General features: G+C 44.5%; 2 long non-coding RNA genes and 1 pseudogene across 2 annotated transcripts; 1 reads left to right on the top strand and 2 right to left on the bottom strand.

Annotated features, from left to right (window-relative positions):
* Positions 1–25,066: 25,066 nt before the first annotated feature.
* On the bottom strand, positions 25,067–26,758 carry LOC131919044 (PRAME family member 12-like; annotated as a pseudogene).
* A 28,812-nt stretch (positions 26,759–55,570) lies between these two features.
* On the top strand, positions 55,571–112,156 carry LOC131919494 (uncharacterized). The gene is made up of 4 exons (XR_009381268.1): positions 55,571–55,715; positions 74,374–74,512; positions 75,420–75,518; positions 111,416–112,156. It is a non-coding gene; the product is annotated as an uncharacterized LOC131919494 (long non-coding RNA).
* Positions 78,762–79,745, bottom strand: LOC131919493 (uncharacterized). Its single transcript, XR_009381267.1, has 2 exons — positions 79,652–79,745; positions 78,762–78,957 (listed from the first exon to the last, which is right to left on the bottom strand). It is a non-coding gene; the product is annotated as an uncharacterized LOC131919493 (long non-coding RNA).
* Positions 112,157–144,179: the final 32,023 nt, after the last annotated feature.

Below are 144,179 nucleotides of genomic sequence, written 5' to 3'. Positions count from 1 at the left end.
AGGATCTCTCCTGGACCTGGAGCTTGCCATTTCGGTTGTCCTGACTGTCTACCCCACCTTGCCCCCACCTGCTTGGATTGCATATGTGATTAGGTGTTTACACAGGTAAGGGGTCCTCACACTTGGATTGCATATGTGATTAGGTGTTTACACAGGTAAGAGGTCCTCACACTTGCACAGTAAGCATCTTACCTACTGAGCCATGTCTTCAGCTCCACAGTTATAATATGGATGGATACCCCAAAGGCGTCTATGAGTATCTCTGCATCCCCGTGGTTCCAGACAGACTGAAGAGGAGCCAAAGCTCCACCACGCAGAGGGTGTCAGTGGGAGTCTTTCTGCCCCATGGGTTACTTCAGTCCAGAGCAAAAGGTTTTGTATCCAGTTTTTAACTAAACTTGAAATTTGAATGAGAGGCTTAAACCTGTTGCAAAGATTAAGCAACAAATAAAAAGAGGCTAAAAAGATACCTTGGCTTGGCCACACCCTTTGTCAGCTGCCTTATGAGGTCACAGGGATGGCAGTTCTCAGAGTCCTAGCAAGAAGTTGGCTAAACAACGTTATAGAGTAGATTAATTTTAGAGAAAAGGTTTTTTTTTTTTTTTTTTTTTTAGACAGGATCTGCTATACAACCAGGCTGCTTTTACATTCATGATCTTCCAGCCCTGGGCTCCCAAGTTCTGTGATTACAGGCCTATGACACCATGCAAGTTGAAGAAGACACTTTAAAAATGAAAGTTTACAGCTGATTACTGCAAACTGTACTTTGGAGACATGCTTCTGCCCGTGGAGAGCCTTCACAGCCAGTGGGAAGCCTTCCCAACCAGCAAGACACTGAAATAGCCTTTACACGTTCTTCTGTAAACCTTCACCAGCTAGATAGCCTAACGCTTCAGTACAGTAGCCCAGGTACGTGATTTCTAAGTAAGAGAATTTTTAAGTAAATGAATACACCTATATTAAATATATACTCAGATCAGAGGGGTGTGTGTGCGCGTGCAGGGGCGCGCGCGTGTGTGTGTGTGTGTGTGCGTGTGTGTGTGCGTGCATGCGTGCGTGCGTGCGTGCGTGTGTGTGTGTGTGTGTGTGTGTGTGTGTGTGTGTATGGGGTGCATGGTCAAAAATTTTTGGAATAGTGGCCTAACAGAGTCATCTTCATGTTCTTTAGTTCTGCATATTAACACCCTAGATGTACCTTCCAACTGTGTTTTCAACCCTCTCTCCACTGTATCCTTTACACTGGCCAGACCTATGTCTCATGTATCCTACTGAGGTTTGAATGTGTGCCCTTAAAAGCATGTGTTGGAGGGAGGGGCGGCTGGAGAAATGGCTCAGTGGTTAAGCGATGTATTGCTCTTGCAGAGGACCTGGGTTTGATTCCCAGCACTCACACCGTGGCTCATAATCACCTGTAGTTAAGTTCCAGGGGATCTGATGCCCTCTTCTGCCTTCTGCAGCCACCAGGCATGCGCATGGTGCACATAGATAAATTCAGACAAAACACTCCAGCACATAAAAAAGAACTCTTTCATTTAAAATAAAAGTGTGTTTTGGAAGGTGGGACTGTAAGGATGGGGTCAGTAGATTAATGCTGGCATCACAGGAGTGAGTTTATTACTGTGAGAGTGGGTTCTTGGGAAAGGGAGAATGTGGTCTTGTTACTGTCCATCACCCTCTTGTGGTGCAGCAAGACCCTCCCCAGACACTGGACTCTTGAACTTGGACTTCTTAGGCCCCAGAATCACGAAGAATAAGCTATGTTCATTGTAAGAAGCCCGGTTTGTGGATTCTGTTATAGTAACACAAAGCGGATGAGACAAGCCCATTCTCACACTTCTTCAGTTCCGGCTTTGACTCTGTCCACAAGAGTGCATTTTTACTGCCCATTGGATGTTGAATGTTCTGCACAGGTTTGTGAGCTGCAGGTTTGGTCCTGGGACAATGTTCCTGGGAGGAAGGAGTTTTAGGTAGTGGAGCTTACTGGGAGTTCCTTAGGTCATTAGGGGTATGTCCTCAAAGGGATTTGTGGGATTTTGACCCTTTATCTTTTACTACTTCTCAATTGTGGGGCTTTGAATGAGAAACACCTCTCATAGGCTCATGCGTTTGAGTACTAGATCCCTTGGTGGTACTGTTGGGGTGTGTGTGTTATGAAACCTTTAGGAGGTAGAGGCTTGATGAAGGCAGTGTCACTGGGGGTGTGCTCTGAGGGCTTATATCCCCATTCCATCTCTCTCTCCCTCCTTCCCTCCCTGTCCCTCCACCCCATGTTCCTGGAAATGTGTTTCTGTTCCTGTGGGCACGCCATGCCTTGCTGGCCATTATGAACTCTAGCTGATAGCACCATGAGCCAAAGTAAACTCTTTATTCTTTGTGTTCCTTTTGGTCATGGAATTTTATCACAGCAATGGAAATGTGACTAATACACCAGCCATGAGACAAACAGTTCCCTCTACCGGGGCCTCTCTATCACTACCATCCTACACACCCACCAGAGTCCCAAAGAAACGGTTCTAGTCAGTGTTAGCCTGGGACCTCCCAAACTGTGAGCCAGGGTAGACCTTTCTCTGACTAAGCTGGTTGCCTGGGATATTTTGTTATGCAGATATGGAAATGGCTGACACATCCATTCTCCTCAGCCTTCCTCTTCTTTCCAAGGTGGGGATCAAATCTCCCTAATCCTGTCTTGGTCCTCAGTCAGCCCAGGGTTCTCCTTTGTGCTTGCCCACAATGTTTCTCACTACTCTGTCAGCTTCTCAGGAGGTAGGTATGTGTGTGTGTGCATGTGTGTGAGTGTGTGTGCACTCGTGGTGACTCTGCTCTAGATGTCTGGCCTTCATTCTGTCACTCTTGTTTCTAATTCAATAAGGGGCTTACTATCCATTCTGTATCACACACACACACACACACACACACACACACACACACACACCCCATACACATACCATACACACATATACCACACACACCACACACACACATACACACACACATCACACTTACCCACCCACCCACACACACCCACACCACACACACATACCCACACCACACCACACATACCATACACACACACACACACACACACACACACACACACACACACACACACGGGGTGGGGAGAGACAGAGACAGAAACTTCTAGACCTCATAGGCTGGCCTGGAACTCTCCATACAGCCCAGGCTCAGGATCCTCTGTCTCAGTTTCCCAAGTGCTGGGGTTGCAGACACGGACCATCATGCCCAGCCTCACGGCTAATGGTTTTTCATAACTGATCTACTATGTAAAAGTTCTCAAGGTGGTGGTGTCTGATACTGAGCATGGTCTACATCTTCTGTACACATGACAAGGGTCACTAGGAACTGGGGAAATGCAGACACTGTCAGTTTTAACTCCCTTTCGTACCTAGAAGCTCTTTTCTTCCTCTCTGGAATTGCTTATTAGGGACATTTTTACAGTAACTGAACATGGAAGAACAGAGAATGCAATTTCAGATGAGACAATGAGACAAAAATAAAAAATTGTCTGTTTTGTTACAAAAACAATCCTTCCTACTGATCAATAGCAGGCCTCACTTCTAGCTGGAAAAACATTTTCTTGAAAACTTAGGTTTAATTCATTTTTAGCAGGTTTTTTTTTTTTTTTTAAATGAAACACCTTTTTAAAACCTGAGCATGAATAAATTTTAAAGAGTAAAAGTAAGAGAAATTCAACTTCTAGTCAAGAGAGTCCACATTTGGACTTGGCTCAGAAACGGCTACTGAGGGAACGGAATGTTGCAATAATTTGTATTGTATGGCTTTCGTGTTTGCTCGCTTCATTTGTTCCAAGCATTGTCTAGAATGATCTTCGTTGTTTGTGTGGAACTAGGCAAAAAAAGCAAGTTCCAATCACGTCTCGCTGTATTTTCAAGCAGAAAAAAACCCCAAATGTGTGTATCGTAAAAGCGGTTAGAGATATGTTTTAGCTAAAAGAGGTTGATTCTCGGTTCTTGTTGGCAGGAGTTTGAATTTTTGAACTGTTCTAAAAATGTATTAGGTATTCATAAGAATGTACATATCCTTTGATCTCACAATTTCATTTCTTACAGTGTATCCTGAAGGTTTTAATTCTGGAGATTTAGCAACCAGGGGTGTTCACTTCAGCATTGTTTGCGAGAATGGTAAACATTAATAGACAAATCACGTGATCCATACAAGGCCATCGATCAAATGAATGACTTTCTCCACGTCATGAGCTTGCTGGCAGACAGTACACATTGCATCATAGGAGAATATTTAACGATGCAACACATTGCTAGGGGAATCAGACAGGCTCTGCACGTTGTGTTTAGTTTGATTGCAGCTGGTTATAGAAAAAAAGTGTGGGCAAATTTGATTCCCAACTTCCTTTAGGGCAAGAAGCTACACTTGTTTTTAATCCCTACACTCTGCAACTCTAACCTCCGTCTAGTATGATGCACAATGGTTCTTCTTCCAACATTGCCCTCCTCTGACTCCCATCCCCTCAGCCTGCTGTTCCATTCCCTCACATGCTACCTCTTGTCTCGGGAAGCCAACTTTTCCAGGCAAATAGCTCTCCTGACCAAGATTTTGCAGAAACATAAACAATCAATTCTCTAATTCCCCACAACCTGGAGGGTTGGGGCTACAATGATGCCCACCTCAGCTTTCCAGAGGGCTTGGGCAGAAAGGTGTGGGAACTGCAAATCCAAACAAGGGAAACTTTAAGTTGGGTACCAAATGTATTTTCTCCCAGCAACCTTTTGCGTGGGTCAGGCATTCCCATTCTCTCTGACTGTGCATTTTCTTTGCCTCAGGCCTATCACCATTTTGCAAGAACAAATGTTATGTTATTTTTTTTCAGCTCCTGCCCCTCCTGGAACCTTTTTCACCAAGCTTTTTGAAAGCCTGAGAGGGGAGAACAACACTCCTAAAGGAAACACGAATTGCAGAAATGAATTCTGCCTGCACCATGGATGGTAACACATTGTTGCATGGAGTACCTCAGCCTCATGACTGAAGCTGCTCCATTTCCTAGTGGGATCTTAGGTTTGAGTATCTAAAAAGTCCGGAAAACATCCCTCCCTTTGTACTCTGCAACCCACCAAACAGAGGGATAATTTGATCCCTAAAGAAAGACTAGCTATTATTCTCAATTGCAAAACCTGCTTGACAACAAAAGCAATACCTTATCCAATGCCTTTGGACTGAGAGTGTCAGCAGCAGCCTCAGAGAAGGAATTCAGTGTTATTCTCTCTCTCTCTCTCTCTCTCTCTCTCTCTCTCTCTCTCTCTCTCTCTCTCTCTCTCTCTGTGTGTGTGTGTGTACAGGTCATAGACAACCCCAGACCGTAGCAGGAATCTTAAAGAGTCTTATTAATAAAATCAAACCTGGAACCAGATATTGGGGTGATGCTGGAAGATCAAAGAAGCAGAACAAGCCACAGCCACCTCACCTTGCCAATTCCTCAGCTGTTTCCTCAGACTGGAAGCCTCTGAGTCCTCATCTAAAATGGGTCTCAGCTGAACTGCTGCTCAAAAGCCTAAAAGCTTAACCAGCTCTAGTTCCTGGTCCTCATGCCTTAAAAACCTTTCTGCTGGGCTGGAGAGATGGCTCAGCTGTTAAAGGCTAGGCTCACAACCAAAAATATAAAAACCTTTCTGCTTTCTGCCATCACTTCCTGGGATTAAAGGCATGTGTCACCATGCCTGGCCGTTTCCAATGTGACCTTGAACTCACAGAAATCCAGACGGATTTCTGCCTCTGGAATGCTAGGATTAAAGGCATGAGTGCCACCATTTTCTAGCTTCTGTATCTAGTGGCTGTTCTGTTCTCTGACCCCAGATAAGTTTATTAGGGTACACAATATTTTGGGGAACACAATACCACCACATTTCCCCTTTTTTGTCTAAAATTTACAAAAGCTTATAACTAATACCAGAAAAACTATCCAATAAGTATATACAATATATATAGTCAAGAATTACATTAACGATGTCTAGTCCATTACCATTTGACAGATTTAGACAAAAAACCTCATTAATATATAACAATGTCCAGTCCAGTAACATGTGATAAACTCAGATAAAAAATTTTATTACTTATTCTATTTAAAACAAGTAGTTCCTTTTTAAAAGTAGATTCAATAATTGACCTCTTATCATATCCATATTCTGTTTTTTCTCTTCATAATAGATTCAATAATCTACCTTTTGTCATTTTTCTATTTTCCCCTTTTTCTTTTTAGAGTAGATTCAATGATCTACCCATTTATCCTATTATTTCTTTATCTTTTTTCTCAGAGTAGATTCAATGATCTACCTCATATCTATATTCTTTTTTCTTTTTTTTTTAAACAAAAACTCTGAATCTAATCTGCTTGTTCAGCTTTTTTCCTGATGACTAACAATTAACAACTTGTAATCAACCATCATAAACAATGACAATTATCCATAAGTCATTGAACGACCAAAAAACTACCCACCCCACCTCTTGGAAATGTGGGCATTGTTTTCTTAAAATTACTTCCTGCTTTCTGGGGTTGAAGACATCTTTAGGGAATCCTGAAAAGAAAATTTTTGGGTTAATTGTCAAGTCCTGTATCATTTGTCCAGTCTCTGCATAATGAGAAAGTTCAGGGCTTGTCTCAAGTCCTTGTTCGAGTAGTCTATGAATCTGATTCATCTCAGCTAGCCATCTTGAAATTGTCCTGAACAGTTTGTAGTCCAAAGTCGATCTTTTCATGGTGTTAATCAGCTTAATGGCTTTACCACAGTCCATGTGGAATCATCTTTGTGGGGCCCCGTCATCCTTTTGAAGATTTCAAAGTTGCTGTTAGGTGTGGTCATGGTTCCCTGCAGGCATTTGTGTGTGTGTGTGTGTGTGCGCCTCATCTGTGGTTTGGAGCAATCACAGTCTGATAAATGTCTCTCGGAACCATGAACTTTCTTCCCTAGAAGAGAATATCTTCACAGCAATTTCTCCCCACCATTTGTCTTGCCAAACTTTTCCAAACTGACCTTTGCCAATGCTTTCTTGTAACACGATGGTCCTGGAAATTCTCTGAACAAGCAGCAGTAAACCCTTCATCCCAGGTAGCAGCATCACCACAGTCACCAATATGATGAGAAGGAGCCAGCAACTCTGAGCAGCAGCCGCTGCCTCTATGGTCCCACCACCACCGTTTGTGGCTGGGCCAAAGCTTCTCCTTAGCAAGCCTCCTAGGCTGGCCTCAAACTCCGGATCCTCCTGCCTCTGCCTCCTTCAGCAAATCCTATGGGAATGCATCACCACAACTGGCCGAGTGTAGCTAGGGGCAGAGCTGGGGCCTGCAAGGTCACAGGAAAGCGGCTTTTTCATGAATTCATACCATGAACATTGGGTGCCAGATGTAGTAGGAATCTTAAAGAGTCTTATTAATAAAATCAAACCTGGAGCCAGATATTGGGGTGAACGCTGGAAGATCAGAGAAGCAGAACAAGCCACAGGTTCCTCATCTCGCCAATTCCTCAGCTGTTTCCTCAGACTGGAAGCTTCTGTGTCCTCATCTAAAATGGATCTCAGCTGAACTGCTGCTCAAAAGCCTAAAAGCTTAACCAGCTCTAGTTCCTGGTCTTCATGCCTTAAAAACCTTTCTGCCATCACTTCCTGGGATTAAAGGCATGTGTCACCATGCCTGGCTGTTTTTAGTGTGGCCTTGAACTCATAGAGATCCAGATGGATTTCTGCCTCTGAAATGCTAGGATTAAAGGTGTGAGTGCCACCATTTTCTAGCCTCTGTATCTAGTGGCTGTTCTGTTCTCTGACCCCAGATAAATTTATTAGGGTGCACAATATTTTGGGGAACACAATACTACCACACCAGACAGGATAACTCTACAATCCTGATAGTCCAAGGCCCTCTAGGGAGATGGTTTACCAGGGTCACACTGCTGTGGAACAAGCTAAAAGCTCCACAGCACCTTAAAACATTACATTTACTAGCTGGTGGCTCTGTGGGTCAGGAGTCTAGTGTGGCTCAGCTAGGGTCTTCTGGCTTGAGCTCTCCCTCAAGGCTACAGTCTGAGTGGTGGCTGGGTCTTATTAGGCCCCAGACTCAACTGGGAAGGATGTGTGTCTCTGTTCAGGTGACTCAGTAAGGTCTCGGGGTTGGGTGTGGTGTCATACTCTGGTAATTCCAGCACTCCTGAGGGACAGTCAGGAAGGTCAGGAAATTAAGTTTTGCTACATAGTGAGTTCAAGGCTAGCCTGGGCTAAAAGAGTCTGTCTGTCTCTGTCTCTCAAAATAAAGGCTCACGTTGTGCTTGTTAGTTTTCATCAACTTGATACAAACCTAGACGTATCTGGCAAGAAGGAATCTCAATCGAGGAAGTGACTATCAGATTGACCTGTAGGCAAGCCTGCCAGGGCACTTTATTGACTAGTTATTACTGTGAGAGGGTCCAGCTCATGGTGGGCGATGCTGAGTGGTATAATAAAGCAGGCTTGTAGCTGGGAAGTGATGACGCACACCTTTAATCCCAGCACTTGAGAGACAGAGGCAGGTGGATATCTGTGAGTTCAAGGCCAGCCTGGTCCACAGAGCAAATTCCAGGACAGCCAGGACTGTTACACAGAGAAACCCTATCTCAAAAAACCAAAAGAAAAGAAGGAGAAGAAGAAGAAGAAGAAGAGGAGGAGGAGGAGGAGGAGGAGGAGGAGGAGGAAGAGGAGGAGGAAAAGCAGGCTAAGCAAGCCATGGAGTGCAAGTCAGTAAGTGGCACTCCTCCATGGAGTCTGCTTCAGTTTCTGCCTCCTGTTTCCTGCCTTGATTCAGTTCCTGTTTGGGCCTCCCTCTATGGTGAACTTCCTTCTATTTTCATTTGTACTTAAATAAAACTTCACGTTGTTAGTCTTTGGACTCATGGTATTTATCTGAAGAGTTCTATGTACTTTAAAACAGATATGCTGATATTGTGCTAAGTGAAAAAAGCTGGACACAAAATTGTTGTGTTTTGAAACATTCCACTCACAAGGAATGTCCAGAATAGACAAATCCATAGAAAGAGATTAGTGGTTGCCAGGGACAACAGGGAGGCGGGACTAGGAAGTGACTGCTGATGAGAATGGCAACAAAAGGTTCTGGAATAAGTAGAACCCTTGGATTTACTGAGACCTGCTGCAAGGTTCATGACTGATGCCCTTAGTGCAAAAGACAGATTCTGGGGAGAAAAACTGTAAAACATTTATTTAACTAAAATTTTACATGACACTGGGGCTGTCAGGAACACACCCCCCTGCTCCAAACCAAGGAAAACTCTATCTTTATGAACAACAGGGTGGAGTGTGATGGGACAAAAGCAGGTGTAATGCACAGATCACAGCAAGCTTTGTTCAGTCTTTCCTTGGAGTCTCCATCTACTGTTTCATGTTACACGATTTATAGTTCAATAAAGCTCTTCTTCCCCTCTCTCTCTCCCTCTCTCTCTCTCTCTTTCCTCCTTTCTTCCTTTCTTTCTGTCTCTCCCTCTCCCACCTCTCACTTTTTCTTTCCTCTGTTGTACCCAGAGTCCCCCAAAGACCACCAAGAGACCGAATCTGATGCAAAAGCAAAGTCTTTGTATTTTTATGAGTTCACTCGGGACTCTGTCTGTCTGACACAGCAGCAGAGTAGGAGAGGCCTGGAGTAGCAATGGGGCAGGGTTTTTAAAGCAAGGGGGCTTGGGGTCTACAGACTACATAGGAACAGACTCAGGATTAGTTTATGCGAGTGGCAATCATGTTAGTAACTTTTAATCGGCTAGGGTTAGTTGGGGGTTACAGTTATCCATTTTTTGGGCAGGCCTGGACAAGTCCCAGGCTTTGTCCTTGAGCTGCCACAGAGGCTGGCTGGCCTAGCACATACTGACTGTGGGGGCTGGTCAGTGGCCCGGGCTTGGTGCATCCTATCTCCCTGTCCCTGCTGGCAGGGGCATCAGTGATTAATTGTCTTTTGTTTGTGGCCCTCCCAGAAACTGTTTGCTCAAGTCCCAGGAAACTGAAATAGAGGCCTGATCTCTGAGAGAAGACTGACAGACAGCCTGTTACAGCATCTGCCTGGTCCTTTCACCTCTTTTGCTGTTGTTGTTATTGTTGAGACACCAAAAGTGAGGTATCACTCCATAGCTCCAGCTGGCCTGGAACTCTCTAGGTAGACCAGAACTCTATGTAGACTAGTGTGGGAGCCCGTTCTCGGGTTCCTCGTGGCTTTACCCAGCAGGTCTGCATAGAGGATGATTAGGACCATGGGCCTGAGTGCAGGTGTCTGAGATAGTCTGCACTTGGCTGTGCTGGGGGAGGAGGTCTTTTGCTCCACCCCTTGGCATCTCTATAAAAACCCTGGGGCAGAGACAGTCGGGGCCCGTTGGAAAAGGTTCCAGGCCGTCTCGAGGCTATCTTTTGTTTTCTATCTGTTTATCTCCGCAAGATTCTCTGCAATAAATCCTTCTATCTAATATTTCCTGCTGCTCGCACTCAAGAAAACTCTGGGGAACTGTGGGGGTGGTGGGTAAATGCCCCACAGAATGGCGTCATGAACAGGGACTAAAGAAAAAAGAAAAAAAGGACTAAAGAAAAAAAAGGGGGGACTAAAAAAAGGGGGGACTAAAGACAAATGAACAGGGACTAAAGACAAAGTAATAGGGACTAAAGATAAAGGAAAATAATAGTTTTATTAGAGTTTTTGGTGAAAGTGCTGAGTCAGCCCTGCCAGTGGAAAGGCATGCCAGTGTTATGGAAAAATATATATTTTATATATTATTGAGAGGCAAGGGTTTTATCCTCGAGAGAAAAGGAAAGTGGACTGGAAGGATGTTCCATGCTGCAGCGAAATTCTCTTCTGTCAAAATTTTCTATCTTCTATCCCTTTCTCAATTTCTATGTGTGAAAAATAAGTTCAAGGTATAGCATAGTAATATAGTTTAGGAAAAACTTAGAAGTGTAAGATTGTGTAGGAAAAAATAAGTAAGGCAACTAGACAGAAAAACTCTACAATTTTCTAACTTTGGGGGCTATGAATGCAAACTGGGGAAAAAATCTTTCTTTGGGCTTTACGGGTAGTAAAAAAGCTCTTTGAGCTTATGGGGAAGAAAAAGTTTCCTATGGAAGCTTTTGACCTGGGGACAGCTGAAATGCTAAGTCCAAGCGGCAGGAGAAAGTAACTTCTCCCTGAGGCAATAATGGGGGTGTAAGAAGTCAGAGTTTAAAGTTGGGAAGTCTTGAGAAAAGTTGGTCTTTCTTTCTCCTGGGGGGGGGGGGGAATCTTTCTCTTAAACTATAAAGCTTTTCTTGGAAAATTTTGGGGGAAAATCTCTTTAAAAAGCCTTAATCTTTCTCAAAAGCTCTTAAACTTAAAAACTAAAGCCTTTAACTTTCTCAGAAGGACAAAAATTAGAATCACAAAAATTAGGGGACCACCTGTGATTAGCTCTAAGGGAAAACAAATCTCTTAAGACAGCAAAACCTAAGTTCTCTTTCAAGCTTTAAAAATCCTCCCTGCAAAGCAGGAGGCAGGGACAAGTTCCTAAAAACCTCTTCTAAGCTGTCTCTTCAAGCTAGTAAAAGACAGTGTGGGTCAGAGTACCCTGAGGGAAATGCTTGGGAGAGTGTGGGTAAAGAGCTACAGAGAGCCCAAAAGGGCAGGAAACTTTACCTGAGAAAAGTAAAAAAGCCAAGCTTTTCAGTTACAGCCGAGCTGAGGCATCAAAGGTTTTTTTTGAGCATTTCAGAATGAAAAAAGGTGCTCCTAATTGTCCTAATGCCAAGATCCCCTGAAGCATGCAAACTGTTAGCATTGTATCCTAGCTTCTGAGCAAAAACCCAGAGGTGACTGGCCAGCGTCTCTGAGTTGGGGTGCATTTCGGGGATACTAGGGTTCCTGCAGTTGCAAACTTCTGGAGCACAGAGCTGAGGCAGGAAGGTGCAGGACCCAGGGGAAGATTGCCAATGAACAAGCAAAACTAAAGCTGGTGTGAACAGCACAGTTGTCCACTTTCCTACAAGTCCCGGGTTGATAGGTCCACAGCTGCAAAAAACTTTCGTATCAGAGTAAGGACCTTTCTTGGAAAACAGTAAAGCTGAACTGTGTCTGAAGCAGTTGTGCTGCTGAGTCAGAATGCTGTCTGGGGAAAGAGCCCAGCCAGGGCAGAACAGAACTATCCAGGAGTAAAGCTTTCTTTTCTGTCAGAGAAAGCACCTTTTTGAGAAAAGCTTTGTCTCAACTGACTCCCTGAGATGAGGGAGTGTAGCTGGAAGGGGTGATTGCCTCTGGCCTAAGCGCTGTCCTTGAGCACCCAGACAAGCAAATGCAACCCACTGAGGGACTGGGCCAGGTGAAGGCCTGATGAGACAAAACACCTGTCCTAAATGGGAGTTTAGAAATGGCAAAAACCTCCCTTGTTAGATTTTCAGTCTGTACGCAAACCACACAGACCCCGAAGACAAACGGACAAAAACCCCTACCTTCAGTAGCAGGGAAAGCCGCCACTGTAGTCTCGGAAACTGTTTCTGGGGTAGCGGGGATAAACTGAGACCAAACTGGATACTGTCTGGGAGAAAGACTCTGGAGAAACAGAAGGGACAGAATCCTCCCCAGAAAATGCATGACCTGAAAAAGCTGTTAGAATTTGAGGCAGATTCGGGGGGAGAAAAGCCCCTACCTCCAAAGGCAGCTAGGAGGGGAACAGAGCCACAGACAGATACCTGAAGCTCTGCATCTAGGGAAGGAACAAGCAAAATGAGATAGATCCGTGGGAGAAAAATCTCTCTGAAAGAGCTATGGAAAAGCTGTTGTAAATGATCTTGTTTTTCACTGACTGGCTAAGGCAAACACAAGCCCCGAGGAAAGTTGCTATCAGAAATGCCAGCCTCAATGCGCGCTAATGAGGCAGGTGCAGTTCTGATTTGGGGGCCAGTGTCAAATGAAGGAGAGACACCTGTTGAAGCCAGCTGAGGAGAGAATATAAATCTCCCAATGTGCCATAGCTGAAAATGTAAAATGTTTGTTCAAATCTCCCGTTGCAAAAGCAAAAAACTTTGTTCAAACCTCCTGGGTAAGAATTTGTAAGCAAGTCTGGTAAAAAAGAACTTAGAAGTTGACTCTCAGACCCAAAAAGAACTATGGGAAATGAAGTCCAAAAGCTAGCTTGCAATAAGGGACTGATATAAGGGAAATGCATTCTGGGAAATGTACTTCAGCTAAAGATGGTGCTACTGTTCAAAAACTTTTCAGCTCAGAATGAAGTTTCTTCTACAAGCAATGCTAGAAAGCTTAATCTTACCTCTTGAGAACTCAGATCAGATAAAAAGCTACCTTTAAGAGCAAACAAGCCACTTTAAAATCCTTGAGAAAGCAGTTTATACACTGAATGTTGTCTTAGATATGAAGAAACTTATGTTGAAATTAAAAAAGTTATTTGTCTTTTGAACAAACTGCCTGCAATGAGTAATTCCTTTGCAAATCTATTAAGACAAGGACACAGGCATTCAAAAAATGACTGCTTTATAGATGGGAAACAAACCAGAAAATTTAGCTGTCTTAAGAGTTGCTTCACCTGAAAGTTCCTGATTAGAAATCAATGCTAAATATTACAGCTGCTAATATCAGGAGTTAAAGCTAATGAAGTGAAAATACTAAATACAGTTCGGAGCTGTGCCACTTGTGGCTTTACTAGCTCCTTTAGAAAATACTTTATATCAGCTAATAGCTGTGCACTATTTGGCAAAGAGCTTTACAGCAGCTAAATACGGTAATTTCACCCTCAGTGTAAAGTGAAGTTTTTCGGTAGAACAAACCAAAAGTACTGCTGTAATAGAAACGTTTGTCTGAATTGAAGTACTTAGGGGAGCTATTATGAATTTGGGTGAAGGGACAGCCTCTAGTTAAAAACCGTCTACCACTGACAGTGCATGTCTGCCGGTCCGGAACGGCTGAGAGAACTGGCAACTTTGGAGTGTGGCGTCATTCTGGGAAAGTTACAGTCCCCTAGCAACAACTATCACAATTCTATAACAACACTCACTAAATCCCAGTGCTTTATAGCAAAGCTGACTATAAACTCTAAACTTTAGAAATGATGTACGTACTTCCTGTCTAGTTAAGAATCTTCCTAATAGAGATAGTGATAATAATTAAGAGTAAGACGTAGAAAAAGATGAAAATAAGATGTGTGAGTTTGTAAAAATTCTCTTGTTAGATCTGTTAAAAAATCTTTAGGTGTTTGCTAAGTTAAATATATGCTAATGGTAGCCCTATATAAGTTTGTAAAATAGATCTATAGAGTTCCTTTAAGAATATAAGCTTGCAAGAAGAATCTAAGGTAGTCCTAAGACATGTAGTAATAAGCTTGTAAGAAGTAAAGATGCTAGTTGTAAATGTAAGTTTAAATAAGAAATAAGATGGAATGAACATAAGAAATAAGTAATAAGAAATATATTTGCTAAAGTAGTTCTATAGTTTCCTTAAGGAGTATAATAAATAAGTAGATATTAATACGTTATATGTGAGTTTGTAAAAAAGTGTAAGTGTTGAATGTGAGTCTAAATGCTTTGCAAGGCAAATGTTATATGTGAGTTTGTGAAAAAGTGTAAATGTTAAGTGTGAGTCTATTAATGTATATGGTGAAAGAACCCGAGACACAGAAGGTAGTGTCTTAGCAGACTGCAAAGCAGGCAGTCTGAGCGGTTTTCATAAGTTCCAGAAGCCGCTAAGAAGTAAAGAAGGGCGGGTGCCAGAGCCAGCACAACAAGGCATCTGCAGCTGAGATCCATGGAAAATCAATGCAACACAGAAAAACCTGAGCTAACATCAAAAACGGTGCGGTTTAGAATACTACCGTACCTAAAAAGGTCTCCAGCTTGAGAATGAAAGTTGCAGAGATGCTCGTTTTAACTAAAATTGTTAACTGCAAAAAGTTTTGGTTGAAAAAGTCTCTTCATATTTTGAAGTGAAAGCCCGATACCAGAATTTATTTCTTGTTTGAACTTTTTGAACTTAAAATGAGATAAAACTACAAAAAGATTTTGGTTATGGATTTCTTCATATTTGGAAGGCTCGTACCAGAATTTATCATTTGAATTTTGGGACTTAAGAAATGAAATAAACAATAGAGATTTCATTGCAATGGGACAATTTTGAGTTTACTTATAGTAATGACCTAGGAACCGTTTTCTGGAATTGGGTTAAAAATGGAACTGTTTAAATGAAGAAATTTATTGTTTCTACCTAGAATCAAGATGCAGTTTTGTGTATGTGTATATGCTGGTGATTCATGTATTCTGTGTTAAAAATGCAATTGTTTTGTGGAACTGTTTATGTAAAAATGGAATTACATACAGAACTGGTTTTGTGTTACAAATGGAACTGTTTAAATTGAAAAGTTTGGGTTTTCTAACTAGGCTTGAGATTTTTCTTAAATTATATAAAAAAGGGGGTGAGTTAATATTCCTTAGTCTAATTTCAAAAGTTGAGTTCATTAATGTCATGTTTTTGTTAGAAATGCAAATGGGGTATATTAAGAGACTACTTTTAAAGTGTAAAGAGTTTTATTAAGAAACTGCTTTTGGATGTTTTGCTAAGTTTTCAAAGTGTTAATGGTTAGATTGAGAAGACTGCTTTTCAATATGGGTTTGTAGGAATTGTATGAGTTTGGGTTCTTCTAACTAGGTTTGAGATTTTGTTTAAAAAATTGTAAAGAAAAGGAGGAGTTATGAGGTTGAATTATGTTTTTAGAAATTGTTTACCCTATTGATATTGATGTACCCTGGTTTTGTGGAGTTAAGGAAATATTTGTGAATACATCGAAGTTTTTCCTATGTTCTGTTAGCAAGAAAATTCAAATGATTGAGTTAAAGTTGTAAGACAGAGAAAATTGTTAACTATATGTAGCACCATATATGTTAATTCAAATGGTTCTGTTAAGAGTTTGCTTTGAGTTGTAAGAGAGAATTGACTGTGTATAGCAATATTTATGTTAACCTGTTAATGGTAATGATGAAGCTAAGGGATTCTTTAAGTTTGTAGTCGCCTTAAGAGTTTTTGGTTTAGAAAGGGCTTGAGGCAGCTAAGACTGCTGTAGTCACCTTGGACCTAATTCAAAAGAGAAACGCCATCTATATCATCCTCTACTCCCATACTGGGAGGTGTAACAGCTATGGAGATTGCTGTAAGCCATTATTTTTTTAATATATTAAGAAAGGGGGACTTGTGGGAGCCCGTTCTTGGGTTCCTCGTGGCTTTACCCAGCAGGTCCACATAGAGGATGATTAGGACCACGGGCCTGAGTGCAGGTGTCTGGGATGGTCTGCACTTGGCTGTGCTGGGGGAGGAGGTCTTTTGCTCCACCCCTTGGCATCTCTATAAAAACCCTGGGGCAGAGACAGTTGGGGCCCGTTGGAAAAGGTTCCAGGCCCTCTCGAGGCTATCCTTTATTTTCTATCTGTTTATCTCCGCAAGATTCTCTGCAATAAATCCTTCTATCTAATATTTCCTGCTGCTCACACTCAAGAAAACTCTGAGGAACTGTGGGGGTGGTGGGTAAATGCCCCACAGACTAGCACTCAAGGGTTAATGCCTGCCTCTACCTCCTGAGTGGTTGGATTTAAAGGCATGTGTTGTCACACTGAGCTAAGGCTATTACTTCAAAAAACAAGCCTGTAATTTGTCCTTGAGGTGAGGGATAATTCTTTGATTGCAATTTCATAGACCAATAGAAAGTCTTGCTGGCCATGGGGTGTGGTGCACAGTGTTGAGATACACTGATGGTTGAGGCTGCTGTGTTGAAGGCCAGCTGTGCTAGCCGGCGTACCTATCTGTCTCATGGACTGATCATAGCTCAGACCTCTTTCTTTTACCCTAGATGACTGCAGAGGTGCTTAGGTCAGTGGCAGAGCCGGTGTTAGCATGTGGCTATTGAGCTGGGATCTGTTTCCTGGCATCCAAACTAATGCACCAGCTTCTGAAGCTAACTTTCTGCCACTGGTCAACAGTGTCATAACCATTGTGTCTGCAGAAATTCACTTGTGTATGAAGCTTTCTCAAACATAGTTGGACTTCCTTTGTGGGACCACCCAATAATGACACGGAGATTTAAAATGAATTATGAAAGCCTGGCCTTTAGCTTAGGGTTTTCCCCAACTAGCTCTTAGAACTCAAATTAACTGATTCTATTAATCTACATTCTGCCATGTGGCTTTTACCTTTCCTCAGTACAGCACATCTGACTTGCTCCTACTCTGCTAGACAAATTCGACTGCCTAGATTCTTCCTCCTCTTCCTCTCTCTACCTGGAAATCCCACCTATCCTCTCCTGCCTAGCTATTGGCCACTCAGCTCTTTATTAAACCAATCAGAAGGTGCCTTGGGCAAAGACACATCTTCACAGGGTACAAAAAGATTATCCCACAACACACTTGATCTTTCTCATCAACTCTAGGACAAAGCCCTGTAACTGTCACTTAGTATACCTACCATGATGTGCCACAGGTTTGCAAATTGGTGCCATGTTCTCTTTCGACAGAGAGCTGGAACCCTTTCTTGCTTCCTGTCATCAGGCCATTCTCACAGGCCTGTAAATACTTTAACCAAAGCTGACTTCAAACTACCAACATGATATCACTGAGCATAGAGCTGGGAAAAATGATTCACAACCAGTTCATTTAAGATGTGAGCCTGGGCCCAGTGTCTTACTGCCTCTGAGGGATAATTAAACGATGTTCAGACACAACTGCTTTGGAAAGAACGATTTCCTCACAGGAAGATTCACAGCATGAAACCCCCATGGAACTTCTCTCTCCTGGGAATTCAGCACACAAGTTTAAGCTCTAAACTAAGCTGAGAACCTGCACAAGGTTTTACTAGAAAGTGGGAAAGAGATGGTTAGGAGTCCTAACCCTCTCTGGAAGAGGTGTTTTCTTTCTGACAATGTGTGAATTTGTGTTGGAGACAGTACATCCAGGCTGTTCACAAAGTACCAGATGCTATGACTTGTAGCCTGAAGGAACTGTGTAAATATTTGATAAGGTCAAGATCATAGGGTGTATGCCAAGGGGAAGATAAAGGTGTTTGGTAAGTTGGCATCCTTACAAGCAGAAGCTGTGAAAACCCAGAATACTGAAGCCCCCAAACCCATGGTATGGTTCAGCTCTTTTTGAGTGGCAGTTTACAGATGGAATACATTCCTGGAAGCAAAGCTTGATATTGATAAGATGTTTTATGGAAATAATCTCAAATGCTGGGGCCATTCAGAGATAGTAGGACAGGATCTAGGGGTGGAGGGAGTTGTCATTTACCATGAGAACGGAGACTGGGTTCATGTTTGTCTACTCTTCTAGTCAGTGGTGTGGGTAAGTTGGAGCAGCCTAGCTGCAATTCTCAGTGGACTCTAGTGACTTCAAACAGCGTATTTCTTCCCTGCAGAATGGTTCAATGTAGGGGTGAATTCCATTTGCCTGAAAATAGGGAAGTTCTACCTTAAGTAGATGTCTTAGTTAGGGTTTCTATTTCTATGAAGAGACACCGTGACCATGGTAACTCTTATCAAGGAAAACATTTAAGTGGGGTATCTTGCTTAGTTCAGAGGTTCAGTCCATTATCATCATGGTGGGGCATGGTGGCATGCAGGCAGACATGGTGCTGGAGCAGGAGCTGAGAGTTCTACGTCTTGCAGGCAACAGGAAGTGAACTGAGACACTGGGTGTGGCTTGAGTGTATTTGAGACCTTTGAGCCCTCCTCTACAGTGACATACTTCCTCCAACAAGACCACACCTCCTATTAGTGCCACTCACTTTGGGGGCCATTTTCTTTCAAATCACTACAGTAGATATTTGAGAAAACAGGCTGAATGACTTCGTTATCTTCAACATGAGGCTTCTAACACTTCCTGCCACTCAAACTCAGGCAGCAAACTAGGGAAGATGGTGTGTGTGGAAGATGTGAACCTGCTCTTTAACCACATCCTCTTTACTCACATCGCTGTACAGCCTGTATTTGCAAGAGGAACAATTCTTCTTCCCCTCTTCTTGTGTATGTGTAAACACAATATGTACGTGTGTGCATGTGGGCCAGAGGTGTGTGTGGAAGTCAGACATCAACTTTGCGGTTTTCTTCTTCTACCTTGACAAGGGTTCTGAAGGTAGAGCCCAGTCTGTCAGCCATGTGCAGCAGCTCCCTCACCCACTGATCCGTCTCACTGCCCCCTCCAGAGGAGCAGCTGCTAGATGAAACAAGCATTAATTGAAGACCTTCTACAGTTGTCACAAGCCTGTGATTCTCCTTCATGGTGCCCGCATGGGCCCTCCTTCTCTCAGAACAAGTTTACTTGATTGAGGGAACAAAATCCTTTGGTGGGCAAGAAGTTCCATGTGCCCCAGATAGGCACAATTTGTGGCCAAAATGGCATCAATTAAGAATTTTATTTTATCAGAGAACTCTTTACTCAAGTTAGATAACTTTGGGCAAGTTAGCATTTTATGTCATAGGTCTCAGGGGAAGTTTTATATTAGTCAAGTAAGCATGAAACTATGATAAAACGATGTCATTCCAAGCTGACTTGAGTCTCCACCCAACAGAGCCATTTTCTTCCTTTTCCCATAATCCCCCTGCCCCACCTCTTTCCCTTTTTGAGACAAGTTCTCACCATGTAGGCCAGGCTAGTCTCAAACACTTAAAAATCTTACAGATAAATAAAAATATCGTGTACCCAAATTAACCAGACCCAAAGTATACAATTCAGTGAAATGCTCTGTAGTTAGACTAGACATTGAGAATTGAAGCTGTGGAGGTTCCCATTAAATTCTACAAACTTTAAAAAAAATTATTTATTTTTATTTTATGTGCATTGGTGTTTCACCTGCATATATATCTGTGTGAAGGTGTCAGATCCCCTGGAACTGGAGTTACAGACAATTGTGAGCTGCCATGTGGGTACTGGAAATTGAACCCAAATCCCCTGGAAAAACAGCCATCACTCTTAACCACTGAGCAATCTCTCCAGCCCAAATTCTACAAACTCTTGATCTACTTGCCCTGGCTTCCTGAATACTGGGAATTACACATCCATCATCAACACTCATTATTTTATTTTTGGTGGGTTGCTGGGGACGGACCTCAGCAAGACAGATTTTGGGGGTGTATCTTCTCAGCACAGGTAGAACTGTTCTGACACGACCTAGCCCTTCCTTTTGTTACAACTTCTTAGGTTCTTAGTCCCCATGCTCTTGTTAAATCCACTAATTTACTTATTCATTGCTGTGGGGATTTTAATCAAAGCCAGCATGACCAGCAGTTAATATATCTGGCAATAATTAGGTCAAATAAAACACTCTCCCACCCCTAGCTAAAGTTACTTTCAGAGAATTCAAACCTTATCCTTTTTTTTTGGTCATGACCAGAGAGAACTAGATTTATTCCCTGAGACACAAGTCCGGCAGGCAATGAATAGTGGAAGACTGTGTTGAAAACTGACTGTGTGCCCTGGCTGTGTCTATGTGGTGGGACAGTGACCTACTTTATTTGTTCTCATTATCAAAGAAAGAAGCAGGCAATTGAGCATACGGCAGTTCTCGGAGACTGCTGGCATGGCACTGGCAAGGTCATGGTGCTGATGGCAAGCGATGGAGAAGGGTCAGCACCACGCCAAAAAGCGTGAGTTGTCAGCTGTCCCTACGACGGCCAGGGCTCCATGTTCCACCGCACAAACCGGTGTCTGCACACAGATGGCTCCTTGGACGATGCTCCCAAAGCCGTTGGGTGCATTCAGTCTGTGCTTCGAGACAAGGTTTGGGTTTACCCAGCAGGAGCACAGACCAGTGCAGCTCTCTCCAGGCAGCTCCATCAACGAGGACTCAAACATCGACAGCTCCTGTGTGGGAATGCCTTGTCCCATGTCACTCTCTTCGCCTGTTGGTGGCTTCTTTTCCTTTCATGGCCGTTCTTCATATTTCACTGAGGGGAACTTAGTGGAAGAGCATAGCCTACAGATCCATCAGGTTCCAGACACTGGACCCTTCTAGAACTAGACTGCCCAGAAGTGCTTGGTCACTAGGCTAGGGAAATGCCTTGGAGTTGATTTTCTTCTATTTGTTTGGGATAAGAAACTGCGTGGCTTCCACAGGGGTCTAGAAGTGTAATTTTTTCTGCAGGAACACCAAGTAGCCAAATATTAGGAAGTTTCCACTGCTTAAATATATTTCCTGCTCCATGTAAGACAATAAGAATTCAGATTCTTTTTCAGACAAATGAGATCAAAATGCCCATTGCCAATATTTATTGACTCTTAGTAGATAGTAATCTGCCTTTTAATGTTTCATTTGCTAGAACAATTGAATGTGGAAAAATCCTAGCGACTACCTGGATATGACAAATAGATGCCATTTCACTTGTAAACTCAATAGACAGGTTCTGCATACTTAAATATTGTTTTGAGAAAACTGATCTACTTTCAGAGTCTACTATGGTGAGGGAGTCAGAAGCAGTGATGTGTTTGCCATAGTCATTCATTCATTCACCAGATATTGAGTGACATTCTTCCAGGGGCTAAGACAGAGTTTGGGTTGTCACAGCTGTATTCTAGCACAGCTGTATTCTAGCTACACAGTAATCTAAGAGATGACTCTGCTTGTGATCTTTGTTGGATTTATTTTACAGATCCATATAAAGCAAGTGATTTATCTGACTTAGTTACTCAAAAGAGTCTACCAGAACACTGTCTGGTTATCTACCCATGCCTTTTCATTTCTCACCTAGTGGAGTTGTTTGTATTTTTCATTCTACACCTGTGGTTGCAGAAATCTGTGATCTGCTCCCCAGTCTGTTTAAGGGCTGACCCATTCCCCACCCTGCTACAGGCTGTAGCCCAGGAATAAGGAATCCTTTCCTCCTCCTTGGAGCCTTCATGCAGCAATGCTGGGGGAAATTCCTGTTTGTTGGCAAAGATCATATTAGACAAAGACCCTCTGTCGGGCTTACAGGATGTCTAAGAGGCCTAGGAGCCCTGATATCTGAGAGAGCTAAGAGTCCTGATGCCTGAGAGGGGGTGGGGGCCCTGATGCCTGAGAGGGGGTGGGAACCTGGTGGGTCAAGGTATCAAATGGTAGTTGGATAAATTTTCCCATGGCTGGAGTCCAGGAGACTTTCCTTTGCTATGACTCTGTTGTTTAAAAATCAGCTGGTTCTGCCCAGGGCTTTGAAAGCAGGCATCTCTGGACGGGCAGAGAGGCATCTGGGAAGAGAGGTTCATTTTTCTCCTCGGGATCCAGTTTACCCCCACAGTTCCTGAGCAGGGGTGTGTGTCTCCGTAAGGTGCTTTCAATCTGAACTTCAAAGTGCTGCAAGGCCAGCCCCTGCAGCTCTTCACCTTGTGGTCTTCGTGGAAAATTAGTGCACGGACCTGCCTGCAGAGTCCAAAGCAGCCCCTCAGAGCTGCGTGAACCCTGGGTTAAGATGGAGGATAAACTCATGCCACAGCAGGGAAGGCTTTGTGTGGTGTCAGAAACTCCTTGGAGAAGCTGCAGAGGCATTGAGGTGTGTAGCCGTGTAAGGAGTGTTGGAAGGGTTTCTGGGATATTAAGAAAAAAAAAACCTGCAATGGATAGTCTAAACCACAGAAAAAGGGCTTAAGAAGCTCATAGCCTGTCTCTACTTAGAGCAGGAGTTTGGGGGGCCCATCTCAAATCCCTCTTCATACACCCTTCATATCACCCACAGACAACGTCAGCAGGCTTTTTGTCTGGATCAGTCTCTGGTAGCACTCCCTAAGGCCCAACTTGAAGGCTTGGGAATTAACCCCAGCTGTGCTCAGAAAATGAGGGACAGGAGGCAGTGGGTAAATCTCACAGCTTCCTTTCTTCATAGTGACCTAAGGGGTTCACCTCATGACCTCCCGGGGTGTTGGAGTGGAACGGAAGCCCAGCTTTCTGCAACATCATTTCTCATCGTGTCTTCACTGGCTTATCTCCCCATTTTCCTTAGCATGCTTTAACTGTAAGGAAACACGGGAGACAGCGGGCATACGAAGAGAAAAGGATACTTTGGCTCACAGTCCTGGGCATTGCAGCCTGTAGTCCAGTAGCCTTGGGAGCTTTGGTGGGCCAGAGCGGGCCAGAATAAACCCACTCACCTTTTATCCAGAGAGCAAGAAAGACAGTAAGAGAGACAGGCTGTGGCTGGGGCCTCAATCTTCTCTGAGGGCTTGCCCCTAATGACATAAAGATGGCACCATCCCAGAGACGAAGCTTTTGGACGCTGACTTCGGCAGATAATCGAGATCCAGATTATAGCACTTGTTTCCATTTCCAGCTCAGTCATTGAGGTAGCACATCTTGACCAGTAACTTGATTGGACTGAGAAGTGCCTAGGACGTTAGTGCTCCACAATTCCAGGCCTGTCCATGAGGCAGTTTCAGAGGGGATTAAGGAAGGCAAAGAAGGCCTGCCCTGAACTTGGGCAGTGCCATCCAGAAGGTTGGGATGTAGATGGGCTAAAAGAAGAAAGAAGGAGGTAGTGTGAGAGCCGAAGTTATGTTTTTAAGTGTTAATTACTGTGCCTAAGAGAGCCACAAACCTAAAAACGCTTCTAACCTGTAAGCCCCTTGTCTGAGGACAGATAGTTCCTGAAATGCTGGAGGCTATTGTTTGTGGAAGACAACAAGCCACATGTTTCCACCCCGTTAAACAAGTTTGTTTGACCCAGCTGCACCAGATGTGCTTGATCACATGTAGGCAGGAGGTGACAGTGGACAAGAAATACAGCTTGCACCTGATTGGGCCTGATGGGAAATATGGTGGCCTTGAACTTTTGACTTTTCATTCCCTGCAAAATGTGAATTGTGGCCATTTCCTGGGAACCTCAAAGTGGTCCTGGCCAGAGGCCATCCTCTTGGCCAGTATTTTTGGTGCTATTATGAATCATAACATAAATATCTGTGTTTTTTGTTGGTCTTAGGCAACCTCTGCAAAAAGGTCACTCAACCTCTGAAGGGGTCATGACCCACAGGTTGAGAACCACTGCTAGAGTGCACCCTCCCCCCAAAAAAAGATCTCATGATGCCATGGCAGAGCTGAGCTGCTCAGAGGTTTCATGGGATCCACAGCCTTCTTTGCTCTGTTGGTGGGTAGATCAGTGTTTGCACAGATAGGGTTTATCTTCTCCGCGTTGGGAGGCCCCACAGGGTGAGCAAAGCCATAATCAGAACTGGATGGGAGAAGTTCCAGTGTGAGGAAACACAGCACCTGCCTTGGGAGAATCACTGGGAGGAACCACACCTCTTCACTGACACTGGTGACGTCCGTGGGACTCAGTTCAAGGGCATCTGCTGGCTAGCGCTGTGAGCTGTGGGCAGGAGGAGGACATGACAATCTCTGGCCTGAAGGATCGGGTTCCCTTTCTTGTGAAAAATCAGTGTCCTTGTGGGATAGCCAGACACACCATCTCCTAGAAGACGCCAGCTTCCAGGGCATGGTGGTTTCGTTTGCCAGGGATAGCTGTGTGACTGGTGTCTTAGGTTTAGGCCACTGTGGACGGTGGTCATAAACAGAGCAGGTCGATCTTCCTTCTCTCCCCGTATCTAACACTGGGAAACGGCATTTCTCAGCTGTCTGTTTATCCTGTCTGTGAGGTAGTACAGCCATGAGGGACCGTCCCCAGTCCAGATTGGAGCGCCAAGCGACCACTTCTGTAGGACATCACTGAGTTTTGGTCCCTGTGGCATGGTGACATGTAGGGCTCAGGCCTGTACTCTTATTGGCAGGGACAGGAGGAGGAAGGAAGAGGAAAATGAAAAAAAAAGTTTTATTTTTTTAATTTTTTATTAGTTCTTTGAAAAAATTGCCAAATGCATATTTTGATTACATTCACCCAATCCCCTAGCTCCTTCTAGATCCACCCTTCTCTTCCCTACCCACCCAATTTTTTGTTCTTTTTCAAATTCATCTGTCAAGGTCAGTTTGTGCCGCCTATATATTCTTGGCTGTGTAGCCTTCCTCTGGATAGAGGTCAACTCAGCAGGGGCTACACTTTTTTTTTTTTTTTGGATACTGAATTATTTTATTGCTGCGTTATACTGAAAAAGGAGAATGTAATGGGTAGGCATAGGGACTTTTTAAAAACACAATTAATAAAGAGATCACAATAGAAGACTTCAAATACAGTTCCTTGGTTCAGTAGATGCTTGAAACCATTTGAGAGGCTTTCCAGACCCTGAAGCTAGCAGGGAGGCTAATGACTGAGGAAGACCCCAGAGGGAGAGCACCCAAATCCAGAAGTCATGTTCTCTATTTACCTCCAGCAGGAACAAAGCTCCAGGTGAAAGAGACAGCATTCATTATTTTCAGAGCACTCACCATAGTCACAGTGCTCATCACATACATGGCAGGCATTTGTGGAGAAGATGATGCTCCTGGGCTGCCTTAAGGCTCTGAGTGTATCCATGAGCTCAAGACAAAGTTGGGCATATCTGTCTTCCACAATGTAACCGAAATCATCATAGCATTGCAGAGGGGCAGGTTACTGCTCCACACTCATCTTGGTCAAGTTGGCTGTATGACGCAAAAGGTCCTTCAGGATGGGCACGGAGAAGTCATTGTATGAAAAGTTAACCTTGGTGAGCTGGGAGCATTTGCTGAGGGCAGGGATGAGGTCAGTGAGCTGAGAGTCCTTGATCCTATAACCCTGCAAGTCCAGAGACTCCAGAGTACCTGCTACATTCTCTAGCAGCACTCCAAGAGGCTTGAGACATGAAGTCAAAAACTCGGATTCTCTCAAGTCCAGATGTTTTAGCTGACGCAGGCTGTGGCTCCAGGGGAAATAATTCAAGTCAGACCTTGACAGATCAGTTTTTGATGGAGAGAGTCTCCAAAGGGGTTGTCAGGGACCTGAGTATTTGTTTCATGTGGTCTTTGAGAAAGAAGATGTCATTAATGGAGAGATGCTACAGACAGTGGAGTTTGGAGAACTGAGCAAGGGCCTTGCTGATACGCTTCTCAGTGTCTGCTGTCCTGTAGACAATCCCGAAAGTGTCCTGGTCCATGTTTTTCAGGGAGAGTTTGCGAAGACTTCTCATCTGTCCAAGGCAGGGAGCAAATTGTGCCAGTTTGGACACATTCCAGGCCAGGTTCAATTCCAGCTCCTCAATGTGTCCTGGGTGGAAAACATTCAAGATCTCTTTGACAGTGCACACAGGCACAGTCCAGATCTTCATGTTCATACAGTGCAGCTGTAGAAAGTCTTTTCTCTGCTGGACCCACTTTGAGAAGCATGCTTGCTCTTCATTCAAAGGGAGCCTGAGGTAGAGGTCAGTTACCACCTTCAGATGCTGCCACCTCAGTGCATATCTGGGAAGGACCTTCACTACAGGCCTCTCATCCTCAGTCTCTGCTGAGCAGTCCCCATCCTCTCTTCCAGTCCATATGTTCCAGAATTCATGTTGAACATTCCTCAGGTCAAGCACCTGAAGTTTCTTGGTCCCGGGGTGAAACTCTCTTTTCAGCTGCATGTCTACTCCATCTAGCACAGCCTGGAAGGTTTCCAAGTTGGAGGTCTTCATCAATGTCCCTACAGGGAGGCAGAGGAAAGGCCAGGCTGCCACCATGGCCTTCACAATCCTAGTGTGTTCTCCATTGAAGGCATCCTTGAACTGTGCTGGGAAGAGCGTTCAGGGCAGTTTCTCCAGAGCAGAGATAGCCATGGCCTCATTTCTCAGCAGTGCCTGCCTTGCCAACTTCGAGTGTGGGTGGGGTTTGAACACTCATCATGAATGGTCTTCAGACAGAAGGCTCCAGTTCTGAGCACTGACCACAGTCTCTTTATCCCAGCTGAGCCAGGCACTTCCTCCAGGCTCCAGGTCTCTGAGGAGGCAGGGGCTACACTCTTAAAGAAAAAACAATTCTGCCTTTCCCAGCGGTTACCAACTGCCAACAGCTGCTGGTTTGGGGTGGGCATGGGCAAATCCCCATGTCGGATTTGCTGTGCCCTGAGCGTGCACAGGTCTTGTGTGTGTGCCGTCCCAGATGCCGTGAGTTATATGTGCAGCTGTCTGGCTGTGTGGTTATCTGAGAGAGGAAGTATTTCTTTCCTGGCCTGATTCCCTTAGCTTTTCTAGGCATTTCTCCCTTTCCTGACCTCCCCTGGGGTCTCCCCATGCACCTGGTCTTCCTCATACTCTGGGATCCTCCTAATGCCTTGAAAACCCGCTAAGCTAAGAAACAAGTGAACCCTGGGCAGTGATGAGTACAGTGGTCTCACAGGTTGATGATGACAACAGCTACTTTCGTTTGGTGTCCACTATATGCCAGACACTTTCTGAGGACTGTACAAGAACGGTCTTGTCTAAGCTCAACAACCACAGGAATGAAATATTCCAATTATTTTCTCTTTTTAAAGAGGAAACCATGGCGCAGCAGGGTTAAGCAATGTTCCCAAGATCAGAGATATTAAGGATGGGGCCAATCTACTTTCAGTAAAGCACCTACTATGTACCAGACACTTGTGGTAAGTGAGGACAGACTTCCTCCAGTAGGTGGTCAGGTCTTGAACACCCAAGACACACATCTCTAAGCAAGCACTCCTCCAGCGGTTAGTGCCGCTGTGGGAACTAAGAGAGGCCAATGTGATGAGGCCCCCAGCGGCTATTTTAACTTGCGAGGCAGCCAGAAATGGAAGGCTTATTAGAAGGTATGACATTTAAATTGCAATCTTCTGTTTTATTTTATTGGTTTTCAACAGTCCTTTTTAAATTAAAATTTAGATTTCTTTCTATGACACTTTCATCCATACATATTGTTGTTCTTTGCTCTAGCCTCTGAACCTGATGGAGAAGCGAATTTCAGCAAACAGGGCAGACAAAACAGAGCAAAGGCAGAGAAGGAGGAACCATGGGAGAAGCAGAGGGGTCCTTCCAGGGCTGTCAATTACTGTTCCTCATTTAACCAGTGCAGGGGGTTACCTGCACAAATTTGGAAGACCAGAGAGATCTTTTCCTTTAGTGATGTGATCTATTTTTCTTTCTGTTGCTGTGATAAACACCATGATGGAAGAACTCGGGGATGAAAGGATTTATTTCATCTTATGTCTCACAGTCCACCATGAAGGGAAGTCAGGCCAGCAACCTGGAGGCTGGAACTGAAGCAGAGTCCATAGTGGAATGCTACTTACTAGCTTGTTCCTTATGTCTCGCTCAGCTTTTTTTTCTTTTTTTAATATAGCCCAGGACCATCTGCCCAGGAGTGGCACCACCACAGTGGTCTGGTCCCTCCTGCATCAAGCACTAATTAATAAGATGTCCCATAGGCTTGCCTATAGGTCAGTCTGATGGAGGCATTTTCCCAGGTGAGGTACCCTCTTTCTAGATGACCCAAGCTCAGGTCAAGTTGACAAGAAACTAACCAGCACACGATGCCAGTCTATTAGATGGTGCAGGAGGACAATAACGTTAACGCCACAGCTCCTGGACTGGGAGACCAGCACACTAGGCCTCCTCCCTGTTTCTGCCCTCTACCCTCATGCAAGAAGCACTGCCGTGGACAGGGTGGGAACTGTGGGAAGGTGGGAAGGGGTGGGAAGACTTTGCATCATCCACACACCTGCCTGTCGGGACACTGCTGGGGCTTGCTGCCTCCACCTCTCATCGAAAAGGCGCACGACGGATGACAGCGACGTTTGGCAGGGAAACAAGGGAACCAACGTGACGTGGGCAGAGACTAAAGCTCACGGCATTTCAGGCCCAGGCTCGTTCCAGAAACATGGTTCTAACAACTCCCCGAGAGGGTTTCCAGGAAACCCCAGGGTGTGAAGCTGTCCAGCCAGATGGTCTAGTAAAAAGAAGAAAAAAACCACTCAGAATAAATAATAACAATAACAGGAGGGCCAATTAATCCTGGAGGGAGGAAGAGGAGGTGGAAGAAGGGATGGGAGGAGACGGGGGTTGTATCCAGCAGGCACCTGGCATCTGGGGTTCTGGAATTCCATATGCCGCACATCTTGTTTTTTTGCCCTGAATCCTTCTCACTGTGACTTATGGTGAAATTCTGCAGCTTTGCCAGAGTAGGGTCAGGAGGTGGAGGAAGAGAACCTGCAGCTACTCACAGGCACCCCATTTCGCTAGGGGAGCTTTTGCTGTCGGCCCGTGTGGACCACACAGTCAGGGCTGAGCTCACTGTGTGCCTTAAACTGTAATCCCAGGGCTGGCTAACCATGGTACCGTAAGACAAACCCACCCTAGTGTGTCCATGTGGAACACCTGTCTCCAAAGAGACGGAGAGGAGAGGGAGTTGCTTTAAAGAAGAAACGCCCAAGTAAAAGGAAATACATGTGTATGGCATTATGAAGGCATTATGAAGCATTTTTAATGCAATCTCATACTCTGTGTCTGCTTCAAAAGCAGGTCCAGAGATGGTCAGGCTCACACCAAGTACCCTTGTGAACCTGGGTTTCCTTTATGCTTAAGTCCTGTGTTCTAAAAAGCTTGCTATAATTTGGGCTGGGTTAAAATTTCAGTAGGATGTATTTGGTGATGTCAGGATAGCAAAGGCGTCACAGATTTGTGTGGGACCAGATACGGCTGCCACGTAGTGTGGGGCTGCTTGAGTTGTTGCCCGTGGAAGGCCGCAAGGAGGTGGGAGTTGGTGGTTGAAAACCACCCGTGACCATTGGCAAAGCTGTTTGTGCAGGTGCAGGGCTGTCTATAGGAAGGGATACAAGGAGGGGGAGGCTCCTTTTCTTTATTTTCGAATTACTTTATTACTTTATGTGTATGAGTGTACCTGGTGCCACAAGAGGCTAGAAGAGGGTGTCAGATCCCCTGGAATTGGAGTTACAGATGGTTTTTGAGCTGCCACGTGGGTGCTGGGAATTCACCAGGGCCTTTGAAAGAGCAGCCAGTACTCTTAACCACTGATCCATCTAGCAGGCTGCTTGTCTCGACTTTCCAGGAAGATGGGGTTGCATGAGTCTTATGGTCACAGGAAATGTTTCCCTTTCTCCTCCCCTGTGCTCCTGTTTACTGTTTTCCCCTAACACTCTCCCCAAAGTGTCTCCGTCACATTAGCAGGTGACTCTGTAAGGGCTCCGGGGTGTAAGAAAGTTGAGAAATACTGGGTTCACCATGAAGAGATGCATTTAAACGTGCGTGGGTTTTTCCAGAACACGGGACATAGGATCTCATTCACGAATCTCCCAGGGTTAGTTTCCGTGACTGCTATGGTCTTCTTTCCTAAACCAAGGTGGGAACTTAACACCCAATGTAAGAATATTACGAAGCGTGGTCTTTGAGTCATTCAGTCTCCAGGGTGTTGCTTTCAGGGCTGGCATGAGCTCTTTAAAGGCCTTTGTTCCATTGTCTGTCCTCTGAGGACACGAGAGGGCTCCATCTTGGAAACATAGAGGTGGGGCCCACACCAGTCCTGATCTTGCCCATTCTCTGAGGCCTCAACCCACCAGCCTCCAGAACCATGAAGAACCAGTTCCTGTCATTTATAAATGGCCCGGTCTGAAGTCATTTTTTTTCTTTTTTTTTCTTACAATAGCACAAACAGGCTGATATAATACAATGGAAACATCTTGAAAGACTAGTGTATCATGGATGCACACGTGGTTTTATATCATTAGTACTTCATTCATTGGATTCACATTTAGAACAAAATAGTCTGAGAAGTCTAATAATATTTTATCAAGTGGGAGTGATTCAACCCAAATTCCAACCAATAATCTTGATTTCCTAATGGTGGACTCCTTGGTAGAAGATGTACCATGCTTGCATACAATCACAAGTGGAATATTTGAGGGCCATAAACCCTGTAGTACATAGGATAGACTCCCTTGGATAGATGTTTGCAGGTTAACCACCAACGCACAGGACCACAGCTGGGATCCCAGCTGTAGAAGCACCGATAGCAGAAATGGTTGCTTGGAAATGAAGGGATTTGAGAAAGAATATTTAAAAGTATTTTTTAGATTTATTTTACATGTCTGAGTGCTTTTCCTGCAGGTATGAATGTGTACCACACATATGCTGAGTGCCCATGGAGGCCAGAAGAGGCCATTAGATCTCCTGGGAACTGGAGTTACAGATGGTTGTGAACCACCAGTGCTGGGCACTGAACCTTGGTCCTCTGCAAGAGCAACAAGTGCTCTAAGCCTCTGCCCCCACCCCCTGCATCATTTAAGAAAGATAATAGGAAAAGATAGGAAAAAAAATTCCAAAAGACAGAACACACGTTTTAAGCTTGCTGCCAATAGGAGATTAAGCAGACCACAACAGATGATTTCTTTCTCACGAATCTTCTAGATGTAGAGAAACATCTGTGATCTCCCCCAAGGCCCCAAATCAACTAAGAAAAGGAGTCAGGACATCCTCTGCTCCTTTGCATTTCCTTGTAGGAGCCACTAGAGGATTGGGAGGCATTTATGGAGACTAAGGGGTTTGTAACTGAACTCAGAGTGCGGTTCTCCTTGAGGCCCAGAAATACACAGGGTGGAAGGGACCTGGGTGCCAGGTGGGCAGGGACTGGCTTCAGGAACACAAACTCTGTGATCCGTGGAGCATGGGTAGTTAGAGTAATAGTCTGGCCTACAGCAGAGAATGAAATGGGGAAATATGCTTGGCAGTAAGTTGTCACACCTGGAAAGTTGTTAAACTTCATGGCTCTGAGAGCTTGAGACATTCAGACAAGCCTTGAATTACCCACATATGGAGGTAGGTTATTATTTCTAAATCTGGATGGAATTACTCTATCTACCTATCTTACTCATTCAACAACTCTGTGATTCATGTAAACTGGAAACATCCTAACCCAAAAAAAAAATTCACCAAAAATATAACTGCTTCCTCATTGTTTGCTAAAATACTCATTTTGGCTGTTCTCTTATAGATTTGGAATTAGCAAAACCCAAACCAAAACAAAACAAAAAGATGCAGGGCGGTGGTGGCGCACGTCTTTAATCCCAGCACTTGGGGAGGCAGAGCCAGGCGAATCTCTGAGTTCGAGGCCAGCCTGGTCTATAGAGCAAAATCCAGAACAGGCACCAAAACAACACAGGGAAACCCTGTCTCGAAAAACAGACAAAAACCAAAACCAAAAACAGAAAACAAAACAAAACAAAAACCAAAAAGACAACCAACCAACCATCAATCAAAAAGCCCCACCAAACCCCTGAAGGGGCAGAATGGTAATAATGACGAGCCATTGAGAGGTGTTTCTGCCTCTGTGCCCGCAGGAGGATTTCTGATATTGATGGGAAAGCACTTGCATCTAAGTGCAAATCCCTGGCTGAGAGCAGGATTAGAGAAGAGGTTACAGTGTAGCAATGTGAATACCCAGTTCACCTTGCCTGTTGTAAGGCAGATGATGAAGAATTTAGGGAGCTTTAAAAGTTTTCTTTTGGTACTTCAAACTAGCTCAGGGGAAGATGTTCTACAAATTTATGAGGAGAATGACTACGTATTTTTGTTTGTCTGATGGTCTTGGTTAATGCTTACTGTTAATTATTTTTAACTCCCTGTATCACTCTCCCAAATGTCCCATTTGAGTATAAATTGAGTAGTCTTCCTGTTAGTAAGGGGGAGACACAGGGGCTGGAAAGATGGCTCAGAGGTTAAGATCACCTGTTGCTCTTGCAGAGGACCTAGGTTCAGTTCCTGGTACCACATGGTGATGCACAACCATTTGTGACTCCAGTTCCAGAAAATCTGTCTGAAGCCCCTTTATGACATCTGTGGGAACCAGGCATGCATGTGGTACATACCTTCAGATGGAACACTTATACATAAAACATATAAACTAAAAAACTTTGACAGGGGACCAGCACGTCGGTGGGAGAGATGGCACAAATCAGAGTTGAAGCTTTTCAAAGGTACTATAGGCCACCGGGTATATACTTCTCAGGGTAGGGGTGAAATTAAGGATGCAATAAAGACCCCTCTGCAAACAACTGAAATGGAGAGCTTTGAGTTTCTGGACTTTGTAGATGTAACCAACCATCTTATTAAGTAAGAAACACAGAGCCGATTCAGAGAAGAAAGCCAAGAGGTCAGAACTAAGAGCCTTACCCTTCCTGCTTCAGCAATCCTGCTTCAGCCAAGAGAGCTCTTCGAAAAGGGCTTACTTCCTGTGTGTATGTCTTTAAATAGTCTAGCTGTTCTGCCTTCTCATTGGTTGTAAATCTAAACACGTGACTGCCTTGTCACTGCCTGCATGTACCGCCCTCCAGGTCCTTAAAGGCGTGCGCCACCACCGCCATGCACTTGCTATGGCTCTAAAACTCTGACCCCCAGGCAACTTTATTTATTAACATACAATTAAAATCACATTTCAGTACAAGTAAAATACCACATTTCCTCTTTTCTATTTTAATAAAAAGGAAAAAAAAGAAAAAGGTTATAACTAACAAAAGAAAAACTATATACAAAAGTACAATAACTATATACAATATATACAAATAATAAATGTCTAAACAATGTCTAGTCCATTTGTATTTGACAAATTCAGAGATAATAATTTCATTATCCTATTTTGTTAAGTCCAAAATGTATCTAATTCACTTTCTATCCTAATTAATCTTCAACTATAACTAACTAACCTTCAACTATAACTAATCTTCAACTCCCTCAGAGACCCAAGAAGGAAATAATATTAGCTAACAAAAATAAAAACAGAAAGTGCATGTAAGCAACTTCCAAAAAATTTGTGAGTTGACAGAAACAGCCAGCTGCCTGGACAGTCACCTGAGGTTTCTCCGCAATGCTGGGGCATCATCTTCAGTCTATAGGCTTAGCATATCTGACAGACTCATTTGTGAAGTAGGATGTACACAAGGTCAACAGTTCAACCTCACATTGGGTGAGAGCAGTCCATGTACCAGAAACACCTGAATTCCACTAGTGTCATGTCATGATTCAGGATTTTAAATTCTGGAAATTGTTGATGGTTTTTTAATTCAGCTGTCCATTCTTCTTGGCTGTGTACATATGGCTTCATCTCAGCATCCCGTTCTTCTCCACATCCCTCTATCAAATGCCAGTTTACTATTGAGAGGCGTGAGCTTAGTTACTCTTCAAGAATAACTGTTTCAGCTGCTGTTCTATTGCACATCAGAAGCCATCGGCTCACTGCCTGTTCAGCTGCCTTCGAAGAAAAGGGCACTGTACCTTTTCCGAGTTGCGAAGGCCACATCAGGGATGGTGCCATATTGTCCTGGCCTCAGAAGATGCCTTTTGATAAAGTCATAACCACGCTTGTTTAGGCAAGAATCAATAGTCCCTTGTTTCATGTCCTGTCTGTCCATTTTGTCAGCAGTTGATTCGAGGATACTTTGTTGTCCAGTGGCTAACTTTTGCCACAATGAAAGCTAACTCCATACGCAGTTTCTTCAATGCCCATATTTTCTCTGAAGTAGATTGGTACTGCCAGCAGCCGACATGTCTCATAGTCATAACAAAAAAAAATTTTCTAAGTTATTAAAACATTTTAAATGCCATATTCTGTAGTTCTCTGAAGGGTTTGAAGATGACCTATCTAAAATATATCTGCTCAATTTTTAAAACATATCTAATATGACTACAAGTTCTATTGTAATGTCTAACTACTAACTATCATTTCTTTATATCCTAATAGTTGGTAATAATAACATTCAAGGATCAGAAAATTGCGTTGTTAAATGAACGATATAAGTACAATTAGAAATATACATATAGCATTTTCTAACAATATCAATTTCAATATATATAATTTGTATACAATATAAAACAATCCAATCCAATGTAAAGGATTTAAAACTAGTAATTGTCTTTTTCTTCTTCTTTCTTTCTCTCTCTCTCTTTTTAAAATAAGAACCTTAAATCTAATCTGCTTAGTCTTTTTCCTAACCCTTGACGACAACTTGTAACCAACCCCCCTAAACAATGAAAATTATCCCAGACCCAAAACCCATTAAAAAGACCAAAACACCACCCGCCCCACACCACCTCTTTGGGAATGTGGGCGTCGTATTCTTAAAATCGCTTCCTGCTGGGTATGGGCGAAGTTATCTTTATCCTGAAAGAAAAATTTTAGGTTAATTGTCAAGTTCTAGGAAAGGTAACTATATCCTTCATTATCCATTCTGTGTATAATGTCAAAGTTCAGGGTTTATCTCAAGTCCTTATTCAAGTAGTCTTTGAGACTGGGTCATCTCATCTAGTCATCTCAAAATTGCTCTGAGCACCTTGTAGTTCAAAGCTGATCTGTAGATGATGTTTGTCAGCTTAGTGATGTTATTATTGTTCACGTGGAATTGTTGTTGTTGTGGGGCCCCAACTTCTTCCTGGAGACTTCAGTTGATGTTAGGCCTGGCCGTGAATTCCTGCAGAAAACTGATAAGAGACTTGAACACAAAGACATATATATGCAGCTAATTGAAGCCTTTTTTCTAGAATTAATTAGTACTCTATATGACCATTCATATCTTATATATCTATATATATTAATCTTGTAAGTTTTGATATAAAATTTATACTTTAAGAAAAGTTTAAAGAATCAGAATAGAATCAAAGAGTTGAGATTAGTAATAGAATAGTCCCTTAATTAATTTGGCTTTTCTCCTGTCTCATAGCAGAAGATGGCTCTTTTATTCTGGCATGATACAGGGAGTTTGCATTTTCCTTTGAACAACATGCTTGAGTTTAAAGAAGGAGAGAGCCATTCTCCAACTCCAAAGTCAGCTTTAAATTTTAATTGGACTGGGACTATTAGAAGACCAATAGTGTTAAATCTTTAGAGAAAAGCAGAAACAAACATTTAGGAAGACATAAAATTTTTTAGATAATATATACCCATACGCCATTTCACTCTGCTTCCTGGGATAGATGATTTGTCCTTTTTCTTCAATTGTCTTATTTGTCCAGTGATCTTCAGATTCCTTAACCTTCATTCTCCTAAAAGACAAAAACAAAAACCTTTCCCCAAGACTAATTTTGGGGATGTTCCTTTTTGGCAAGTTATTATCTGATTAAATGAAAAGACATGTGTTACTGGTATAAGTTAGTTTAAATTGGATGTCCATGTTGGTTGATGAGCTATCACATCCTCTAAGAGGTTTCTCTTGTTCAAATCGAACCTTTATCAATTTTGATGGTACCCACAACTTATCTTCTCCTGTAGAAACAAAAGCAAAACCTCGTCCCCAATGTAACACATACCCTGGTTTCCATTCTGAGGTCAGCACATCCTTAAAGTATATAGGCTGATTTAATTCTGTAGTTTTTTCTATTATCCAGTGTCTCTCTGCAGCTGTTGTTCCTTTCTCATTGGCATTAAGAAAATCCAGAGTTAATAGAGCATTATGCAGTCTATTTCTGGGGGTTTCTGTTACCCCTTTCTGTTTATTTAGCATATCCTTTAGAGTTCTGTTTGATCTTTCTATAACTGCTTGACCTGTAGGATTATGTGGTATGCCTGTAATATGCTTTATATTGTAATAAGCAAAAAACTGTTTCATTTTAACAGAGACATATGATGGAGCATTGTCAGTTTTGATTTGTGCAGGTATACCCATGATGGCCATAACTTCTAGCAAATGAGTGATTACAGAATCAGCTTTTTCAGAACTCAAAGCAGTTGCCCACTGAAATCCTGAATAAGTATCGATAGTGTGATGTACATATTTCAGTTTTCCAAATTCTGCAAAGTGAAACACGTCCATCTGCCAGATTTCATTCCTTTGAGTACCCTTTGGGTTACATCCTGCTGGTAATGGCGTTTGATTGTAGAAGGAACAAGTAGGACATTTCTTACTATTTCTTTGGCTTGTTGCCAGGTTATGGAAAAATCCTTTTTTAAACCTTTACTATTGACATGATGTTTTTTATGAAATTCTGAGGCCTCCAGCACATTTCCTATTAATAACTTATCAATCTCATCATTGCCTTGTGCTAGAGGACCTGGCAGACCAGTATGGGATCGAATGTGAGTTATATATAAAGGATGACTCCTTTTCCTGATTGTGTCTTGTAATTGAATAAATAGTGAAGTTAATTCTGAAGCATCAGGGATAAATTCTGCAGTCTCAATATGTAATACTACTTTTTCAGCATACTGAGAGTCAGTTACTATGTTGAGAGGTTCTGAAAAATCCATTAATACCAACAGAATAGCATATAATTCTGATTTTTGAACTGAATTATAAGGACTTTGAACCACTTTACTTAAATTTTCTGATTTGTAACCTGCCTTTCCTTGTTTGTTGGCATCTGTATAAAATGTACGAACTCCGGATATGGGCTTTTCCCATACAATTCGAGGCAAGATCCAATCAGCTCTCTTTATAAGATCAATTCTATCGCTTTTGGGATATTTGCTGTTAATTTCCCCCAAAAAATTACTGCAAGCTCTTTGCCAAGGTTCACTTTCTGTCCATATTTTTTCAGTGTCCTCCTTAGTTAAAGGTACAACAACTTCTGCTGGGTCTATTCCTGCTAATTGACGAAGTCTCAATTTTCCTTTCCAAATCAAGTCAGATTTTTTTCCACATAAGTTTTTAATTTTTTGTTTGGTTTATTTGGTAAAAATATCCATTCTAATATAATATCTTCCCTCTGCATTAATATTCCTGTAGGAGAATGCCTAGAAGGTAAAATAACCAAAATGCAATCCAGCTTTGGATCAATACGATCCACGTGCCCTTCATGTACTTTCTTTTCTACCAAGGCCAATTCTTTCTCAGCTTCAGGTGATAATTCTCTTGGACTATTTAAGTCCTTGTCACCTTCTAAGGTTTTGAACAAATTACGCAGTTCATCATTTTTTACCCCAACAATAGTTCATAGATGAGAAATATCTCCAAATAATCTTTGAAAGTCATTAAGAGTCTGTAGTCTATCTCTCCTAATTTGCACCTTTTGGGGTCTAATTTTTTGTAGCTCTATTTTATATCCTAAATAATTAATAGAATCTCCTCTTTGTATCTTTTCAGGAGCAATTTGTAAACTCCAGCAAGGCAAAATTTTCTTTACTTCTTCAAACATTCTTTCTAAAGTATCTGCATTTGAGTCAGCTAGTAAAATATCATCCATATAATGATAAATTATAGATTTAGGAAATTTTTTACGTATCACTTCCAATGGCTGTTGTACAAAATATTGGCACAGAGTTGGGCTATTCAACATTCCCTGTGGGAGGACCCTCCATTGAAATCTTTTAACCGGTTGAGAATTATAAGTAGGCACTGTGAAAGCAAATCTTTCTCTTTTTTTTTGTAACGGTATTGAAAAGAAACAGTCTTTTAAATCAATAACTATGAGAGGCCATCCTTTTGGTAACAGAGTGGGCAAAGGAATTCCAGATTGTAGAGAGCCCATTGGCTGAATTACTTGGTTAATTGCTCTAAGGTCTGTTACCATTCTCCATTTACCAGATTTCTTTTTAATAACAAATACAGGAGAATTCCAAGGGCTGGTTGATTCCTCAATATGCTGAGCATTTAACTGTTCTTCTACCAGCTCTTCTAAAGCCTGAAGTTTCTGTTGTTAAAGGCCATTGCTGGACCCATACAGGCTTGTCTGTTAACCATTTTAAAGGTAGAGCTGTTGGTGTCTTTGGAAGATCATCAGTTGTTGTGCCCTGTTCTTGTATAATATGGATGGCTGGTGACCACTCAGAATAATGCCTTCTAATATTTCTCTCAGAAACATGTGCTAATTTATGATTTGTTTCTGAGATTGGAGGGATGTTAATCTGAGTATTCCATTGTTGCAACAAGTCTCGACCCCACAGGTTCATAGCTATGTTAGCCATATATGGTTTCAATTTTCCTCTCTGTCCTTCTGGACCTATACACTCGAGCCATCTTGCACTCTGTTTCACCTGAGATAATGTCCCAATTCCTAACAGTTGAACGTTTACCTCCTGAAGAGGCCAAGTTGGATGCCAAAATTTCTGGTGCAATTATGGTAACGTCCGCACCTGTGTCTACCAGACCAGACAACAAAACACCATTTATTTTTATCGATAATTTTGGTCTTTGTTCATTAATAGAAGTTTGCCAAAAAATTTTCTTTATATTTGCTCCTGAATTTTCTATTCTGTTTCATCATCCTGACCAGCATGACTTATTCCAATAGGCATTTGGTTATTTAATTGCTCTGGGTAGGGGTTTCCTCTACGACTGCAAGAAAAGTTTGAACTGGATTTGCTATTGGGGCCTGCATGAGGCCCCTCTGGGAGCTCCCCGAAGACTGAGGCAAAGGATTACCCTGTCTGTCCCTTGTTGATCTACATTTGTTGGTCCAGTGTTTTCCCTTACCACACCTTCTGCATACTCCAGAAGGAAGGGGCATTCTGTTGCCATTGTTCCTTGAAGAAACATTGTTTCTAGGAATGACCTGTTTACAATCCCTTTTCAAATGTCCTTGCTTTCCACATCCAAAACATCTAACATTCCTCAAATGTCGTGTCCGCCTCGACCAGCAAGGACGACACGACGCCAGGCTCTTCTCTAAGCAGTTTATTCAGGAACCTTGAACAATCTTCTGACCCCGGGGAAAGTCTTTTTTTCTTCTTCTCTCTCTCTCTCACTCTCTCTCTCCCTCTCTCCCTCTCTCTCTCTCACACACACCTAAAGCCAGCCCACGCCCTTTTATAGCCACTGGGCAAATCAACCCCGTGGTGCCACGTGAACAATGCCGCTAGGGTCAGACATATGCAAGCAAGCCAGATTAGGTCCAGGTGTGCAGAAGCAAGCCAGATCCTAGCCTTAGCCAAATAAGGAGCATCTGCCATCGGGAAGGCAGAAGCCAGACGCTGCGCCATCTTTGAAGCACGGCCGTGCACGGCTCTCTACAGCTCCCCCTTTATTGTTTTAAGCAGCAGGCAAGAGCAGAGGTCTAATCTCTGCCAAAAAACAACTTGGACATTGTACTGGTGTTAGTCCAGGTGTCATCCACCCAGAGAACACTTGACCCGTCCGATACCCTTTTTTGCAGAGGTGGGAATTAGGGCATCAACCCACATGCAATTAGACATGCTCTTCTTGGGTTTTTGCAATACAGCTAGACCCAAGTGCAGTGCACTAGCCTCGCATCCTGCGCGATCAAGTTTTTAATGTGACCAGCCAGGCCTGGGGAGACTGTGCAGCCTCTATGGCTGTAAAGGCTTGGATAATCATGGCTGCATTGCGTTGCTGAGAAACCCTTAAACGAACAATGCACCACAGGCACATCAGGGAGACAAGTACCAGTAGGCCTGCCAGGGCACCTAATCCCGCCCACTTCTTTAGAATTGATGTTATGGGCAAAGGGTATAGCCAGGCTTTTATAAGAGCCCAGAGTAGTCAGCTGCTCCCGCTGGCACGCTTGTCAGAATCAGGGCTATCAGGATCAGGCACATCAGCTTCCGGGGTGTCATCACGTCTCTCCGTCTGAGGGGTCCGTTGCACCAATCGTTCAGGTACCCAGATAGGGTCTAGCCGGTCCTGCGGAAAAACACAAACAGAACCTCGTGCCCATGTCAGCACGGGATCGGGGCCATGCCAGCTGCCCATGAGGATATCTTTCCACTTCACCATGCCCTTCATAGGGCTGTGTGAATTATGATGCCTATCTGCTGATGAACTTCCCGAGGCATCCAAATTCAAAAAATTTAAGGTGAATAATGCCAGAGAGAGTCTTTCTCTTGGGGTTCGGTCACAGCCTATTCCCCCTTTTTGTTTTTGAAGAATTTAAGGGACCGATGCGCACGCTCCACAATGCCTTGGCCTTGAGGATTATAAGGGAGACCGTGCGTTAACTGCACATCCATGTGCTGACAGAAGGAATTAAATTTCTGTCCTGTATACGCCGGCCCATTGTCAGTCTTTAATTGCTGAGGTTTTCCCCATGCTGCCCAGGCTTCCAGACAGTGGGAAATGACATTCAATGCTTTCTCCCCAGTCATAGGTGAGGCATATATAATCCCTGAACAAGTATCCACAGAGACATGCACATATTTGAGACGCCCAAAGTCAGGGATATGTGTAACATCCATTTGCCAAACTTTTAAGGGACGTAAACCACGGGGGTTAATTCCCAAACTAGGGGGATGATGAAAAATAACACATTGAGGACAATCCACGACTACTTGGCGTGCATCTTCACGAGAAAGGGAAAATTTAGCCTGTAACGTGCATGCATTCACATGGAATTCTTTATGAAAATCAGAGGCTCGCTGTATAGCTGAAGCCATAAACATCCACACTTGTTGGGTACACTGATCTACTAAGTCATTGCCTTTAGCTAAAGGACCAGGCAGTTTTGTATGAGCACGAAGAATGGATGTTTATGCAGCCAAATCAAACTTTGTAATTGCTGAAATAAGGAGCTCACAGAACTAGAGGATTTAATCAGTCCTGCACATTCAAGATATTTCAAAGCATTAACAACATAGCAGGAATCTGATACCAAATTAAAAGGAAAAGGGCAAGCTCTAAAAACTTCCAAAACAATTTGCAGCTCCACCTGTTGCGGTGACCCTGGGGAAAATTGATGTATGACCGGTGTCCCATTATCCACCATATATGCTCCAGCACCAGTTTTAGAACCATCTGTAAAAATAGTGCTTGCTCCCACAATGGGTTGAGCGGCAGTCATTTTGGGAAACACTACCGGATGTTCCTTGAAAAAGGTTAACAAGGGATGTTTAGGGAAATGACAATCAATGGACCCTGAAAATGAACAATGTAATATGGCCCATGCATCTATTGTGGCAGTTAATATTTCAATCTGATTGCTATCATATGACGTAATGAGTTCCTTGGGTGACACTCCAAAATGCTGCATACATAATAAGATTCCCTGTTGGGCAAGCTCTGCCACAGCAGTGGGATAATGCTGTATAGTTTGTGCAGGCGACAACTTTGGGTGAATCCACAACAGAGGTCCATCTTGCCATAAAATCCCTGTAGGCTGTAACAGGGTAGGCAATATGCATAAGCTAATCTTGTCTGGACTCTGTACTCTCATAAGGAACGCCTTTTGTAGTCTATCTTCTACCTTCTGCAATGCATCCCTAGCCTCTTGAGTTAATACTCTTGGTGAATCCAAGGCCAGATCTCCATTTAATATATCAAAAAGAAGCTTCAAATCATAGTTGGACATATGCAAACTCCCTCAGACCCAATTTATGTCTCCCAATAATTTTTGGAAATCATTAAGAGTACGAAGATGATCCTTCCTCAGCTCTACCTTTTGTGGGACAACCTGATTAAAGGTTATATTAGAGCCTAAATAATGAGCGATCCCATTCTTTTGAACCTTTTCTGGGGCAATGCAAAGACCTTTCTTTCTTAATGCTTCATTCAAGCAGGAATAAGCTTCCTCTAATATTCCTTCATCTTTTGCGGCAAGAAGGATATCATCCATGTAATGAACACATCTTACTATGGGAAAACACTGCCACATGGGCGCCAGAGCTGCAGCCACATAGATCTGACACATAGTGGGGCTATTAGCCATGCCTTGGGGCAAGACCACCCACTCATATCTCTTATCAGGTTCCTCATGATTGATGGAAGGGAGAGTAAAGGCGAATCTGGCACTATCATCTTGAAATAAGGGAATAGAAAAGAAACAATCCTTTATATCCACGGCAATAATATGCCAGGAGGCTGGCAGAGCCGATAGAAGTGGTAGCCCTCGCTGCACTGGACCCATGACCTGCATCTGATTATTAATAGCCCTAAGGTCATGTAACAATCGCCACTTTCCAGATTTTTTTCTAATGACAAATATAGGTGTATTCCAAGGGGACACAGAGGGTCGTATATGTCCAGCCTCAAGCTGTTCTTTTACTAGCTTTTCTGCCGCTGATAACTTTTCAGAGGAAAGTGGCCACTGAGGTACCCATACTGGGTCCTCTGTTTTCCAGGAAATGGGAATTCCTTCCTCAGTGGCCCCTATGAAAAACCCAATCCCTGCCTAGGCGGTCTACTCTGCGCCTTGACTGGATCTTTTCTACCTTGGAGAAACTTCCCCAAACCAAACCTAGGATGACATCCCATCTTCATCATAATTTCCTGAGACTCCTTAGAATAGTCGTTACTCAATTTGAATCCCATAGATTGCATAAGATCCCTTCCCCAAAGGGACACTGGAAGCTCGAGGACGTAGGGTTGCATAACACCCGAATGGCCCTCTTCATCCTGCCACTGTAATTGTCCTGCACTAATATCTGGTGAATTGGTATATCCTAGCCCTTGTAGAGTTTGAGAGGAGACTTGCACTGGCCACCCACGGGGCCAGTCTTTACGGGCAATGATGCTCCAATCTGCACCAGTGTCCAGGAGCCCCGTTATCTTGGTACCATTAATAGTTAATTGCAAGGTGGGTCTTTGATCTAAATCAAGGGACAGAAAAGTTAAATCTGTCCCCGTGGATCCAAAACCTTTATTTCCTCTGTTTCGATCAGCGGCTGGATAGGACTCATGTAAACTGGGTAATAACACTAGCTGTGCAATCCTATCACCTGGTGAAATGGCAGTAATTCCTTTTGGAGACTCGACCATAATTTTCACAATCCCAGTATAATCAGGATCAATCACTCCTGGGTGTACTTTAAGACCTCTTATGGTGGTGGAGGATCTTCCTATCAATAAACCCACCGTGCCCGGTTTCAAAGGGCCTTTAAAATCAGACTCCACCAATTGTACTCCCATCTGCGGAGTCAGTACGAGTCTGGTGGTAGCACGGAGGTCCAACCCTGCTGAGCCTGTAGTGGCTCTCCGTGGTTCCTCGGATGATGGAGGGTTGGCCACTGCTCCGGGTTCCCGCCTTGCTCCTGATTCTCCACTGCCCCATATATTTGCGGGCCCTGAGGCCAAGGGCCCCGCTGTCCGTTTTTTGAAAGATTGCCCGTTGTTATAGGCTGACCATTTATGTCCTTGACTGACCTACACTCATTCGCCCAATGCTTCCCCTTTTTACACCTAGGACAAAGTCCAGGCCGTGTGGGGCGTTGACTCCTCCCTATTCCTTGGTTACCTTTTCCTTGAGGGCAGCTACGTTTGAGATGACCCATTTTTCCACACTGAAAACATGCCCCAGTGTTCCCTTCTTTGTTGTTACTAAGTTGCATAACTGCAGCCGCAAGGCCTGCGTTAGTTAGAGGTCCCCCTAATTCTCTGCATACTTTCATCCATACTTCTAGACCTTTGTTCTTATAAGGGGTGATCGCAGCCTTGCATTCTTTGGTACACTGCTCATAAACTAGCTGCTTTATAAACGGCATCGCGGTATCTGGGTCCCCAAAGATTCTGCCTGCAGCCTCGACCATGCGGGCCACAAAATCTGAAAAAGGTTCCATAGGTCCCTGAAGGATCTTAGTAAGGTTACCGCTCACTTCCCCTTTATTAGGTAGTGATTTCCATGCCCTTGTTGCTAATTGATTTATCTGGTCATAAACCTGCTGTGGATATCCATTTTGTTGATTGGCAAATCGGCCTTGTCCCAGCAGCATGTCTACATCCCAAGCTGCTTGACCTCCACCTGCAGCCCTGTTAATCGCAGCTTGCTCACTGGCAAATTCTATCAAAAATGCCTTCCAGTCTAAATACTGTCCTGCGCTGAGACATGCTCGAGTAAGATTCATCCAATCGGATGGAGTCATGCAAAATCTGTGCAGAGCCTCCACTTGAGCAACAGTGTATGAGGCTGTGATGCCATAAGTCCGGACAGATTCCGCTAGAGACTTGATGACCTTAAAGTCCAAAGGTTCATGGTATCTCTGCTGAGTCTGGGCATTGAGAAACACTGGGCAAGCTAACTGCATTTCAGTTCTAACCTGTCTCCAAACCTCCGGGTTAAAAGAATTCCCCATAGAGACAACTCTAGGCATGGAGGCAGATTCCAGATACAGTGGAGGAGCTGAGGGAATGGCTCCACACTCAGACTCACATCCTTTAATTCTTTCTCTTTCTCCCTTATTTCTACCCCTTTTCTTTCCTATTCTCACGCTCTGCAAGGTTTCACATAATGACTCTACACCATCAGAATCAGGGGAAGAGATAGGGGACTCGGAATGCTCTAGGTCCGAAAGGTCAGGATATAACCTTGTTTTTTCTTTCCCCTTTTTTGTTTTACTTCTGGTAGATGCTGCTCTAGCAGACATGGCCTTTTCTGATCTTTCCTCCTGCAACATTTCTAAGGCTGCCTGTCCATTCTCTACCGCATTGCTGCAGCGCTGGTCTTTGAGACACCCTCTCACTAATTTCCAAACTGGTCTAACTCCATGTTTAAGCGTCCCTTGTTCTGCAGCGAAGTCTAGATCACGGCCCAACTTTTCCCAGGAAGCTACCATGAGGCTTCCGGAGACTGCAAACCAGGGTGCCACGACATCACATTCCTCTAGAAATCTTTCCAAAGTACCCTTCTTAATCTCTAATTTCTTTGAAAGGAGCAGCTCGTTAAGAGCCAGAAAAATTGGGTGCGAAGAGGTTGCGCCCATGATACTAGCAGCACCTTTTCCTTCACCTGCTTTCACTTTCTTTAATTTCCCTGCCCGCTTTTGTCGCCGTTCCACTTAACCTTCCTGTCCGCTTTAGCCGCGGCTCCACTTAATTCTCCTGTCTGCTTTTGTCGCAGCTCTACTTAATTTTCCCGCTTTTATCGCGGATCCCCGCCTTACCTGGGGACTTACCAGTGCACTGCCCTGACTGCGAAGAGTTCTGAGCCTTGAGGGGTTCCCCGTACGGGCCACCACCTGTCGCGTCCGCCTCGACCAGCAAGGACGACGCGACGCCAGGCTCTTCTCTAAACAGTTTATTCAGGAACCTTGAACAATCTTCTGACCCCGGGGAAAGTCATTTTCTTCTCTCTCTCTCTCTCTCACTCACTCACTCTCTCTCTCCCTCTCTCCCTCTCTCTCTCACACACCTAAAGCCAGCCCACGCCCTTTATAGCCACTGGGCAATCAACCCCATGGTGCCACGTGGACAATGCCGCTAGGGTCAGACATATGCAAGCAAGCCAGATCCTAGCCTTAGCCAAATAAGGAGCACCTGCCATCGGGAAGGCAGAAACCAGACGCCGCGCCATCCTTGAGGCACGGCCGTGCACGGCTCTCTACACTCAAACCTTTTGAAATTGCTTCTCCTACCCACGTATCATCATTCTCATGAGCTTCAACATTAACCATGCCTCTAATCCAATCTTCCAAAGGTGCAGATCTTGCCTTTAACGGCCTGATTATTGTTTTGCATGCTGCATTCGCATTCTCAAAGGCCAAAGATTCAATTATTATCTTACTAGCTTCTGAATCCCGGACCATTCTCTTTACTGCTGAAGCCAGTCTTTGTAAAAAATCTGTGAAAGATTCTTTTGGGCCTTGTACAACCTTTGTAAATGACTCAGTTTTTTTTCCTGGTTCCTCAACTCTGTCCCATGCATTCAAGGCTGCTGTTCGACATAAAACTAGGGTTTGGACATCATATAAACATTGTGTTTGTGCTGAAGCATATTGACCTTCTCCAATAAGCTGATCCTGGCAGACTTGTATTCCTTTATCCCTCCACTGTTTTTCTATGTTTTTAGCTTCATCCTTGAACCAAGTTAGCCACTGAAGCCTTTGACTGGGTTCAAGAACAGCTTGTGCCAGCTCCTGCCAGTCCTGTGGTACAATCCTATTATATGTTGACCAAGAGTTTAACATTTGCTTTACATATGGGGAATGCATGCCATAAGATACTATTGCCTCCTTAAACCTTCGTAAATCTAACATTTCAATTGGAGCCCAAATATTTTGTGTAGTCATTTGATCAGGCAACTGCTGTATGGTTACTGGACAAACTAAGGGTGACGGTGTGAAAACAAGCTTGCTTTCTGTAACCCTATGATCCAATCTTGAAGCAACTTCACTGTTAGTTTTTTCTGTCTGAGTTTTTACAGGTTTAACAGGTTTTTCTAAAGCTGTCACCCTGGCACTTAAATTGACTATCTTTTTAAATAGTAAAATGAGGATAAGCATAGTAATAAAATGCATAATTCAATCAACATTAATCTTCTCATATAGCTGTTCCATTGTCAGACTGTCTAAAATTGCAAACAAAGCCCAATTTTCTTCCAATGTACACAGAAAACCCATTTTTTTTTAATGTGGAAAAATTTTTTTCTTTTAAATAGTTTCCTTTAAAATATCTGATGTTAAGTGACTTATCAAGTCCTCGTAGAACAGTACCAATCCGAGGGAATTTCAAAACAGCCACCTAGTGTCCGAGGTGTGAGGAGAGAGAGAGAGAGAGAGAGAGAGAGAGAGAGAGAGAGAGAGAGCATGCAAGAACCGTAGCCGCAAGTTCTGCCTAAGAGCTTGAATCCAGCCACGTGTTCCCGCTTGAGCTTAGTCAAGCCTTGGCTCTGGCTACCTTAAGCTCCAACCACGTGCGTTGGTTTTACAGGCAGGGGCCCTGTTCGGCAGGGCAGGCCTGAGTTGTTTGTAGCACTGGCTTTAAGCAAGTAGCTCAAGGTTGGTCCGGCCTGAGGCCAAGCCGACCTGGGCCCGGGCTAGGGAGCCGGCCGCCCTGGCGGGAAACCGGACCTGCTGGCCGCCCTGGCGGGAAACCGGACCTACCGCCAAGCCAAGTTAAGCGGTTTTTAATGGATTCTTGTCACGTTGGGCGCCAAATGTAGATGTAACCAACCATCTTATTAAGTAAGAAACACAGAGCCGATTCAGAGAAAGCCAAGAGGTCAGAACTAAGAGCCTTACCCTTCCTGCTTCAGCAATCCTGCTTCAGCCAAGAGAGCTCTTCGAAAAGGGGGCCTACTTCCTGTGTGTATGTCTTTAAATAGTCTAGCTGTTCTGCCTTCTCATTGGTTGTAAATCTAAACACGTGACTGCCTTGTCACTGCCTGTATGTACCGCCCTCCAGGTCCTTAAAGGTGTGCGCCACCACCACCACACACTTGCTATGGCTCTAAAACTCTGACCCCCAGGCAACTTTATTTATTAACATACAATTAAAATCACATTTCAGTACAAGTAAAATACCACCACAGGACTTGGAAAGAGAAACACCTCCCAAGTGATGTGAGTGGACCATAGAGAACTGGAGGGGCTAGTTAGGATGGCTGAGCAGCTACGGCCATGTCGTAGCAAATCTCATAACCAAGTGTCCTTCCATCCCCATGTTTTGTTGCCCATCAAATTGTAGATGTATAAGTAGTATTGACAGAAGCCCAAAAGGGGGGGACATTTGGCTGTGCAAGCCATCATATAAGTAGTATTGACAGAAGCCCAAAAGAGGGGGGACATTTGGCTGTGCAAACCATCTTGTCCTGAGAAGGCTGTTCCTTGCTGTTCTTGATTTGAACTTCAGAGTTTCCTAGTTCCCCACTTAGCAGGTGCTTTTGCTGAGCATCGAATAGGGCTCTTTACAGGAGGCTGTGCCCGTGCAGTGCATTCCAATCTGACTTCCTCTGCCATGAGGGTCATTATGCTAGTCTCATTGGATGGTTTGGCGGCCATAACTCTTGCTTCTCCCTTCAATATCTTTGTGATCATGGATGCAACCCCTTTACTATTCATTCCCCCTTTGCACGGAGCACTGCTGAGCCCACTTACTAGATAGTATGGTAAGGTGCTGGATGGACACTGCAGGAGCATTTTCTGCCTGGTTTCTGTTGCTGCATATTTGATGATGAGGGGGTATTGCTGTGAGGACTGACGTCTGGACCTCTGTCTCCTCCATAGTACTCCCCATCAGCCCTCGGCCATGCTTCAGAATTCTTGTTTTATCTTGTAGAAATTTTCCTATTATGGCTCAATAATTGTTCATGGTAAGGATTCCATGGTTTTGAGACATGTTAGTAATGTATTGTTAGAAACAAAAAATTAAAAATATATATTACATTTCTATGTTGAGAAATGCAAACACTATAGAAAGTACAAATGAACAAGTCTCTTACACTAACCAAATGTAGACATATTTAGTAATTCTCTGTGCATGAAGTAAGCAACTTAGAGCACCCCAACTTTCCTCAATTCCCATTACCCCTGCTCCACCTGAGCCCTGGGATTCATTGCACTGCTTCCACACTGTCAGGGAGAACGTTTGTTAGCTCGGGGTGTGTTCTGCTGCATAACTACAGCCAAGTTTTCTGCTTTGCCTGTTGGTAGATTCTAAAGTTGAGATGCAGTGAATAACATTTACAATACTATAATGAAGTAACTATTATTCCTGGTAGAATTAGCTGTTATGAATGAGACTTTACAGAAGGAAATGCCATAGTGTGCCACCAACAAGGAGAATGTCTCTAGTCAAATGGATGTCTTTTCTGACACGGCGATAATTGTTCATTGGAGTCACATTTTAATTGGCATTACATTCCATTTGAAGTGGTGTTTTTGAACACATTCTCTCCACTCTGAGTTCCTAATTAGCTTTCTTTTATTCCCCTTGACTTAAGAAACATATCCTTAGAACTTCCATGTTTTAATCACAGGTGGGACGGTTTTGATCTTGAAGACCTTCAGGATCTTGTTCTAATTTGGATCAGACACTTTCTCAGTCACTGTGAAACTGTTTCCCTCACCTTTGCACTGGATCTCCTCTCCCCAGGAAACAGTTATTGTTATTCTTTCTAAGTTCTCCAGTTATTGCTTTTTAGTTACAGGTTATCATCACATGTAATAATTACTGGAAATAATATACAGTAGGATTTTCTGCATTGCTAGATATCTTTTTTAAAAGATTTCTTTTTTATTTTAGTTGTGTGTATGTATGCATGTCTGTGTGTGGGTGTGCACATGAATGTAGGCTTGGAGTCCAGAGGTATAGGGTCCTCTGGAGCTGGAAATTATAGGCGGTTGTGAACTGCTTGATGTCGGTGCTGGGAACTGAACTCAAGTCCTCTGGAAGAGCAGTATGTATGTCATCTTGACTGCTGAATCATCTCTAGAGGCTCATCCATTCACACTTCTAAAAATATTAAGTTTTGTAATGACCAGGAATGATATAGTTGGGTCATATGGCAGTTCACTTAAAAAAAATCTTTACACTTATTTCCAGTCTGGCTTTATAAATTTATACCCCTATCAGCAGTAAATGAGGGGTTCTTCTTTGCCCATATTTGCCAGCATTTGTTGTCTTGTGTTTTTTTGATGATTGTCTTTCTGACTGAAATGAGATGAAATCAATCTCAAAATAATTTTAATTTGCATTCTTTGATGGCTAAAGATGTTGACCAGGGTACTCCCCCAAGACACTGAAAACAATGGAGACTATTGCTGTTGCTCTTGGTCACCCACATAACTAGATGGTAAGACTCTATTGCTGGAGACACCAGACACCTGGGATGCAGCAGATAGATATATCAGGAGAGAACTAACCTGGAAGCCTGCACCCTAATGACTAGTGTACATAGTGCTGGAAGGTATGATGCAGGCTACTGGGAGGAGAAAATGCAATGGTCTTATCAAATTGTAGATCCTGATTACTATAATATCGACTGTAGAGGCATGATGGTTTCACTAGTGCTATAGTGGTACAATTGTTTTGGGAGCAACCAATCACTTCCTGACTAGATTTTTAGGATGGCTTTATAGGAGGAAAAAAATTACCTGGCATTGTAAATGGTGGTAAACAAACACACCACCATCACCACCACCAACAAAAAAAAACCCATTATGACTAAGAATGCAGGTTCTAGGGCAGAACTTATTGATAATAAGCTACGTAGATATACAGCCAAACTATCTTTTAAATATCTATATCTATACCCTTAGACTAGCATTGCTATCTGCTGTGGCCAGAGAAGTTTCTTTTTGCAATGAGCAATGGTTAATACAGAGACTTACAACTGGCCAAAATGCTGAAAACAAATGCCTATTGAGTGCTATGCTCTAACCAGGATAGCTACATTACTGCCTCTAAGAAACAGAACATCTCATGAAAGGGTGTAAGAATTAGAGGGTGAGCAGGAGTGCTATGAAATGCTGTCTTCTGGTTATGATATGAGTAATATAATGAACACACAGCAACTTACTCACTGTATAAGACCATCACCAAAAACAAGACACAAAAGTGTAGTGGGTAGACTTCTCTGGATTTTAGTATGTGTTTCTTGCTTGATATTGTTCACATTGATTGTAGTTCCATCTTATCTAGGTCATTATCCCTCATTACTCCTGGACAATATTTGATAACCATTCTTTTGTATATAATCTTGTATCAAGTTAGAACCTTCTTATTTAGACAAAAGGGGGAGATGTAGTGGGTAGCCATTCCAGCTTTGGTCTGGAAGTTCCAACCCCTATTGAGGCTTTGTTAACTATCACGCCTACAAGGCAGGGCCAAGAGAGGACCCTGAAGACCCGAGATCCAGATGTGCTGCACTCTCTTGTTTCCTGGACCCTGAATGCTAGAGGTAGACCGAGGAGAGTTCTCCAGAGAACACCGCCGGACTGCGCTGTGTCTTTCCCAGAACCCACAACCTACCTATCCCTTCATTTGTAAGTTACGCCATTAAATAAATCTCCCTTTTAACTACGTGGAGTGGCCTTAATAATTTCACCAATACGAAAGTTAGGAGGGGCCTAGCTGGAAAGAGGGAAGTCTGTAGGAAAGGGTAAATGGGGTGAATTTGTCCATAATATATTATATAATGAAGTTGTCAAAAACATTAAAGAAAAATAATTTAAATAATTCCACTTCTGTGAAGTTTTAGAATTTTCTGGATACCCTTAAGTCCTGAGATTTAATCAGAACTCTGGGTAGCTAGAGGTCAAGTTACAAAAGAAAATCACACCTGCTTTAGACTTTGTGGGTCATCCCAGTCTAAATGTCTGAGTCTTTAGAAAATTCTTAGGTCTATTTATCTTATTATTTCTGGATGCCAGTTTCTGTTGTCTGTTTTGAACTCCACCAAGCAGGTGCTAGGTCCCCTCAGCTGACTGTCTCTTTAATTTCCTTTGAAGTTCTGTAGGCATTTTTGTTTGATTTGTCTTGAGAGACAGTCTTGTAAGTATCTGAGACTGGCCTTGAACTGAAAATCTCCCTGCCTCTTCCACCAGAGTACCAGGATTATGGGCATATGTCCCTACATATTCTGTCAATCATATTTTAAATATATGTATTCTTTTAAATTTAAATTTAAAGAAACAGTATGTTTGAAACTTTCTGAGGGTATTGGGGTGGTTCTGATAAGATGGCCCCCATAGGCTCATATATTTGAATGCTTGGTTATTAGGGAATGGTACTACTTAGATTCAGTGGTTCTCAACCTGTGGGTTGCCACATCTTTGGGGGTTGAATGGCCTTTTCACAGGGGTTTCCTAAGAAGATCAGAAAACACAAATGTTTACATCACAGTTCATAACAGTAGCAAAATTACAGTTATGAAGTAACAATGAAATAATTTTATAGTTGGGGTCACAACAACATGAGGAACTGTATTAAAGGGTCTCAGCATTAGGAAGGTTGAGAACCACTAACTTAGAAGGATTAGGAGGTGTGGCCTTGTCGGAGGAAGTGTGTCACTGGGTGTGGGCTTTGAGGTGTCAGAAACCCAAGCCCGGTCCAGTGTCACTCTGTTCCTGTTGCAGAGCCGGATGCAGAACTCTCAGCTACCTTTCCGGTACCATGTCTGTCTGCATGCTGCCATGCTCCCTGCCATGATGACAATGGACTAAACCTCTGAAACCATAAGCAAGCCCTGATTAAGTGCTTTCCTTTATAAGAGCTGCCTTGGCCATTGTGTCTCTTCATGGCCATAGAACACTAAGATACAGATACCAGCTTGAAACTTTTCCTGTAAGTTTTTATTTCTTGAAAAGTTTTTCTTTATTCTGAGGGGTTAAGGTTTTGTGTATGTGTGCAGTTCTACTTTTAAAGCATTTCCTTTTACTGTGAGCAAAGGGTAAGACTGATGAACATGGGGAGCTACAGGGTTTACTCCTTGATTGTGTAGGGAAGCTTTCCAAACAGATTCTTGAATGAGATATTGGCCTTTAGGGCAAAGTCTTCCAGAACTAGCCCAATATGTCCACTGGCAGTGCCCAAGATCTGAGGACTGATTTCTTTAGGAGATGGGAAAAGGGCCCATTTTGAAGGAAAACTGGATCCAACAAGTTTGAAGTGAATAGAACACGAGGTAAGACATTTGACATGAGATTGGCAATGTGGACCACGAACTCATGAGAGCAGAGTTAGTTATCAATTCTGGAATCATTAACGTGTGAGTCATACTTAGTACCATGGCAAGAGTCGGACAGAAAGGGCAAAAGAGTTAAACATTGGAAGAAGACCATTGACCAGAGGAACATCTAGGGTCGACCTAGTTAACATGTGACATCCCAATATTATCATCCATAGCAAATGGTTACATCTTAGGTGTCCAGTGTTGATACTAAATTAATAGTTCTTCAACCAATGACCCAATTCTGGGGGTCAGAGAGCAAATGGCAAAGGAAACACTCCTCACTGCCCCGGAACACATCCTTCCCCTCACTGCCCCGGAACACATCCTTCCCCTCACTGCCCCGGAACACATCCTTCCCCTCACTGCCCCGGAACACATCCTTCCCCTCACTGCTCTCTATCTTGGTCTCTAAATCCTGTCAGTCTTACTTAGAAATAGCTTCTTAGTCCAATCCCATATCTTCTCAGCCAGGAGAGACCATTGTCTTCCCGAGTTTCATCGTCTTCTCTCTGGATGAGGATAGAGGTTTCCTTTCTCCCCTGCTTGCCACGGTGCTGGCCTCTCTGGTTTCCTGGATGTGAGATCTTAGCAGGGAGAAGGCACAGAGCTGATTGCTTTAGCTGTTGGCTTAAAGGTTTGTTATGTCTTTGTCATGCCAAATGTCCTGTGTGCAAGCTCTTGGAATCTGATTCTAGACCCCCGCCCCCATAGATGCCATCACTGTGTATGACTGGGTTGGCTTCAAACTCCCTACAATCTTCCTCTTCTGCCTCTGTAGGGCTGGGGTTACGGGGATGCGGCGCCATGGTCGGCCTGATTTTGCTTCATGCATTCTATCTACAGTCTCCCTGACACAGATATTGTCTCATCACATAGGAAGTCACACCATCCCTCTTTCATATCTCTGTATCTCTACACAAGTTGGGCTTCCTGAGCTCTCTAAAGCCTTCTCTGATTCTCTAGGGCAGTGAGGCCTTTCTAAGTGCATCTGCAGCTCCTCTGCATCTCACCACCTACCCATCCAGCCCCACTCTTTACTCATTCACCTTCCAGTCTTAACTGGCTCTGCTTGAAGGGTGTGGACCTTCTTCTCATAGCCTGGTCTTCAGTAGGCACTAGATGTTTTGTTGAATAATTCTATGAAGGGTAATGTGGGTAGTTTGGGACTATTTGTGAGTTCCATTTGGAATGCAACCAAGGGCTGTGTTGCTTATGATGAAAAATTCAAATTATTAATCATAGGTCCTAAAGGAGGCTCTGCTTTATTATTATAGGTCCTTCAGAGGTGCTGTTTTCTTTATACTTCAAAATAACCTACCAGTGATTAGATAGCTCAGTCAGTAGTGTATTTGACACACAAGAATGAAGTTCCCAGAATCCTTGTACAGAAGCCAGGCCTGACAGCATGTGCTCTAACTCTAGCAGGGAAAAGTGGAGACAGGTGAATCCCTGGGGCTCACTGACCATCTTGCTTAGCCTCATCAGTGAGCTTCAGACCAACAGAAGACCTTGTCTCAAAAGCCAAAGTGAAGGCACCTGTGGAATATCACCAGCCATTGCCTCTGGCCTGTGTCTTTAAGGGGAGGGGCAGAGACAGACCAATCCCTGAAGCTTACTGCCTAGCCAGTGACTAGCCATATTGGTGAGGTACAGGCTCAGTGAAGACACCTAGTCTCAAAAATTAAGGTAGAGCATGTCAGAGGAAGATGCTGAATGCCAAACTCTGGCTCCTATGTGCACATCCAAACATGCACACATGCATACAGGCACACATGCATGCATGCAACTCATAAGGTAAAAATTTCTCTTCCTGTTCACTCTTAAGGAGGTGAAGGTTGAAAACTATTTTGAAGGAATAGCACATGCTAGCCAAGTGGGGGTTAGAATAAGTTCTGCTGGACCCACACTGCCCATGGCATCCAGTCTCCTCCTTTTCTCTTAGAAGCATGTTTTCCCCCCTCCAGAGCTCTTCCTTACCCTTTTTCTTGCTCCACCTCCCTCCCACACCCCTGCCTTTTCTGTATCACTTTGCCTGGAAGCCAGATCTGGGTCGCTCACCACCGGAGCGTGGGTTATGATTCACAAGTTGTCTGCCGCACGCTCAACCATTGAAGAATCACTTGCTACTGCCATCCAGGGTGAGAGTGAACTAACATGAGGACAGATCTGCTCCTGTGTGCCACTGTGATGGGCGGTGGTGCCCAGGGCTCCTTCACAGGGGCACTTGGCCAGGCCACCTTGCTTGTTGTTCAGTATAATGTGGGTGAGATAAATTAGTGGAGGCTGGGGCCGAGGGGCAGGGCCACAGGGAAGCTGTTGTTTAAGACTTAGGGACGCAGGGGGCTCAAGTTTTTGGCGAGGGCAGCTTCAGCTGGAACATTTTACTTAAAATCTACAACAAAAATGACACACTTATTGTAACAAACTTCGAAGGTTCACCAGCCACAAGGGATGATATCTATACATGATCTGCCAGGATACGGAAACCTCGAAGCATTTGAAGGCATCCACCCTGTATTAGTTTCATTTCCTGTTGCTGTGATAGAATACTCTGACAGAAGTGGCTGGAGGAAGAATAGGTCTGTTTGGCTCACAGTTCTGCATAGAGCCAATCATTGCAGGGCGGTCAAGGGGACGGGGACTCACAGCCGCTGTCAAGAGAGAGAGTGCGTGTCTGCCTGCCCATGCTCTGCTGGTGCTCTCCTTTCCCCTCAGTCTGGGATCCAGCCCACAAATGCAGTGTGGTCCGCATTTAGGGTGGGTCTTCCTACCTCAATTAACTCCATTAAAAAAAAATTCCTTACAGATAACCTAATCCAGACAGTTCCTCATCGAGGACTCCCGGTGATTCTCGGCTGCATCAAGCTGGCTATTAAACTACCCATCGTACACCCTTTCATTCTCTGTGTGTGTGTGTTGTTGTTGTTGTCTGGGACTGGGTCTCATACAGTCCACTCACCTCAAATTTACTACATATCCAAGGAAGACCTTGAACTCCTTATCTGCCTCTGCCTCTGTGGTGGTTTGAATGTAATTGGCCCTCATAAGCTCGTAGGGAGGGGCACTATTAGGAGGTGTGGCTTTGTTGGAAGTGTCATTGTGGAGGTGGGCTTTGAGGTCTCATATATGCTCAAGCCATGCCCAGTGTTACAGACCAATTTCTGGTGCCTGCAAGTCAATATGTAGGACCCTCAGCTCCATCTCCACCACCATGTCTCCCTGCATGCTGCCATATTCTACCACAATAATAGACTGAACCTCTGAACTATAAGCCACCCAATTAAATGTTTTCCTTATGAGTTGCTGTGGTCATGGTGTCTTTTCACAGCAATAGAAACCCTGACTAAGACAACCTCCCAAGTGCTGGAATATAGACAGATGTGTGCCACCACATGGAAGTATCCCCCCCATATATATATATTGGAAGCAGAGTCCCTAGAGACCTTCAACAGCTTGCTCAAAGTCACAGAGCTCTGGTAGCTACTTCTAGAGTGACTGGGTTTTTCATCCCACAGTACCATTTGAAGTACCTCTCAGAGTTGCTCACTTGGAAGTAAGCAGAGGGCAGGAGGCATTTATATGCTGCCATATTTTACTGTGGTCCAGGATTATCTCAGGGGGTGATGTTCCCTCTTCCCCCATGCACTTCTGAGTTGCTCTTGTCCAGGCCGATGCTTCCTGGTCACAGGAGAGTCTCAGGGTAGGATGGGAAAAGCTTGTGGCAAAGAAGTGTTGTCAGGCCATACCTGCATGAGCTTGTCAAACTTACAATGCTGCTGTGCTGCAGCTGTGGCTAGGCAGGAGAGAGTGTCAGCTGTAAACGAGAGTGCTGTGCATGGTCAGCCGGGAATGTTCACTTGACCTGTTACAAATAGACTCCGAGACTTCTTTTACTTCTGAAGGCTTTCTGGTCTAAGTTGCCTCCGTGGTTTAGTCTTTCAATTCTAGCTCAGAGACTAGGCTGCCCTCATGTTCAATGTTGTTGGGGCTCAGAAAATGGCATTCTATAATGTGCTTTTTGCCTGCCACAGAGGAAGCAACCTTAAGGTCTCCTCTTTGGCTCCCATGCTGGCCTTGCTCTGTTTCTCCAGTAGCTCAGGAGTAGGCTTTCTCTGAAGTCCCCTGGTGTACCCAAAGACTACATTTGCCAAAGAGGAATATATCTTTAATCTTCCTATGGAAACTCCCTTAGTCAGGAAGGACTAAATCCACCGAGGAAAAGACTGAAAATGAAACACCACACACAGAACCTAGAGGACCAGGTCCTAGAGGACTGCTCTCTGGCTCAACCCTTTCTCTACAAGGTGTTTGTTGTCCCCGTGAAACTGACTGGAGCCCCCTTACTCCTCCTGCTTCCCTGAAGAAGGCATTTCAATCTCAACCATTTCCCATTCCTCTGATTTTAAATTGTGAATGGTTCCATGAACATATGGATACTAATATTCTTTTCTCTGGTCAAAATACCGTCCGGTTGTCACAAATGTGAACATTCAGAGGGAAGGCTCGAGCTACTCCACGTGTGGATGTGTGTCCTCTCTAGGTGATCACAGTGGCCAGGGAGGCAAGATCCAAACCATACCAGCCGGTCTAATCTAACTATGTTTAAAACAGTGCAAAGAACAGCCCTTAGACAACAAAACAGCAGTTATCTGTCGGGACAACAACTAATAACAGTAAGAATGCACTTCTCAAGGCTCCTTTGATTAAAAGACTCAAGCACTTTACATTTCATTTCAAGCTCAGTTTTCATAGGAGCTCAACAATTCAGATAGAGAATGTGGAAGGATTCAAAGAAGTCGGCAGGCCTTTGGGAGACCAACTGTAAGACATTTGCAGAACTTGCCTGCCTTTTAGGCCTCCTCTGAAGAGCACCTTGAATTTTGTATCCAGAAGGCTGGGCAGAAATTGGTTTTGTTTGAGCCTAATTGGAAAGGAAATGTCAGGGCCAGAGAATTAAGAAGAGTTTGAATGGCTGTCTTCCACAGCAGCCTTCTGAGATAGATTCAATTTGCTGTTGCTAGTGGACACAGACTTGAATGAAATGGAGAGGAATCGTTCCACCAAATGGTTCAAGACAGTGCCGGTGAAGGAGGCGGGGTTTGTCCTAGAACTGCCTGCTAGTGAGGATTAGAGCACATCTGTCTACGTGTCCCCATGTGTCCTGACTGGTACCTTTGTTCACCATATTCTCTTCAGACTGGCCCCAGATAGAGCTTTCTTAACCTCATCGTACATCCTCCTAGGAGGGGTGTCTGTGTGTCTGTGTGTCTGTGTGTCTGTGTGTCTGTATATATGGAGCCAGCTCAGAATGGACAGCTGTACTCAGATCTGTGGTTTGGATCATGTCACATCATTTCCTCCCCATCACCCTGTGGTACTGGAGTTCATTAGCTTAGCACTCAGAAAGGTCCTGGAGATTTCCCTGAGTGACGAAACCCAGGCTTTCTTCTTTTTGTTCCAGCGTTTACCCTCGACCAGGCATCTCTGTCTCTCGGGACTTTTCTTTCTCTCCTCGGGTCTTCCTCCAGAACTTTTCCTGAAGAGCAGAAGCAAAAGGTGTGCTGGTGATTTGGGGCTCCACAGGTGCCCTGGGGTCTGAAATGGCTGTATGTGCAGAGAAGCCTCTGCGTACTTCCCTGGTCTTTGTTGAAGGCCCTTCGTGCCTGGTAAGCTTCATGTCTCTGCTCCACACAGAGCTGGGGTTACAGGCATGTATGGTTTTGCCTTTTTTTTTTGTTGTTGTTGTTGTTTTAGTCTGGAGATTTGAATTCAAGTTTTCATGTTTGTGCAGCAAGCATTCTTACCCACTGAACCTTTTTCCAGCTCCTTGGTACTAAAATGGGTGTACATACACCTTTGTGAGTTTATGTGCACCACATGCATGTAAAGGCCAGAAGGCACTGGGTCCCCTGGAACTAGTTACAGGAAGGTCGTGAGCCACTTGGTGGGGGTGCTTTAAACCAAACCTAATTCTCCCAAGTGCAGCACAGGCTTCTGACTGTTGAACCATCTCTCCAGCCACACTTGTACTTTAGAAATATGTTTTTATCTTATTAATGTGTGTGCACATACCACAGCACACATGGAGCAGTCAGAGGCCAGTCCTGTGCAGTTGATCCACTCCCTCCACCGTTATGTGGGTTCTGGGGACTGAACTCAAGTCTCCAGGCCCACACTTCCTCTGCCGAGTCGTCTCACCAGCCACACATTTTATTTGACATTTTGCTTTGAGATTTTGTAGGATCCTATTTAATTAAGCCTAGTTGATGGTTTCTTCTGATCTGGACTTGACTTGTGCACTGAGGAGCTTTGATGATGTGTGAAGCTCTGTACTGGTTTGGACTCCATTCTACCAGAGCCAGGAGAGGAGGCTCCAGACAGGGACTCACCAGGCCTTTTCCAGTTCCTCAGCCCTGTCTAAACTCCCGTCTCCAGGGCTGTCACCTACTCATCCCCACCCTAAACACAGTCATCTCTCCAGCTCGTAACAAAACGGGCAAGGTGACAAGTCCCATTTGTGAAACATCAGGCGCATACATACAGGTGATAACGTTTGGGATTCTACTGCAATGCATTCTGGGAAACAACAGTGAAACAGTGCTTGTGTCTCCGTGCTGGTGGGAACACTGCAGAGCTCAAGGCCAGCAGATGACATCATCTTGAGTGATGACATCATCTCTTGTGGGTGCCTCAGACAGACGCAATGATTCAGTGACCTTGAAAGTAGTTATCTTAGAATTTGTTCCACATCTACTTTAAGGAAGGATGGTGAGGCAGTATTCGTGATAGAGACATTCACACTCTCTTCTATGACCATAAAAGAAATCAGATCTTGCTCTCTATAACTATTACCTACACAATACCATGGAACAAGCTTCCCCTCAACAAATGGCTTAAAGCAACGGCCATTTGTTCTTTCCCGTAAGATCTATCCAGGGGTTGGCTGGATAGCTCTTATGACTGGGGTAGTTTAAGCCACTCACAGCTGAGCACAGTTGTGAAGCTGCCCAGCTGGTGAATGGGACAAAGGTCGTCCAGCTCAGGGTGGTCCCAGCTGGGTTGTTTAGCTCACCATGGGTCTATTTTTTTTTTTTTTTTTTAGTGTCTCACAATTCCTCTTCAAAGTAGCTCAGGCATGCTCATGGGCTAGCCTGTACATGCTCTTATGAGAAGAGACTGCTCAAATACTATTTTTCATGACTATCTGCTTTTAATCTATCATCTGTCTATCTATCTATCCATCCATTTTACTTTGAGATATGGTCTCACTACATAACTCTTTCTGGCCTGGAATTCACAGAGATCTACTTGCCTCTGCCTCCCAAGTGCTGGAATTAAAGCTGTGTGCCATCATACCTGGCTTAAAATATATTTTAACCTCAAAATAACTGTATATATTTATGGGCTACACTATAATATTTTGGTACATATATGTAATGGAAAAAGGTTAAATCAATAATTAGCATGTCTGTTGTCTGAAACATGAAGCATTTCTTTCATCTATCATGTTTCTAAAGCATGGCTCCTGTTTAATTCTGTGATTTCCGTTATTTTCAGACACACCCAAATTATTGTTAGTTCTAGTCATCCACTGTGCTGTCAACACTAGAGTGTTCCTTCTCTCTAACTGTATTTTTGTACAAAATCATCAACTTCCCTTTTACCTCCTATTCCTACCTTTCCCTGAGTGAGAATACATAGTAGTTATCTTTATAGTCCTGGTGCACGTGCACACACACACACACACACACACACACACACACACACACACACACACACGATACTGGGTATCATGTAGCCCAGGCTTGTCTTAGATCCTCTATAGAGCTTAAAATGACCTTGAGCTTCTGATCACCCTGTATTCACCTCCAAAATAATGAGATTTCAGTCCTGTGTCCTTGCCTGGTTTATATGGATTCTGGAAACCCAGGGCCTTGTGCATGGTAGGCAAGCATTCTACAGGGCTTTCCCCCAGCCCCTTCTTAACATGTTTTTTAAAAAGCCTTTTCATTGTTGTATTGGATACTATCCCATTGACTAAGGATGCCACATGTCCTGGCACAGAGTCAAAGTGGACAGGGATGACAAAACTACAGAATGGAACACATTGAGATAGTGTGGTAGTTTGAATAAGAATGGCCTCTGTAGGCTCATATATTTGAATGCTTGTTCTGCAGTTGGTAGAGCTGTTTGGGAAGGAGTAGGAGGTGTTGTTGAAGGAGGTCTGTTACTGGGGGAGATCTTTGAGGTTTAAAAAGCCCACAACATTCCCAGTTCTCTCCCCACCCCCAGCTTCTGCCTCGTGCTTATGGATCAGATATGAGCTCTCAGCTAATTCTCCAGTGCCAATGCCTCTCTGTCTGCTTCCATGTTCCCTACCATGATGGCCATGGATTCACCCTCTGAAACTGTAAGCAAGCCTCAATTAAAGGCTTTCTTTTATAAGTTGACTTGGCCATGGTGCTTTGTCACATTAGTAAAAAGGTAACTAAGATGGACAGGGAGGGCATTAATGGAGGCTGTCAACACACTGTCACCACTGGTCTCAATGTGCATGTCCCACACTATAGCCAAGCCCAAAGGATCAGGGTTCACAAGCTCTACAGACAGCCCATCACGAAAAGCAATATAAATCCCATTGCTGCACATTAAGGAAACTGATAGATGTCACTGCTGATGGTTAGAGCCTGCTGGAAGAGGTGAGACAGGGCAAGGAACGAGGGCTCTGGATCTTTCTGTCATCCAGGTCTGCGACTCTGGCTACTCTGAATTAATATAGCCTTCTTGTTGAGTCATGAGGACTGGGTCTTTGTCACTCTGGTACTGGCTCTGCATTTGCAGACAGGTGATACAACCTTCTTTTCCTCTTTTTAGGACTTGAGTTAGGAAGGAAAGGTGTCTGAGCTTCACCATGTTGGAGTTTTATGCCCCAGGGAGATGTCGTCACTTTTGGAGAGCTGATAATGTCTTGTCAGAATTCAAGAGCCACTAAAATGATGTAATACAAGCACATTTTTTTTTTAATCAAAGGCCATGGAAACCAATTTATATGTTGTGCATTTCTGACCCTACTTTCTAACTACAGGAGAAAAATGATAAATATTATTAAAATATCACACAGTTCCAGAGGGAGCCCAGAACCTCTTAGACACTGCATTTATATTATGCTACAAAACATTTCTTTAATTTGGCAGGTGATTTTTTTTAAAAAAATAGTTTTTGGAGTCTACAAAAAATATCTTGTGTAACGTGAGTTCTTTAATCTCCTCTGAACCGGGACCTGCTGCATGGCGAGGCATGCCACATTTACTGCATCTCCCATGTATGCCAGGGGCAACCAGGCTGCTGCTTAACGAGGATGGATAATAGCTAATTGCATTTTGGGCCATTGGTGTGTCACTGTGCTGGTGCCAAGTAACAGTTTCAAAGTGAAGCAGTGAGGCCAATTCTGACTCACTCGTGAGCCCGCAAACCACAGAACAGCCTGTGTCCCCGGAATAGGATGTTCCCAAGGATTTTGGCTCACACCATGCAAGATCCTGTCCACTGCTAGACTCATTTAAAGCCTGTGTCTGGAATAGATTATGAATTCTTTATGTCAACCAACTGTTGTAATCCTCAGGTAATACTCAGTCTTTTCCACATACGGCTTCCACAGCCTGCAAAGACAGAGCCTGCCTTTGAAGAAGGCTGTGTTTAACCGCCCTAATTAATGGCTGCAGATGAAAGCATCTCCAAGGTGCTCAGATTCTGAGAAGATTTACACCCTGCTTGTTGAGATGCTCTGCAAGCTGGTGTATAATTTGCAAGTATATAAAGGAAGAGAATGCTTGGAATATAGTATTCAGAGCCCATCTATTTATGTTTGTATTTATTAAGTTCTTTGTAAATCTCAATGTTGAAGATGTCCTCTGAGTCAAAATGCAGCTCTTCATGAGGGAGTCAGTGTGGCTGTACAAAAGGAGTCACATCATCGTCAGAGTACAAATATTTATAAATAGAACAATCTGGAAGGAGAGGGGAGAATAAAACACTGACCAGAATTTGTGAGTCAGTAAATTTTCATGTGCATGACATATTGTAAAAGGCATTCAATCCTTGCTTCAGAGGACTCTTTCCTCTCCTCTTTCCTTGGTTTTTCTCATAATAAAACTTCTGGAATGCATGTATTTGTGGGTGCAGTTTCTTGCCTCGCTCTGTACTCACTTAATTACTAGAAGGTTCCTAGATGTTGTTCTAATGTGTGTCCATTGTATTTCATTTTTCAAGATTAAAAACTACACAGAGAGGCCAGTGGCCCATTGGAAAGCTTTACATCTGGAGGGGTGCCCAGTGGTTGCCTAACTATAACAGTGTACTTTTCACCTGTGCCCGAGCCCTTGACCTTGAGATGAGTTCCTAAGCTGGGTGGTCACTCTACTCCCCACTCGCCTTCTCCCTAAGCTTGTTCTTTCTCCAAATGCCATTTTGTTACTACATGTGTGATTTTTGGGTTATCTTGGGTTTGGTTCGCATCCAAGACACTGACCCTCAGATGCCTTTAGGCACTGTGTTCTGAAACCTATGGGCAATCCTGTATCACCTTGACATCCATCTGAGGCTCAAGGGGTCCTGGCTGCATCAGAAGGAAATTCAGGTGCAAATGACACTAGGATGACATTTATAAACCTCTCTAGGGCAACATGACAATGCTGGTTATGTATTCCCAAATAAAGGTTTGCTAAGCTGTCCTAGCACCTCCACCAGGGAGAGGATCCAACTTTTCCAATCGGATCCACGACTTCGGCTTTTGCTACCTTTACAGCTTAAGAAGTGTCTGTTGACCACCAGTTGTCAAAAGCGACACATTTGCATTCTCCATCCTTTAAATCCAGTCCTGGCTCTAGAAATCTGGGGCTCTGTACTCTTGACTCCATCATAAGTTCCCTAGACTTACAGTATGTGAGTTGCCATCACTCTTTCCTTCAATCTTAGGACTTTTTGGAGTTGAGAATCATAGTCGCTACCATTATTTGAAGGACAGTGTTCCCCATCATGGATGTAGCCATCACTGTGAAGGGAGCCACCTGCTCAGTGGTTATTTCTTTAGATATGTGGAAAAGAGTTGCTTTGTATTGTGATTGCCACCAGCAAGAACTATCCCCACCCAAGGTTTGTCCTCTGCATCCACTGTTTTCTCTAGGTATATACATCTACCATGGTTCATGTCCAAGTTTCTGACTCAGGTAAAGAACTCCCTCACTGTTAAGAGAATGCTTTATGCTTCATGATATTATATTGAGTATGACATTTTGTGTGTATGTGTGTATGCATATTGAGACCAAATGTTAACTTTGGGGTTGTCCTTTGGGAGCTAAACACCTTGTTTGTTGAGACAAGGTTTCTCATTGGCACCTGGGACTAGTCAGTTAGACTAGTAAGCCCTAGGGATCCTCCTGTCCTTGCCTCCTCAGTGCTAGGGTGACAGGAGTCACCGCACCTGGCTTTTCTCATGAGGGTGCTGTGGATAAAACTCAGTCCTCATGCTTGTGTGGAAAACACTTTTGGGCTGAGTTATCTCCCCAGTCCCTTAAGTTCCATTATTTTTTGTCCTGTCAACTGTTTACTCCCTGTGGGCACGTTGACGGGAGGATTCACATCTTAGGAACCACACAGGAGGAGATGGGAGAGAAATAGTTGGTTTCTATGTTCTGGAATTCAAAGAAGAGGTCACCCATGGAAGCGGAGTTGGAGTCACCAGACTTGAATGACTCTGAAACCATGGGAATGGATGAGATCTCTCAAGGAGACACTGGGGGATGACAAGAATGTGGCTGTGACTCAATTCACACAGACATTTCAGTTCTTGGTAGCTGAGTTCTGCTCACCACCTTACCACACTCAGTTGTTGAAGCACTCACTCTCACATGGATGGTCATAACTTCTTAGTATCCTTCAAAGATCTAGTTTAAGTGTGATCGGTGATTTTTTTCTTGTTAATTATGATTTAGTTGAAAATGCCCAGCAAGTAGTTTTTATTTCTCTCTTGCAACCAGAGAGACTAGATCCCTCAAACACCTCTGCCCATCTCTCTTTTTTTTTTTTTTTTTTCCCGAGACAGGGTTTCTCTGTGTAGCTTTGCACCTTTCCTGGGACTCACTTGGTAGCCCAGGCTGGCCTCGAACTCACAGAGATCCGCCTGGCTCTGCCTCCCGAGTGCTGGGATTAAAGGCGTGCGCCGCCGCCGCCGCCGCCGCCGCCGCCGCCGCCGCCGCCGCCGCCGCCGCCGCCACCACCACCGCCCGGCTGCCCATCTCTTTTACTCTTGTCTCTCCACATTTTCTCCTGCCTCCACCTCGTTCTTCATCTGGCCTAAAATCCAGAAGAGAGTTCTACAAGGGTGCTAGCGTCTCAGCCCTGGGGAAGGAACAAGGCCTAGTAACAACTATTTCTCAGGACCATGGTCAACAACCTACAACTTGTCTGGACCCCACTCCTCTCTCTACTCACTGCTGTGTAGGTGGCTCCTGATTTCATGGTGGCTCCAATTATTATTATTATTTTCACTGGGTGTTGGTATGAGAGAGAGGTCTTCAGTCGAAACCATACTTCAAATTTTAAATTTTGATCTGTTTTGGAGCTGGGTGTAATCTCCCACCACAGCTCTCAGTCAGCCACAAAAGCACCAGCCTCCACGGCCAAACCCTGCCGCTGTGGCTTCCTTGTCATCTAGCATGTAATTAAGTTCATGCTTCCGGTGTTCTTTAGCTTCAGTGTGCTTTTAGCTGGGTACTAATGATGACGTACAATGGGCAGCATGTCTGCTCTTCATTCCGTGCAGTACGTGATGAATTAAATGAGATTTTCAGCACGGTCTTACGTTAATTGATTTTCCCCACTGTAGAATGATGTAAATAAATGTTCTGAGCGAGCCTAAGGCGGAGTCAGCTAGGCTGTGATGATGGTTAGGTTAGGTGTATTAAATGCACTTTTTTTTTTTTTGGTTTTTTCAAGACAGGGTTTCTCTGTGTAGCTTTGCGCCTCTCCTGGAACTTGCTTGGTAGCCCAGGCTGGCCTCGAACTCACAGAGATCCTCCTGGCTCTGCCTCCCGAGTGCTGGGATTAAAGGCGTTAGCCACCACTGCCCGGCTAAATGCACTTTTGATTGAAGGTTTTTTTTTTATTTTTTATTTTTTATTTATGATGGGCTCCCTGGCATGGACCACCATTGTCAGTCATGGAGGAGCTGTGTTTGAATCTCTGTCTTTGTCTTCTGGCTTCCCTGTCTCTGTCTTTCTAGGGCAAACAGTGTCTGGGTGAACCATGCTTGTCTCTTGTCCTTAAACCTGTCCTCCCCATCACGTCTTCCTTTATCTACACTAAAAGTTCAGGGAAAGATGGACATGAGTCACCCTTACACACTGACCTGTGACATTAGCAAAACTCTGTTTAAGGGCATAGTAAGTTTACCCAAGGGGAAATGGTTCCTCCAGATCCCTCAACATATTTTTAGTTTGTGTAACAGACAAATTCACAGAGACTCTTGGAGAAGGATACACATGGACAGACTATTGGTGAGATTTGGGAAAAAGCTTTGGGAGGCATCATTTTCAAATAATATTTATCAAGGAAAGACTGCAAGCCAACCACAAATGGAATATGAAAACCAGTCTTAAGGAGAGTTGAACAATCCACCCAAGAAGAGTATGTGAGATTTGCAGCAGGTACTCCACACAAAAGTTGCTCTTAGCCTTACTCAGGGATGGATCTTGGCAGGCTGATGTGTCTAAGAACACATGGGCTTCATTCAGTCGGAGTAGCATGGTGACTCAGAGGCTGTGTTTAGTGTTAGCTCCAGCTCTGAAACTAGTACAGAATACCAGATGCTTTTAGGATTGCCCTGCTGTGGGATGGTGTTTCATCTTGAATTTTGTGCTTATGTTTCCTGAGATACTTGCTCTGCTAAGTGATTCATTGGGTGTGCATGTTATCATGGGTATGCCTCTGGAGGCCTTCTTGGTGATTAGAGGAATTTCTTGATGACTCTAAGTGATTTGATATGGTTTATAGATGAAAAGAGTTGATTGCAAGCATGCGTCCCACTCTGTTCCTATACCCTAAAATGGAATTGTCTATTCTCAAAGCAGTGTGTGTGTGTGTGTGTGTGTGTGTGTGTGTGTGTGTGTGTGTGTGTGTTTTGGAGGCTGGGGAGATAGCTAAGCTGATAAAGTGTTTGCCATGGACACCTAAGTTTGGTCCCCAGTACCTATGTTAAAACAAAAAATACTTGAGCATGGTAACATGTGCTGGTAATAGCAGTGCCAGGAGACAGAGACAGGGAGATCCCACGGGCTTGCTGCTGGTCAGCCTAAACTAATGGGCGTGTTCTAGGCCAACACGAGACCCTATCTCAGAAACAAGATGGACTGATGGACCGATACTTGTGGTTGTCCTCTGGCCTCCATGTGCAAATACACACATATGCACACATACTTGCACATATATGTATACCTGCACATACAGGAACATTCCCCCTACCTTGAAATGAAAACATATTCATTCTCTCTCTCTCTCTCTCTCTCTCTCTCTCTCTCTCTCTCTCTCTCTCTCTCCCCCCTCTCTCCACCTCCCTGTGTGTGTGTGTGTGTGTGTGTGTGTGTGTGTGTGTGTGCAATTTTCCAGGACACATACACCTTGTTTTTGAGATAGTGTCTCTCATTGGGGCCTAGGGCCTGTCAATTAGGCTAGTCTGGCTCATCAGACTGAGGGAGTCTCCTGTTTTCGCTTCCCAGCACTAGGATTATAAGCACATGCCACCATGCCCCACTCACCCCACTATTTATTAAGTGGCACAATGTTATTTATTAAGCGGCACTGTTTACCAGTGAAAAAAGCCACGAGGCACAACGAAACCCACTATAAGAGCTTATTAAGAGAAGGGAATAGAAGGGGTGCGCATAGGCCTGTGGAATGACCGTGTAGGAAGAGAGGGAAGGAAGAGGTGGAACCTGCTTTTATAGTTACCCCATATGCATATATACATGCGCATATGGGCTTATGTAACTACACCACGCATGTGCATAGATTATGTGATTGCGCCGTGCGCAAATTACATGATCATGCAGTACATGAATTACATAGGACACAAAGCCCTGGGATGACTAAGCCTCTTGCTTGGCTACTGGACAGTGCATGTGCAGTCATGTAGCTGGGGGAGTGGCCAGTAATTCTAACCTCGGCCCCCCCCCAAATTTTTTTTTTTTTACATGAGTGCTGGCAAGCACTTGACCCACTGAACTCTCTCCCCACCCCCCCATGTTCTTATCAAAGCTGATCTGAGTCTGAAGAGACAGTTATCAGAAGCCTCTGAAGTCAGCAGGATGATCCAGGAAGCATCCCAGTAGTCACCGTGGTCCCTGAGGCTGTGCTGTGTTTTCTACTCAAAAGTTATGCCAGCTCCCAGCCACACCCTGCTCGGCTGTAGATACTGTGCTTTCATCCTGCCCAGTAACTGAGCAGAGTCCATTCAAAGTCAGCTTCGTATTCTGTTAGTGTGAATGTCCACCTGGGGTGACAGTGGAGTTTAATTGCTACCTGAAGGGATTATCCTTCAGGTTTCTAAAGAGAGCTGCCCGTCCAGGCAGCAGGAGCCCTTTCTTCCTCTCTATTATGATGTGGATCTTGTCCATAAAAGGGAACTCCTCTTCTGTTTTTGGGTTTGTCCAATGTTACATTTTGTATAAAATTAGAAAACTATATTTAGAAAAAATTGTCAAATCCCAGCCCTCTCAAAGTTCAATTAAATCATGGTATAGTAGATATCCTAATGAGACAGTCAGTTCTAGCTGGGAGTTGCTGCCCAATTGTGTCTTGGATGTCTATAAACAAACAGACAGTTCCTGGATATAAGACACAGCAAGAATGATCTAGTGGATTGAAGGAGACTGACCTTTAGTAACAGGGCTCAGAATCTTTACTATGAAGAGTATTGATCATAAGATCGAATTTGATGTGGCAGGTCGTATTTCAAGGTAGCAGCTGTGTAAATGTTTCTAGATAGCCAACCTTATGATAAAATAGGCTTATGTTAAAATTTGTCTAAGGTGAACAAGTAGCAAGTAGAGTTTGTGACCTGCTTCCTAACCCTAGACCTGTAAATGCGACTGTCAAGGCCATGTGCACGTTGTCATGTTACATCTAATTCTGCATTTGGACTCTGGACATTTACAGAGCCTTTTTATTATGAATTCTTCTGCATTGGTGTGTGAAGTAATTGGTTTCAGTGTGACATTTTCATGCATATGTGCCACTGTACCTTGTTCTAATTTCAACAGCACTCTCATAGCATTGTTATAAAAGCCAAATAAGTTTGTTCAAAACGATGCAACCAATTTAATGGTCCTCTGATGGAAACAAACGAAGTCAGCATGCAGTAAACTTGTGTGTCTATGGAAACCAGAAGAGTGTGTCACATCCCCTGGAGCTGGAGTTACCGGCGGTTGTGAGTCTCCTGATGTGAGTGCCGGGAACCGAACTCAGGTTTACTGGGAGAGCAGTGTGTGCTCTTAACTGTTGAGCGGTCGCTCCGGCTTTTAACTGCTGAGCCATCTCTCCAGCCCATTTTTTCTCACACTGCTTTTGAGGCATGTATCCTATACTTTTTAATATATTTTCTTTTCTTTTTTTTTTTTATTTAGAAACTTTAAAAAAAATGCTCTTGAGAAGCCTGCTTTGAATGCTGGGTTATTTAGAAATGTACTGTTTAATCTTCAAATATTTTAGACACTTTTCATTATCTTTTTGTTAGTGATTTCTAGCTTAATCCTGTTAAAGTCAGAGGCCATAATAGATATGACTTTAATTCACTTCATTTTTAAGCTTCATTTTACGCCCAGGATATGGTAAATGTCCCAGGTTGTGTGATTACTGTGGGCAGTGTTTTCTAGGTGTGGGCTAGATCTAGGTAGTCGATCATTCAGGGCTTCATTCTTGCAATCTTTCCATCCCCTGACTTAACTATCCAGGAAAAAGTACTGAAGTCTTGGAATGTAGCTGTGTCTCTGTCTTGGACATGCATAGAGAGTTTATAATTCATGTAACTATAGACACGTTCGGATTTAGGCACATTATCTTGTATTTGGTTTGGTATTTTTGTTTTTGTTACTGTTCCTCTATTGCCCCTTGCCTGTTTCTTGTGGGCTATTTGAGTGTTTTTAGTACTGTGACTTTTGTTTTTAAAGATGATGATGTTGGTGATATTTATTTGAATTCTTGCTGCAGGAGATGCTGCGTCAACTTCACTCTTTGGAATGTTTGTATGTTTATTTGTTTATTGTGTATTGTGTTGTGTACATGTCTTGGCATGTGTGTAGAAGTCAGAGGACAGCTTGCTGGAGTCAGTTCTCTCCTTCCAATGTCAGGGTCCTGCCTGGAAATTGGGGAATTGAAATCATGTTTTCAGGCTTGGTGGCAAGTGGCTTTACCAGTTCTATTCTTTGGATGTGATGATGATGGTGGTGGTGGTGGTGGTGGCAGCTATGGTCCAGTGATGACTGATGTCTGCATTTTTCATGTTGAATCTGTAATATTTATGACAATACTGCCAGTTAAGAATTCAGTTAGGCTGGGCATGGTAGCACACACCTTTAATCAGATCTCTTGAGAGGCAGAAGCTGGTGGACCTCTGTTGAGTTTGAGGCCAGCCTGATCTACATAGGCAGTTCTAGGTTGGCCAAGGCTATATAGTGAGACCTTGCCTTTTTTTTTTTAAAAGAGTATTTCTTCTTATTTCACAGCTGTACAAAACCCAAACCTACCAGACTTAAATATTATCTCAAGTTCACCTTTAAGATCATGAGGGAGGCTCAGGGGACAATCCCCATTGTGCTCCAAGGCCCACGTTGTATTTTCTCCATGACCAGCTTGGTACATATGACTTCAAGATACAGGATTTTACTAATTTGTAGCACGAATCTTTTTTTTTCTTTATTAAGAAATTTTCTACTTACTCCTCATGTTATCCACAGACCCCCCCTCCCTCCTCCCATCCCCCAGCCCTCTTTCCCAAGCCACCCCACATCCCCACATCCCTCAAATCGAGGTCTCCCATGGGGAGTCAGCAGAGCCCAGCACACTGAGCCTAGGCAGGTCCAAGCCCCTTCCCACTGCACCAAGGCTGTGTAGCACAAATCTTAAAAGGTCTTAATATAAACAAACCCAGAGCCAGGTATTGGAGTGAATGCTGGAAGATCAGAGAAGCAGAATAAACCACAGCCTCCTCACCTTGCCAATTCCTCAGCTGATCCTGTTTCCTCAGACTGGAAGCCTCTGAGTCCTTATCCAAATGGATCTCAGCTGAACTGTGCTGCTCAAAAGCCTAAAAGCTTAACCAGGCCTAGTTCCTGGTCCTCACGCCTTAAATACCTTTCTGCTTCCTGCCATTACTTCCTGGGATTAAAGGCTCTTGTTACCATGCTTGGCTGTTTCCAGTATGGCTTTGAACTCACAGAGATCCAGACGGATCTCTGCCTCTGGAATGCTAGGATTAAAGGCGTGTATGCCACCATTTTCTGGTCCTTATATCTAGTGGCTGTTCTGTTTTCTGACCCCAGATAAGTTTATTAGGGAGCACAATATTCTGGGGAACATAATATCACCACACTAATTGTTGTTGTTTAGTCTATTAAATTACGTGACTGTTAAAACTGTTAAAATAAAACACAGTTTATTTCTTTTCTTCCGATGTGTGTGGTGGGAGGGCTTATAGCATGTCAGAGGGCAATTTGGTGGGAAGTGTTTGTTTGCTTTCTCCTTCCAGCACGCAGCACATGGGTTCCAGAGACTGAATTCAGGTTGTTAGACTTGGTGGTAATTAATGTCTCCATGTCTCCATGTCACTGTGTCGTCACTGAATCTAAAACACATTTTGTAGTGGAAGATAACCCACTTTCTGACGCCTCATGTGGGGAAGGACACTTTTCTCCCCCATGGCCAGGAAGCTCACAGGTCCTTACACTTACAGTTTCACTCTTTGAAATGTTAGCATTCCTGGCTGATCCACCTGCAGCTTTAGGCATGGCTCTGCAAGTAGCTTGAGTCTGCTACAGACAGCAGTGATTTTCACTTCTTCTTTTCTCTTGCTTCAGATGGTGTACTGGTGATGCTTGAACCTCACTGTTAAACTGGGTTTGTGTACTGAAACAATGGTTTCTTGTCTCAGTTTTTATTGCATCATAAAACTCCAGAAAGAGCATATGGTGTATATTTGATTTTGATGCTGTGAGGGCCTAGCACTCCGCCAGTGGCTGTTTTATAGAGTCTGCTCTATTTATCAGGTAACCAGTGTCACCAAGAACCGCCCACTTGCTGTTTATACTCCAGATTCCCTTTCTGAGAGGGACAGCTGCTATCCTGCTGTCACGCACACTGTGAATTTTGCATCCCCTAGGAACCTAGAGTTATGTAGCAGGGACGGTCTATTAAGCCGCTTAGGTAGCATGCACTTTTACTTTGTGGGTGGTACTTAGAAGATGTCCCGTTCATCATGAGGCGTGCATTCACATGTGATCATCTGAATGTGTTCTGCCCAATTTAAAAGACTATTCTAAATGCTTATCAGGGAGAGATGGAACCAGTGTTTATTGAGTGTGTGCTGGATAGCATTGCATTGCGTGTACCATCTTAAACAGTCTTTTCAAAGGCTCTGAAAGGAACTTAACACACTGATCAGCAGATTTTGAAATTTATGACTGGGTGCATCAGGCAGTTCACACAAAGCCACGTGGGTACTGATATCCGGTTCAAACTATGGGATTCCAAATCCGTTGTGACTTCTAGCAGAATATCTGCCATTCTTTCCCCATGCAGGCTGTCATCCATCTCTATGGGAACTTTCACTTTCTAATTACGTCAGTGCCCAACTCATATTTTTCCTGTACTCCATAATAGTAACAACCTATAGGGCAAACCAGTATAATCGTTCGACTTTTCTTTGCTGAATACTGTTTCATGTTATAATACATAGTGAATGCGCCCCCTGGTAGATTCCTGAGTTGTACCCCGTTGGAGGCTCTCAGGAATGAAATGGCTAGTGCATAGATTTTGCTTTGCATGCCCTTGACTTTCTGACTTTTCACAGATATTTCGGGCTTGGGATGGGCAGCTCCACTTCATCGGTTCAGCCCCACCCTGCCCACTTCCCTGGGGCCCTGTTGGCACACACTGGCTTTCGCTCCCTCCATCTTCAGTGCTGGCTCTTGGGAAGCAGTGCAAACTTCTTTCTCGTGGCCAGCCCTGCACACAACTCATACCTTGGGAACAAGCAGCAAGCCATAGACCGGCCATGCCTGCTGTGATGGCTGTCCACTGTTACTTGCCATTGAATCTCCTTTAGTTCCTCTAGAAATACCAGGCTTTGTTCATAGGCAATGCCCAGCCCTCAGCTGATATGTCCCTCAGAAGAGAGAGATGGGAGCTGTTTCCCACCTGGTGCATCCACCCCCAGTGCACTTTTCAGTGTCATTTCCAAGTTTGTCTGCAGGTAGTCCAGACTCATTTCCCTTCAACATCTCCTTCCACTTAGGGGCCTGGGCTTTCTCTGCACACAGCGAGAACGTTCTTCAATATAGGAGGCTGCAATGTATATTAGGATCTTATCAGGTCCTTTCATTCTCAGTAGCCAGTAACTCCATACAGCAGAGGTGCATTAATCTTCATGTCGTATGAAGAGCAAGTACGATGTCTTTATATATCATATTGTATTAGTCAGGGTTCTTTAGAGTCACAGAACTTTGGGATGGACATTCATCTATCTGTCTGTCTGTCCGTCCGTCTGTCCGTCTATCCGTCTGTCTGTCTGTCTGTCTATCTATCTATCTATCTATCTATCTATCTATCTATCTATCTGTTGTCTATCTACCTACCTACCTACCTGTCTGCCTGTCTATCTACCCTCTCTCTCTCTCTCTCTCTCTCTCTCTCTCTCTCTCTCTCTCTCTCTCAGCTATTTACCTGAAATTGATTGAATGATTTATAGGCAGCAGTCCAACTAATCTGACAACAGCTAGCTGTGAATGGAAAGCCCTAGAATCTAGTAGTCGCTCAGTCCCACGAAGCTGGGTGTTTCAGCAGGTCTTCTGCATATGGTGGAATCCTGAAGAAGTAGGCTCCATTGCCAGGAAGGAATGGATGTGCTGACAAGGTGAGGGCAAGCAGGCAAAGACTGGACAAACCCTTCCTTCTTCCATTGTCCTTATCTAGGATTCCAGCAGAAAGTGTGGCCCAGAGTAAAGGTGTGCCTTCTAGCCTCAAGGTCTGGATTACAGGCATGTGTCATCTTGCCTCAAGATCAGGCGAATCTAAGGCATGTTGTCTTCCTGCCTCAAGATCTGGATCACAGGTGTGCCCTCCATTTCTGGGTTATAGTCCATTCCAGTTATAGTCACGTTGACAACCAAGAGTAGCCATCACACATATCAACACTTATTAAATTAATGATTGAATAAACAGTGAGCTTCTTGACAATTTCAAGGGAGATGTCCCAGGACCACAAATCTCTGCTCTGTCCCCGTGCTCCAGCTTTCTGGAAACTGGCCTTGCAATCCCTGAAGTCCCCCCACCACTGGTTGTGACTTGGCTGTGATACCTGCTTGGCTTTACCATATTTACAGGGAAGACATTTTAGCTTCTTATTATAGTCAGGATCAGCTCTAATGAGTTCCTTTCTTTGACTTATCCCAGTGAGAAATATTTATAATGGCATCCAAAGAAACCAGCCTCTAGTCCTGTGGCCAGCAGGACAGGAAAGCCCCATTCTGTTCCCCAGGCATGAACACTGAGCAGTTTGTGTTTCCAGTCCCCTCCACACAGCACAGCAACCGCTAATTCTCACAATTTTAGATGGAGTTTTAACAAACCCTACCAAGTAAATGTAACAGAGATTCTACAAGTGTGTTTTCAGTAAATTAAATGATGTAATGTCATCCCCAGCACATAGCAAGTTAACAATGAAAGACGCCATTGTGACTGAACGCTGTTACCAGCAATTGGTGTTGAGAAAACCAAACATTGGTAGGGGGAATATTTTCAAAAGGTAGGAAGGAATACAGTCATGTGAATAATTAAGTTAGGCAGAAGGAAAGTAATTCTGATAAAGAGAGACCAATTGAAAGGATGAATATAGAGGAGTTAGGAAGTTGACTGAGCACTAAATAGACAATGTACATTTCATACCATGTTATGAAAACCATGAATTACATGCCTGTGAATTCACGCATTTAATCAAATCACATTGTTTCAAACTGTAGTTCTCCAAACTTTGGACTTACATACAGCAACATCTCCAACAATATTGCAAGTGGAAAGCTGTGATTACATCCTTCCATGACTGTTCCAGAGGCTTTCGGGTAAGTGCATTAACCTTTACTGAACTTGGTTTCATGAGACATGTGCTGCACAACTCTGAGAGCCTACCTTTGGCCGTGGAGTAAAGCCTGTGATGTTTCCATTCCTAAGCTCGTGTGTGAGGGGACTGCCAGTAATTCTAAGCTTGGGACCATCCCCTCAGCTTCCCGATACCACCACCTGCTTTTGTTCTTAGATATGAAAGCATTCACCGGTACCAGCCTTAAACTAAGTTATCAGGTTTAGTTTCAGAAGTGTCTTCTCAAATCGCTGCCTTGTTAATACTAGTTTTGGGAGTGCTTGTCTTCCGGAACTGGAATTTATAATCCCGAAAACAAAATTTTAGGGCATGACACCTCTTGGTGATTGTGGCTTATTCCTGGGTGACTAGAATGCTGCTTTTCCCACAGCTGATGAGCAGGGTTATCTTGGGGGAAGCATAACCCAGTCTGACCTTTACCAGCCAGCCATGCTGGGTCATTTGCTAGGAAAGAGACATGACTAATTTTTATGGGCATGAGATTGAAGGGGGGCCCAAGTGAAAGAGGAGGTTACTATAGCACTCAATTTCTGACCAGGCCTGCTTTAAAAGTGGTGGCCAAGAGATAGGGAGCTCCTGTGAACAGATAGGGATCCTATCAGGCCATAGCAGCTCAGAAGAAGGCAGCCTGGGGAAGACAATGAACTTGGAGCTGATTTTTGCCCTAGGTCAGAGACAACAACCAAGCTAGATACCTTTTCCTCATCTTCATCCAGGGACTGGCAGCCAGGTCTATGCTAGGAACAAAAAAAGCTTGAAATAAGAAGTATTTTAAGAAGGAGATCACTGAGGGAGAACAAGAAATTTTTCAATAAATAGACCCAGAGCAGAGACAGTTGTAAAAAGCAAGATAATTAACAAATGTTCATAGGTAATGCATCCAGAAGAAAGAGAAAATTCTGGTGTTTTCCCTATCCCAAAGATTGTTGCTGGCCAGCACCAATATTTACATTTCAAACTTGTAGGAAAATGCCAGCCATTATTTTTTAATTGGGGAAATTGATAAATAATGACAGTAAAAAAAAAAAATCCAGGAATGCTTTTAAAGACATTAGCTCTAATAAAAGCAGTGCTTTAAATAAAAATAGGCTATCTTTGCAGCTTATCAAAATAAATTGAAATTAACATGATTTTACCTTTCAGACACTTGCCCTGTGACAGCTACGTACTCCTGGGCACACACAGCTTGTTTCAGATTTAGATGCAGTACTTAAAGGGACCTGCTAATTGGCACTGTGAAAAAACAATTTATGGTACATTTGATTTTTCATTACTATAAAAGTGGTTTAAAATAATGAGGCTCATGAAAAGATATGACCTCTATCATAAATTGTGCCTATTATTAGGGTTGTTTGACAGTCATGAAGGGGATATTCTCACCTCTTAGTACGTGTAAGTGTTAAATGGAATACCACCTTGTGACATCAGTCAGATGCCTAGAATTCTTGTAATCTCCTGCTCTTTGGCATCCAACCTGGTGTCCAGGCAGAAGGAAGTTGTGTGTCAGAGTAGAAACAAGATCTTGTCCAAGGACCCTCTCTGAGTTCTCTCACAGAGCCGGAAGGCTGACACAACATCTCTGGAAGAGGTAGCTGTCAAGCTCCAGGCTAGAAACGCACATTTCAGGGTCCCGCTGGTACAGGACCCTCAGTGATACGTGAATGCCCTCATTTGTTCTTTGGCTGGCCATTACTCAAATGTGCCTGAACATTTGATCAGTGGTGAGCAGGGCAGACATGATTTCCAGCCTCTTGGAGCTTGTGGGTAAGGATAAGAAAAAGGTGTTCAGTTGAGAAGGAACAGGGAGTTCACTGGGCATGTGGCAGTGAGGACGAGGCTAATGGTGGGCATTCTGGAGTCCACACTGGATGAGAAGGTGGAGAGGGAGGAGATGCTTGAACTCTTACGGGACTGATACTTGGATTCCTAGAATCCATGCAAAAACCAGGCAAGCATGGTAGCCTCTGGTAATCCTAGTCCCCAGGAAGCAGAGGCAAAGGGTCCACAGAATAAGCTGGCTTGCCAGACTACCTGGAATCAGCCATCTCTGTGTTCACTGAGCGACTCTGCCTCAGAAAATGAAGTGGAGACTGGTTAAGGAAGATGCCTCGTCTCTTGCTCTGGCCTCTGCATATGTGTGCGTGGGTGCAGGTACACCTGCACTTTCATCTGAATGCAACACACAGAGATACACACACGCATGCACACATACACACACACACACACACACACACACACACACACACACCATGCACACACATCCCCAGCACCAACTCTGAGCCTACACATTGCACACTGCATGATGTGCACAAATATGCATGTCACGTAGGCATTTTGTGTGTGCACTGGGGCATACAAAGAATTTTGCAAAGAAGTTCACCAAAATTTTAGTATGTGACCTTTTTGGATGGTGATAGCAGGAAGTTTTGTCTTTTCATTTTAATCATGCCTTTCTGGATAGATATTTCTAGCATAAAAGTGTTTCTATTTATGTATATATTTTATTGTTTAATTTAACTGATTAATTTTTCACTTTGTATCAATGTGTGTGTGTGTGTGTGCGTGCCATGTATGTGCACATGTTCTTAAAAGCTAGTCATATCCTTAGAATATGGAGTGATCAGGCCAATGTTGGTATTGGAAGCTGAACCCAGGAAGAGTGAAAAGTAGGAAGTGGTCTTAGCTGCCGAGTTATCTCTCCAGCTCAGAATGCTTCCTTTTAATACAAGCTATTTTAATTTAAAAACACAATTGAAACTTCTTGGCAACTTTGGGAAATGGGCCCATGACTAACTAAATTCTCTCCAGACTATTCTTTGACATGGAGAGGAAGCCGAGGTATCTTGGAGAGATGAATGGCCTCACTGAGCAATTTCTCCCCAAGCAGCTATAGTCTGTTGTTGAGAGGTCACCTGATAACTTCCGACAACCAAGCACACCACATGACCTATGATTTCCCATATGAATGGCTATCTTTCTTGGATGTTTTTTCTGCCACATTCTCCAGAGTCCTAAGACCCAGGCTCTTCCTGGGTTGTAGTTACTGAATCACTTAGCAGGAGAGCCAAATGGGAAAAATAACTCATGGAAACTGAGATGATCCTTTTCATTTTCTGAAGATAAGGGCTATGTCATTGAAGGAAGAGGTAGGAATTCAAAGAGTATGGCTGTTTGGGTGAAGAAAGGTCCTGAGTTAGGTTTACTATTCTTTTGAGCCAATCATGTTTATTACCAGGAATTGGGAGGTCAGCATCAGTGTGTAACCTTGCAGACAGTATTTAATGCCAGGCTATCAGTAGCAGGTGCTTCTGAGAGCCTTCGGGGAGGTGGTGATGCAGTCTGAAGGCTTAATCCAAGTCAGGCAGGAATTAAGTCTGTGGACACCATGTCCTCGTTCTCGGCTTGGGGAACAAAAAACCAGTTTTATTCAGTGACAAGGAAACATTATGTACTGAATCCAGTTTATATACACCCTGGTCTAAAATTACAGGATATTAGAGGGACATTGTTTTCCAATCCGAAATGTGTTCGGAGCTCCTAAACTTGGTTTCACGTTCTGTGGCTGACTTCTCTGCAAGAGCCAGGGAGATTCTGAGTCTATACTCCACGTGGGGCGTACTGAATGCTGTCTCAAGACAATGTTGCTTCCGGTAGTTTAGACTAGTTCTGGCTCCCTCCAGCCCTTCACTTCCACGCTGGTCTTTGCTGACTTGGCCCAGCTGTTTCAGATGGAAGCCACGTCAGCCTTCCTGCAGCTCCTGACACACACGCTCTGACTACAAGATATGCTGCCTGCTCTCATCTCTGGGATCTGTCTTCTCAGCCAACACACCACCTCTGCCTGTGAAGACAGCGTCTCAGTCCAGTTCTTCCCGCAGCCCCTTCACCCCGCTTTAGGTTGTGTGTGCCTATCCCTACCCTAGGGTCTTCTACCACCACCAGATGTCAGCTTCATATAGACAGATGTTTATGTTCACTTGTATGTTCACTGCAGCAGCTGGAACTGTGCCTGGCAGAGTCAACGTCCAGTATATATTCATTTCACTGAATGAATGAATGAATGAGTGAGTGAATGAGTGGTAGGAATCCATTTACCTGGGGACACAATGCTGAGCCATTAGAAACATCAGTTATTGTATGTGATTCTTTTAAGTGCATTAGGGGAAAGCTGCTGTTAATGAATTCTACCTTTTATCCTTCATGCAATAATCAGCATTTTGTTTAGACTTAAATTCTAGAATTTGATTTTCTTTGCTAGCCGCATTCTGCTGTGGTTCTGAGTGGTGAGGCACATTCGAAGGGTCAGTCATCTAGACACATTTGGACTTTCTTTATAGATGGTATCATGATCAGAAAGGTCACTGTTCCTGGGTTCTGTTTACTGACCTCTATAAAGACCATCAGAACCAGAGACAATTCCAGCTGAAAGGAGAAATGGCATTAAATATCTCTTGCTTTGTCAGGGGTTAGCCCTTCAGTTGTTGGATTATGAGGAGGTCTTGGGGCTCCGATGTAGGTGAGCGCTCAGGGTGGCATGCTGTCTCTGAGCTGGGGGTCAGTTTCTGGGGGAGGAGTTTGTAGATGGCTTAGGCCACGTGAAGGTAGATTTTGTTAGGTAAGTGCCAAAGGCACGCACTTACCCCAGTGTGGCTGTAAGGCTCTCCGACATGGACTGAGAATACACAGCACATTGCCGGCGCTTGGTGGACACTTACTGTTTTGTTGGCTCGGTCATTATCTGAGAGCGTTGGTGAGAAGACCTGACTTGAAAGTGTTTTTTCCTCTCAGTGCTGGTACACCTATGTTCTCATCTGCATGCAGCAAGCAGAGACACACGTACATGCACACTTATACACATTCAAGCTCATACACACATCCCCAACATGAACTTTGAGCCTCCACATTCCACACTGCATGGTCTGCACAGATATGCACGTCACACAGGCATTTGCCAGGGACACCTGGTTGCTGTTTCTCACAGTAAGAGCTTGAGAGGTCCAGTTGCTTCAAAGCATCACTGGGAGAGACAGAAGTCTGGATAGGCAGAACCTGAGTTTGTGGATCCTGAGCTGTTTACAACTTGGGTGGTCTTCCTTGAGGAAAAACACATAAAAGGAGGCTCAAGGCTTGGGGAGAGGCCTGAGGGAGGCCTAGAAGCCTTGATTGATTCCAGGGACTGACAGTGAAGATATCTGCAGGTTTGTTGCATAACACACTTCCTTGGATTCAGGCATGTTGGGGTTCCTGGGGGGCTTGGTGATGTGGGGAATGTAATCCCTGGGAGCCTTCCTACTCTGAGGGAATGTTGAGTCTACTAGAAATGATACTCCAGTTACCAGAGGACTGACTCTGAGGACCAAGGGCAAACATTCCTCAGAGCGGCTTGCTCTCAATCTCTGTAAGATATTGCAGCCCAGAGCAGCGACCGTAGGTACCAGAGAGTCTTCCTGACTCTTCAGAGTGGGTGTCAAGGTTCTGAGTGCCAGGGTCACACAGAGGTGTCACACAGACTGCTGCGTGTCTTCCCCATGCCCCTGGAAGGCAGCAGAGGTGACTGTCAAGCCCTGGGAACAGAAGCATTTTGCACATTCCTGCTGGTACTTTACCTACATCCTGCTGTGCTTTCACAGGAACCCTACAAGGTAACTGTCATTAACCCCGGTTTCCAGGTATAATAAAGTGGCAGATTTACTCATGCAGACTCAGGTGCACAGTGACAATGCAGCCTCTTCATTTCTCTAGCTAACATCAACCCGCTGACTTCTCAGCCTGCTGGCTAGCACGAGACGGAATCTTGCCGATTAATGGCTCAATCTCTTCTGCTTTATGGATTTGTTCCTGTTTAAACAGTCAAAGTTTTCTAAGCCCAACCTCTTATTAGGGCTATTATATTACTTAAAAATTTTAAAGTTAATTTGTTTTGTAACTTCAGCAAAAGAACATAAAAGCTTTCTATATTAAGAAGGTAATATGTAGTAACATGTAATATGTTCAATACATGTATTCATTGGATAATGTTTACATCAGGTTAAATATACATCATTTTGTGAAATAGTTACTATTTCTTAATGGAAGAAACTTTCTAGGTATTTTCTTTTAGCGTTATGAAATTCACAGTACATAACTGTTTTGTATAGACTAGCTACTGGGCGATAGCACCTGACCACTCTTGCTCCTCAGACGTAACTCAAGAGTCATTTGTCAACCTTCCCTCTTCCTGAATAGCCTGTCCACTGCTGTGACCAAATTACCTACCAGAAGCAACTGAAGGGTAGGAGGGCTTAATTTGGTTTGTGGTTACAAAGAGATTTCAGTCCAGCATGCAGGGAAGGCATGGTGGAGTTGGTGGTTGACACCCTTACATCTTGGAAAACAAGGGTTGGGGTGACTATTGCCTTCAAAGACCCACCATCAGTGACTTACTGCTGCCAGCTGGGCCCCACCTCATAAAGGATTCACAGCTTTCAAAATAGCTCCCCAGCTGAGGCCTGAAATGAAGTGCAGTGAGGAACGTTGTAGATTTAAATAGCGTTGACAGTTCCTGCAGGGTTTCTCACTTCTTCTCATGAAGGCTAGTTCTCTGTATGCACAGAAGTCATTAGGTTCCCAGTCAGGGCATGGAACTTGGGGGCACTGGCTGCACTCTGCCAATGGCTGTGCTGGTCTACCTCTGTGGGTGGAGGGCCCAGAAATAAATGAACTCACATGGTCTTCTGGGATGGCACATACTTCCTGATGCTGTTTGAATCTGGTCACCTGCCCTCCTGAGATAATCAGCACCTTCATATCCTGAGTTGGGGTGCATGGAAACTTTTGGAGTCCCACATGCCATGCACAGGTCAGGAAGAGCCCAAGGAGCATCCTCCTTCTGTCCCTGTCACCTCGTAGTCCTCTCCCCTTTGGCTGCAGCTCTGAGATAAAGCTCTCCGAAGAGCCCCTGAAGCTTCTGGAAGCTTGACTCATTTCTCAAGATGCTTCTCATCTGAGTGAAATGGTTTACAAAGATTTGATTTCTGACATCTCGTAAATATTGCAATTTTGGAATAAAACTGTTACGTCACTCTTTTAAGTCTACCCAGTGTTGTCTAACCACCTCAGTGATTTAACGCCCATAGTTCAGGACGCCCAAGGACAAGCTCTTTTGTGCCAGTTAGACACTCCGTGGTGCTTACTCTCCTCTTTGATATTGCATTTCCGTTCCACTTCTGCTGCAGAACTTTGCCCCAACGTGATGTATATGTTTCTGCTTGAACATCTTTTATGACTCACCCTATCATTCTTTTCTTCAACAAAAATATGTGTATAAATCGGAAATTTCAAGTTCTTTTTGTCGCCGCAGCACTTTGTTAGAAAATTTATTATGGATCAAATTTTCATTTCAATTATTTTTAGTGCATGACCGGTCTGATATATATATATATCTGCACATTATGTGTTTTTATGGTCAATTATTAAACAAGCCTACTTGTCCTCAAAATGCTGTCTGCTATTGAAATGAACAGGAGGGTTATTGTGGCAATTCAAGTGGGCCTTGGGGAACATCAGAATTTGAAGGTGTCCTTTTGTCTGTTGTTTGGAGGTGTACTTGGGAAAATGTATTTCAGTGAGACCTTCCTCTTTGAGCTGGGGAAGGGCAGGCATGCAGGGTGGGAGAGATAGGAATTTATTGTAAGTAGAACAGGATGCTGACACCCATAGGCACCTTGGAAACTCAGGAGGTTTGGGAAGTTTGGTGACCATTGTCCTTCACCCTGACTCGCCATGTAACTTCTCCAGTAAATCTCAGGTAACTGCTCTGCTTTCTAGAACAGCAAGAAAATGCAAATCAAAGCACTGCTTATCCAACACTATGGGTGGAGACGGGAGTTAAAGGCGGGAGATGCTATGCAGCTCTAAGATGTAACCACCAGTGACGGAGCCTGAATCTGGATTCAGGGCTGGGCTCCTTGTCTTCCCAGGACCCTGGATGCTGCAATCACATAATTGTCTTTTTAAAAGCTGACTTTGATTACTCCTGTGCTACCTTCAGTTGGCCTGAAGGTGACTCTTAATCCTCCTCCTCCTCTTCCTACTTCTCTCTCTCTCTCTCTCTCTCTTTCTCTCTCTCTCTCTCTCTCTCTCTCTCTCTTCCTTCCTTCCTCTTTTCTTTTCTTTCTTCTTCTTTTTTTTTTTTTTTTTTGAGACAAGGTCTTTCTATGGAGTCCTGGCTCTCCTGAAACTCATGTAAACCAGGCTAGCCAAAGAGGTACCTTCTTGGTTTGTTCCTTGCTGTATGGTCAACATTCAGGTGGCCTCTTTGAATATCAGGATTCAAAGGCAACCTGGGATTCCTGTGGCTGGGGAGGGGGAGGTGTCAGGAAGCAGCAGGAAAAGCTGCTTCTCCATTCTTCAGCTCCCCTGTGTGTGGTTCTTGGAAGTCAACATTGAACCTAATGTAAGGTCTTGGGGTACACCAATTACTTTGGTGTTTCTGTGACGAAATATACCCGACAGAAAGAACCTGGGGAGGAAAGATTTAATTTGGCCCTTGATTACAGAGGGTCTCTGTGGGAGAGGGAAGACAGAGTACAGCATCTCAGTTCATGGTGGCAGGAACATCAGTGAATGAAGCTGTTTACGTATCTCTGGACAAAGAGGCAGAGAGTGAGACACCAACAAGGACTTCCTGTCACCCAAGGGCCTCTGCTGGTGACCTACGTCTTCCAGCTAGCCTCACCTCCTAAACAGCTCCCTAGCCTCTGGAAAGGGCACCAGCAGCCAGGGAGCAAGTGTTCAAAGCACAAGCCTGGCAGCCTTTTCTAGTGTCCTCTGGTTTATATTTGAGAGTCCTCGGAACTAATTCCCTGCAGGGAAGCTTGGAATGAGGGAGGGTTCAGTTGCAGGATGGCCATCTTTGTGTTGTTTTGGGGAGCAGACAGATCATAAGGAAAATCAGGTGCTGTCAGGCCACCAAACTGCTGGGTCAGCTCTTTGCCAGTTCTGTGCCAGGCCTGAGGGTTGGGAGAACAGCCGTTAACACCTGCCTTTTTCTGGCAAACTGCTTCTAGAAATGGCTTTCCTATCAGACAGGGCTGAAGGGTGAATTTCACAGTGCAGAAAGAGACTGTAGACCTATTTGTCACTGCTTTGTCACTGGAATGGAAAACAAGCTTTACTCCACTTGCCAGGAGACCGTGGTGGAATTCAATTGAGTTATTAAGTTCTTACCTGAAAAACTGCGCTCAATCCCAGGGTCTTCGGGGGGGATGCTCATAACGGGGCGTGGTGGCAGAGCAATGGATGCTGGGCTGCGGCTCTTGCCTGGGGTGCAGGCCACAGTGTGGCTGATGCACACTGATTTACTCATCTCTTTCTGGAGACTTTCAGATCCTGCCACAGAGCCCCAGCCCCTCATTAACTCTTTCTCCCTCCCTTTCCCTGTTCCCACCCCTTCCTCCCCCATTTTTCCCTCTGTCTGCCTTCTGTCCTTCCTCTTTTTCCTCTCTCTCCCCTTTTCCTCTGTCTTCCCTACACTTTCTTCTTTCCCCATCCCCTCTTCCCTCTTAGCCTCTTTCTTCTTTTCCCTCCCTTCTTTTCCTGTCTCTCTTTCTCCCACCCTCTCTACCTCCTCTTCCCTCTCATCTCACCCTCTCTACCCCCTCTTCTCTCTCAATCTCTCTCTCTCTCTCTCTCTCTCTCTCTCTCTCTCTCTCTCTCTCTCTCTCTCTCCCTCTCTCCCTCTTTCCACCTTCTCCAATCTCTCAGCGGTTCCCCCTCTCCCTCTATTCTTTTGCTTTCTTATCCTCTCTCTCCTTCTCCCTCCCTCTCTTTATCACTGTCCCTTCAATCTCCCCCCGCCCCCCCTGCCTCCTGCTGCCACATCCAGGCAAGCAGCTCCCAAGAAACCCTATTAGGGGATTCTCTCTTCTTTTAAGACTGCTCACAGCACTCCTCATAAAGGTTTCTGAAGACAGGTATAGGATGGTCTGGCAGACGGTTACCCAGTGAGGCAAATTTTCCACGGTGAAGTGTACTTCTCAATTTAGTAGTGCCGCAGGGGCACAGAATGCCTTGCTGGCTTCCTCGTGGTTGCTCACATGTGACATGTGACACAGAAACAGCAAACAAGGGGCCTAGGATGTAGTGCTGGCCTCCCGTTAGAGCCACTGAAATGTATGGCGTATCAAAATGTTTGTGGGTGATAGAAGAATAATTGGATAGTTTAAAGATATGATTTCCTTAAAGGCATAAGACATTGGATTTATTGTCCATGGATGGACAGTCAGTCTGCCAGAAAAAAAAAATTATTCTTCCTCACTAGGAGACTATATACTTAAGAACTAGGTCTCACCAGTTAGAAATACCTTTGTTCCAGTTCTTCTGCTTAAGAAACATGGTCACAGAGATTAACTACTGCCTCCAACACCACAGAGAGCTAAAAACATGACAGCCGATGCCCTCCCCCCACTCCCCGCCCCCCGTGATACATGTTCCAGGATGCCCGCCTTGAAGAAGAATCTTCCTGATTCCTTTGTACCACTGGGCATTAACCATTCATTTAATAAACTACCATAGCATGCAAATGAACAAAACGGGAAAGTTCTTGGTGATAGTCGGGCATGGGGAATGGGGAAGGTAATTGTATAGTCTAGATGTTCCCAGGTTGGCAGGAAAAGCAACTCACATGCTACATGTCTATGAGCAAAGTTAACACGGATTCTTTCAAACTCCAAGAGTTCTAGCCTTGCTTCTTTTATCTGGGGTTTCTTTCACTTTGTAAAACCTTTAAGTGTTGGTGTTCTCAGGATTCACCCTTGGCCTCTTTCTCTTCTCCCTCAGCCATTTCTTTCATGTTGGTGGCTTCAATGTATAAACCCACAAACTCCCTGAGCCACACAGCCAGCCCAGGCCTGTCCACTGAGCCCTGTGGCCATGTTCCCTCCATACACTGGACTTTCTCACCTTGACATTCCTTAGGCATTTGAAAATAAGTATGTTCAAATCTGAACCCCTCTTCTCCTTTGGCGGTCTCCCACTACCTCAGTGCTTGGCCTCGTCAACTTGCCCGGCTCCTCTACCTCTCTGCCTTGGTCATTGGACCACCATCCTGTTGCTACCCAATTAGTTTCCCAGGAATCATTTCAGCTTCCTCTTTCCCCTGAACACTTTGTGTGTGTGTGTGTGTGTGTGTGTGTGTGTGTGTGTGTGTGTGTGTGTGTGTAGGTCTGAAGACAAGCTTGGGTGCTGGTCCTCATCTTCTCCCTTGTTAGATGCAATTTCTAATTGTTTGCCTCTGCAAGGCTAGACTGTCTGTGAGCCTCTGAGGAGTCTCTCTCCGACTCCCATCTTGCTGTCAGAATATTGCGATGGATGTGTGCAGCCACACATCACTTTACACGGGTTCTGGGGATCTGAACGAGGAGGGGCCTTTTGCTTGCATGCCAAGGGATTTGCCCACTGAGCAACCTCCCCAGCCCTTTCGCACTGTATTTTATTAACTGGCTTATGTGTCTATGACTTGGGCTCTCTGATATGTTCATTGTTGTTGTTGTTGTTGTTGTTTAGACAAGGTCTCTTTATGTAGCCCAGGCTGGCCTCAAGTTTGAGCTCTTCTTGCCTCGGCCTTGAGAATGCTGGGATTACAGGTGTGTGCCATCATGCCAGGGCTATTCTCTGCTCTCCATTATCACTCTATTTGCATACCAGGTCCTGCTGCTTCTCATCTAGTGCCCCAGCGTGCCCAGGTGGTCCCGGGGCCTGTCTTGATCCCTTCCAAGTTACTCCCAGAGTGTCTTACTCTCCCCCTCTGAAGCTGGGGTGTGTGTGTGTGTGAACTCCACGCAGAATAAAGACTTTGCCTAGTGTTTGAAACCTTCCACAATCCAACTTCCGCTACCATGATGTCAACTCATTTTATCCCCGGCAGACGTCATTCCCACGCTTTCCTTGACACCCATCCAGTGACCATCCCTAAGCTGGAGCCCCCGGGGTGGAAAGGTCTTCTTCCTCTCCTCCACTCCTCAGACTTGCTTGAATCCCTCAGATCCATCCAGAGTCTCCCTTCTCTCAGAGTCCTTCCCTGAGTTCCCGAGTGGAGGTGACATTCTTTGTGTGTGTTCTTCCCTCCTACCCCGGTCAGGTACTTTGTCCTGGCACTGTTAATCTGTCAGCCTCATCTGGCTGACAAGCCCCTTGAGAACAAGGCCTGTGTTGTTTCTTCTGTGTACTCAGCACCTGATACTCTGTTAGCCACTCATAAAATTAGCTGAATGAATGAAATTAGTTTTCCTCCCCCAGAAAGGTCTGGGGGAAAAAAAAATCTATGAGCTATGGATTCATACATTTTTGCTTTGACAAAGCATTTATTAACATTCCTCAAGCCAATTAAATGAAAACACACACACAAAAAACTTGACCGACTCTTGAGTCTCAGCTGCAAAGGAAAAGACTATGAAATTCTCCCGCTCTCATTAACCAGCGCCTCCTTCATCTTGGAATAGCATCCTATTAGACGAATAATTTACATTTAAGGAGAGAGGGTAAACAGCATTCTGATTCATGAATATTAAGCAGCATCTGCATGTCATTTAAATAAGGGAATTACTATCCTGGGAAAATTAGGAATAGAAAAAGCAACACTGAAACAAAAAAAAAAGGAAGAGTGGGGGAGAGCCCAAAGTTTGTCTTATCTGCCTCCCTGGGGAGACGGGGTGCCGTCTGGTTCAATGGGCACCCCCAATGATCATCCTAGTGCTTGGCCCACAGTGTATGATGAGGCAGGGACAGAAGTAGATGGGGATAAAGGGATAGAGGTGCAGTGGGGGTGGTGTGGATGCTTTTTATAAATACAGGTGCAACTTGCTTTTATACAGATGTTCACAGGATTTTCAGTTGGTGAGTGGGCCAGACATTGTGTGGTCACTCAGTTCAGTACTCTGTCTTCTGTGCCCACCTCTCTTCCATTGGCCAGCAGGTCCGTAAACCGCATGGCTAGCTTATTAGAGCACACTATAACTTTGGGCAGCGGTAGCATCAGTAGCTGCCCTGAGTGGCAGCCTCGAGATCTCACTGTCCATGAGCCCTGGGACTTCACTCCCTGCTTTGGTCTTCTAGAGACATTCAACGGCTCCTTATCTTCAAGCACTTCTGCATTTTGTCTTCTTCTCACCTGGATCCTTCCAGTAGCCTTTGACCTCTGGCTGGTGCTGAGTGCCCTCTGCACAACACGGAGGAGTTGTTGTTTTCCTGGTTAGGCACTGGCTGCTACCCATACTGACCACTGCACTCGAGGCACAATATGTCTGCATTTTGTTAAGGGTGTGGCAGTCCCACTTTATTATAAGATCCACTAGAAGCATATGATACTTGAAATAAAGTCAGTAACTAGGAGAGAGGTATGCCTAGTATGATGTCCATTCAGGAGTAGTAAATAGGTTCACACCAGAAAGCAATGGAGACACCGTAACAGCAGAAGGCTTCCCAGGCAGGCCACTCAATCACCAGCTCTCTGCCTGTGGGGGCCATACTGACTCCTTTGCCTCTGCTTCCCCGTCTGGAAAATGAAAGGGTTCGTCTGGGTTAATTCTCAGTAAGAGCCTAGGCTATCAGTATAAGAATATATGTCCTTGAGGAAAGTCTTCTTTGGACAGTGGGGTAGGTGGGTGGGGTGGTGGTGGTGGTGGTGGCAGTGGTGGTGGTAGTGGTGATGGGTGGTGAGTGGTGGTGGTAGTGGTGATGGGTGGTGGGTAGTGGTGGTGGTGGTGGTGGTGGTGGTGGAGGTGGTGGAGGTGGTGGAGGTGGTGGAGGTGGTGGGTGGTGGTGGTGGGTGGAGGTGGTGGTGGGTGGTGGTAGAGGTGGTGGTAGAGGTGGTGGTGGTGGTGGTGGGTGGTGAGGGTGGTGGTATTTCTCTATGTAAGAGGTGATTCCAAGGGTGTCTTGAGCTGCTGTTTAGCCTGAACCTGACCTGCCGTGGGTGCTTCACAGTTAGTGAGTCCCAAATACCATCCATTTCCAGACAGTTGTCTTCATTGTATGGACAGGAACCATTTCGACGGCTGAGGGTGTCAAGTCTTTGCTAAGGCAGTGACCTCTTGTGACCCTTCATATCACGCTCACACATGCAATAAAGCGAGTTCATGGAGGGTATGACCGACACACCGAAGAGCCCTGAAACAGACAGAGGGCTCAGGACTGGAGCCTGCAGCGTGGTTGCATACAAACAGAACCTCTGGGTGCTGCTGCAAGCCCTTCTTCTCCTGAAAACCCTGATCTGCTGTATTATCTTTGATTTAGCTCTCTTAATGTGTGCTCCAATCACTGTATATATTTTGCCATTATTAATGTATTTATGCATCTTGAAATTGCCTAATTAATCCCTTGCCTTCCCAATGAGTTATGTAAGTTGGTGGATTTATATGATAAATATCATGAAGAAAACACAACAACAGAGCATAAAATACTAACTTAATTTACCATGCCCATAGCAAAAAAGTTTAGGCCATGATTTCCTCCCTGAAATTAACTAATATTTCTTATTGCTTTTCCTAATTAAAACTTATCCCTTTCCTACATCCTAAGGGTGCCATTTTTATCCCTGAAACTATTTAGAAGTGACTATGTATTAAGCTACCATGTTGGCTGTTTCAGGGGGAAACTAAATAATAAGCTTGTTCTCCACCTCCAGGTGCTTTTAAGCCTAAAACATGACCTCTCAACTTCAGAATTTTTGGCCTTTTTGACAACCATGCTGTGGATGTGGTCTGATGAATTTATAGTGGTTGAGCAATGCTCTTGACCTCAGTCCACAAGATGCTGATAACACCCTCTCTCCAGCTGAGATCATTGAAAGTGACTCCAGGCATTGCCACATGCCAGATACCTCTGGGGATGGTGGGACATAAAATGGTCCCTACTACCTGGTGTTGAGAACTGTTGGCTGGTGGAAGTGATGGTGCTGAATGATCACATAGCACAGGCAATGACCGTACCACACAGGCCACTAGAGGAGTATGACGCATGCACCACAGGGATTCAAAGAAGAGCGGGGATGGGGACCAATAAGAAGAGCCCTTGGAGGAGGCATCCTGGATAAAAGAGTTGAGAAGGCATCATAAGGGCAGACCAGGGTAAGTTGAGAGATGATCAGCTTGCCTGGATGGTAGGGATGGTAGGACCTTCTGAAGGTGGGGAGGAAGGACTCGACCCAAAGCACAGACTGTGTAGGATATCAGACTGGAGCTAAAGCTAGCCCATAAACCAGGGGAATTGCAGCAGTCATGGAGCTGGGATGGGGCTTGTGTCCCACCAGCAAGAAAATAAACCTGGTGGTGGTAATGTAGGGCAGAGAGAGGGCAGAGATGGAGAACCCAGTTAGCATATTTTCCTAGAAGTTGAAAAGAAGGCGTGAACTAGGCTACTAACAGGCACAGAATTCCGAGAGAGATAGAGCTGAACAGGGAAGGGCTCAGAGCAGCATGCTGCACACTGGCTTTCTGTTGGTCCAGGGTCCGAGCTCCTTTGTGGGGCTTTTATGTCCCTTGCTAACTCACCTTCCTCCCCTTTGCCCACTGTCTCCCCTGGCAACCCACCCTCCCCGTCCTTCTCTGCTCAGTCTCAGTGCATACCGGTTCCCTAGCACTGTCTTTCAAATCCTGTCTGCCCTTTGGAGTCTCTCTGGGACACCGCTTCTGCCTTCATCCACCTGACACATCCTTATTCATCCTTAAACACACAGTCTGGGTACCATTGGCATCACAACACATGCCAAGGTGAGGGCAAATATTCTTCATGTGTGTGTTTCGTGCATGCAGAACACATCAAAGAATGACTGATTTTTACCCCTGATGGTTTTTTAAAAACATATATATTTAGGTGGGGCTAGAAGTAGAACTCAGAATGCAAGATTGTACCACTGAGTTACACCTCCAGTTCTTGCTTATTATTTTAAAAATATTTATTTTCACTCATGTGTATGTCTTCATGTCTGCCTGCCTGTGTGTATATGTTTGCACATGTATTTGTGTGCACCCAGGGAGGCCAGAAAATGGTGTTGGATGGCCAGGAGCTGGAGTTACAGGTAGTTGTGAGTTGCTTGATGTGGGAGCTAGGTACCAAACCTGGGTCAGGTGCTTTTAACTGATGAGCCATCTCTTTAGTCCCCTTGTTTATGATTTAAAAAAAAACACCACTTTCCCTTGCATAGATTTTGAGATGAAGTTTAATAATTGTATCCTAGTTTATATAGGAGAAGATTGAAACTTACATAAAGATCCACTCTCATGCGATTGATTATGTACATGATGGAACGTAGAGTATTGTGCAACTGTAACAGAAATGGAGAGGTTCAGTATGTGTTGATATGGACCAACCACTAGGAGCTACTGCTGATGAAGGAAAGCAGAGTGTCTAATAGCAGCTTAGCATGCCACCATTTTAATGTTAGTAGAATGAACAGAAGAATGACATTACAAAGGAGTGTGTTTGCTGATGCTTAAAATCTTTTCCAAGCACACACAAAGCATTACTAAAGTTGACTGTCCGAGAAGGAAGGAGTGTGGTTGCTGGAGAAGTGAGGTAGCAGAGACTTAAAAAAACAAGTGCGTTCAGCCTTTTGTATTTTCAGAATTTAGAACTTGAAGGTGGAGACGGCGTTCCAGGAAGACTCTAAAGGACACACACTCTTTGAGAGACTCTGGCTCATTGTTAGGAACCAGTGTCCACTGAGCCTGAATAAAGGAACTCGGTCAAAACCATTGGAGAGGTTGCCCACCAATGGCTCAGCTGTATTCCTGACGTTTGGTTGGGGTTCTTGGTTCTTCTTAGTATAACGGCAAAGAGGACGTTAGACAAATCGGCCAATCAACCTCCTCTGACTTCTGAGGAAAGTCCTTGCCACCCAGAGCATCTTTCCAGTCTCTTGCTCCATTCTGCAGAGCTCAGCGGTCATTTTGTGCCCAGCTGTACAAAAGTAAGGGCTCCCAAGGAGCAAAGTTTCTCTTGTGTAAAAAGGGCTCCTGGGCTCATCCAGAGAGACTAAGTGGGAAGGAAATTCGGACTGGGAAAGAATCATGGTGGGATGGCAGGTGGAATTTCATACAGCGTATGAAAACCAAGACAAGCATGGCCAGGGTGACCAAGACAGACCCCAACTCAATTCTTTTCGAAAACAAATATTTATTGAGTGTGTGTGTGTGTGTGTGTGTGTGTGTGTATGTGTGTGTGTGTGTGTTTGCACACATGCACCATGATGCCAGGTCAGAGAATGACTTTCTGTAGTTGGTCTTTCCTTCCACTGTGAGCTCTGGGGAACAAACTCAGGCCATCAGGCTTGGTGCTGGTGAGTCATTTCACTAGCCTCCAAGACAAGGTTCTATGGAAATTTCCCCCTCCTTCCTCTTCTCTTTTCTGGTGAAGAACAAGAAGCTACTTCTCCCTGATCCCCAGATCTTAATTTTGTTGCAGGCAGCAGGTCTGCCTATGGGTTGTCAGCCAGATCCACAAGAACACAAGGCGAGGTGTGCTGAACAAGTGCCTCATGCACTCTTCAGCTGTCTTTGTTAATAATGACTGGTAAATACCTGAAGTTGCTCTCACGGTGGGGACTTAGAAGTATGAGTGGTTTTTTGTTTTATTTATTATTGGTGTGTGTGTGTGTGTGTGTGTGTGTGTGTGTGTGTGTGTGTGTGTTGTGAAGACAACTCTCCTTTCACCTTTATGTGGGTCCTAAGTCACATGGTTAGGATGTACGCATTACACGCTTACACTCATGGAACCATTTTACCAGCCCAGAAGAGTGGAGTCCCTTTTTTTTTTTTTTTTTTTTTTTTTTTTTGGTTTTTCGAGACAGGGTTTCTCTGTATAGTTTTGCGCCTTTCCTGGAACTCACTTTGTAGATCAGTCTGGCCTCGAACTCACAGAAATCCGCCTGCCCCTGCCTCCCAAGTGCTGGAATTAAAGGCATGCGCTACCACCGCCCGGTGAGAAGAGTGGATTCTTACTCGGGTTGAGGCCAGGGTGGAGATGGGCTACCAACATGCAGAGTGAAAACAATTTCACTGGCAGCAAGGAGTTAGAGGTCAAGGCCAGCCTGAAAGAGTAAGCCTTTGGGATCTGAGGAATTTTGAAAAGAGGGGTTTGAGCTTTGGTAAGAGGGTGTGAATCCACTCTAGCTCCAGCTGAAGTAGGTGTGAAATCCCTCTCACATCCGAATCACCAAACCCAGCAGACCCCAAGCTGACGTGACTCCAGTGATCACGGATGGACAGGCAAATGGTTCCCACTTGCCTGGACTACAATAGCACAGCCTGGGGCTGGCAGGGAAGAGTCTGCTGTGGAATTGAAGGTCCTTGCTGCTCACTAACATTTTATAGCTAGTTTTCATAATATGATACATTGTGAAGAGAAGCAATTCCTCATCTTTTACACCAGTGTTAGCCATGCTACGGAGGATCAATTGCTGTGCCTGTAGAGCTTGCAGAACTGAACATGGCTCTTGTGTGAACACATCTGGACATACCTGGTACGCTGGAGGGTCTAGACAGAGAAGATGGTGTTCTGGTTAATCTCAAGGTGATGGCTGATGGCCAAAGGTCACCAGGATTTGATGCGGTTATTTAAAATTCTGTCTCAGGAGGAGGTGCCTCTAGGGAGTTACGTAATACCACCAGCAGCTGTTGCGGGGATTTAAATTGGAATTGGGTTAGAAGAAAATGGTTTCAGCATTGCCTCCTGTCTCAGTAGTCTGAGGACTCTGGGCACAACCCCCAGACCATTTAACTCACCAGGGCTGTGTGTTAGAAGCGGGACTAACCGATTACTCAAACTTATTTCCCTAAGGCTACGATGGCATGTAAGGGCATCCAGAGACATGGAGCCAAGGCTAGAAGCCTGTGTTTAAGGGCTTGCTCTGCCAAATTTAGGCTCCATGGATCTCAACACAGAGAAAGGGTCTTTTAAAAGGTTTCTGCCGTATTGTCTTATTATCCAGCGCCCTCTCCTCTCTAGTGGTTAGGAATCAAACCTAGGGCCTTGTGTATGCTAGCTAAGCATTCTGTCATGGAGCCACATCCTAACCCCTGTGCTGTATTATCTTTTCAAGGCATACCCTTGGGGTATGTCTTGCCTCACCTACCCTACCTAATTATCTACCTGTATGTCTTTTTATCTATCTACCCACCTATTAATCATCTATGTATGTCTCTATCGTCTATATTTTATGTATTGTGCATCTGACTGTCTATTTCTATCTAATTTACTTTTCTGCTGTTGATTAAATACTTTTCTAATAGCAGTTTTCTATTAAGCAGAGCAAGGAGAAGTGACTGACACAAACAGTATCCTCTGGAGTATTTCTGCCTTTGCCTGGCTCATACTGCCCTCTGGTTCCTATGTACTGGCTCCATTTACCGGCTTGGGTCTCTGCTAAACTGGCATTTTGGAGCAGCAGGAGACCATGGTGAGGAGTCAGCAGCATTGGCTGCTTGCTCTAGACAAGAGCATGTGCGTTTCGTCTTGAGCAAGTACATGCTGGATGAGAGCCAGTCCCTCCTGGAGCATGTCCGCAGTGGAAGCTGCATGCAGTCTGTGTTCCAGGCATTTGTCAAAATGAAGTCAAGATGGACTAAAGCCTCTGATGAGGCTGTGAAATTGGAGAGCTGGAAGCCTCCTTGTAGAGTAGGTCTCCAAAAGACCGCTTAAGCTGGGTGACTAAACTCTGGCCGTTCCCAGCTTTGGGTAAGCTTGTGTGACTGGGTGGCCCGTATAACAGAGCCACATCTGTACATTCCACAGTATTGAGTTCTCTCTGTGAACGCAGAGTGGTGCCTGAGACCTTGCTGATCGTCACTGCTCAGGTGCAGTGGCTTTACACTCCTTTGGTGATCTGAAAGTTCCACGGGCCTTCCAGGGCTACCCTGATACTTACTTTGGGGGAGCAAGCTCTCAGGGGACCCTCTGAGGCTGACCTGTAGTTGACCAAAGGGTAACACTTCCTGCTCTCAGCTAGGGCAGCAGGGACTAAAAAGAATCATGTTTTCCTGCTTCCTGTTTAAAGGACCATGTGAGAGGTAAGGTGGGAGCAGATTCTAACGATGGAGCCTGGAGTCTTCACTGTGTGGGTGAGTACTCAGAGAAGTACATTCAGGCCTAGAAAACTGATCTCATAGCAGGGTGTAATAGGGGCCAAGTCATGGGTACAGTGAGGACCACTCAGTGAGGGTGCACAGCCCAAGACAAGGAGGGATAAGGGATAAGACCTTCCTCTATCCCTTTACTCAACATAGCATTTATTGAGAATGTAATTAATTTGAATTAAATTTTCCATAGGCAATTCTATAAGTCCCATCTTTAGGCTACACCATCTTACATTGAGGCAAGAATAACAAACCTCTTCCAGCTGAGACATGAAGATGGGAAGATGGAGGCATCATTGCCATCATCTGCCGCCAGGCAGGTGATGCGCTTCACATTCATGATCTCACAGAGGAGACACAGTCGTCCACTGGCAGAGAAGGAAGCAACACGAGAGAAGACACTTCCTCAAGTTCACACAACCATGTACAGTGTGGCGGCTATGTGCTGGGAAACCCAGGTTGGTGTAATTTTCAAAGCACAAGTCTACTTTTTGGTCCACTCAAAGAGCCTTGGGGATGGAGCTCACATCTCTGCCAGACATGTATTTCCAACACTGGGCTGAACTCAGGAAACAGTGTGTTTTAAGAGTGAATTACTGAATAATGAATGAATGAGGGATGGAGCTGCATCTTTCTTTAAAAATGCTTTTGTGATTTAGAAAGGATTAATTTTAGCCAGGCATGGTGGCTTTAATCCCAGCACTCAGGAGGCAGAGGCAGGCAGATCTCTGTGAGTTTGAGGCCAGCCTGGTCTACAGAGGGAGTTCCAGCCAGGGTTACACAGAGAAACTCCGTCTCAAAAAAACAAAAAATGAAAGATTAGTTTTATTATTTATTTATGAGTATGTGTGTACTTATTTTGGCTGTACGTGCACATGCAGGCAGGTGCCCTTGGAGTCTAGAAAGAGGCAGTGGCTTCCCAGAGCTGTTGTATGTCCAGCTGTGAACCATCAGACAGGTGTCAAGGACCCGGCTCAGGTCCCTGGGACAAGAAGCAAATGCCTGAGCTGCTGAGCCAACCCTCCAGTCACTGTGAATGTTTTCCAAGGAGTCCTTGGCCTTAACGTTCACATGCTTAAGATAGGTGGAGTGCTGGTTTCTTCTTTTCTTGTTGCTGTTGCAACCAAACACTTGACCCTCCCCGGAAAAAAAAAGCAGCAATTTAAAGAAGGGGTTACTTCTGCTTATAGTTCTAAGGAGCACAGTACATCATGGCTGGGAAGTCAAGGTGGCAGGAGACAACTAGGCTTATCTTTTGGAATCAGGAAACAGAATCTGATGTACGCTGGTGTCCTGTTCGCTTTCTCCTTTTGATTCGATCCAGGACCCCAACCATGGACACCTTGAAATGGTGCTGCCCACATTTCGGCTGGGTGTTCCCCCTCAGCCCATTCCAGAATCTCCATCACAGACATGCCTGGAGGTTTTTCTCCTAGTCGATTCTAAGAGCCTGTCAAGTAGACAATCAATATTAGCTATTAAAGACAGAGACTTGTTTTTTATGGTCTTATCAATAAAAAAACTAAGAGTACATTCTCTCTATTTCTTTCGTGTTCTGTACACTACAGAGATTGTGTTAATTTTCCATAATGTTCCTGCTGCCTAAGGTCTCCCTGCTGTTTAAAATAGCTCAGATCTCCAAAAGATAACAGCAAGAGCCCAGTGGGACAAAGACAGTGATGTTTTTGGATATTTCCCCAACTACCCGAGGAATAGCTGAGACCATATCTTCCTTTTTCTTAGCCTCACAGAATCTTTTCTGATTCTCAGACTTACCACGGCTCTCATCGTGAGAGCAACTTCTTTAAAATCTTCCAAGGTAAACACACATCTTCTACAAACAAAAGTTTATTTGCTGTATATAGAAAAAAAAAATGCCACCCGAGGACTAATTCGGCAGCTTTGTTGATTATCTGTTGTAATGAGCCATGTTACATAATTAAAAGACTTTTTTTTCTTAACTGCATTTCACTACTAATTAACTTTTTATACATTCTACAGTGGACACTTTAGGTTGAATCATAGATGTAATTATGCCATTTCTATGCAAAGAACAGCTTATGAATTATTAATTAATATTAAATCTGTTGATTAAAGGCTAATTCATAAGTAAACATATTACAGCTCACCACGGATCGCTCCCTAGAAGCGTTCTTTTGTAATTTCTGTGGTCCCCTGTTCCCTGCTAAATATCCAAGATAGACACTGGCCACACAGATTCCAAACAGCGAGAGCAATCCATTTCAAACTCTTTCTGAAGTTTTAACTCCGGGCCTTTTGCATTGCAGCTGCTCTAGAGTTACACAGCATGTGAAGGGTGCACAAACACTGTGAAGCTGGTCCGTTTTATGTCCTTCCTCTCTCCTTCCTCCCCTTCTTCCTGGCCCTTCTCCTCCCCTCCCTCCTCTTCCCTCCCCTCCTTTCCCTTCCCATCCCCTCCCTTTCCTTTTCTTTATTTCATTTGAGTTCTTTTGATCTAACTCAGAACCCTGTGCGTGCTAGGTACGTGCGCTGTCACTGAGCCCTTTATGTTTCCTTAAACTCCAGCCTGGAGACTGGTTCTCTTGTAGTGAACAGCAGCTCAGAAGAAGGAGAACAAAGACACATGGGGAACTACAGATCGTGTACTCGAGACACGATTCTAGGGCAGAATGACACAAATTCTTGGTCTCAAGCCACAAGTGATGGAGCAATTTCCAAAGACTTTATGAATGTCTTTCTTATCGGTCATGAAGGATAGAGTTAGCAGAGGTCTGAATGTTAGAAAACACTTCGGTGTACCAGGCATCCACACATTTTTATATCCATTGATTCATCAATAAATTCTTTAGAATGCCAATTGAAGGAAAAAATAACAAGAAGGAAGGAGTGACATGATTACTCCTGAAGTATGGAGACAGTTTGTTAGAGATATGTGGCAGAGCATAAGAAGACGAGGTGGCTGGAAGAGTCCAGATTGGACCTTGCTGACAGGCTGAGATCTGACTGAGCAGGCAGGTCATGAGAGGAGAAGGGGGAGCAGGGAGGAGAGAGTGGGAAGACCAAGAGGCCAGGAGACCAAGAGAGTGGTGTAGCCAAAATGGCTGAGTTACATAGGAGCAGAAGAGCTGTGGGAGGGAAACCCAGCTCAGTGGCTGGGCTGCAGAGTTCAGGGTGAGTGATCCTGTATGCCAGGTACTGGCCTTGTGACAGAGTGGTGGCCACTGTCTGCTTTGATATGTCAGTGTTTGAGACCCAACACCAATGTGCCTATAACACTGCAAGCAGTGTGTTGCAGCCAGAATGAAAGCAAGTTTGGCTGGAGTGCAGGGCCCATGTTCAAGTCTGGCTGGAGTGCAGGGCCCATGTTCAGAGTCTAACAGGAGTCTGATGAATAGGGAGGACAGATAGAAGGTCCCTGCTGTAGAAATCTGGATGCTTATGTTAGATGAGAATAAAGTTCTGTCTGATCTATCTATCAGCTGTGTATAGAATAGTAAGAAGATGACAGGGTTGTGTGGACCGGATAGAAGGCCACTCCCAAAACAGGCTAGTGGTGAGGTCATGAGGTATGGATTAAGAGGACTGTGGAAATGAAAAGAAAAAAATTGAGAGCAGATGATCAGGGCATGACAACTGACCACATGGGAAAAGTGATGAAGAATGAAACTTGGTGGCTGGAGTCTCCATTAGCATTGGTGGATGAAGAGCACGTGGATAAGTCAAGATACGGCTCAAGGTATGAGACATTATTCTAGAAATGAAAGGCAGAGGGGAGGCATGAACATGAGTGACATGTCATTGCCCTGACATGCCCTGACATTGCCCTGACAATGGATGTAGATACCTCTGAGTATGTACCCAAAGCAATCAAAGCCAGCTTACTCTAGAGACACCTTCACACCCATGTTTATCGCTATGCTATTCCTGCTTGAATGGGTAAAGAAAATGTACATGTATACAATGGAGTTTTATCTGACCACAAGGAAGAATAAAAACCTGCCATTTTCAGGAAAATAGATGGACCAGAGAGTGCCATGCTAAGTGAATAATCTCACAGTCAGGAACCACCTGTTTTCTCCCATATGTGGCATCTAGAAGGAAGGGAGTGGAGGGGAGGTATGGAACCAAAAAGGAGGCTTCTAGGGAATGGAACTGGAAATGAGTGATAATGAACAATGATGGGGAAGAATATGATGAAGACATATTATACACATGCGTGAAAAACTCATAATGAAACCTCTAAATCTGTACAATTTTAAACAGAACCAAACGGTCTTCACAGTTCGGGCTGACTGAAGACAGTCACAGGCCCGCCTGACGCCATGCACTCAGGTGGGGGAAAGACACTGATGGGCCAGGCTGGGTTCTCACAGTCTGGGCTGGCTGAAGGCATCCACAGGCCCGCCTGGCTCCCTGTGGCACCAGGTGGGTAGGCTCCATTATGATGAGCAAATGTATGGTGAAGATATGGGAGAGAAAGAGAAGCAGAGTGGTTCATGGGCTGTGGAAAGAGGCGGAACTGAAGGAGCGAAGGCGGTGAGGAGCCGGCTAATGTGGGTGGCCTGCTTGCCACCTGGGGCCAGGGTGATGTCTGGGCCCAGTCTGCTGCCAAGGGCCACGTCTGGATTCATGGTCCTACTGTGTTGACATCCATGACCCATGTTGCCACCAAAGGCCACAAGGATGCCCAGGGTCTGGGCTGCCACCTGTGGCCATTTTGGTGTCCAAGGGCCATGCTGTTGCTGGGGCCATGCTAATTTAAGTGGCCTGTGCTGCCACCTGGGCCATGGTGATGTCTAGCCCCTGCTGCAGTATAGGGCCATATCTGGGTCTATGGCCTTACCACAACTAGGGTCTGTGTTGATGTCCACGGCTGCTGGTACCACCAAAGGCCATGAACATATTGGGGTCTGGGCCATCACTTGAGGCCAGGTGGGTTGTCTGAGGGTCATGCTTCAGCCAGGGCTGCGGATATAGATCTGAGTGGCCTGAACTGCCACAAGGTGCCATGGTGAGATACAGGCCTGGGCTGCAAGTGAGGACCATGTCTGGGTCTGTGACCCTACTGTAGGTAGGGTCTGAGTTGGTGTCCATGGTTCCTATTACCACCAAAGGTGTGTGAATGCCTGGGGTCCAGTCAGCCAACCACAACCATGTTGGTATCCAAGGGCCATGCTACCACCAGGGCTATACTGATTTGGGTGGCCTGTGCTGCCACTGGTGCTGTGGTGAAATCCAGGCCCAAGCTCCTGCTCAGGGCCATGTCTGAGTCTGTGGTCCTGCTGCAGCTGGGGTATGTGTTGATGTCCATGGCCCCTGTTACCACAGGGGGTCATAGGAACTATGGGCGTTGAAATCCAAGAGCTGTACTGAGCTATCTCTGCCCTTCACTGGCCCTGGGATAGCTGGTCCTGACTCTCACTGGACACTGCAGCAGGAGAGCTGGTCCTGCTCCTCATGGGAGAGCTGGCCCCCATACTTGGGAGAGATGGCCCTATCCCTTACCATGGGTGTGGGAGAGCTGGTCCCGATGGCTTGGGCTTAGGAGAGCTATCTCCACACCTTGCCTGAGGTGGGTGGTCCCAGAGGCTCAAACTGCCCAGTTCACCTACCACTCAGACCCATATCCTGGGTCTTGGGTTGACTCGCTTTAATAACTACCCCATCTATGACCTGCTGAAGCCCATGAAGGGACTGGTTTCACAGGATCTCCATGACTCAGGGTAACAGCAGGATGTCCTAGAGGAATTTCAGTGAGGGTCCAGAAATGATGGTGTACCAGAGGCCTTGAACCAGACCAATGACTCACTGTAGTGAACATTTGTGGGTGGGGCTGATTGGACAAGAGGGTGTACTGTGTGAAACACCGCAGCTCCCAACACCACTAGGATGAATGAAGAGGTGTTGGAGAGATGGGAAAGACAGAGGAGCAAGGGTTTTTTTGTTTGTTTGTTTTGTTTCAAACTAATTTTTTTGTGGGGTTTCCTTTTGCGGGGGATGCTGCAATGGTAAGGGGCAGATATGGAGGGGCAGAGAGATGAGTGGGATTGGGGTACATGAGGTGCAATTCTCAAAGAATCAATAAAGAATTATCTTTAAAAGAAAAACAGAATAAAACAAGAGTGGGCATAGAGACAGCAAAGAGGAACAGTCTTTGGACAAAGCCACGTAATGACGGAGATGCAATGGCTGTTCTGTCATGATGTTACAAGGCTGTTGCCCAGGGGTATCCAGAGAAGCAGTCCCACGTCCCTCATCATTGTCTCTGTACCATATGGACACAAGTGTTTTTAAGTACATCCTTCTCATTTGTCTGGATTCTGTTGAGAAAGGTTCAAGAGAGATAGGCACAGGAAAGTGACGTCATTTGCTTTCAGTTCTCAAGTTAATGGCTATAATAGTAACATGACTCGAGATGGTAACCATTAGGACCGAGTTCCCTGAGTCTGAGGATCGATGCGCTTTGGTTTCATTAAGAAATGTGAAGCTTCTGGACAAATTATGTTGCTGGGCTTCCTGGCCTCTCAACAGTTATTTTAATGTCAATTTTTAACACCCTGTTGTTGGGACGGTCACACTCTGTTTTATTGCATCTCTGGACCCTGACGGCTAGCCTCAAGGAACCCTTGATGCATTTAGATTTGGTTATTCTAGTCTCTGTTCAGGCTTGCATTCATTTCATCTCTGAAATCTAATGATCTAATTCAATAAAATTATAAAGGATTCAAACCTGCTCAACACCTAATCAGCTTAGTCTAAGAGAATTAAATCAAAGCCCTGTAGGTGTGTGTATGTCTCACTCAGATGAAGTCTCACCCAGGGAGACATTCTTATGATGTGGGAGGCTGGGATAGTATTGCATGAATTTTAAAAGATATACCAAGAACACGGCAGAACAAAGGCAGTTTCATGGCTTTGCTGGTGTAGCTTTGTGTGAAGTCCAGGGCAGTGTGTGTCTAGGGGCAGGTGGGGAGAGAGACAGAGAGAGACAGGAGATCTGGTGTGTCATGTGATATTGGGATTGGGAATTGCTGTGTCTCACCATGTGTAGAACGGAACAAGATAACAGAACTGACAATGTGGAATTATAATAATTAGTGGGGATTATGCACATATGCATGTGTATACTCCAGCAGTTGTGCATGTATGTTGCACAGTTGTGTGTACTTGAGAAATGTCTGGTGCAAAAGTATACATTGTCAGTTTATTATGTCGCCAATGACTTGTACTAAAATATTGTATGTATTTATTGTAATCAGGTATATGATCATTAATCATTTGTACTTTTACAATAATGTATATATACTTACCACATACTCAAAATAAGTAGCTGTAGGCCTAAAGAATGGGGGGAGTGTTTCAGAGCCCTGAGTAGATCTGTTTCTTTTGTCTGTGTCCTCACAGACTTCAGGAGGTGGGAGAGACAAACGCAGGGTTGACAGATACCTTCCTAGCCAGAGGCTCCTTGTAAAGGACCCAGCTATGGAGATGGCTCGGAACCTCACGAATGTGGTCTTGTGAGTATGCATGAGAACAGCTGGGGCCATGCCTTATTCCAAGTGTGGACTCTGTTGTGTCTCAGACTAGACAGGGAGGAACACTGGAGAGCCTTTGGCTTGTGATGACATGGGAAGCTTTTATCACCAGGCTCAGGATGGGCAAGTTACTCTGATTCCTTTTGGATAAAATCAGGCTCCTCTACTAAATTTGAGATCCATTCATAATCAGAGAGGCTTCCTCAGAAGGCTATAAATCCATCCATTCATCTATCCACCCATTTATCCGTTTGTCCATCTGTCTGTCCGTCTGTCCATCCATCCATCCACCCACCCACCTACCCACCTACCCACCTACCCATTGAACTGGATATTTGAACACCTATTCTCTGCCCTGAACCGGGTACCCAAAATGCAGCTGGCATGCATCACCATTTCCTCCCGACTGGGGGTGGGGAGGACCTCAGGGGCTGCAGGGTGCTGAGAGTCACGGGGACGCAGACAATAAACCCTAGTTGATGTGGAGCCTGAACTGTGGTGCCTGAGCTGCAAAGGCTGTCCTAGTGGCAGCCCACCCAATCCAGACTGGGAGACCTGGTGACGGGCACGTCTTGTTCCCTGAAAGCGGTCTTTTGAGACCACTTCACCTTGACATTTCCTTTACGGCTCAGGATCCTATTGTAGTCTTTGGGCCCAGGAGCTATTTTAAACTTGTTGTGACTAAGCACTGTCAAAGTAACTGGCACTGTGTGGATATCTGCAAAAGCACTTTGTCCTTCCCAAAGAGAGAGCTAACTGGCAGAGAAAAGAACCGGGCGGCGGTGGCGTGAGTATTGTCCTTGGCGCGTCTGCGAGCCGTTGATAGTTTTGGTTGTGTCTGTACTCGTTGCTGACATCGTTATAGCGTCCAGTGCCTGTGCTGTCTCAGGAGCACAGCAATGGCTCTGTGGCTCGGGAGTCCGGTTCCTTTAAGGCTTCTGCCTAAGTGAGTGGCAGCATCTTTTAGAGTTGTGCAGTGCACAGCCTGTAAAATTGAGCAACAGTCCTGAGATGAGAGCTTTAAATTACAAAGGAGACATTTCACTTTCTTGTCCCACTGTAGCTCAGGATCTGGTATAAATATTGTGGAGATGAGAAAGTATTTGGAGCTTGTTAATAACTTTTTTTTCTGTGATCTTTACCTAATGAGCTAAACTGTTCAGATTTGCACCTGTGTTCCACATCTGGGATCTTGGGCAAATGCATCGTTCCTGCGCTTCCTCTACCATGTAGAGATGCAGGAGAAACTTGAAGTGGTGAAATTGATGCTATGAAGGATTTACTAATAAACTCACTTAGGAACTATTATGTTGCACAAGGCAGGATTCAGCTAAAGGAGTGCTCCTGCTTTATGAGGAAGATAGTTTTATACTAATCAGACTTGTTAAAACTGTCAGAATGAAAATTCTGTATCGTAATGGAAGCTTAGGGTTGCTGAGAAAGTTTCTGCTAATGTTTGTTCACCAAGGCTGATCTCCAATGAGGCTTCATTCCCATAACAGAAGGAGACAGCCCTAACTTAAAGCTGGCCATTAGACCCATCCCCACGTCAAAGGACACGCCTCTAAGGGGCAGCTCCAAGTGGGCAGCACAGGGACACAGCCACTTGAAGTTTGGGTCTGCCACTAGGGCCCCTGCGTCTCCTCAGGAAAAGCACAATTCTGCAGACAGGAAAGATTACCCTGGGTAACAAGTGTTTGAAAAGAACAACACCAGTGTACTTAGAATTACTTCTAGCAGTAGCCTTCCTGTATAAATTTCCCACCTGCCTAAGCAACTGCAGTCTTGCAGTCTCCTGTCTGTATTTAAGTTGTTCAGAGTGTAACCTGGGACTGGGACCTAAAAGAGATTTAACGATGATGGAGTGTGTGGAATGCAGAAGACTGAGGTGTATGTGAGTTAGTAAAGTCTTCTATCCACGGCCAGTTCCTCTTAGAGCATCAGTTGGAGTGACTAGGGTAACACCCTCTCACCCTAACTCTCTTTCATGTTTACTTAGACACTTCCCAGACACTCCACACCCCACACCCCACCCCACACCCCACACTGATCACATCTGCCTTGGCAACACATTTGGGATTTCCATGACCCTAACCATGGTTCAACTGTATTAACCCAAATAATTAATGCCTATATACACTAAACATAAACTAAAGTGACCGAAGAAGGTATAGGTAAAAAAGAATTGTCACGTTATGTCTATGTTCTGCCAGAACAAATGTGTCAGAGCTACTCTGGCCCTCACCTGGCATTGTAATTGATTCTCTTCCTTTGAAAACGCTCTACCCTGACCGTTGGCACCAGGAGACTTTGAGGCAGGAGCCTGCTCTTGGTCGCCGACCAAAATTAAAGGACTCATAGTCTTAATTGGCTTAATCACTGTGATTGTCTGTATTTCTCTTATGTGGATTTCTTACATTAGCCAGAGATGGACCAATGCTATATTAAAGAGATTATTCCTTTATTAATCCCCAAGTGTGCAAGTGATTTCTCCCTGGGAAGGGAGGTTGTTTCTCTAATAATAGGATTGTATTAGTCAACACTTACTTAACTCTCACTACATACCAGGGAATGTTCCACGCATGCTTTGTGTATATTCTCTAATTTAATAGAAATACCAGAGTAGCCGGGTGGTGGTGGTGGCGGCGGTGGTGGCGCCCGCCTTTAATCCCAGCACTCGGGAGGCAGAGACAGGCGGATCTCTGTGAGTTCGAGGCCAGCCTGGGCTACCAAGTGAGTTCCAGGAAAGGCGCAAAGCTACACAGAGAAACCCTGTCTTGAAAAACCAAAAAAAAAAAAAAAAAAAAAAAAAAAAAAAAAAAAAAAAACCAGAGTAAAGTAGTATTGTTATTACTTTGTCTTCAAAATCGGGGACCAAGCGGCCAAGGTCATTCATCTAATGAATTTCCTTTTTTAAAGATTTATTTAATGTACATGCACGTTTTGCCTGCACGTGTAAGTGTCCAGTGTGCTTGGAAGTCAGAAGAAGGCATTAGATCCCCTGCAACCGGAGTTATGGATATTTTCTCTAGGGAGCCACCATGTGGGTGCTGGGAACTGAACCCGGGTCCTCTACAAGAGCAGCCAGTGTCCTTGGTGGCTGAGCCGTCTCTCTAGACCTTTAGCTACTTTTCAAGGTCAAGTACTTGTCCAAGTTCATTTGACTCACACACCCACGAACTTCGTTGTGCCATAAGCTGACCACCTGGACTGATTGGCTGCAGTCCCCGTCAAAATCCATTTCTCCTGTAAGACAGCAGGTGATTATTCTGGCTTTTAGTATATTTAGGATGGCCACTATTGCTGCTCAGATTTGCCCTGAGTGGTCTGCTTTAGTGGACGGTAGCATCAACTCCTCCTGAACTGGAACTCTGAAGAATCAGGTTGTTCCAAGAGAAATTGCATTTGCTTTAAATAAACTTTATGTTGATGGTAACAGTTTTTCCTCCATCCTTCAAATAAGATTTGAATCTACAGAATATCCCCTCCCTCAACACACACACACACACACACACACACACACACACACACACACACACGGAATCGAATGGATTTAAAATGCAAGTTCCCTCCCTGGACTGTTTCTCTGTGCTAGCGACAGGAGTCACTGAATGTCCCATAGCTGCTTCTGAGTGCATTCCTTCTCCAACGGGCTGGAACACCACTAGGAGATTTTTTAAAATTACATTAAGATAATCTAATCAGTTGTCTGGGTCACTCTTCCGTGAAGAAAAAGTGTAACAGTAGAGTCCCTTCCACCCCACACAGACATGCTAAGAGCCCCATGCTGAGCACTGGATGTTTGAAGACTGGACTCGGAGTGCAAACGTCCAGATACGAAGCCCTATTCCCAGGACCATGTTCAGAGTGGTGTTTGCATGCTTGCCTGTTTGAGATTAGTTACTTTTTATTCAAAGTAATGTTTTGTTATCTAATTTCATGTTTGTTTTCATATAATATTCATCAAGTCGATTTTTACTGAATCACATATTTAAATAAAGTCAACTTCCACACAGAAGTTCAGTACCGAGTAATGGCAGGTTTTGTCTCTTACCTTCACTTTTTCACTGAGGTTTTTTTTTTTTGTGTGTGTGTGTGTGACAGAGATGGAATCCAGGACCTTGAGCATGGTAGGGAAGTATATCCCTTGACTTTCACATTTTTAGTAACATTTTTATGATTATAAAAGTAATACGTATTTGTTATTCCCACCTTTGATGTATGAAGACACAAAGAAAAATAAAGATACCCATAAAACCGACTCATAAAAAGAACTTTCATAGCCGGGTTGTTGGTGGCACATGCTTTAAATCACAGCACTTGGGAGGCAGAGGCAGGAGGATCTCTGTGAGTTCAAGACCTGCCTGGCCTACAGAGCTAGTTTCAGGACAGCTAGGGCTTTTACACAGAGAAACCCTGTCTTGAAAAACCAAAAACCAAACAAACAAAAAACAACCCCAAAACTTGTGTGTGTGTGTGTGTGTGTGTGTGTGTGTGTGTGTGTGTGTGTATGTGTGGGCGCGCGTGCGCGCGTGCGCGCGTGCGTACTTGTCTGTGTGCCTTTGCACGCATGTGTGTGATACTGGGTACCTAATCTCTGTAGTTGTTTGCAGCTGCATTTCTTTTCTTATTGTCACAACAAACTCGTACAAACTCAGTGTCTCACAATCATGCACGTTTTCCCCGCAGTTCTTTGAGCCAGAAAGTGTAAATCTTGCAGAACTAAAATCTAGGTATAGCAGAGCACTCCTTTTGGAAGCTTAAGAGAATAATATACTTTCTCCTTCATTCAAGGTGTTAGGTTAATTTTTTCTAGTGGTCGAGGACCAAGACTCTCATTTCCTCTCTCTGTGGGCTGAGGTCTGGTCCCAGCCTCTGGGGTGTCAGCTTTTTTCAGCTGTGGTCCCCAAGCCCCATCTTCCAAGTCAGAAGTGGCCATCATTGCTTTTTCTCACACATCTCTTTTTTACTGCAGCTGGGAACTTTCTGGCTTTAAGGGTTCCTGTGATGAGATTGGACCCACCTGGGTCTATGCTATTCCACACTTTAGAATCCACAGCCAGAAACATGCCTGCAAAGTCCCTTTTCCACAGAAGGTATCCCAGTCATGGGTTCTAGCATGAGGAAATGGGCGTCTGTGAGGAAGATGTCATTCAGGCTGCAGAATTCATTTTGTGTGCATCCGTCAACGGAAGTGGTCTTCAGTCAAAAGCGTGCAGAGACTGAGGCTGAGAGGCTACAACCCCAAATCCTTGTTCCAGCATACCTCTCTCATTATTGTAGAATAGGTGCCCCACGAATTGCACTTAGACAGATGATCAGGAGGGGCTGGAAGATGGTTCAGTTGGCAGAGAGCTTGCCATGATGGGAGAGGCCTTGAGTTTGGGTCTCTAGTGTAACACATAAAAAACCAGGCATAGCAGTGGGTGTCTGGAGTCCCCACTTTTGGAGAGGGGGAGATTGGCAGGTCCCTGGGGCTCACTGGCAAGCTAGCCTGGTTGAATTCCTGGGCTGCAGATTCAGTGGGAGATCCTGTCTCAAGAAACAAGGTGGGAGTGATTAAGGATCACATGCAATGACAGCACAAATGCATACATGCACACACATGCACACACAGAGAGACATCCCACACAGGCTACCCACTACCTACACAGGGAAGATAATCATGACCCAACCATTGTGTTTTTGCGAAGGTACAGCAGGCATGTATTGTTTTTCCTTTGTAAGTCTTTGTAATTGTATATTTGTAGCACTCATGGTTATTTCTCAACACACTGTCCTCTAAATCTAAACTTTCTAACTTAGGAGCACTGCTGTGCTTTGGTGTGCAGGGTTTCGGTTCTGTAACCAAGTGTGGAGAAGTCCTTGCACCTCCGCCCTCCAAACCTCAAGCGGCTACAGCATTATTGATCATCTGTCTGTCACGGGCACTGGCTGCCTGCCTCTCTGCTGCCTGTGTGACCGTTGTGTCTCCATGGCTGGAAGCTGAACTTGCCTCCGGGGATGGCAGAGGACACATTTTGCAGAGTTCATAACTTACCCAAACCTCTTGGGTTCAGCGTTTCTGCCTGAACTGGAAACTTTGGATGTGAAAGTCAATTCGCTCTTAAAATAAAAAAGTCTGTTGCAAAGAAAAAGAGCAAGAAAAGCGTTACTAACAAACAGCTCCCAGAGGAGGCCTTACACACAGCTCCCAGAGGTGGCCTTACACACAGCTCCCAGAGGAGGCCTTACACACAGCTCCCAGAGGTGGCAGAGGTATCATGGATATGACATGCAAAATTTGAAATAGAAAAGAATAATGACACCAACGTTTGTAATTTACTTGATTCTAAAACTGAAAAAATACCTGAAAAAAAAAAAGGAATTTGCATTTTGTAGAGTTTGAAAAATAGTGTCAGCTAGCAGGGAGATAGTCTAACCTTCTGAGCATGTTCAGGGGCTGCACTGGGCCAGACTATTACCGACGTTTTAAAGAAGTCATTGACACAGATCTTCAAAGAAAGATCTTGGAATTTGCATCCCAAAAATTTATTTTTTGTTCAAAAAATTTTTTTTTGTCCAAGAAAAATCTGGTTATGTTGGAATTTTTGGAAAAAAGTACACCAGTTCCCTTCCCCCCCCCCACCCCTTTGAGTCAAGAACTTTATGATTTTGTAAGAAAATACCTTCTATAATTTTTTTAGTTGCTACATATGGAGATTTTAATATCTAAGACAGGAATTGATAGCATGAAAAGGAGCATAATCCAGACCGTTTACCTTGTAGGAAGCAATGGTTATGTTTACAAGGACAAGCCGTGGCCAGATACCGTGAGGTTAGTGACCAGCGTGAGACAGAAGCCAAACAGGAGGGAAGAATGACTTCAGGCGACAAGTCAAGAAGCACAGACAGTGTCAGTGTGTCACAGACAGATTTCCCTGGGTCAGCAGACATCGGGAAGAAGGTTCTAGGGACCAGCTGTTTACCGTTTAAGAAGTTGTGTTTAGTTTACCGGACAGAGATTATTCCAGAGCTATTCTTGCCTGAAAAACAGGAGGATCTAAGTACGTATAGATTTGCACATGTGGATTGTGGTAAAGAAAACAGGAGAGATTTGGGGTGAGATGTTCCTGAGGTCCCTTATGCACTGTCTTTAAAACAGGGGCTGGAATGTAATGCTAAGCGCTTTCACCTTTCTCTGCCCTTCAGACATGGAATGGAGGGGTAGAATTTCTAGAAGTTGGCAGCAGACAGGGACAGAAGAAGAAACGCTAGAGAGATCCAAGGGGAACAGAACAAAGACTCATAAAAAATACAGTCACACCATACCAAGTTAGAAGACACTGCACAGAACTACTGCAGGCGAGAAAGGGAACTGCCCGGGCAGTCTGGAAAAAAGTTGGTGGTGTCTTAGAGTTAAATGCACATGTATCACATGACCCAGCAATACCACTCCTGGGCATTTGGGAGAGAAATGAAAATGTGTTCAAAGGTTTGTATGTGAATATTCACAGCATCTTGACTCAGAACGGTCAAAACCCAGAAACAACCCAGTTCACCAACAGGTAAATGGATGATCTAGTTTTTTTCTGTATTGGAATAATAGAATGCTGCTCAGCAATAAAAAGGAAATGAACTGTGATATGTGTGACACGGTGGATGAATTTCAAAAACATTCTGCTGTGCATAAAGGGGCAGACATAAAAGATTATATATGGTCTGTTTCCATTTAAATGGAACTCAGGAAAAGATGAATCTAATCAATAATAGATGTGACTGACACTGATTGTGTGGGGCTGGAAGGGGCGGTAAATATTGATTAGCAAGGGGGCAGAAGGGAGCCTATTTGGATGGTGGACGTTTTCTAGATCTTGATTTAGGTGGTAGTTACCTGAGTGCAGACGTTTGTCAAGACTTGGCAAACTACCCTAGAACATGTCTTTCTCACTGTATGCAAACCATATCTCCAACAAAATTGAGTTTTCCAGTGCAACCACTGGAATTACCAAAATGTTGATAGCGTGATTCAGACTTGCCTCACTAAATTTAAAGAAATTATGGCAAGGAGTGAAAAAAAACTTCTGAGGATTTTAAGAAGTGCTAATACCAGCTCATTGCGCTGTCATTGGTGAGTGAGTTGTTAGATATTTAAAATCTTTGTGAGGGAATTTCTTCCATGTTTCAAGTGAATATCTCTCTCTCTCTCTCTCTCTCTCTCTCTCTCTCTCTCTCTCTCTCTCTCTCTCTCAGAGATGTTCACGGCAGACAATGGAAACATACTGCTTTCATTCCTAGACTTCAAGGTTTGGTTTCATTGGCTCAGCCACGTTGTGTTCTGGGAAGAAAACATGGCCCTGACCCATCTGGAATGCTCTGGTGAAAGACAGTGATCATCACAACAGTGGGGTCAGTAAACAGTAACAGCAGCCATACTGACTATTGTTTACCAGCCTCTCACAGGGAGGCAGGTGCCTGCAGAGTGATTGACATGCCATCTCATCTAATCCCCACACTAGTGTGGCTCTGAGTGCTTAGCTCCTCTATAACAGAATGCATAGCTGAGCTGGGAAGTGTGCGCCACCTACCCAAGATCACAATATTGAGGATCGATATTGCGGGCTGCTTCATGTTTATGTGCCACAGCCCAACAATAAAACGTGACAGGACGGCAGGGGAACACTGGCTTGAGGCGCTGAGAAAACGTATCCATTTGTGCAGCCTGTCCAGAGCGCCCTCCGTTTCCAAGCCAGTCAGAGAGGCACTAGTTCCTCCTCAGCAGGCAGGATGGCCACTGTTCCTCCCCCCATCCCCTCCCCACTCAGCTCTCCCACAGGCCTAGATCCCTGCAAGTCCTGTGGCTGCCATCCTGCCACCCAGGGGGGCTGCAGATCTGAATAATGTTCTTGGATTTGTGTCTCTCATCTTGTCCCTGATTAGTGCTAACTCTTCCTGGCAAGGCTCCTGCCGGGCTATTTCTGGAAACAAAAATTCATTACACACATCCTTATTGATTTTCTCTCTCCTTTGCTTATAGCTGAAATGCTTTTCCTCCCCCTCGTGAAGAAACCGTACTGCAATTACTGGAAGCTTCTCTCCCCCTAGAAGCCTTCCAAGGACCAGAGGGCTTTGGGGCTCCCGGGAGTAGGGGGCCGCCTGCATCTCCATGCTCACTTTGCTCAAAGAGAGGGAGTGGGGTAGCCGGTTGCCTCATACTAAAGCAGTTCTACAGGGGCCTTGACTTGAGAGCAGTGCATTTGATAAATGCCAGGCCTGCTCCCAGAGAACAGCTGTGTTTACTGGCTCTCCCCATCTCCTTTCCTAATACTTTTGAGTGACAGTGCGGTCTTGAACATCCCAGGATACTCATGCAGCTTTGGTGGCTAGCTCAGGGGAATCTCACTTACCTGTGGGGTCAAAAGAAAAGAAAAGCAACTGTCTTCTCTGGAACAAATTAAAATTCAGTGACAGTCTTGTTATTGAGCGTCCCTGCCGTGTTAGGTCTGGGGACATATGTGAACAAAGAACTCTGTTCTGTTCCCATGGATTGACAGCCTGGCAAGGGACTTGAGCAGCAGCAATAGCAATAGAGCAGCAGCTTTACTTGCAAAGGCATAACGTAACTGCAAGTTGCGAGGTGCAGTGTCAAGAGGAGGTTCTGAACTAGAAAATGGCCTGGTATTACCCAGTACTGCCTATCATAGGCAACGCCATGAGCCTGCTCCCCATTACTGAAGCATTCTTCCCATGTTTAGGGACATTAAGTAGCTGGTTCCAGATGCCCCGGTGAGAGCCGGATGCAAGGTCAGATTTGTCTGGCTCCAAGATCAGTGCTCTTTCCACTCTACTGGGTCGTCAGGAACACAGTTTCCCCCAGGGCCCATGGGGTGGGGTGGACTTCGCAGCAGAATCCAGGGTGTTGCCTGTTCTTTTCTACAGGCTTATGTCTGCGTGCGGAGACATGAGACACTCAAGCCTTTACCTTGAATCCACGGCCAAGTGGGCCCCGTGTGTCCCTGGGAAAGGTCTTACACAGTTCAAGATCTCCATCTTGCTTTCAAGTGGGTGAGGTGGGTGTGGGCACGCCTCTGGAGAAGGTCTCTCAGCTCTGGGGGCTGTTGTTCTTTTGGACCTGGCACCATGTGCCCTCCAGGCTTTGGCACAGCCTGACCCTCCTCTGCCAAGCCTGCCTCATATTTATTCATCGTTATTCACATTTCTGCTCAGCCTCTTCCCTCACAGCAGTGCTCCCAGAACCTTGCCTCACATAGCGGTGTGGGTGGGGGAAGACGCCACCTCTGCTTTCGAGAGATCAGCTGAGGTCGAATGTGGGCAGACAAGGGGGTGTCTCACGAGCTCTTCGACATGGAGCTGGAGAGGGAAAAGCCTCCAGGCTCTGGGCTCTCAAAGCCATATCGAGGAGGGAAGAGTCTGGGAACTCGGGCAGGTGCAACCCTGGTGTATTGATTTGTACACATTCATGAAGGATGCTGGGAAATCCGGCTTCTGGAATGAAGAAAATATGGACAGAAGGGTGCTCAAGTGAGCACCTGGATGTGGGCTTGAGGAGCGTCACTGTTGGTCCACCAAACACAGTGATGTGCTGTGTCTGCCTCCCCCCATCTGTACCCCGTAGCGACAAACAGATGACTCAGAGCGCACGCAGACAGCCACACAGAAGCACTTGGTGTGTGACTAGACAGGTGCTCATGGCAAACACAGCCAAGGCCTTGTGCCATGAGGCACAAACGATCGCCGCGTCCCGCCAGCGAAGACAATTGGCTGTTTCTAGGTGGGTTTGTCGCTTCGACACTTTTCAAATGTTACCCCTGTCGATTCATGATGTGCCTCACTCTTCTCCCAGGCCATCCAAAGTGCCTTGGCCTCCCAGGATGTGTGGGCGTGATAGGTATGGTGGAGGGGTAGGGTGCCCATTCCTATGACATTCCACTGAAATGTCACTTCCCCCTTGACCTGAATCAGGTGGTGACCCCTCTGAGAACCGTGCACTTTCCTTTCATAGTTCCTACAACATTTGCACACATCCATGTGTGTCTGCCATTCTGCACTCAAGGACTGTCTTCTCCCACGTCTCCATCTTCTGCTGTCAATAATTCCAGTATGATTCTGTTTACTCCTGAACTGTCAGTGTCTTGACAAAAGCTTGGTACATAGAAAACACACACACACACACACACACACACACACACACACACACACACACACACATGCACACACAATGTGTACATAAAACTCAAGCCACCAGTAAGTCTATGTGACTTGTCTATGATCCTGTGGGTAACTGGAAGAATAGCATGTAAGTCCCAGCCTCTGGTGGCTCATAATACATCTTTTCCCAATGTGTGATGCTGAGCCAGGCTGCCTTTGACAGGGTGTTAAAAATCTGGCTAATTCTCTTCAGGTTTTAAGGAGCTGTTTTTAATTAAGAAAGTTCAGGGCATTAGATTTTGGTATGAAAAAGGAGGTGCCGATAAATGACTTTACCTTGGGCTGTTCAGAAAGATGCTCCTGCTGTAGCTGTGAGCCCAAGAAACCCTGAAGATATCCTTGATGCAGAGGGCATGCTGTGCTCAGCTCAGTGCCTGCCCGCCTCATGATGAGGGAATAGGAAAATCTCTCTCCTTTGGCTCTTTGGGGAAATTGTGTCCTGTTTGTATCACCAGATAGGGGCTGTTAGTGGAGAGGGGTAGGGCTGATTTCCAGAGATTTCCAGGCTGCTGTCTGGTGGTGTGGCCCCCCCCCCCCCCCAGCAGTGCTGGTGTTCTGACCTTCAGCTGTTTGTCCTCCAGATTCAAGGATGATGGGTTTGGGTTGAATATGGTGGAGGTAGGTGCAGAAGGAACGTAACTTGATTTATTCACTGTATGATGCTTCTTTCATTTGCTGAGCTTGATCCTAACTGAATGGATTCACCACTGGACAGGTAAATTAGAGCATGCTTGTTATGTAAGGGTGGCTTGCTGGGTGACGGCATTGGTCATCACACTTAGACTCTGACTCAGCCCAATGCAAGCATAGAGCCCGACAGTCTGGATGCTAAGTTTAGTCTTGAAAAGAAACAATCAAGCAAGGCCAGGAATACCCAGGGCATTTGAACTGTACCATGCCATAGTTAGTCTTCAATTCAGTGTTCATTACCTTTGTCCTGCTGATGTCACAGTCTCACATGCGACAAGGTCATAGTAATGCTGAGGAGGCAAAGGCTAATGCTCCGTAGCACAGTCACCAAAGAGCTACAGTGGCCCCTGGAATAGCTTTTGTTGTTACTTGTGATACAGTGATCAGCTGACTTGTGATTATTTAACACTAACAGTTCACTCTTAATTGATCTATCAGTAAGTGCTATAATTCAGAGTTTAAAATTTTTAGTTTAATTCACTCGTGTGTGTGTGTGTGTGTGTGTGTGTGTGTGTGTGTGTGTGTGTAGGGCTGTCTATGCCCCATGGGACACTTGTAAAGATCAGAGGACAATGTTTGGGAGTTGTCTACTTCCACCTTTCCATGGGTTCCTAGCAGGCACTGAACTCAGGTTTTCAGTTTTGCTCCCCAAGTACATTTAAGGGCCGAAGCACCTCACAAGCCCTACAGTGTGGATTTTTAACATCTCCCAAAGACATGTGTGTTTGTTGAGAACACTCTCTGTTTGGTGTTAGCAGGAGGGGCAGACCTTTAAAAGGTTGGACCTAACTGGAAGTCTTTCCATCTTATGGGGTGTGCCCTAGAAGAGGATGGTGGGACCCTGGCGTCTCTCATTTCTTCTAGCTTCTTGACTGTCACGAGGTGAGCAGTCTCCTCTGCTACGTTCTCCTGATGTGACCAAAGGAAAAGAGGCAACAGACAGCAGACTGAAACTCCCAAACTCCGGGCCAAGGCAGACCTGCTGTTCTTAGGTTGGCTAAGTTACTTTGTCGCAGTGAGGGAATGCTTGAAGAACACAGAAAGTATCTGGTTCTGCTCCTGGGCTGAACCACATGCCTTAAGCTTTTTCACATAAAGAAACAGGGAAGAAAGCGATGATCTCGGGGTCCCGTGGCAGCTGCATCAGGTCACCCAAGACCCGGTGTATTTAGCACATGGTTTTTAACCACAAGGTCTTCTGAGAAACAAGCTGTTGAAGCTCTAGTCAGGTTAACATGCAAGGCAGTGAGAAAGAGGACCGAGGGCTCATTTCTCCACATTGTCGGACATCTTTGAAGCTCTGTAAATAGTCGTTTTGGAAGTCCTGTAGGGTGTTGTCAGTTAACTCAACTGTGTGACTACGACAAAGCAGACTGGGAAATGCCTTCCAGCTGTGTGTATTGGTGAGCCTGATAAGCTTAGTGTTATCTCTCCAAGAAAAAAAAAATGGAGAGTAGAGAATGAGAAAGAACTGGATTTCTGCCACATTCTGTTTGGAAAACACTGGGGGTCTTTGCTGTTCTATCCTACTGATACTGGGGCTTTGCAAAGAGAAAAGAAAACAGAAAATGAAAAGTCACACTACTGCATTTGGATAGTTTCTATCAGGTCTGCAAACACATGGCCAGAAAAGAGATGTGAATCTGTGTCTATCCTCTAGAGAGCATACAGTTTCCCGTCTTTTCTCGGTATGTGTTCTTTTCTACTCACAGGTTACAGGGCGGAGATGTCAAGTTTGGCTGTGGACATCCAGAGGAGAGGCCCCATGGTATGTTAGAGGTCTAAAGTTGTAGGGAGTGGTCAGGGCTCAATACACAGATCTTGGGGTCCTAGGTCAGAAGGGAGATGAATATGAGAAGCATGGACAAGGGGCCTCAAGGGGTCCCTAGGGAAGCTCAGGACACATTCCTCTCTACTGTTTACCTTCCATTTGTATGATGTCTCTGAGTGTGCATCCCACTGGGGAGTTTCCATGACAACGATGGAGGAACTGTCAACCATGTGCTTTGAGCTTCCCAGAAATCAGGCATTTAGCCAGCACAAGGGGTTGGTATGAACTAATGGCCACACTTCACGATGCTCTCAGAGTGCACATGCTGTTTTCTTTGAAGTAGCCACTTCTTCCATAAGAGTTTCCATTTCTAATCCCCAAGTTTCACACATCAACAGATTTACTCAACAATGAGGAGGGCCATCTTGACTTCCAAGTAAGAAGAACTAATTAGAACATCTGGTTTTATTTTTGTACCAACCACGATTCCAACATGCTAATAGTGATGGATCACAAAAGTCTTTCCCGGCACTCCGTTCCACTCAGTGTGCTATGATCTTTCACACGCAAAGGCCGCTGATGGGAGAGTGGCTTCTTAGGGGGACTGCAGGGTCTTCCCAGCTCCCCAGAAGCATGTCCTGGGCATCTGCTCTTAACCTCCATTCTCTACTCTGCTAAAGTGCTACCTTGTATAGTTCAACATCTATTTCTCCCACTGGACTACAGACTCTTGGATAAGAAGAAACATTCTTATTTAAACTTCATGCCTTCAATATTCAGGACAGTGCCTGGTGCTTGTTAAGTTCCTCATTAAATATTTGTTGGGTGCATGGAGGAATACATATGAGAAAAATCTCCAAATAAGATAGTTGCTATGGAAACAGAAAGGGCTTCTAGTAAGGTACCAATACCGGGGACAAGCCCGTATTCTAACGTGGGCCAGGTTGACATGGGTACTATTTCATTGTTTTGACTTCTGACTTACTCGCATTTGTTTACAGCATGCCAAGTGTAGATCACGAAACATGTCACTCTCACAGGCAGAGCCAGAGAGAGACACGGACAGGAGCTGAGAAGGGAAACCCACAGCTTTCTAACTCCTGTGCCTGTGGAAACATGGTGCTGTACTTCATCTGTTGGCTCTTACAGGTCCCAAGCATTACCACAAAGGAAAAATATCAAGGAAAGAAATAAAAAGTGACTGAAATAAAGACGGCGGAAAATCTTTCTCGTAGGAAAAACTAGAACCTGCTTATCAAGGGTTAGCTGAAGAGATAGTTAGATGGTCAAAGAACCTCACTCACTCAGTGCAGTGCCCGGCAAAGTGTGCTGCTTCTGAATATTTGTTTACACTGTGAGGATGTGTCTCTGCCAAGGCGCCCCCTGATTGGTTTAAAAAAGAGCTGAATGGCCAATAGTTAGGCAGGAAGAGGTTAGGAAGGATTTCTAGGGACAGAAAGGACTCTGGGAAGTAGAAAGGTAGAGACGGCAGGAGATGCAGAGCAAGTAGGATGGGCAGAAGGAGAGGTAACAGCCACGAGCCATGTGGCAGAATGTAGATATAAATGGGTTGATTTAAGTCATAAGAGCTAGTTAGTAACAAGGCTTAGCTATAGATTTCATAATTCATAAGAAGTCTCATGTCATTATTTGGGAGTTGGAGGAATAGAAAAAGACTCATTAAATATGGTGCCCAGTGTGGGGTGTGGGGCCATGTATATCCACATAAGGCCTGAAAAGCAAAAAAAAAAAAAAAAAAAAAAAAAAAAAAAGTTTGGAATGCCGAATCAAACAGGGTTTCCTGGTGCAGCTTCTTAGCAACTGCGGTCTCTTGGGTAGGCTCAGCATACAGAGGTGCGGCTCTTTTAAGAGGCCCCAATATGTGGTGGAACACTTGAGCAGCACTAGGTAAAAATGCCTGTTGGATCTTGGACTTAGCAGCCTCCCAGAGCTGGGATGGTTATGTGCAGCCTGGATGGTTAGGCTTAGGCATGGCTCCTGCCACTGCCTGTGGACCCCAGGGGTAAGAGCCAGTCACCAGCATGCCAAGAGCTAATGCATTAAGCAGAGTGGTGCAGCAGTAGCCTAGTAGTTTAAGATTTGGCTCATGCAGTCAGAGGAAGCTGCAGATGAGCAGAAATTCAGGTCCAGACTGAAAAACTTCTAAACAGATACAATGTGTTTAAATAGGCTTAGGGACTGAAAAGAAAGAAAAAAAAAAAAAGAAAAGAAAATGGGTATAGACAGTCATAAAAAATTAAATAGTTTAAAAGTAATAAAGTAAAAATCTTTACAGAGAAAGTAAAGTAATATAAAAGGAATAAGTCACATAAAGACAGGAAATTACACAGAGCATCTGGATGGTGCTTTGTTGACTTTGAACTTTTTGAATGCTGATAAGTGAATGGCAGCTGCTGAGAGACATTGGGTTATGAAAGGTACTGCTGAATTAAACCAGCCTATATACCTTAGAGATGTCTTGGCTTCAGAATGGAAGTTGGGAAATGTGTTGCACTGGGGGAGAGGTTATGCCTTTATTTACATAGGAAACAAAAAGTTATGGTTCTCTTCAAAATGAATGAAGATCAAATTTGATTGGGGAAGAACTCCTGAAAATCTTGGCTACATACATAAAGAACATAAAGAAAGAAACCAAGAAAGACAACAGGACAGGTGACATATTTACTGATCTCTCTGCTATGGGAACAGCTCTGAGACTGGATAAGACATGATAAATCTTGTTGGCTTCAGAGTTCTCATGACTTATTATTATATGCCATCCTTTCATGTGGATGGATAGAGATTTATATTACAATTTGGTTATGCAATCCAAATGGACTTATAAAGTTGACATGCCTTTAACCTGCTCAAACATAGAACAAAAAATCATCTTTAGCTGACTTGAACATGCCACACATTCCATATTTGTGTTAATGCAGAAATATCTGTTACCTTTAAAAGTTTATGTATTTTCAGAAAAAAAGTCCAGACACCAATAAAGAAAAGTAACACAGGTGATCCAGCCTCAAAATGCCTCAGTTGCAGTTTTCTCAAAATTCTGCATCCAGAACAACTTCAAAGCTGCTAGCTGAGATCATCCAGCCTCACATACTACCCCAACCAGGACTTCAGATAAGCCCTGCACTTTCCCATTACACAGAGACTGGGCAACAAATGATACAGCTAGCTCTCCCAGGACTTGACCATTATCTCAATTTTCTTAGGGTCCCCTAAAGATGCTGTTGTCCCCAGACAATAGGAGCCATTCTAGAGAACATAACACCCACATTCCCAAGAGGTGGGATAGGGAGTTTTTGGTCATTTGGTGGGTTATGGATGTTTGTCATCATTTAGGGATATCAGTTATAAGTTGTTATTGGTCATGATCAGAAAAAAAGCTGGACAAAGGATATTAGATTCAGGTATCTCTTTCTGAAGGGAAAAAGGAGGGATATAGTATAGAAATGATGCGATAAAAGGGTGGATTGTTGAGTCTACTTTTGAACTAAAAAACAATTGCTAGTCTCAAATTTTTTACATTGGTATGGGGTTTTGTATACTGATACAAATTTAAGGTTATTTTTGCTATATAAGTTTCTATTCTTATTTAAGGTATTGTACCGATGCAGCTCATTTAAAAATGTAATGTAAAGTTCTAGTCCTTAAAGCTATTTAGGATAATTAAGAAACACAGGTTAGTAGTTAGTCATCTATAACAATCAAACTTGTAGTTATGTTAGGTGTGTTTTCAAGGCCATACAGAAATATATTTTAGATAGACGGTCTTCAAACACTTCAAAGACCTACAGAATATGACATTTAAAATGTTTTAATAACCTAAGGTTTTTCATGATATGAGACATGTCTGCTCCTGGTAGCACCATCTTACTTCAAAAAAGGATGATGGGCATTGAAGGACCTCCATATGGAGTTTGCTTTCAATGTGGCAAAGCTAGCCATTTGGGCAAGAAACTGCCCTTGCCTCAACTGCTGACAGTATGCTGTCCAAATTGGACAAGCAGGGCACAAAAGAAGGTGACTGCTGAACTTTGCCAAGATAAGGTATGACAGTCCTTCAAAAACGTCTGTCAGATATTCTAGGTCTGTAGGCTGAAGATGGATGCTCCAATGTTGCAGAGGAACCTTGGGTGACCACCCAGGCAGCCAGCTGTCTCTGTCATTTCTATGTTTTGGAAGTTGTTTGCTTTAAACTTCCGGTTTACTCAGGTAATATTATTCCTTCTTGGGTCTCTGATGGATTTGATGATGAGATAGTTATAGTTACAATGTTCCTTGTTACCAAATTCAGAAAAAAAAGTACATAAAAGATGTAAAGTTGCCAGGTGGTGGTGGCACATACCTTTAATCACAGCACTTGGGAGGCAGAGGCAAGTGGATTTCTGTGAGTTCAAGGCCAGCCTGGTCTACAAAGAGTGTTTTAGGACAGCCTGTTACACAGAGAAACCCTGTCTCAAAACAAAACAAATAAAAAAGATGTAAAGTTTATAAGATTGAAAATCATAAAAGTTTCTGTTGTCTATCTAAGAATATGTTTTTAAGTCTGATGGTAATACAAGGTATGATAGAAAGTGATTTAGGTATAAAACTTTGGACTTACTAAGATAGGATAGATATACAGTACTTTCTCCAAATGGACTGGGTATTGTAAATGTAATTATTACCTAATAATTGTTCTCATTGTATGTAGTTCTACTATGTTAGAGTGAAAAATGTTTCCTTTTTATTTAGACAAAAAGGGGGAAATGTTGTTGAATATATATTTACACTGTGAAGATGTGTTTTTGCCAAGGTGTCTTCTGATTGGTTTAATAAAGAGCCTGCCTCCTGTTCAGTTCTTTACTGCTTCTCTCCTGAGCAGAGGCAGCCACCCTCTTGTGTCTTTCTTGATAAATCTTTGGTGTGAGGCCCTATTTCTGAAAGAATCCACTTCCTTCCAATAGTGACATTGGCTAATGTCAAGACACTAACACATAGGCCTTTGGGGAACAGTCCAGATCCAAATTACAGCCTATAGTGATCTGAGCTAACATTTACTGAACATGTACTGTGAGCACCAGGTAGCCTTTATCTCTTTTGATCCTCCTGCTATCTCAATGAATAACCAACAAAGAAGACTCTGAGGTTCATTGAGATTAAGGAATTGTCAGAGTGTTCATAGCTACATGAGTACCAGTGCTAGACTTGAGTCTAGGTCCAGCCCAGAAGATATGGACATCAGCCGTGACTTCACACCAGAATCACATGAGAGATTATAGAATCCTAGATGCCTAGGCTGTATCCTAGAACAATTAATCAGACTCTCTTAAGGGTGTGATGGAAGCATCAGTATTTTTTTTTTTTTAAGTTCCTTGGTGAATTGAATATATAACTAAGGTTGAGAATCATGGTCCAAATTCTGGGCCCTTAGCCATGACATTATAACAAAGGACAGTGGGCACAGCACCCTGAGATCACCCAAGAATAAGCTGTAATTGGATATTGTCTTGCAAGTTAGAAAATGTGGGATCCTTGAGTGTATTCGGGGCCCCTTTCCTTCTCTTTCTTCACGTTTGCTAAGCACCTACTATGTGTCAAGCTCTGGTAATGCAAAGGGAACAAACTGGCCATGCTTCCAGTAAGCATGGTGTCTCACATGAAACATAAAACTAGGAGGGGAAAACTGAAAAATGGCTGTGTTCCCTGAAAGCGGAAGGAAGCTCAGCATGGCAAAGGACATGCAGTAAACCAGCAAAGGCTATTGACCTGGGTGAGTGGATGGGAAGAGGGAGCGTGCCGGGCCAGAGGAGCCAAGAAGCCGAAGAAGCATGAGTGCCAGCTGTCAGCATCCAAAACAACGCATGAAGCAGAGAACTGAGAGAGATGAGGCCAGAGGAAGATGGTGCATGACTTTCAAAGCCTACTAAGATGTGATCTTAGCCTATAAGAGGTAGCAAGTCTTCTGAAGAGTGTTAAACAGACAGTGACGTGACTGGGAGTAATGATGGGGAAGAGAAACTCAGGGAGAAAATTGAAAAAAAGGTAAAAAATACCGTGTAATGTTCTACCCTTCATTCTGCTAGAACCTAAATATCCTGAAGCATGTGGATAAAGGGACATAGCTCTTAACCTGAGAGCTTATTGGGCAGACCAATAAAGACCAATTTGAGTCTAGCTGGTAAATGGCAAGCTCTGTTTTTTCTTGGCCAAGCAAGACGAAGGTTTGATACTCAGAATGTATTGTTAAGATGCAGTGGGTGCCATGAGGTGGGACCTTGTAGGGGGCCCTCAAGTTACAGGGTTGAAGGGCCTTTTTGTGACACTTACCCAAACCATAGTCATCACAGTACCCCTGAAGTTTCAGGGGTGCAAACTTTTGTGTATGTTTCTCCGAGGGGGTCTGTCGCTTTCAGTCTATTTTCAAAGACACTTAGGACCCAAAGACTTAGGATTAAAATCTAAATATTCTAGGTAAAGTGGTCTTTTGTTATGCTGACCTGATCCCAAGTGGGATAAAGGCTCAAATGCATTTACACTTTTTTTTTTTTTTAAATGAGGGAGTTTTAGGTTACTTGACCCCTCACAGTGGACACACACAGAAAGCGTGGGACAGACTCATCCCTGGAAACACACAGCTGCAACCCGGAGGAAGTCAAGCTGACCCAAACAAAGGCACCAAGACTGCCCCGGGGGCATTCTAATAACAGCCCCAGCTGCTGGGGTGACTGGCGTGGCTGTGCAGGAGCAGAAGGCTTAGATCTCTCAGAGCTCCGAGCCCAGGTGGCCAGTTGAGAAGCGGCCAAGTTACCCGCCTCCTCCTGGCTTTGTTGCTGCAACTGTGCCCAGAAACAAGCAAAGGCCCGCTTCCCACCTTGCCATGATTTATGTTGACAGTTGCTTGGGAAAGCAGGTGGGCAGAAAAGGTTCTCCCAGCAGGAGAAGGCTGTGTCCGCTGCTGCTTCAGGACCAGCTCTTCTGCATTAATGAGCTTCCCCCAGTGCCGCTCGCTCCTGTAGCAGCTACACCAGAGAAGTTAATTCATTGATGGGGAGGGTGATGGGTCGGGAGCAGTGTCCCAAAGAGGGGAGTGTGCGCATTCTGAATACGGCGGATGATTATTCAAAGATGATTGCATTGGTCAGCTTTATGTTTCTGTGATGGAATCGCTGAGATAATTAACTCATAAAGAGAAGACATAAAAAGTGAGCTCTTAGTTTTGATTTTCCAACCCAAGATTGGGCAGACCCACCACTTTGGACCTCGGGTGGGGATATTAGATGGTAAGGATGGGCATGAGTGGTATAGAAAGCCACTCCCACCACTAGCCAGGAAACAAAGACAGACAGGAAGAGACCTAGGAATCTCCCACAGGGCTCATCTCCCAAAGGACTGCCAGTCCTCAGTAGTGCCACACTGGGTACCAAGCGCTTTGGGTACTGTAGGAAGGGCATTGTACAAACAGATGACCACTGCTTATGACTACTTCCACTGGATTATAACAGCTCATTTCTTCGAGCACAGAGTCCTGGCATCTACCGGAAGTGTCTGCAAGGAAGGCCTTAGGCATTCCTCTTCCTCTGTATTAGTCTCCAGAGAAACAGGACAAGCAGGATGGTATGACGATATTTTATTTGTGCTGAAATGTGATTTTATTTGTATGTTAATAAATAAAGTTACCTGGGGATCAGAGCTAAAAGCAAGCCATTTAGCAGAAGTTCGGTGGTGGTGGCACACGCCCTTAATCAGATCACATGGCAGGCAGAGTCTCTGTGTGTTCAAGGACACAGCCAAGTAGTGACCATAACCTTTAGTCCCAGTACCAACCATAGAGACCTGGAGGTCTGAATAGACAGGCGGTGACGAGGAAATCATGTGGTTGGGTTTAGAGCCAATGAGAAGGTAGAAAGAAAGGCAATAAAAAGGTCACACAGGAGAAGGTCTCTCTCTCTCTCTCTCTCTCTCTCTCTCTCTCTCTCTCTCTCTCTCTCTCGGGAAGAACGGCAGCGAGTGGTAAGCTAAAGGCTATTCATTAGTGCTCTGGTCTCTTGGGCTTTTAACTCTGTATTTGGCTGTGTTTCTTATTTAATAAGACCATTTAGAATTTCTTCTACAGGATGGAGGTGTGTAGAAAGACATTTGTAAGAAGTCTTGCCTCACAGACTGACGGTCACTGAGAGGTGCTGCAATTTGCGGCCTGTAAACTAGGAGGCCAGGTTGTGTAGTTCTAGTTCACACCTGAAGGCTTGAGAACCTGGGGGAGCCCACGGTAAAAGTTCAGACCTGAAGGCTGTGAGTAGGGGAGCTAATGTGCCACATTCCAGTCCGAGTTTGAAGGAGCAAGAACTGGGGCTCCCACTTCTGGAAGCGGAAGGCGGATGCTCCTGCTTGAACAGCAGGTCTGTCCTTGCTCTGCTCGCTTGTTGTGTCCAGGTGAAACACCAACACCCTCTCTTCCCCTCTGACACACTCTGGGATGCACCCAATGTTATCCTAGCCGTAAGGGCATCATGTAGCCCAGTCAAACGGACATAGAAAATTAACCCTCTTCCTTTCGCCAGGAATCTCTTCCTTCGTCTCTTTACGTACTCAGTGTCTACAAGATGACATTGAGCTAAAGGCTCCACTAGAAAATCCAAAGAATTTTCAAACTAAAGCATGAAGGCTGGGCCAACACAGGAACTACCCAGGTAGCCTACTGAAGTGATCTAGATAGTGCCAGAGAACCCAGGTTTCTAACCCCAAGTGTTTATGTCATGGGAGAATGGTAAAATATTGCCATCACCCCATCTGCGGTAGGACAGATCACTCACCCTAAAAAGCTTTACAACAGTCCTCCCTGGCTGTACTCCCCAGTGAGGATATTTTGCTCAATGCATGTAAAGTTTCAGTCAGTGCAAAGTTGGCAGAAACGAGAGGGCCACACATGCATGCCAAGATACTGCTTGCCAGGTTAGGGTGATTTATTTTGTCATCGGGCATTTAACAGCTTACCCTGGTTCCGAAGACGATGTCTGATTTAGGAAACGGGGAAATTGGAGAGAGAACAGGAGTTATGTTTAGTTGAGGACCACCTAACTGAATCCATTCTAAAATGGAGACTCGGTTATGGCTGCTAAAAATGAGTCGGCATCTCCATCTGCTCTTTTTGACGATTTGCTTTACCCAGTTTTGTGAGCAGATTTGCAGCTCTGTGCTTAGACTAAATACCTGGACTGTTGGAGACTACTCATTTGAAGGGACATGCAATTGTTAGTTTGGCCGACAGAGCCCCATGCCAGGGAAGATTCTCCTCAGAAATAAGGACTCATCCCTTGGTCCCATCATCAAGCCCTTACCCTTGGGTTCCAAATATCACCCTACACCCCTCTCCAGTGTTATTTTCTTTACAACTAGCTGTGAGCCTTTGACCTGTTGTGGGCAGTCACTTTCCCCCAACTTTCCTGTGTTCCCCATTTCCCTCTTATTTATCTGGGAAACTCTAAATTCCTCTCCACAGATCCAACATTCCCTCCCCCACACCTTAGCGTTCTCAGTCATCTGCTCTTTCTTCTTGACCTGTCATGCTGCAACATGAAACTTCACTGAAATGATTTCCATTTCTTTCTTGATCTTCAAACTTCTGGAAGTATTGAAGCATGTTTTCCCTGTCGTTACATCTCAGCATGTATCAGAGGGCTAGACACATAGTAGGTGCTCAATAAACAATTTTTACAACAAGTAAAAGTTTTGTGAGGCCTCTGATAGCTCTAAAATTGTATTTTCTATGACATAGAAACATAATTTAAAAACAAAATCATTATTCCGAGAGACCATCAAGTAGCCTATCCTCAAGGATATTGTCTGAGAACAAAAAAATATAAGGCCCCAGATTGTGTTACGATTTTCTAGGCGCTAGTTCAGTGATGTGTAGCTCTTACTCAAGCAACGCTTGCAATTTCCTGTGAGATCTGAGACCTTCGTGCACAAGGGTAGGACAGAAGATTAGAGGCTGTGGTTGTGGTCAATACTTTTGTGTTGATCTGACAGAACTCCCGACAGGAGCAACTGAAGGGAGAGCAGGGCTGTCTGGGCTCATGGTTCCTGAGGAGAAGGCAGGTGGTGGACCGTGAGGCAGAAGCTTGTTCACACGGAGGCGAACAGGAAGCAGAGAAATCAGCCTAGACTCCAGGTGGGGATGACCTCCAAAGGCCTGGTACAATCTTCTAAAGAGCCTTCGAAACACCAGCCTGTGAGGCTCATTTAAACCACGGCCGTGATCATCAACTACCTTTAATGTTGGACACACAGAGGCTGACTGTGATTGGACCGGATGATGATGAGCCTCATTGTTAAAAGGAAGAGGAGTAAAGAAGTCTTTTGTGCCGTTGTTACCGTGCAAGTCAACAAACACCTCTGTGTGCTCATCCTTTCCACCTTTCTCTGCTTGTTTCTTTCCAGCTGGGCCTTTAACAAATGGGGTTTCTCGTGACTATTTCTGTGGGTGGGGAAAGCTGTGGGTCTTGAGGAACTAATGGGAGGTGCTACTTGGATGGAGAATGGGAGACACTTGACTCGATTCCCATAGTATGCAGCTCTAGAAAAATCACAGAGGAATCAAGAAAGAAAACCAAGTGTTCATTCTCACAAGCCATTCAAATAAATGTTAGCTAATTCGAGTTCTGCAGACTTGAATTCTCCTGGGAACCTTCAAGTTCTTTGTCAGCTGATCTGCAGATCTGGTAGCTGTACCAGATATACCCCCACTCGGTGGCTGTACCAGATTACCCCCCCCCCCCAACTTGGTGGCTGTATCAGATACCCTCCACTTCATGGCCATACCAGATCCCACCCCCTGCACCTTGGTGGCTGGAGATAAGAGTTCCTGTCTTGCCTCACAAGTCAAGTGAGGCAACCCAGGGCTGGCTCAGCGGTTCCTCTGTGTCAGTGACCTAAGTGTCCCTGGTCTTGCTGCTCTGCTTTTCCCAGATGTCCCTCTTCATGTCCTCCAGTGTGGCTGACACTGTATTCCAGCTGGGGGAGGGAGGATGAAGGGGCTGATGGGATTCTGTCTCTTCCCTTCTCTTTAATGTCTGGCCATTGTGTAGACCACTGCTGATCATCTCGAGTTGGCCAGAACCTGACCATATGGCTATATACTGGTTAACGAGCAGAGATTTGGGGTGGGGAGATCAGTTGGTAAAACACTTGCCTTCTTAACATGAGGACCTGAGTTCAATTCACAGGACCCACAAAAAGGCCAGATGTTTCGACATGTGCTTGTAAGCCCAACGCTTGGGGTGTGGTAAAGTGAGGAAGATCCTGGGTCCCCGCTGGCCAGGAAACCTAGCCTAGTCATCAGGCTCCAAGCTCTGAAAGAGACCTTGTTTGAAACAAACAAAAACCAAGGTGGATGGCCCCAGGGGAGTGACGCTGAAGCCTTCCGTACACACTTGCTCCTTTTTCCTGATGTGCAGAACAAAACACGGGTTTTGGTACTTTGGAAGAAAATGTGTGTGTGTGTGTGTGTGTGTGTGTGTGTGTGTGTGTGTGTGTGTGTGTGTGTCCCTCAGGGGACTGTTGCCAGTTTCTGACACATTGTCAATTTGTGATGTTTCCTCAAATTTGGCTTCAATTACAGTTACATTGCTTCTCTGTCTCTGTCTCTGTCTCTCTCTCTCTGAGAAACATCTATGCTGACATTTGTGAATATTCATGAACTAGGAATATCCCTGGTTCCTAATGGTTGTCTTAACTTTCCTTTAAGAGTACCCTCATTAGAATATTCTAATCCAGCAGCCTAAAGGTCCACTGGGCTTTTACATACAAGCAGAGTTAAAGATCTAAGCAACTTCTTCATAGCACTTAGCACTTCACTCTGAAGGCGAGACAGAGGCATTTTCTTCTCAGCCCTACCGGTGACTAGAGGACAGTCATTGATCAGGGTTTTTATGGTTAACAGTTCTTACAGCTGGCTTGCTGTCACAACCCCTCCCCCACCCCACCTTGTGCTCTTAAGTTCTTTCATATAATTTCATTTTATTCCCTTGGATTTCCCCCCATTCTCCCTGGCTACATGTCTAAGCTTTCTTTTAGTCTTTCCCATAAAAATACATTATCCAGTAAGGCAAGCTGATCCACTCTGCCTGTCTGTAACCCCCACACCAGCTCACAACCTTGTCTAATTTCTGCGATCGGAGGTTCCTTTGAATAGGCTGGTTTCTTCTGCGGTTTCTGCCTCTGGGGAGAGTAACATCTGAGCAGCCATTAACACACCAGGTGGATTATGTTTTCAAATTAGCTACACAGAGCAGAATTTAAGGAAACAACAGCTAGAGGTGTGTTCTGATGAGAAACTGGGGGAGGCAGTTCCTCTGTAGACAAATGCCCAAATCATGCACACCGAGGCTGCTGGGTACCTGTGGAGGAAGTGCTTTGGAGGTTATCCCACACAGTCTCTATCAGTGCCTCACAATCTTCTTGTTCTTTAATATGATCAACTCTTTTCTCCCCCCAGAAATGTACATCTGTGGCTTTAAGTTCCAGCCCATTTCCTGGGGTTGCCATGTAAGCCTGCGGGAATTCTAGGGATGACCCCAGTCAGGAGACACCTAATGGTTGGGAAAGGTGGGTGTCAGAAGCAGCAGAGACAAAGAGCCAGGGCACCCATGGGTAGACTTCTCTCCCCTCATGATTCACCTACATCCGGGCACAATAAGTTCTGGTGGTGTCTACACAGTGCACAAAGGTCATAGTGCTTCCCCCTGGTTTATAAATGTTCTTTTCTAGTAGAAGCAAGGGCATCATAATTTAGTAACCATAATATTGACATCATATTGAAGTCTTTCTATATGCCAGGCATAGCGCTTCCTATATCTTCTTCTCATTCATTATCACAATAGATCTTATTATTATTAATAATAGTATTAATAATAACAATACAGATGAGAAATCTGAGGTCCTTAAAGGTGAAGTAGTATTTCCAAGGCCAGAAAGCCACTGAGTGACAGAGCTGGGATTAAAAACATACCTGCCTACCTCCAAAGCCCTAACGTTGAGAAGGGAGAGGTCTCCAGCTAGCAGGGAGTAGTACTTAGCTCCCATTGGAAGCCGTGGCTCTTTACCAAGCATTCAGCTTTAGGCAGTTTCAAGTGTCTATCCATCTTGTCTCTCATCTTCCCGACCTTGCCGCCGTCCCCACCACAAGGATGCTACAGACCTGCCTTCTGGATACCATAGGCCCCAGTTCTATGCCTCTCCTTCCCGTGACAGGAGAACACTGCATAAGAATTCCCAAGTGGTTTTCCACTCACAGAGGCTGGGGGTGGGGAAGAAGGCCCGCTGACAAGCTCTGCATGCTGTGGCTGCCCAGAGTCCCTCATAGCTTGTCTGGGTCTGCAAGATGCTCAGGGCACAAGAGCCCAAAGGATGCAAACGGGAATGAGATCGGCAGTAGTCTCCTGTTCCACAAGGTACAGTTTGAAATGAAGGAGGCTGCTGGGAGAGCTGACCCCTGACCTGAAAATGCAAAAAAAAAAAAAGGCCAGCGAGCAAAGGGTACAGTAGTGACAAGCAGACGTTTCCTTGGAAAGACTGAAAATCTCTAACCATGATAGCCCCACCTAGGCTGGACCAGAGATGTCTCAGGAGGCCTAGAGCGCCTTGTATGAATCACATGGGTCCTTTAGGAGTAGAGGTCATCATAGCACCTACCATTTTGTTTATATAATCATTTACTTTGTAAGTGTGCCGTGGCTCCCTCAACCTGGCTGTCAATCCACACTCCTCCCCCACCTCTGTCCTCTTTACCTTTTTTTTTTTTTTAAATCTTGCTCTTTGGTATAACAAAGAACCTATGACGTCTCAGATATTTTACCTTAATAATGGGATACCTTCACACACACACACACACACACACACAGCCATAATAATTGGTCTCCTAGGAATAAACCTCCCCCAACACAAGTCACAGACTTTCCCAAGTGATGGTTAAGAGACCTGTCCAGGTTGGAGTCCTCCAAGCCAGTTAGGAAGGGCTGCTCCCCACAGCCCCAAAATCTGGATCAAAACTGAGAAGAAAGACAGGAGAGCCAGGGAGGAAGGCAGAACAGCTGTGTGTGTGGGTGTGTGTGTTCGTGTGTGTGTGTGTGTGTGTGTGTGTGTATGTGGTGTGTGTGGTGTGTGTGTGTGTGGTGTGTGTATCTGGTGTGTGTGTCTGTGTGTGCGTGCATGTGTGATGTGTGTGGTGTGAGTATGTGGTGTGTGTATGGTGTGGTGTATGGTGTGTGTGTGTGTGTGTGTGTGTGTATGTGTGTGTGTATGTGGTGTGTGTGTGTGTGTGTGTGTGTGTGTGTGTGTGTGTAGGGGCGGGAGGACAGGTGGTTGTGAGGCCCCAGCTTGGCTTATTGGCAAGTCAGAATTGTCAACCAGAGTGAAGTAGCATCTCAACAAAAGTCCGTAGAACAAGGTCAGTAGAGGTGACAAATATACCAGTATATTAAAGGCACAGTTTAATCTCAGCACAGTGATGGAGTGACTTCAGCACCGCATTCCCACCAATGGACAACTCATTCAGACAGAAGCTAAACAGAAACACGGGAATTAAGTGGCACAATAAAACGGACCTAACAGACATCTCCAGAAAATCCCCCCCCCATCCCCCGAACACTAGGGAGAATCCATGTTCTTGGCAGCCCATAGGAACTTTCTCGAAAATTGATGACACACTAGGACCCAAAACCTGAACAAATTTGAAAACTGAAATAATATCCTGCATTCTATTGGATCACAGTGGAATAAAGCTGGGTATCAACAGCAATAAAAACTTCAGAAAGTACAGGGACATGAAACCATAGACTGTGGATGATGAAGAGGATACCTGAAGCAATTGTGAAGGAAATTTAAGAATTCCTAGAACTGAATGGACAAAAATGTATGGGACACAAAGAAGGGAGTCCTAATGGGAAAGTGCCTTTACTGAAAAAAAAATTGAGATATATCAAATAAATAAATTATTGATATGTATTTTAAGACCTTGGAAAAATAATACCAAACCAAACCCCCAAACAGTAGCTGGGCAGAAGCAAACGATAAAGGGCCGAGGAGGCAACACTTGTGCTGTGGGTTCTCAATGGCCTAAGAGTCAGAGGTGTACGTGTATGGAGCACTTGTTTCCCTTCCTGAGCAGTCCAGATTACCACGAATCTGGGGGTCTCACATGTAGTCCACAGGCTGCTGCTAATCAGCTGAGATTCTTTCACGCTTTTTGTAAGCCAGGAAATGCACCAGTGGAAAAGAACCACTGGGCTGCCATTATTCTTGCCTGATTCTCACCAAATATCATGTTAGCAGATTTGGATAAATTAGTAACAGTAATTAAGGTTGAATATGCTTAATTATATAATTCCAAGGCATTTGATGTTGGTTCAGCCTCGCTGGGAAATCATACGGCATGGAGGGCAAGACTGAAAAAGTTGGAAACAAAACTCAATAGGGACATGATTAGTGTCTGAGCTATATCCAGTACTCACACCAAGCAAGGAGCTTCTTGACCCACAACTGTCACTGTCTAAAAAAAAAGAAAGAAAAAGAAAGTCATGAAGTTGGGTTTCTAAGCATACAACACTCTGACTTTGAAAAGATTAGTGTGCCTGACCTGCAGATAAGAGACACTCTTTCTGACTTTCTTACTATTTCCCTTTCACGCAGTAGAAGCAAAGAGAGAGAGATCCCACAGACATCCCTTTGTTAACAGAGATCATATCCTCTCTACTCAGAAGCCGATGGCTTCCCACTTAGTCACAGTGAACTGTTGCTCATTAGCAGTTATCAAGCTGAGAGCTGGTTCAAGAAAATATGCACACCAAGACTTTTTAATGAGATTAGAGCTGGTGGAGCCAGGGAAATGTTTTTCTACCCACTCATCTTGCTCACCCAACACTTCTGACAACAGATATGAAGGGTTTTCCCACACACAACAAGCAGTTCTCCAGAGGACACCACCTCAAATTCAATTCCCTTCTGATACCTAGAGATACCAACAGACCAGAAACACTAAGGGCTCAGTGTCACAAGGCTGCTCTGTACTTCAAATGTCAATCAAAAGTCCCAGGTTCTGATCCATACTCAACTGACCCACCACAAATGGAGGTTTGATTAACTTGCTGAAGTGGCTTGTGGAACTCAGGGAAATGCTTTCCTTACATTTACTCATTATAATAAAGAGTATTTAAAAGGATGCAGATGAACATCCAGATAGATAAGGAACACAGGGCTGAATGTGTGGGAGGAATGGGCTCTCCATGTCCTCAAAGAGCATCTCACTCTGCAGGTATCTCAGTGTGTTCAGCCATCTGTAAGCACATCCTAATCCCATCCCTTTGAGTTTTTATGGAAGCTGTGCTGTGTAGGCATGTTTGGTTACATCCCTGGCCATTAGTGATCAACTCTACCTTCAGATCCTTTCTTCTCCCTGAAGGCTGGGGGTTGAGCTGGGAGTCACAGTTATTTAACCATGTTTGATCTTTCGAATGACCAGTTGTCATCTTGAAGCTATCTAGGGGATCTCAGACTCCAGTCTTAAGAGAACACAAAGTAGATCCTTTACATTCTGGAGATCTCAAAGATTTCTTGAAATGAGAATAGAAAAATTTTGTTCCACAATTTTGCCCTTGTGGAAACATCCCATACTGTACTTACATAAATCTCCATGGTATATAGCCCACTCTATACCCAGGCTATGTAGTATACCCTACCTCATTGCTCCTAGGCCATGAATCTGTACTGTGTGTGATTTTCCTGAATACTGTAGGTAATTGGAACATGATACAAGTATTTGTGTATATAAGCATATCCAAATGTAGAAAGGTAGAATAAAATATGGCATAAAAGACAAAAAAAATAGCATTCTTATTTAGGGTACCTTCTACAAATGGAGCTTGTTGGACTAAAAGTTGTTCTGAGTGAGTCAGTAAAGTGATGAGTGAATGGGAAGGTCTACATCCTAGGGTGTTACTGGGCTCCTAGGCTATGCTAAAGGTATTTTAATTTTTCTTGAATAATAAATTAACCATAGCTTATTTGTAACTTTTTTAACTTTGTAAATTCTGAAATTTTATAAACTTTCCTTTCTCTCCTTTTTCAAGACAAATTATTTAATTGATTATTCAGGTGGTGGTGGTGGTGGTGGTGGTGGTGGTGGTGATGTGTGTGTGTGTGTGTGTGTGTGTGTGTGTGTGTGTGTGTGTGTGATGATATGCATGGGGATATCAGAGGATAATGTTGTGGAGTCAATTCTCTTGTTCCACCTTTATGTGGATTCCGGAGTTTGAACACACATAGTACAATTGTACAAAACTGTTTTCTTCTTTCAAATTCGTATTTTATATTTTCCCTTATTTTAATTTTATACTCATTTCCTCTTTCTCTTTCATTTTAAAAACTAAGTCATATAATCGGTAAGTAGAAAAGCAGGGGTAGGAATTGGGCTGATTTAATCTCAAAGACTGAGTTATTTCTGACTGCCACACTGTCTACCAGAAATTACTCTATAAACTGTATCTATAACTCAAATAATTTCACTTCTTGGTGTCTTGCTGGCACAGTAGCACAGTTAGGAAGTACTTGACTAGCACTGCCTGGCTCTGACCCTGAGCCTCATCAGAAGGAAAGGACTCCCCTTCTCCATCTCAGACCTGCTCCTTTAGTACTGGATCCCACCTTGAAAGGCCAGGGAGCTCCAGTCTGGAGCACCCATTCTGGAGGGCCAATGCTCAGCAGCAGACCTGCTCTCTCTTGTTTAAGAATTGTCTAACATTGTCACTGTGGAGATTTGCTCTGAGAATTGAGGACTGATCAGCTGGGTGGTCATCTGGCTAAGTATTTTACTACTATAGTAAAATATGATAGATAGAGGGCAAAGCCTTGGCCATATGCATAGCACCAAAAAAGATCAAACATTGACTCAGTTACTGATTTCTCTCCTCGGTCACTGTCTACTGAGCACTCATTCAATGTGAGGAACTATAGCAGATGTTCAGGGGGACACAGATCTGAAGAAACGGAGTAAGAGTAGTGCCTTGGGGTACCAGAGGACATCGTGCTATAGAAGTCACTTGTCTGCTAATAAGACACAGCGGAGACATCTGAGGAAAAGTAGTAAATGAGAAAAGCCCCAGAGGCCCTGCTGGTGTAAATCATACCCATGGCTGTGGGTCCTGTTGCCTGGCATGTGGGCTAGGAGAAGACACTCAACAGCCAAGAGGCAGAGTCGTATAGGGGAGGAGGTGGTAGTGCCATTTGCCACCGTCCTTTGCTGTGATATTAGCTCTGTCCCTCACCCATCTGGTTTTAGCTGTTCTATAGTCTCAAGTGTAATTTACACTTTTCTCTCCTCTGTCTGGCAGAAAGAAGAAATGTGGGGACCATTTGTGGACCAGCTGGCCCCCGGCCCAGTCTTTGTGCCTGCTTCCCTGGCAGGGCTGTGCTGAACACATGGGCATGACTAAATGTTTGTTCAATGCTAAGTGGCCTCTGGTACTTGGCCATTCACTTCCCAGTCATGTCAAGTGAAAAAGTACATGTCCAGAAGGTTCAGGGTAGTTTTGTGGCATACCCAAGAATGTCTGGGAATAGCTAAAAAGAGCTTGTGGCTTCTTCCAGTGCCTGGCTGCCAGCTGCCAGCTGCCAAGCCCAGAGTTTCACATCTGGGCTGGGTTTCCTGAGCTTGGCCATCAGCTCCAGGGCAAAAAAAAAAAATGTCTTCGTGCCTGTGAAGAACTGTACACAAACAGTGGCTTGGTGTTAGGGTAGTTAGCAGAAGGAAGCAAGACCAGCCTCCTAGGAGAGGGCCAACAAGCTGGCACCAATATGCCAGGCCCATCAGTATGAAAGGCTTGGCAAAGCAGAGGCTTCAGGGAAGCCTTGAACCCTGTTCCAACTGTAACCCCAATTCAATCCCACAAATAAATTTTGAGGCCGTATCACAATTTATGCCTCTTTCAGGCACATAGAAAGTATCATTGAAGAAAAACTAGATTTCTGACTCTGGGGAGTTCTATAGGAAGAATGAATGATGAGCAATGATTATACTTAATACAAATCTTTTGGGGGGTGAGTTTCAGAGGGCAAGTGCTTTGGAAATGCATACCTGGGTGCAGGAGACTGAGGGTAGTAGGGGTTGTAGGTTATAGTGTTAGTTTGTGTTTGTTTTTATCTGCTTTTCTTCTACAACAAGAGTATACCCCAAGACAGAGCAATTCAGGAAGCTTACTCACTTGAAAGAAGGGGTTTTGGACTGAGTCTTAGGGTTCCGTCTGCTGTGAAGAGACATCATGACCAGAGCAACTCTTACAAAGGAAAAACATTTAATGGGGGTGGCTTACAGTTTCAGAGGTTTAGTCCATTGTCATCATGGTGAGACATGATGGCATGCAGGCAGACATGGTGCTGGAGAAGGATCTGAGAGTTGTACAATTTGACTTGCAGGCAACAGGAACTGTTCTGGGGCACTGGGTGTGGCTTGAGCATATATGAGACCTCAAAGCCCACCTCCACAGTGACACACTTCCTCAACAAGGCCACACCTACTCCAACAAAGCCACATGTCCTAATAGTGCCACTCCTTATGAACTTATGGGGGCCAATTACATTCAAACCACCATAGACCATGAGCAAACTTTGCAGGGTGTGATCCAAGTGTTAGGGAAATGTCCACGGACCAGACTGTGGGTGGTAAAATGTATCTCCAGAAATGTCCTCAGCCACCTTGACTCAAGCTCGGTTCACCACTTCCTGCAAAGGGTGGCCTTCCTCCATGGCATCAAAAGGGTATCCAAGTGCATTCTTACAATCTCTTCACTTCCCTAGTTTTCCTGAGCTAGGAAAACATGGAACCAAGCCTGGGACAAGCATTGGATTATTTTCTTGAGAAAAGAAGACTGAAGTTTTAAGCTGATAGATACAAAGGCTGAGATTGAGGACTGAATCTCCGTGTGTCATATCCAAATGTAGACGGGGAATCTTGAAGCTCTACTGTAATGGAATTTAGAGGTGGAGGCATCAGGTTTAGATGAGGTGGGTAAGATGGGACCCCGTCCTCTGGTCGGTGTTTTTAATGACAAGAGGAAGACAACCACAGCTTGCTTTCTCTCTACCATATGAAAATAGAAGAAAGTGATCCCTGCACATCAGGAAGACAATGCTTTCAGGGAACCAAACTGCCAGGCTTTATCTTGAACTTCCAGAACCATGAGAAATAACTGTCTGCATTTAAACCACCCACCCTGTGGTATTTGGTTGGGTTTTACTCAGTTGGCTTAGAGTATTTTGTTATAGTAGCCCAAACTAAGACTGTTAGAATTATAACCACCTGTTTGATGAGGTAAACATTTGAAAATGAAGTCACATTTGAAAATGAGACCTACAGTCTAAGATCACATGTGCTATTTGAAAAGTGGACATGCTATGATGGGGCTCTTCTCAGAATCTAATCCAAAGCCTATGAGACAAAGTTTAAATTAGCACTTGCTGTTTTCTTAATGATGGGATGGAAAGGGCTAGAATGGAGTACATGGGCCCTTAAAAAACAGACCTCAAGCACAAGAGGGCTATTGTTCAGAAGGCCTGTCCCAGCCTGTCTACATGTGACATGGCTTATGGAATAACCATTTTGTACACTGTGAAGATGTGTCTTTGCCAAGGCGCCTTCTGATTGGCTTAATAAAAGAGCTGAGTGGCTGTTGTTAGGTAGAATGTATAGGCAGGAAAGTCAGACAGAAGATGCTGGGAGGAAGAAGGATGGCTCTTGGAAGTTGAGAGAGAGAGAGAGAGAGAGAGAGAGAGAGAGAGAGAGAGAGAGAGACAGACAGACAGACAGACAGACAGACAAACACAGACACAGACACAGAGAGAAGCAAGATGAACGTGCTGTGTTGAGAAAAGGAACCACCAAGTGGTAGAGGGTAGATAAGAAATATGGGTTAGTTTAAAATGTAAGAGTTAGCTAGTAACCAGCCTGAGCTATTGGCTAGGCATTTATAATCAATAATAAGTCTCTGAATGGTTATTTTTGGACCCCTACACTGGCTTACCTCCTCTATCAATAAATTCAGATGAACTTCAAAGATAATGCTGATTGTGAGGAAGGTTGAACTCTGTAAGAACAAAAAACAGTAGAGATGGAAAAAAAAAAAGAAGAAGAGGGAAACCCCACAGCGGAGAGGTCAGAACAAGAGATGCATTTTGTCACTGTTCACCTGATGATAGAGCACTGATGTTTTAGTCATTTTTCTGTGATAAAAATGTTTTAGTCATGTTACTGATAAAAACTCAAAACAAAAGCAATTTATAAAAGGAAGCATTTAATTTGGGGCTCATGGTTCCAGAAGATTAGAGTCTGTGACCATCACAATGGAAAGCAAGGTAGCAGGCAGGCAGGCATGGCACTGGAGTAGTAGCTGAGAGTTAACATTTTGATCCACAAGAAAAGCAGTGAGAGCTAACTGAGAATGACTAGAGCTTTTGAAACCCAGCCTGCCCCCAGCAATGCAGCTCCTCCTACAAAGCCACATCTAATCTTCCCTAAATAGTTCTACCAATTGGCCACCAAGTATTCAAATATATGAGCCTACAGGGGCCATTCTCATTCGAACTATCGCAACTGGTGATGGGGTGCGCAAATGTCAAAATGGGGGAGGGGTGTCAAGAGCAGACAGTTCCTAGGTAGGAAGAAAGGGTCCACACAGTACCGTAAGATAGAGATACAGTCTCCTTGTGTGCCAGCAGCAGGCGCTGGAAAAAATGAGGGTCTGAGAGTGGATGTGGGAGACACTTAACCAAAGAAGCTCTGGCTTTGAGACAGGTGGAAGAGAAAAAGGTAAGGAAGCCAAGGAGCTCTTTCTGCAACGACCTGCTGTGGGGACCAGGCTGTGCCTGCCCTGGGTGACTCCACACTGTGTGAAGCTGTCCCTTTCCAGCTGTCCCTTGTCCCGGGTGACACCACACTGTGTGAGGCAGTGCCCTTCTGGCTGTCCCTCGTCCTGGGTGATTCCACTTCACAAAGCAACGGGTGAGTCTGAGTACAAACGCACGAGAAAGGTGAGTCTACATCTTGATGTATGTAGACCCCATGGAGCGAGCACAAGCCACGAGGCATGGACTGATCAGACTTACTCAGGCAAGTCGAAGGGTGCCACTTAGGAGCTTCTTAGGTAGATTGGGGATGTGTAGGTAGAGTAAAGCCATATCAGAACAGTCAGGCCCAAGACGATCTCAAACACAACAGCCCAATGAGGAAGAGTATAATAACTGTATCTGAACCCTACAGAAAAGGACATATAACAGTACAACTGCAACAGCCCCAATGACCTGTCACTTGACTGCCCATGGGGCTTCAGCTCAGCATGGGTCCCACTGTTCAGTGAGACCCTCTGGAACTGCCACCAGTCCGCCTGTCTCTAGGCTCATTCTTCTATCTGGAAACGGTCCATCTTGGCTTTGTCTTAGAAGCTCTCTGCAATGTGTTCCTTAATGTCCAGCTACCTGCAGGGGGCTCTGTTTATATCAGTTCCCTACCTCCTTTTTACCCATTCTGCTGTAACCTACACACACACACACACACACACACACACACACACACCCACACACACACCCACCACCACCACCACTACCACCACTAGCAGCAGCAAAACCTGTGTGAAGAATCAGGTGTGATTTGAGGATTTAAATGGTAATTAAGGTTGGAATGAAAACCTGTGATTGCCAATAGCCATGTCTCAAATGAAATGATGACTTCTTGGTAAAGACTCTCACCAGAACCAGATTACAGGGTTACCTCAGAGAGTCCCAGACCAGTCAGCTGGGTCTTAGAGCTTGTCTGAGAGCTGAGGGCTTTGTACTCATCCCAGGCTTGGTTCTGATATTTGTTTAGCATATGTGCATGTTTAGCTTCCTAACAGAAGCCTTAATCTTTGGTTACTGAAACTCAGTCTTAGATGCCCAGGGACCCCACATGGGAAGCCTTGTTCTCCACCTCAGGAATCCTAAAAGCAGGCCATCATTCCAAGGGGATAAAACAGCGAAGGGAGTCTTGGTGGCAGCGTGGCAGGCATGGTTTTGGGGACTGGGAGGAATCGCAGACAGAGCACAGTGTGCATGTGTTTGTGACACGCACAGAGACTACAGATGACAGAGGCATCCCACACTGGCAGCAGGTCCAGAGGATGTCATTGCTTTGCCTTTTCACACCCACTCCATCCTTCCTGAAGGTATTTCAGTAAGAAAAGATAAGGATATTAAATCAAAAGTGAAGGCTTTCTAGGTTCTTGCAATCTACTTCCAAAGGGAACACTTACAATGTGATGTTCATGGGTCTCTTTCTAAGTCAGCTGGTTGATATGAGTCATATGATGCACACAGCTTGAGCTTTTCACATACAAATGGAATTGTGCCCGACGTGTCACCTGAGACATTTTGTTTACTACATTGATAATTCCTTCTCTGCCCATACCAGGAGTTTTACTTCCTCCTTGTTTCCTTCCTGAGCACAGCTCATAACATATTTGACAGGCTCTCTCCTAATGGCTCCGTTGATACCTCCATTTTTCCCTTTTTGCTATTAAAAACCATGCTGCAAAAAGCCTTGTCTATCAATGTATGTGTGCACTTGTTGACTGTTTCCACAAAGTAAATTCCTAGTAGTGGCAATGATGGGTTGGAGATCATGAATAATTAAAATAATGATTATATTGCTGAATTGTTCTAAAAAATAAAGTTAGACCAATTTGTGTTCCTACCAAAATGAATGGGCAGCCTTTCCCAACACCTTTCCTCCATTTTTATAGCTGTTATTCACGTGGCATGATGAAGATTGAGCCCGCAGTAAGCATCTCTGTTAGAAGTGAGGGCTCAGTATACATGCTTTGTGGTTTGTGTGGAGAATTTCCTGCAATACTAACTCACTATAGCATAGCTTCAGATCTGCAATAGCCCAGAACATTTTGTCTCAATGGTACTCTTTATGTGTAGTCAAAACCTGAGGCCATACTTGTTCACATGTTAGCTGTCATTGCATAACCTTACTCCACACTTTTATGCCAGGAAAAATGTGGGCAACATATTTTTCTTTCTTATCTATCTTTGAGTCTGATCGCTATCATGGACATTTTTGACTTTCTGGTCTGTCTGTAGGTGTGGCCAATATTGCCAAAATCCTTTATATGACTCAATACGCATAACTAACTTTTTTCTTGGCCAGGATTGAATGCAAATGATTCCAGGTAAAAGTTTGCTAATGTGGATTTCTCGGAGTCTCCTTCAGGTACGGGAAAGGACTGAAAGAGAGGTTATGTGTGTCTCCCTACTCCACCCCTTCCCTAGAGGATACAAAGACACTCCACAGACTTCTCTCAGCTGGAATGGGTGGAGCTGAATATCCCATCCCATCCCCTCTGCAGCTACAGCAGTATTCCTTTATTTGCTAGCTACTGGATTTGCAAAGGAGCTTTAAGTTTTGCACTACATGTTTCTGAAATAATTGTTGGAGACCAGTAAAGAAGCCTGCCCCTATCTTTGAACTTGACTCAGTTCTAGGTTTATCTTAGGTCTGGTCTGGCATACTACAGGGAGATTTCAGTCACAGCTTATGGGTGGAGGAAATAGTCTTTAGTGCTCTGTAGCAACTGGCCATCAACTTGCCCTTTGGTGCTGCCATCGGATCCTTCCTGGGAGCCCAGCTGTCCTGCTTGTAGGTGTCTGGAGGGCCCCCCCTCTCTGATCAGCACTGTGTCTCCAATACTCACCCCTCACACCTAACATGCCGTTGTGCAGAACATTTAAATCTCATTTTGGAAGTCAGCGGTATCATTAACTCTTCTCTTTGTATCCTAGTCTGTGTCTTCCTTAGATCTGCTTGGCTCTCTGAACCTTCCTGGAACATTTAAACATTTTCAGTCAGGCTAAGCTTGTCAATATATTTACTAATTTTCACAAATTTGAGGCTGAAGGGATGTTTCCAGGAAGCTTGTCCAAGCCACACTGAATATGTTAACCCTCTTTTGCAGTTAACACATCGATGGAGACTACAAGTGTGCACCTTTTAGATGGCACTGGTTTTATGACCAGCATTTTATGAGTCCTCCTTCTAGTCTGAAGTAGTTCACTCCAAATCACTCTCAACTTCCATCATCTGACTGGAGGATGTGATTTCTCCATTGACTACACTAACTGGCTTGGCCTCTTGACTGGATTCTGCATTTGTTTGTACTGAATTTTCCGTGCATTCCTCCCACACTTTGGTCTGCCTCTCTGACTCACTGCAATAGGTGAATGACACTCGACAAGCCCTGCAAAAGCATGAGGACCTGGCATTTGGGCACTTCTCCAGCCAAAGCCACCCACCCAGGCATCTGCCTACTCTATAAGCTGGTCAGCTCTCTCTTGGATTCTAGTCCTCTCTAGCTTCAAGTCTCAATAGATGTTGGTTTTTCTACCTAGAAGAAATTTCTATACCTTCTTTCTTGGGTTAAATCCTTCCTGTCTTTCACTTATCAGCTTCAGCATCCCTTCTTTGGGAAAGCCACCAAGTTCTTCTCACCTCTCATTCCCACATCTGTCTTCAGGGTGATGTTATCTGACTCCTGACCAAGTTTCCCTAGTATTTAGAAGATTTATTCACACGTTTACTGAGAACACCACAAGAATACTCAACAAGTGCTTGGTGCTTGGTGAGCTCTTGATGAATGAACAATCTAGTGGATGAATGAACTCAGGAAGGAATGCCTCAATGAATGAGCTTCCTGGGATAAGGAGAAGGACACTAGGACATGTTGGTCTTGGGGCCAAAGGATTCCATTTCTCAACAGGAAGAAGACAAGACTCACTGCTAAGCTCTCCAGGACAGCAGGACAGCTGGGACATATAACTCAGAGACAGAGAAAGGATAAGAGTTTGTGTGATGACTGCTTCTCAGGTCCTGTGCAAGGTCCTTATGCAATCTAGCTCCCTTGTTATGACGGATGCGTGAGAAGGGGATTTGGGTGAAGAAACCAAGTTTCACCAGTGGCGAAGAAAAGAAGGAGGATTCAGTCACATCTGCCTGACTGTGCTATTTCTATCAGACCATAATACATCAATCTTAGAATTCATTTGTTCCTTCAACAAATGCTTAATATCTATTCTATGTTAGGCCAGTGCTCGATGCTGACAAGTATTAAGATGAATTTGATGTATTTACCTTCTTGGGATCTTATTCTCCTTTGAAAAGAAAGAAATAGAAATAATCAATAACCATGTCATCATTCATTTATTAAAAATATTGTCAGGTATGGTGGTTTCTGTCTATAATCCAGCACTTGAGAAGTGGAGTCAGTCAAAATGCCATGAGTTTGATGCCAGCATAGGTCACACAGGGCCAGTCAGCCAGGACCCTACATCAAATCAATGAAAACAAAATTCAGCATTTGGGGTATGTTAGGCACTGGGGATGCAGTGGAAAGGCAAATGGGCATGCTGTTACCCTCGTGGAGTTTATAGTCTAGTAGAAAAGAAGGCTTTCCAGGAGAAACTGTGGAGCCACAATAGCGAAAGGGCTCTGAAGCCTAAATGCCTGATGAGTGAAGGCACAGGGATCTGCCCTAGTCATCTATGTAACAGAAAAGAGTGTGGAACCTAAGACACCCAGGTGTAGAACCAATGAAGAGAATTTTAAAAAGCACCAAGGTTGATAGCAAGAAGGAATATAGTACATTTGGGAAACAGAAACAAGGACAGCATGCTCAGAGGTGGCAAACACAGTCAGGTGAGACTGGTGAGTAGTGACTACTTTGTGAAGTCTTTGGTGTTCTTTTTCTAAGAGTGACACGACCAGATCTGAATTTTGAAAAGATTGTGTTAATGCAGGTAAACAAGTGGACGAGAAGGGGAGGGTTAAAAAAAGATGTAAAGTATGTCGTGAAGAAGCTGTGTGTAGTCATGGCAAGACTAGAGATGGGTTGGATGGAGATGGCTGTGCAGAGATTCACCATCTGTGGGGTAGAAACGGGGCCTGCTCTACAGAGTGAGTTCCAGGATGGCCATAGCTACACGGAGAAACCCTGTCTTGAAAAACAAAACAAACAAACAAAAAACCCCAAAGGATATGCGGAGACCCTGGTGCTATTTAAAGTGGAACTCTCCGCATAACATGGTGTAGTGGCAGCTTTGGCCACGTGGTTCTGGCTTTAGAGTCAAAGACAGAAGAAAGGGGTTGCCTAATCTCCTTCTGTGACTAAGGAAAGCCACTGAGGCAGATGTACGGCAGGGGTGTCCCTGAATGGAGGCCTAGAGAGGCCATTGTATGAAGCTGTGAAGGTGAAGCCTGG

Source organism: Peromyscus eremicus, chromosome 9 (genome assembly GCF_949786415.1).
Source record: "Peromyscus eremicus chromosome 9, PerEre_H2_v1, whole genome shotgun sequence".
NCBI classification, from domain to species: Eukaryota; Metazoa; Chordata; class Mammalia; order Rodentia; family Cricetidae; genus Peromyscus; species Peromyscus eremicus.
The sequence above is the reverse complement of the archived record's forward strand: the minus strand, read 5'-3'. Positions and strand labels throughout refer to the sequence as shown.